Below are 144,179 nucleotides of genomic sequence, written 5' to 3'. Positions count from 1 at the left end.
AAGTAAGCGTAAAGCTGAGAGAAGGTGGAAAATCAACCAGAGCAATTGTACAAACATTGGCCATAGCCAGTACAACCATTTGGCCTGTCCTGAAGAAGAAAGAAACCACTAGTAACATACCTCGAATGGTTAGACTAAGGTAAACAACAGTAGTTGATGGCCAAGCTGAATTTAGCCAAAAAGTACAGAAATGAGCCTTAAGAATTCTGGGCCAAAGTTTTATGGACTGATGAGGCAAAGTTGAACTTTCACCAGTGTGATAGAAAGGCTAGAGTTTGGAGAAAGACAGGATCTGCTTATGATCCCAGTCATACAATATCAACTGTGAAACACAGTGGAAGTAATGTCATGGCTTGGGCTGCATGGCTTCTTCTGGGAAAGGCTTAATAATCTTCATTGATGATGTAACCAATATCAGATGTAGAGAAGTACAAAAACTAGTTGTTGACCAGTCTGTACGCATCTTAGCCATCATAAATTGGGGAAAAAAGACCCCAGGATAGGAGTGTTGTTTGGTTTCTGCATCTTTGTGCATAAAATGAATCTGTCATGCAAGATCTGCTGTGTGCACTATACTTAATGAGAATTAGGAGACACCATATATACAGAATGCGCAAGAGGTTGGAGATGGGGGGGTTGATTTGTGAGGTCACTAGCAGTAAGTGTGGAAAACAGACAATGCAGAACCTGAACACTACAATAAAACTCTTTACAATCACAGTGCTATTTAAATAAATGCTCCACATATACTTCGCTTAACATGCACCAGATTCATCAGTAAACTTCTCAGTTAGTAACGTAAGGTAAATTAAGGAGCAGATAATCATAGACTTTACACAGTTAATATAAAGATTATTAACAGAGCAAATTAAGTTTCTAATTGTACTAAAGTCCTAGAAGGTCCTAGAAGCAGAAATAACATGAGATGGAACCTCATTTCAAGCAATTGAAATGAGAAGCGTGTTTAAGAAACCCTGTCCCATGTGTTCACAGCTTGAAATGAACCTGAACTGAATTAGAAGAGACATAGCACAAAATAAAAAAACATTTCCCACATATCAGTGGGATTTGGTATTAAACAGAAATCAAATTAAAAGTGAGGCTGTTGGTGAGATATTCCTTAAGAACACATGTGCATTGTGACAACATTAGCAAGTAGCTTGTGTATAAACTAAGACATTTGCACTGCAGTGTAATATTGAAACGATATTGAGCAGGACTAAAAAAAACTAGAAAAAATAATAATAAATAATTACTGGCAGTTAAACAATCTGCCATTTGTCATCCTATTTCTCTTCTATTAATTTTTATTCACGATCCCTAAATCAGAGAAGTTAACTGAAAATGGAAATTGTTAGCAACTTCTGAACATGTTAAATATAAAAGTGGTGGGGGTTACATGAGTTGAGCTCAGCAAAAGCTGCCTAATATGTTGATTTTCCTCTTGGAACAAAAGCAGGTTTTAAGCTCTCCAAATATTTTAGTTTTTTGGAGTTAGCACTTATGTTGGAAACCTGCTGTGTGATTTTAATATATAATAAATCAGGTAATTTCACAAAAATAAAAATATAAATGTAAACTACAATTAAGGGGAGTTGCGTTTAAGCAACAGACAACTCTAATGGAGCTGACATATATTTGTAAGTAACAGCTATTTAACTTGTTTTTATAAGACAGACAGCCCCATATACCACATACAATCTTTGATCAAGGTAACATTTAGTTCTATTAAGTGCATTTTTGGTTTACTTTTTTTACAGTGTAATGATGGGAAAGATTTAGTTTGTTAAGTACACAAATGCTGTTGACAGGACTGGACTGGACCGTCTAATGATGGACTGGAGTGACAACAATAACTTACTAACATAGGTGCTACGCAGACCTTGTCCTGCAAAGTAATTTCAGTGTAATTCCATGTTCATAGCTGTTAGTGAAGATATCTTACAAAGTATGTAATGCAAAAGTGTACAAAAGGTAATGAGTAAAGACGCTGAGTTAATGCACACACACAAACGCACGCACACACACACGCACGCGCGCGCGCACACACACACAGTCAATAACAACCGGACTTTTCTCAGTAAGATATCTCATGGCTTGTAATCACAGCTTAGGGCCCATGTCACACATTATTCTACATTTCTACTTTCCCTTGCTGTTGCACAGAGTCTGTTAATAACTCTCTGCTGACTTCATTTACAAAGACAACTTTACCATGTGTGCTCTAAAGAGGCTCTGGGAGAACGCCTGGAGCCTCCTCAAGCTTTTCAGCAGAGAAATGTGATGCTGTGCATGATCTACGAGACCCAGGTATGAGCCGTTATGAAAATATATAGCTCGTATCAATCACACAGGTTAGCGTGCTCAGTAGCCATTATTGTTGGGTATCTACTGGCGTTTTTGCTTCAGAATAGAAGACCTGTATCAATCTTTACAGATCTTGTTAAATGTTGCTGCGCTGTAACAACTAGATGTTAATGCTTTTTAAATCTTACTGTAGAAATGTTTAGGTGAACCTACCAGATCATTTTAATTTAACATTTCATGTTAATATTTCAGCCAATGTGTCACACACCAATGCATTTAAATGAAATTGATCATGTTTTATTATACTGATAAAAAAATAGATTTATACTGAAATGTGTACATTGAAATATATTATGTTTATTTTTTATTAATTAAAAATAATTCATAATTATTTGTTTTAGTTTTGAATAGTCTATTTATGGCATCTAACATAATATTACACATGCATGATGATTATTATTATTGCATACACTGCTGTTTAAAAGCTTCGACATATTATATTTATTGTTTGTATGTTTACTACCTTTACTGCAACATATATGCACAGTATTTGACTACCTTAAGTTGTAGTTAACATATGCGTAGCCCAGTATGGTTATTTCGATTGTATTCCTCTAATATTAAATGCTCTTCATATCTATTTCCGCTACATTTGATATTATACTCAAAGCATCTTTAGAGAGTTGGAAACTGTCATCATGCAGTTACCGTTTTTCGACTGTGTGTGTTTTGGGGATTTTTGATGCCTAAATGACAGCATGTCCATTACCAGCTGGTGCTGGATTGTATATTTGATCTGTTTAAAATTGGGAACTTTTTTGCCTCCCGCGACACTAACAGACAATAAAAAATGGATCAAAACGTACATTTGAACTGATAATAGCGTGGCAGATGTCTTTGCAGCTCAACAATATTTCACTTTCAAAACAAAAAAAAAACCCTTGTGGACGTGTCTAAAGTGTAATTAGCAATATGGTCTAAATTTGCGCTTTCTAAATGCAGAGCTGTTGGTGGAAATGAAGGCTTTAGCTCCAGCAAAAAAGCAAATTACGGCCTGGAATTCACATGTCGGTCCTTTAAATCAGCAGAGATGATCGCGGCCTCAGCTCAGCCTCTCTGACTCGGTTCTTTAAAAGCTGAAGGAGAAGAGTTGAGATATAACATGATGGGTTTACTTACATCTCATAGATTACATCATCTTATTCAGGTTTATCAAACTCTTATTTCACAATAGCTGGTCCCAGATTAGTTCAGGGGAACACATTTGAATTGCTGTGCTAGAAAAAAAGATACAGTAACTGCCAGTTATTGTACTGTAAAGATTTTATTTGGGGCTTGTAAAATGCCTTCAGTCGACTGATTTGGTGGCATCTTCTCAGAATGGAGACGATTCACTTTAAATAACAAACAGGTATTTGATCAGGTTCATATCAAGTGAGCGTCTCATCTGATTTTCCTGCATGCTTTAAATTGTTATATTTAAATTAAACATATAAAACTAACTGAACTCAGTAATCTGAATAAACTCTCTAGTACATCTAACTTGCTGATTGCCTACTTTTAGAATGACTGATGGCAAAAAAGGAAAACTTTAAACATGGAAACAGTATTGGTATTTATCATTTCAACTCATACTGAACTCACACTCAGCTAATTGTCTGTGCGTGTGTGTGGGCGGTGGTGCTGAGAGGGGGGGTTATTTGTCCAAATCACTCGTGTTACAGCAGTGAGGCAACGTGTAGAAAATGAAGGTGGTTTTCAGATAATGTTTTCAAGCTTTCTTAGCTCCACTGTCTCCAATTAACGCGTTGTCTGGGTGGCAGCCCGGGCCTGCAGGGCGGAGGCCCTCCGAAAATTAACATTCCCTCAGCCTGCGGTCTGAGGAGAGGCCATTCTGACTGAAAAATATCCCAAGCAAATCGGTTTGTGCACTCTGAACATCTCGGAAATACTGCGTGAAGCGCAGGTTTAGGGAAAAACAGAAAGATGCAGGTTGAGGGACACATGGTGCAACATGTTATGCTCTAAACCGAGGCTGTATATTTCCTTGTTACTCATTTGTTCATTTGCTGGTGATGAAACCTCATCCAGGGCTCATCTCAAATTTCCAGACCCATGCGCACTTCATTATCACAGATTAAGCATTTAACACAACAACCTTTCTTCACATTTCTCGGCTACTCTTCAGTCTCCTCCTCAGTGGGCCGCTCACATCCAACGGAAACTGCCTACACGAGCTGGCAATATTTCCTTTAACCCTGAAGGACAGAGGAATGCGTTGAATTCAAGCTCAAATTGCAAATATGTGCCAGAGCCGCGAGTGGTCTTTAAAGAACTCTTGTTTTTTTTTTTTTTTTGCTGCTGCTCATGTAATGAAAGCAGAGCAGTCACTCAGTGCGTCTGTGGATCCATCTCATCATGTCCCTTCAGCAGATCTGAAAGCCGTTATAGTCCACCTTCATCCTCATAAATAACGGCGCTAGTCCCCCATAAGCAATGTGTAGTTCATATTTAATCGCCGTAAATAACGGTATTAGCTGTGTATGGGACGCAGGGATTGGATTTATAGCCCAGAATAGGAGCTAGCCTTCCCCAAAGAGTCCACGACTCCACGTCTGTGATAATTACAAAGAAATAGAAACACTTACAACCCCGGTGACTTTGATAAAGGTCAGCAGGAAGTCAAATGTATGGACTCACAGCCAGTCCGTGCTGCTGCTCTTCACTCTCCTCATTAAAAACCCCAAAAAAGCCGTTTCATCAGTCACTTGCTGCTGACTGAGCAGGGAGCCGTGTGGCCTACAGTGGTCCGTCACAGAAGAAAGCTGCACCAGCCCGCGGCAGCTGCCTCCGGTCCGAGTTGTGTTTACTCTCAGCAGCCTGGCCGCTGAGTGAGGAGCTCCCTTTATCCGGCCAGGAGGAAGGCTGCAGCAGCCTCAGCCGCGTTTACGGTCCGCACCACTACAGGCTATATATCAGCCCTATAAAAGCAAAGCAGCCGCCCTCGTGTAGGATTTTATTGTGGTATTAAACGGACCCCCAAAAAAAGTAGCTGAAATAGTTTGCGCTGTAAAGACAAGGGGCATAACCACGCAGGGCCCGGTTTAATGGCGCTCGTTAACAGAAATGACTGTTAATCTGCCAATAAAAAAAACTGTCAGGCGGCTCCGCTGCGCGCAGAAAATCTTCCAAGTGGATTTAGAAAGCGACTAAATAATTTACCACAGCTAGGTGTGAATTTGACTGTTTATCTGGCGTCGGCTAGAGGAGATTTCTGCTGCTGTCTCGCCCTGAAGTGTGAGAGTATTGGCGCTTCTACTAACGGCGCGTTAAACGCACACTCGCTGATGTGATTTGTGAGTTGATTTGATTGAAGTAATTGGTTAGTGCGCGACTCAACAGGAGCGCATGTGCGTGTGAGTCACACTGAAATACTGAAAATATATTTAAAACAAAGGAATAAATAAATATTATTAGGAGCCTAGTTATTTGTCAACCATTGTCTCAGCTCTGCATCTCATGTTTACTGTCCAGAAGGAATTTAACGGTTTTATATAATTCTAGTTTGACAGCAGCCATAGAGACACAGACTAGATATACGGACGAGCTGCTTATTTTGCATATTGCATATAAACAAGACCATTTATTTAGAAGAGGAGCAATCTATTAAAGAGTGAGAAAGGGAAGGAGAGAGAGAGAGAGAGAGAGCGGGACACAGACAGGGAGAGAGAGCAGGTTTGATTTACGCTCCACTGACGCTTTATCAGGCTCGAAGAAAAAGTCTGGCCAATCAGTTTGCGCCTGGCGCACAGACCCGACCCCGACAAACCCCGCGCACACCCCGAGACAGTAGGCTATAGCACTTTGTTTCGCTATAGTGAGCAAGTTGTTTGGAAGGAAGGGGCTAGAGAGAGGGAGAGAGAGCGAGAGAGAGAGAGAGAGAGAGAGAGAGAGGAAGGGAGGGGGAGAGCCAGCAAAGGACAGAAGAGAAGAGAAATAGAGAGAGGGGAAGAGAGGAAATCTCGTAATGTTTCTCATCTTGTTCTCCATTTAGTGAACTCGCGGCGTTTCGCAGATAATGTCCGAGAATGTCCATTTCTGGGACTTTGAGCAACTATTACGTGGACTCCATAATAAGTCACGAGAGCGATGAACTCTCAACCCCGGCTCGCTTTCCCAGCGTCCAGTACTCCGGCTCGAGCTCGACTGCAGCCACGGGGGGAAGGCAGCCTGGCGGCGCTGCGCACGCAGAGCATCCCCATCCCGAGTCGTACCCATCCTGCAGCTTCCAGCCCAAACCTCCGGTCTTCTCGTCGTCCTGGAGCCCGTTCAGTCCGCACCACGGTGCCAGCGGCCTCCCTACTGTATACCACCCTTACATCCCAGCCCAGCACGTGCCCGCCGCGGACACACGGTACCTACGCTCATGGCTGGAATGCGCCCCGCGCTGCTCCGACTCCGTGCCTGGGCAGGGCCAGACAGGGCAGGTTAAACTGGAGCCTCAGCTCGGACATCTCGGCGGGGAGCTCGTCCCCAAAATCGGCGGACAGCACCACCACGAGACCACCACGTACATCCTGGAGTCCACATCCACGGCTGCGCGCGAGCTGAGCCACCATCCGGCCGCCATCCCGGGAGCAGGGTTCGACGAGAATAAGGACATTTGTGAAGGGAGTGAGGACAAGGACGGCCTGGATCAAAGTAAGTTATTAAAGCAGGAAATAGCGCGCGGGAGTGGGAGAGAGAGCGGAGAGAGAGGGAGATTGTAAATGCTTTTAATGCCGCCATAAAACAAGAACAAAGAGCCGGAGAGCCAAAGTGCCCCCCCACCTCCTGCTCTCCAACTTTAGCACTTATCATCCTGATGTTTGCAGCCGGCGTCTGTAGAAACGGATTGTTTGAAGCAGTAAATCCAAAAATGTGGAGGATAAATGGATATGAGCAACTTTAAAAACAGTGACAGAAAAATGAAAAAGAGTGATTATCACCAAAAATAATATATTTATTAGTATTTTACTGCGCCTCCATCAGTTTGAAAGTAAAAAACTAGAATTAGTCAGAGCTGTTAGTTTGCATTACCTGCCAATAGCCCCGTTCAGCACAAACAGCAGCCTTGTACATGCAGGATCTCTAAAGATGAAAACTGTTAAAGTAGGAGGGGGGTTGACACAGCAGCAGGTGCTTTGAGTCAGGGAACAAATAAAGGACTGGAAAGAAACATCACAGTGAGATACTCTTTTATTTTTAATGTATTGATGTGTTTATTTGGTGGCTTACGCTTTGCACTAGTGGTAAACTAGTCTGTCCCTCCAGTCTTTTTGTCTGCGCTCCATTGCGTTTTAAATCTCCTCGGGTCAGGTCAGTGCACAACCAGTCCGACTGATAGGCCTGATGTCTCAAATGAAAGTGAAAATCTCGCAGAAGCCAAGTCACACTGCTACAAACTCGTGTGTGGACCCATACGCCTTCCGTTTTTTAACCTACTGCTCACTGCGGGGCTTTAACGCACTGATCAACAATCAATACCGACCTTCAGTGCAGAGGCATGAGTGCGCTTTACGCGGCGTGCCGGACACGCATTTATCTCTCAACACGTCAAAGCATCTCATAATCTATCATGTTGCGCTTCTGGGAGGCCAGTGAGACACAAAAGCCTAACTGTGTTTTTCTTGCTTTGCTTTGATATGAATTCTCCAGATTCTCTAGTCAACAATTTTACATCATCGCTCTTTTTAGACACATGGACGCGTGCGTGTGTCTCGCAGAGAGTCACATTTCTGTTCAATTATCCATTTTGAGCGTCAGTTTTCTGGAGCACCGACTTGTAAACATAATAATAAGGCTCTTATTGTACCCAATCCCCACTCCAAGCCTCCGTCTATCAGCTGGAATTTTCATCTGCTTCTTCTAAAAATCATAAAAATCATAAAAGGAGTCAGGCCGTCCATCACTGACCCGGCGGCTCGCAGGCTAGATTAGTTCTCAATAGAGCAGGGGCCCCATAATTCAGCCTGCAGCATGGACTAACTCTGCTGTGCGGGGCTCACATCTGAGGGGACAGTCAGGATGAGATATATGCTTGTACTGGCTAAGTCTATAAAGGATCATGTAAATCCCACAGCGGCTGCAGATGGCGCTTCAATCTGCAGACGAACGGGAGCATAGGTGGAGGACAACATAATTACACTTATTGTTATTTGCTCCATGCACGGAGAAGATGTGATTTGTGAAGAAATCACTTAGAATATTCATTTTTCTTACGCAAATCCGGTAAAAAACGTATTTTTCTATTTGTTGTAATCTAAAGAAACACCCATTTAAATGTCCACTGGATGATTTATTCAAGCAAACGGAAACGTTGAGCAAATGCGGCGCATTAAATATTTACTTTATTAAAATAATTCGTTGTTGCTCCATAACATTTCACACGAGACCCTGAGGTTTTGAAGTTATAGTCGCATGTGAATCGCAGTTTTCTATCTGCTCACTCTGTAATAATAATAATAATATTTTACCTGTCATGTCATTGCAATCATCTTGATGTAAAGCCGTCGAGGGTTTGGCCAGTACAACATTTGTTCTGTTTTTCTAGCGCACTAACAACATTTAACATCATGGGCTGGCGGGGTTGGCTCAGTGTGAAGCTCTTTTTCAAAGCCTCTTGACTTATTTTGGGTGGTACAGAAAAAAAAAACGCTCCCTGGAAAGATATTTATTTGATTTTTTTTTTTATAATTTGATTTCTTATGTATAAATATTTTTTCTCTAACTGAGGCTGGATGTGAACGGGCTCTGTTTCCCTCCTCTACTCCCGCCAGATAAATTAAAGAATCCTGCCAGAAGAGTCTGATCCATGCGTCTGAGCGTGTTTGATAGTGAATTGTGTGTTCACCAGAGACAGAAAGAGAGAGAGGGGAAAGGGGGGCCTCCACCCCCATATTGGCCTTTTCAGAAGAAGAAATACAAATTACAAACGCCACACACGCTCATATACACACTTTACTGCTGCACTGACACATTGGTTATTTCTCTCTGCTTCTCCCTCAGACACACACGCACGTAACCCCTTGTTACAGCATCTCAGTGTGCTATCCATCAGAGCAAAAAGCTGGTTAAGGGTTGGATGGAGCCCAGCAGCCTCCAGTATGAATTATTAGACTTTCCACCAGTATTACTGTGGATCCCAGTCTGGCTGGGTGGCACTGTGAGCCAGGCTGTTCAAATGGGCAAAACTCAGTCTTCTTTATAGAATAAACGTTTCTATCTGATCCGTTTTACAACATCAGCAGTTTTTCTTGGGGTTTGTTTTGTGGTGTGTGCACTGCAGTGGATCGGCGTTGCAGGTAGGGGGAGCTGTACTGGAGCCACTGAAGGCTAGTTCTATTGTTCACATGGCAGCCATTTTGGATACCACAAAGTATGAGTGCTGATTTGGCATGAATTTTTCTATGCAGACTTTAATACGAGTAGGTGAGAGTAACCTCAGGTTATGAGTCACTTTGTCTAAAAAAACAAAGTTTATATTGAACTAAAGGAAAAAGGTCACCTTCAGGAAAGTGCTTCTAGTTCAGTTGGCTGTGTAGGATGGATGAATTACTTTGTGTTGCAGTGACACAGTGGCACAACCCTTTTCTCAAAAGCCATCTCTTGTAATATTGCAAGTTATATTTCATTATATATCTACAAATGTGTATCTTTTTTTTTTTTTTTTAAATAGCATTCACCTTCTTTAACACTGTCTATTTCCATTTTTGGCAATAATACTACTTAAGTATTACTTTAATTTTAAGGTAATACTTTGACACCTCACACATTCAGATGATAGTCCTCCTGTGAAGTATTGACTGTATATATTGTAACAGCTGCAGTATATGACCAAAGAAGACTATTAACTTTGTGACATCCAGTGGCTGTAGTAAACATGACATATTCATATAGTATTCAAACACAACAGTCTTGGAGAAAGTGGGTGATGAGGTGGTGGTTGGGTCAACAAAATGGAGGACTTTGACCCAAGTGTAAAACCACAAAGATGTGAAGTATGTGACATCAGACCATGTAATGTTAAGGAAGCAACTATTTTAAGCTAAACCATGTCAATTTTACTAAACCTAACTAATGTTTATATTGTGCCGAAACCTAACCCATATGTATTTGCACCTAAACCCAAACTATGTATGCAAAGTTGTAATCTAACTTTTTTACTATTTGGGAATAACAGCCACCAGCCAAAGGGGTGCAATTACAACAGAGGCCTACTGTCATGGTGGCGCTCTTTCAACAAAAACCTCTATGGGTCCTATGTAAGGGTAGGGACAAATGACATCAATGGTCTATTATGTTGGAGGACTGGTTTATTCAAATTGTTACCATTTTTTACTCTTGTGTCTATATGTGAAATGTGAAGCTACAACCAGCAGATAGTTAGCCTAGATTAGCATAAAAAGAAATCAGTAGGACTCTTAATAGTTAAGGTTATTATAACCACCTTCAAGTATTTTAGCACAGTATCTTGTGTAATATATACAAAATCATACTAAACAAGTTAGAATATGCTGTAGTTAGTAACTCACAGTGTAGCTTTCAATAGTGGCCAAATCTAAAGTCCTTGACTTTAGTTAATTGTTAGTAGCTAGTATGACGGGAATTCTAGCAATAAAAATTGCTATGTTCTTGAAGGATGAATGAGGATGAATTTTGGATAGAAAGTTGGTGTTTCAGGAGTTCTGAAGACAAATAAGTTGGTAACTCAAAGATGGACACATTCCTATTATGAGGCAATGATAAAAATTGAAATTTTTCTACAAAATTTATAATTTGATGTAGAGAGAGAGAGCTTTAAAGAGGCCAGCAGAGAACTACTAATCTTCAGTTTTTAAACTGAGTTGTCGCTGATGCATATATAGTAGAAAATCTAGTAAATCATAAGTGTGTGCAATATGATTCTTGGCAAGCAAAAGCTGTACAGAACTAGGCTAAGTTTCCCTCTGCAGGTATTCAAAATGGCCACTTTCATTGGAATTGTACCTTTCAAAAAAATATAACATCACGTTAAATCCAGCATTCAGCTACAGATTCTCTTTGTGTTACTGGTGCTGGGCAGCCATCCAGAATAAACTACAAGATTACACTTAAGTCTTTGTGGCACTGCTGCTGCTGACGGGCAGGACGAGAAAGTTATTACCCCCGAAGTTTATGAAGTTATAACACAGGCTGAACAACCCCATTAATTGGTGTGTTGCTTTTGGTGGCTGGGTGAGATGGGGTGTAAGGGGTAGGGTGAATGGATGGGTGGGGGATAAAATACGACTTCTAGAAATGTAATAATGTGCCTTTGGGATATATGAGAGGTCAATTTCTGGAACTATTAGGGTGAAATTGCAATGGGAGGGAGAAGGAGAGAAAAGAGAGAAAGGCAGGGGATGTGATGTTAGTCTTGTAGCCGTTTTGGTCACTGTTACCAATCATCCATCACTGTGGACACACACACATAGGGAAAGACGCACATAGGCCAACAATTGAACACATCATGCTCAGGGCCAATAGCTACAGCAGGCAGCTTTACGAGGATTCTGGATTAATCTTTACATTCGTGTGCCTGTCCATGTGACATCCAGGTCAGACGTTGCCTTTGTAGGTACATGGATGTAGCATAGAAAGAGAATTCAAGTTAAAACTATACAAGCTTTGACCCCTATCTATATATTTTTTTATCTGTCTGCCATCATCTTTACTGTCTTTCCACCCCTGGAGTAAAAGAATCCATACCATCCAGCATCGCTGCCAACATCTCAACACCCCCCTGCCCCCAAACTCTTCAACGGTTTGTCATCCTGGATGACAGCCATGGACGCGGCACAGCTCCGAGGGTAATAGATGGTCCTGAAGATGATTATACACCCGGGGAATGCAAAGCACCCACTTTGCCATGTGACAAAAGCACTGCACATCCCCACTCAACCCTCCATCCTCTCTTCACCTCTTTACCGGGCATTATTTTGCTCTGAGATTAAATCGATTCTCTACATGCTGGCCATGTAGAGGGGAAATTGATTCCAGAAGGTATTAAGGACATATTTACTGGTGATGGCTGCTAACTAACTCAGCTGATGGGAATAACGGGGACATTTTCTGTCACATCCATGCAGGAACAGAGGCTAGATGATGCAATGCACATCACTGGCAGCCATCTTAGCCCCAAAATCTGGCTCCAAACCTAGTATGAGAAAGTGTCTGGCTGTAATTTGTCAATCAGACATTGCTTTTGAGTTGTGGTTCAACAGAAGTTTTTTTTTTTAAAACAAACTAATGAAACTAGCCTGGACAAAAATGATGGTACCCCTAGAAAAGATGTTTAACAATTTGACCACAGGGACATGTGGGACATGTTTTTTTTTAAGATCTACTGAACCACAACTCAAAAGCTATGTCAGTTTTTAGTAAATTTGCATTTAGAATTACTTTTGTGACTTTCCTGTTATTTTTAGACTTTTGTGGGTTTTGTCTTCCTATAACAGAAGGGTACCAATAATTTTGGCCACGAGTGTAGGTATGTGTTGTATTTCCACTACAGGGAAATTTTTTTTTCTTGGACCAGGAACAATTGTTTCTCAGTCTTCACCAGAGAAACCTGGGTCTAAATTTAGTTCCAGAGCTATCCCTCATCAGGGTGTATTATTTTCTGGATGTCTAGAAACTCTCAGAGTGGGGCCTGCAGCACCTAAATTGGATAAATACCATGCAGCATTACACACCTGGCATTATATTTAAACACACAGGGTTATTTTTTTGTTTGTTTGTAGGTTTTGCTGGTTTTCCCAAGAGATTTCAGAAGTGATGGAGTGATGATAGTAAATCGTAAGCAAGAGCAAAATCATGTAACTTCCTTTATAGCTTGGACAACAACACAGCATAACTAAAACCCTCACAGGTCTTTACTTTGCTTTTATTTGATAGCAGTAATAAGGGAGCAGACAGGAAACATGGGAGATGAGGCAGGACATGCAGAAAAGGTCCCCAACCTTCCTCAAAATGGTGCCACTGCAGTTGCATGCGTTGCATTTAGCCCCCAGAGTCCTCTGTTTTTGATACATTTTTTAGTCTTCCTAGGGCTTCGGTCCTGCTGTGGTAATGCAAATCACAATTCCTTTGAAGGGATTTTTACCCCAGGGAAGGTTTGTTCCTGGGAAAGAAAAGCACCAAGAAATCTCCAGTGGAAACACTGCAGCTTTAATGGAAATGTCTTTCCATCAAAAATACAACTTTCTCCCCAATATTTTAACAGAAATATGCTTCAAAGTCTATCTTAATGTGGCGAGGTGCTATAAAAAGACCCAGAATAATTGAACAGTCTGAGTAGCTGAGCAGAGATCCCTTGAGACTCACTCTTCTAACCAGTCAGAGAAGGCCAATATCTCATGGCTATTTTTCACTACTGCTCCTCTGACATCATGGTTTCATTGGATTATTAGCTGCTGGAAAACCTGGACATGGCTGAATTACAGGTTGGCAAGCTCTGAGCTGGGAAGATGTACATGGTGAGGATGTACTATAGATGGAGTGTAAAGGAGTAGACATGAGTAGGAGTGGGAGGAGTGGATTATAGTCTCAAGCTAGCATGGTTTCCAGAACTTTTGCATTTTGGCTTAAAAGACTTATAGAAGCAGCAAAACAAAAACATGTGAAATGCTAGGAATGACAGTTTAACTATGAGAAAACAATAAACAATTAGGACTTTTTCAGTTTAACTAAGAACAGATGAAAATATTTTATCATCATAAACTGAAATTTAAAAAATGTTTTAAAAAGAGAGAATACATTTGGCTCACTGTTGTAAATATTTTTCTCTTCCTAGTGGAAATGATCTTCCATAAGAAATCAAAGCTGCACATTAGCATGGTAAGCATTTACATTTAGAGGAAAATCTAGTCAAACCCTCCCCACAGTGCTACACAAAACTTTTCTTTGTTCACAACTCAGAGGAAAAAGAATGTTGTGAATGTCATATGCACTTGTGTGAATTGCCCTGGTGTACTGGCAAGCATGATTGCCACAGTAGTAAATATATTACCAGTGAAATTGAAGGCAGACGAAGCCTCCACCCAACATCAGTTAGGAAACAGACTGCCTCCTCAGGGAGGGACACACACATTGTAACATTTTAATGTTTGGCGTCAAAAGGTGCTAAAGCTCAGGCTTTCCCCATGACTTGTGACTGATAAGATCTTCCCTTCTGCTGTTTTAGGCCAGACAACTGTGGCTGCATTTTACGGAAACAGAAAATCCCCTTGCCCTGCAGATCTGACGTGTGACGTCCACTGCCTCATGAAGGCTTTAGTATAACTTTTCTAACCAATAAATCCTGATTGGGATCTAAATTTGGAGTCACATTTGAGTTTTGTACCAGACTTGGAGCTGTACTGCCGACAGAGGTGCTGTCACTGATAAAATTAACTGCTACTTTAAGGAAAGTAGTTCCAGTAAGGTCTTGGTTGATCCTCACAGCTCATCTGTGTTTTGGCTTGCTTGGCCCAACCACATGGAATGGCTGGTTAAAGGTTTTATTTAGAAGACATAAAAAAAGTGGCAATCCACCACAACACCTCTGTCCACTGACAGTGTTTCTCACTGTATTTCACAGTAGAAATGGAAACTGAACTGATAAAAACAGTAGTGCTTGTAAATAAAAGTTAGCTTGGAAAGGGAAAGAAATACAAAATGAGCAGAGCTTCTTTTTTTTTATGGTAGTCTTGTCCCCTAAATAGCTTTGGTGCCACAGCTGAGGAGAAGAGCACACAAACTCAGCTCAAACACGATGCGGTAATGGTGAGGGGTGGAGATGGTGTTGGGGGTTAGTGGGGATGTCAGGGTAGCCTGGTAAACAAGAAGAAAGAAGTACACAGCGATGAGAAGGAAACTCTGAAGAAAAGATTAGGAATTCAAAATGAACAGATCAAACGTTGCTGTTTTCTGTTTTAAACACATTTGTACAACACATTCCCATTTTTGTTGTCGTGCTCTTATGCGCGCTGAACCATGATGCAGTCTTGAAGTGCCAAAATGGAGCTGGGGTGTCACCAGAAATGTATTTCGTCATAACACTTCTAACTCCTCACTGTACGCTGACTGTAGCACATTCCAAAGCTTTGCGTAAATAAAACTAACCTTTACTGGTTATTTAGTGTATGTACTTTTGAAAAAAGGTCCTAACGATTCTGTGAAGTGTATTAAAATGAATCTATTTACGCGTAATAAAAGACGAATGATGAACACCAGAAATACTTTCCTCTAATCCCACAAGGCCCATAAATTTCTTGGCTGTTATTAATTTAAGAGCAATCAGAAGTGACGCAGTGACAATGTGCTGATCTGCAGTGATAATACCATCATTCTCACGCAGACTAAAAGAAGTATTAGGCCTGTAAAACATCTTCCATGATGTGGTTTTGTGTGCTTGCTGTCATCGCGCTGGGGGACATTTTTCCCCGCGTTTTTGGTCTCAAACTTTAATCTAGCTACAGCTACTCCTGAATCTGAATTCCAGCTTTTGTTTTTTGGTATTTTTTTCTTACATTATTACCAGTGTTACTCCAACAATTAGAGCAGGTTCTGAAGTTTTTTTGGTGTTGTTTTTTGTTTTGTTTCTAGTTTCTCGAGCGTTAAATCGTGCTGTTTAAGTATTAGTATCCGTTTTCTAGTTTATTCTTTCCATTAATTGAATATATTTATTTCAGTTTACATTTGTCCATTCGGCCTCTGAGGTTTGGATGGAGCAGGCAGGTTATCTACATAGTGTCAAACAAGCTTTACGCACCAAAATGCCAACAGCAAATTTAGGTGCCACCTTGGAAAGCTTTTGCGCACAAGGTGCTCCAACACTTACGCACGGAGAGGTGTTGTTCTGGCCTTATAGAGCTGTGTAGGTCGGTGATGTCGTGTGAATGTTTGGAAACACATTAAAATGAGAGTTGGGGAGAGTGCAAGTGCATTTGTTTTATAATCACTGCTTTTTTGCTTCTCTCTTCCTGCAGATGACCCGTCGGCCAACTGGCTGCACGCTCGCTCCTCCAGGAAGAAGCGATGCCCGTACACGAAGTACCAGACCCTGGAGCTGGAGAAGGAGTTCCTGTTCAACATGTACCTCACGCGAGATCGGCGGCATGAGGTGGCGCGCGCGCTCAACCTGACAGAAAGACAGGTGAAGATCTGGTTCCAGAACCGCAGGATGAAAATGAAGAAACAGAGCAAGGACCAACCCAAGGACTAGTGGAGCTGTTCCGTGGCGCGAGAGCAAACACAATAAGACGCACAGGCACTCACGCGCTCACATCACGCACCCAACATCAAGTACAGCTTCCAGAACGGCAAACTGTTCACACGCATCCTGTTTCTAATTTGTTTTTACCTTCAAGCACTACCACGTGAGCTTCAACCCAATAACACCAATCTATACAAGTGATCGATTGGTTTATTGATCGCTAACAGACGATGAGGACACCGCCATGTTAACAGGGAAGTCTTATGGACGTCTGATGTTCAGTGGGATGGATCGAGGTTGGAGCTTTGGAATCCTTCGAGTTTGTGTTAATGGGGGCTGATGACCACGAAACCACAGACCAGCATCAGTTCCCCCTGGACCTCCTCATCTTTCATTGGGGTGGAATCCACACAGAACTGTTGATTGGACTGTTTGTTTAATGAACTGGTAGCTTCTGATTGTATTCATAGTTTTATATTATGCTATTAATTAGGCTTTGAGATTAGGCTCCACTATGTAACAGAGGAAAGCAGCAAGCCGCCTAGCCACATCAGTGTGGGGTGAAAAGGTGGGAGATGGGGGCAAACAGACACAGAGAGGATTTTATTTTTTTTTCTTTTCTTCTCAGGCACCGCTCTTCCTTTTATTAGTTATTTATCGTTCTGTGACTGACACAGGAGGCGCGTAAAGGTGCTGAAACCGGAGTTTCACGTGGCCATTAATAAGCAGAAGAAGCGGAGGAGGATGCACACACACAAACACACACGCGCGCACACACACACACAGAGGAAGAGAGAGAGATAGAGATTGGTGTTTATCCTGCTGCTGCTTCTTCCCTTCTCTCTCATTGCTGACAGACTTTGATTAGAAAGCGCCCGATGGTCGCTTTTGATACAAACAACAAGCCGCCGTTTGTTTCCCGGTTGTCGGCCTAACTAATGAGCAGATACCTGACGGAGGAGGTGGTCTGATGAGGTGGTAGAGGTGTTAACCCGACTCAGCAACCTTGGATGCGATTAGGCCTCTGTCGATATGGTACATCCCCTCCCTTCTCCGGATGCTTTATGTGCTGCCTGTATCTGCTAGAGTCGCCCCCTCCCCGTCACACGAGCCAAGAGTTAGCAGGGTTTCTCTGGCACAAATCACCACGACCACCAGTCTTTGAAGCAAAGTAGACTTCAGTCGTCGACATTTGGTTTAAGGTGAATCCGCGTCACATCGATGCATGTGGACCAGCTTCTTCTTAAAACCATACCCTGCATGACCCCACACCTTCTCAACAACCTCACCTACAGAGGCGACACACACTCTACTCAGTCACACCGGCCAGTAAAGATCTTTCATAGCTGCTCATGCTGTAAGGATTCTAATGTAAGGATTTTTATTTCAGTCTCCGGTGCGCACGGCGCTTTGCTGTGCGCTCCGCACAGTCCGTCGCCATGTTTAGCTCAACTGGGTTCTTGCTTTGCATTTTAAGAAAGAGTCACCTCTATTTTTTATACACACACACACGTCTTGTTGTGAAGCCTTCTTCTCTCTCATCCTAGTAAACACAAAGATACGTAGCTTGAGCTTGGCGGCTCCCAAACGCCACACGAAGAAATGATGTCCTGACGCGCTCACACGTTAACAATAGTTTAAAAAATAACACTCCTACTCAGAGTTTATTCTATTTTTGGTTCTGGAAATATCATTCCTAGAAGGTTTATTATGAGAATATATCAACAAACAGAACTGAGATTTATTCGCTAACGAAAGAAAGAACGCAGCGTTTTAGCAATAGTTTCTACATTTAATAGCACCGAGTGTTAGACTTCAGTTTATGCAGAGTTTTATTGATGGGAGTGTTAAAGAGGCCGCGTTAGAAAGCCGGCCTGCTACTATGGCATGGCGTTATGTGAAGTGTTGGCGTAGTTAAATGGCGTTCGGTGGCAGTTTTATGGACGGATCATAAACAACACATTGGCTTTACAATGTTTACAACGTCCTGTGTGTGTGTGTGTGTGTGTGTGTGTGTGTGTGCGCGCGCACACAGCACACAGATTTTAGAACTTGCAGACCACATAGGCACCAAAAATGTCACAATTAGACTCATAATCTCTCAAATGTACGCGCGCAAACACACACGCCGGCGCATACACAGAGGCCCGAGCGAACGGGCTTGACAGCGAGCCTCTTCTGCGAAGTCTTAACCAGAGATGCGCCGCAGCTTCTGGACGCACCGCATCCAATCGTCCTGAGGGAGGACAAATGTTTACATGGGTTTCGCATGCCTCGAGTCTCTCGTCATTTTGAAGACGCTACTGCGTCATTTAGCTCTTTGTGTGTTCAGTCTATTGGAGGGGAATGCTTGTTGAAAAATAATAATAAAAAAGACTAAACAGAAGTTTGACGATAGGAAATATTTCTAATTTATTGTATATAATGTGAGTAACCTTGTTTTTTCTTATTGGAATGATTTAAATACGCTGAATATCGTTTGTCTTATTGTCTTATTGGGACATGGCATCTTACTGTGTGATAGATTCTTCTTTTTGTTCTGTCGGTCTGTCATGTTGTATAGATTGTGTTTTCCATGTTGTGGTGCCGACTGTCTGGATGATCTGTTCTCATGTTAGTGCGACGAGCTCTTTGTGTCTATGACCTGTTTGATGGTGAACAGTAAAATGCCGCTAAGTATTGGGACAGAGAAGTCGAAACGGTTTGATTACGACCAAGCAATTCTTCTATGTAAATTCTAATTCTGATTTGATATATGGACTGTTGTTTTTTTTCTGCCCTCTGCCTGTATTATCTCCTGCTTCCTGTCCCAGTATTTACTCTCCTGACGAGAGGAACGCAGTTTCTGGAGTTTCCCCTTTGCTGATGAACATGGACGCAGATGTAGAAGTCATTTTGTTTTCCCTTAGCTTTATTTTTTTTTTTCTCATGAGACAAATCGAAGCCATGTGACCACAGTAAAGACTTTATTGACAAGCAAGCGAGCTCCAGTCACTCTGATCCTCTCCTCGTTGTGAAATGTTCCAGTCCCTTCTTTGTGTGCTTATCCTCTCTTCTTTCTTCTGTGTTGTTGTCTCTTGTTTTCTTTGTGCGATGGCACTGCTGATGCTGGATTCCTATTAAAGAACAAACTTTACAGTAAGGTCATCCACTCTGTTCTTGGTTGTTTCTCATTGATACTTTAACAGGAGTTCATCCGAGAGATATTCAAGAAGTGTGACCAGAAATGAACTGGTCACCTTCACCAAAGGTTCACGGTGGGAAAGCTGCGAGACAGCAGCTCGGCTCCTCTTCCAGTCTCCTCTCCTCATACTTCTCCAGATTGAGTTTGGTCTCTGCGGGAAGAGAAAGGAGACAGAGAGAGAGGGCGTGGGGGTGAGAGAGAAAGAAGCGGACGAGCCAGCATGTGTTTAAAATATGTGTCTCTTCATTTGTACGCTGATGCTTAAAGGAGAGGGGCGTCTGTTTGGCTGCAACACCAAAAGACTGTCATAAACCCATAAACACCCCCCACACCCCACCCGCACACACATACACACACACACCCACACGAACACACACACACACGATGAGTGCATTCATTAGAAGAGTCGTCATCCGTCCATTAGGAGCTTGTGAAACCGCTGTGGTTCCTGTGTTTGTCTCTGCAACGAATGACTCCGATAGACTCGGAGTCTGATGAGGGCAGCAGGATCTCGATTTTCCTCTCCGGCGTCTCCCATCATGTAGAAACAATTGTAATAATGCAGCTATAATAAAGTTGTAGTGGGACAGGTAGTAAAAGTTGTCTTTCAGTCTCTACTCAGGCGAGTTTAAAGTAGTGCCTTTCAAACTAAAAGCTGATCTAGGAGCTCCTAACGTTTTATAATTTATACATGTTTACTATTTAAATTAACTATTGTTTATTGCCACAGTTGTGGTTGGAAGCAGGATTTAGGATTCAGGATTTGTGATCATAGTTCCCCCACCCCCTTTTACCACCAAAGTCTTGCAAAATTGTTTGATGTTCGTTTATTTATTTATTTTGTAATCACATCACACTTATTAAACTTTACTCACAGAGGTGTCATCACTGTCATTGTTTTATTTTCTTTCCCTGAAATCAATCATTTAAAAAAAAAAAAAAAAAAAAAAAAAAAAAAATTGCCTTCTACTACTACTGTGTGTTAATTCCAGAAATCCCACAGAGGACATGACCTGGACACCCCTGTGCCCAGTAGTAGCCCTGGCCTTGTTGCCAAGCTGGAACTGATGCATTTTGAAGTGACAGTGCAGGAACATGTCATTAGAATGAAGCAATTCATGTTAGTAGCATGCTACTATTACTATTATAATGGATAATAATACCTGTGACAACTCACAACAAGATCCCCGTAAAGATGAACAGCAACAATCTGCCTTTTACAAATAGCTTATAACACATTATAATGTTGTTGTACATCCCAATCATCTATTATAAAACGCGTATTAACAATTACATAGAGTCACTAGGTGGATTCCGCTTTCCCGACTTAACGCGCATTTTGTTTTACATGTAAAAATCCCGAAAACACAGAAAACACAAAACAGATTCTCAAATAATCACAAGAACCAAATTTAAATGCAAGTTCCGCCATGTTTCCTACATTTCTTTCACCTTTTGAGATCTGATTGGTGGGTTACTTTTTAATTTTCTAATTTTGTTGCACCCCTTTTCTCCCATAATGGAAAATTAGTACTTACAACTGTTTACCTCGACAACCAAACAATTAAATAAATAAACAGCAGATTATCAGTGGATGGAAACTTTCACTATCCCTTTCCACATGTGGTTAAATGCTGCGCGTCGTTTGGATGGAAACCCGCTTGGTGACTGCTTAATGAATATGGGGACGCACATAAAAGCTCCAGTGTGTTCTGACGAAACTATTAACACACACGTAGCCTTTACGCGTCATTTAGACGTCTGTTTAAAATAGTTCAGAAATTTGTTACTATCACAAAACTTTATATGTTATATGAAACAGTGTGGTGATATGGTTTTATATGGAATGTGATGTTATGCTGTCATTTATTAACTTTCTGAATGCATAATCAAAAGAGTTATAGTTATAGTATATACAATTATAGAATATATATATAGTCTCACAATTATTCTTTAGTGCAATTTAGTTTATTAACTGTTGAGACACTAAGTATTAGTTAAACATTAGTAAACATTTCATAGTAGCTTCAGCTCTCTTCTCATGACTAGGCTCCATAAAAGTTTGACAACACATTAGAAATCATTCATTCATTTATTTTGTAATGCTTCTAGATGCTAAATGGGAGGTGTGCAGTTTTGTATTATTTTATTCAGTGCACATGTTAGCAGTACCAGTAGTACCAAACAAGCAGCACCAACAAGCTGCAGCGGTGAAAAACCGCCTTTGTATAAAGCAGCAGAAATGTGATGGTAAACAAAGTCTTAGCACAGCCTCTCCCCTTCACCCTGCTGTGCTGGACCCAACCAATGAGGCCACAGGATTTAGGCAGATTTAGGCTCAGGCCCCAACAAAGCCATCCCATAAACCATCTGTGGACGCGGGGAGGATGATTGTGATACTTTTCTAAGGTCTAGCAGGGTCGGAGCTTCATTAAATCCAGAAGCCCTGTGTTCTACTGCAGACTTTCATCCAGCCTCTGCCTGCTGTATCAGGGACAGACAATAACTATAAGCCGTGTCCCCCCCACTGTGCGTGTTTATGTGTGTGTGTGTGTGTGTGTGTGTGTATGTGTGCGTGCATATCACAGTGAATCTTAAAAAAATGCTGCAAACTGAAGACCCACACAGGAGCACACATCAGGTTTTAGAGGTGCAGTTGTAGGAGACAGAGAAACACCAGAGAGACGTGGTGGTCAAATGTACAGTAGCAGCAGTTTGGTTGTTATGGCTGAAGACAGAGGCAGTAACAGTTCCACATTTTGCAAGACAGCTGTAGGTTCTAGCTGCACAAACCTTCTCTCTTTTATCCATCCACAAAAAGATGTCACAGTCAAGTCAAGTCGGCCTCGTCCTGCTTTAATGATCTATATGTTACTGGTCTCATAGTAAAATCAAAGTGGATTAATGTCTGTATGCAGTATAATCTGGATCCTGCAGCAGATGAGGATAAATTCAATTTCTGTGCAGTCTGTTTCTTGTCATGCGCCTCTCGCTGGTCTGGAGTAGGTCGTTGGAGGTGGTTTGTCACCCACAACGCCAGCACACATCCTATTGCACCCTGCTCCCACACCATCCTCCCTCTTCTCATTGGGCATCTCAGTGGAAGGCAGCGAGGCAATGGAAATATCCAGATTGGCTCATTGTGCAGTGATTTAGCATGTGCAGATAAAGTAGGCGCAGATCTCATAATTTCAGTGATATTTTCAGAAACTAAATAGGCTGCACAAGACAAACCACGTGCTGCTGCTGCTGCTGCTGCTGGCAAAATTCATATTTCAACCCAGGCGAACGTGCCCAATCCAATATGTCTTCACTTTATCCTCTCATATTAAAACAGAGGCTAGAGATAATAAGTGTCTTCACTGACACACTCTGGGTGGATGTTAGAGTGCAGCAGGCCCAGGACAGCTCTACCCTGTCCTCCACACTGTGCTGTTTTACACGCCGCAGCTTCTATAATTCATCAAGAAGCACAGAATATCACTCATATTCATGCATTTGCTCAAAGAGAGTTATGGTCCCGTTGATACAAACGGCTGCATGGATCAGATCACATCAGCCATTCTGGAGTCATTAACAGTTGGATGGGAAGTCAAATGCTGCTGCCTGCTTTGCACATGGTACAGCTGCTTCTGACTGACAGGAGAGAAAAAAAAACATCAGAATAATAATAACATCAAATGTAGGAATGATAACTGTATGTGCACATGTTACAGCTGCCTCTGACTGGGAGGGAGAAATTACACTGACATCAGGTAATAGTGCACATGATCGGGAATGTATGGTGGGTAGACAGAATATAGCTAATAGGATGAAACAGAAATAAACACACACACACACACTGGGTGCATGTGTGGCAGCGCCCTCTGAATCTAGACAGAAATAATAGGCTTTAACTGAAAATCTGTAAAGAAACAAAAACAGCATTTGTTTTTTTAAAGCTACATGTTATATAAAAATAAATAAATAAAAACTAAAAACAATGCATGAGTTAAAACCTGAAGTCACAGCTCTTTTTGTCAAACAGAACTGAAGGAAGCCAGTAAGATGCAGCTAAAAGCTTATTTCCAGAGTTTGTAAGTGGACCTTGATTGTGTTCTTTGGTCAATATTTTTTTTAAATAAAGAAAAATTAATTAAATTAAATTAAATTAAATTAAATTAGGTTATTTTGAACATAAAAAAAGTAAACGAATAATACAAATAATAATAATTGTTATATAACAATAATAACAACTGTGCGCTAGAAACAAACAAAAAGAACTTAAGAAATTTTTTTTTTTAGCTACTTGTCTGGAGCTTCAAGTTAAGATTTCAGCTTCTCCTACCTTTGGAACAGTAAATGATTAGTTTGGCCCCTGTTGGCCCTTCACTTTACAGTCAGCGGCACGTACACAGCCCGTCGCTGCGCCTTTTCCAAACGCTTCCCAACCATCTGCATTCACAGTAGCTGTGTTCCAAAGCCACAGATCTGTGAGTGAGCCAGAGGCCTGGTGGCTCCCTGCACTTATTTCTACTGTAACTGTAAAACCACAAACGGACACCGCCGGTCAGAACCGTCCGTCAGGGTTGGTTTCATGTGTTTTATTTTTTACTGCTCTCAAAAAGTCTGATCCTATTTCTCCCTTTGGGCCAGTAAAGCTCCAGCAGCCTTCTCTCCTCCTCTTCTTCTCTCTCACGTCAGATGTTTTGCACGCTTCCTATTTTCAAACACGGAAACAAACAGCACGAGAGGAGCAGGATGTGCTGCACGCACAGGGGGTCTCCAGCTCACGGGTTAAGAAAAAAAAATACAGTGGAGGCGGTGGGTGAGTGATAAGAGGGATGCAGGGCTGGAAGAAGCCGCCGCCGACTGTCGTAAAAGGAGCAGAGAAGAAGACGGAGCAAAGGAGAAGAGGAGGAGAGAGCGAGGGAGAGGATTCGACGCGGTGCGGCGCAATAAAAGAATATGACGGCAATAAAAGTTTATAGCGTATAAATTTCTGAAGGTTAAGAACTAAACGGCTGTAAAGCAAACACGGAGACAGAAAGAGGAGAGAGAGCGAGAAAAGACCCACAGAGAGGAAATATTAGAGGAGCAGCTTCTAGATGGTAGACTTGATGGAGGTGGGGGTGATGGAAAACTGGGATGTAGGGGAACGTAGAGGCGACACACGGACAGTGGTGGGATTGTGCTCGCTTTTATTTTCTGCTACTTTTGTGATGGAGCAGCGGAGAACAGAGGAAGAGTCTCCTTCCTCCTCCTCCTCCTCTTCTTTTCAGCTTCGGGAGTTTTATGGTTTTGTTGCCGTTTGGCTCTATGGGGGGATTTTTGCGGCAGTTGTGTGTGTGTGTGTGTGTCTGTTGTCTCCTGTCCGACCTCCCTTTGTCTCTCTCTCAGATGCATCCTTACAGACGGGGTGCCATAAACTCCCCCACCACCACCACCTCCCCAAAAAACACACCCAGACAGCAGTCTCCGTCAGACAGAGGTTACTGTGGCCGACTCCCAGGCTTCTTTTCCGGCCTACAGCACACACACACACACACACACACACACACACACACACACACACACACACACACACACACACACACACAATCCTTTAAACAAAAAAACCTAAAAAGAAACCACGCCGTAGCTGTCCAAGGTGTCTTTATTTCATTTAATATGCTCATATCATATGCCAAAACAAAACAACAAAAAAAAAACCTTATAATAAATATAATTAGTGAAATATTCTCACAAAACAATAGTTCCCATTATTGTTCTTGTGGAATTATTTAAAACCATTTCCAGTGTTTTTATTGTTTTGCATATTCATTTATGTCCTTTTATTTTATGACACATTTCAGACTAGCCTGTGTACTCAATATTGTTCATTTGCCTAAATAGATATTTGTATTATTATACGACATCCATGTTCAAAACATATAATATACACAATTATTACATGTAAAGTGTAACTAGGCCTGTCATGTGGTCGGGTCTGGGTATTAAATGGTATAAGCAGCCCAACGCTATTACAGCGGGATTATTAACAAACATGTTGTTAAAGAATAATAGAAAGGAGAGAAAGAAATAAGAGGGGCTACAACATATCTCACGAGAATTATTTATATGCATATATCTCATATTTACATTTTAAAAAGACAGTACACAGGTTTTGATAAGTTTATATTAAAAGCGACAGCGCAGACTTACAATAATACACATTTTTTAATAGTTCCACTTTTAAATGATATTTAATAGCAGGCCACACTCTGTGCTTAACATAAAATAGAAAGTATTAGTATTAGAACAACCACTTTGAATTAAATACACACGTGTTGGAGTCATTCAGTAAAAGCACACTATGGATCCTTCTCTCCGTTTCCGTTTCCACTCTTTCACACAGCCCTGTAGCCTAAACGTCTTTATTTCCCTATTTTTATTCTTCCACAAATCCCAAGCCAACCCTCAAATCCGGGCCCCAATTACGACACGTAGTTTTATTTTAAAGCAGCTTATTTAGCTTTATGTGCGGACTTAATAGAACCATAAAGTTGCATTACAGCCCCTCTTTCCCTCTGGCTCTGGTCGTATTGCCGCTGGCCGCTTGATGGCGCTCTTGCTCCACGGATAAACCTGGACTCGGCTGGAGGCTTTGCGTGTCTTACGGAAAAACACACGCGTGGACTCCTCTAAATGGGTGAAACTCTCCGTATCTCTCTTCCACGTATTTCAAATGGGGGTTTAGGGAGAATCGAGGTGATAGGGCCACTTTTGACTTTGCTTCACAACATGCTGACATTCGCAGCAGTCGCGGCTTGTTTTCACAGTGTACAGGGGAAGAAGAGGAAGGGTTGGGGCCTTGGAAAAAAAATAACCCCTGGGCCTGCAGGATACCTATAGGCTGCCAGGAAATTTTTATTTTTCCTGGTCCAAAATTGACACCAAGGACTCACGTTTCTCAACCCCTCTCTGGGTCTACTCATTACACAGGCATGTACAGATTCAAGGAATGTGTGAAGGGGGCCCTAAGTGCTTGTGTACTCTGTACAAGAACATTTTTTTTTCTCAGGTAGAATCTAAAAGGATCAAGTAGGACACACAGAAACTGTTCTCTGCACTGCTTTTACACGCAGAAGATGTGACGGACAAAGACGCGTGGAGAGAAATAGAGAGAAATCCTGTTTTTATTTTTTAACGCACTTGTTTACTCATCTTTAGCAGCCACTGAGGCCGGTGGTCGTTTGGTCCAAGTGCGTGTATTCTGCAGGAATTACTCTAGAACCTGCTCTCATGACCTGCTGATTTAGTAGTTTGGCTTTTTCTTTGCGCATCTTCTCATGTCACCATGCAAACACGGGGAATCTGTACGTGTAAAACAAGGCACTTTGAAGTTTCAATACGATCCCAATTCTGGGTAATAAATTATAAAAAAGCTGCTGCCATGACTCCCCAGAAAGTCAGGTACACAATCAGTTGATTTACCGCAACACTGCACGTAATTCACGCGGCTGCTGGAAAAATTTGGGCTTCTAGTCTCAGAGCTGGATCTAAATAAATTAAATTCGGGTAATCAAGTTTTTATTCAGCAGATATGGTCGCGCAACAGAGGAGAAAACAGTCCATATTGGAAATAAAATTCTAGCTGCGAAACCAAATGAGATTCCAAGAATCCCATGATGAACCTACACACACAGGCTGATGTACCTGCAGGCGCTCAGCTCGGACCGCTCGGCAGGTTTCAGGCCTGTGTTAGAGTCCAATTAAAATATCTGTCTATAAGAAGAAATGACTCCTCTGTCGAGTCCTTTTTTTTAGGGGGGGGGGGGGGGGGGCTAATCGCTGCACTTCAGGCCATCTTGTTGTGTTTACGAGACCTGGTTGTTCTACAGGGCCGAACTTAACCTTTCCACAACTTACCCCTCGTTAGAAAAGGCATTTCTCTACCTCAGCTCCCACACTGACCGAGACCGCAGCCGTATGGTAAACAGGGGCGAAAATGACAATCAAACATGCCCCCCCCCCCCAAAAAAAAAACAAAAAAAAAAAAAACAAACAAACCACGGAGCCATTTATGGCCTCCGGTCGCGTCGTAAAAGCAGCATTTTCTTTTGCTTCTGTGCTGCGGACGTAAACACGCAAACATCGCCCCTGCGCTTTATGGAGCTTTACAGTTTGTTAAAGCGTTTACAGCCACTTTCTCCCAGCCTATTAGCCTCCCCAGTCCTCCTTGCGTGTTTATGGAGATCATATTTATAAAACTACACTATGATCAGAGGGCATGCGTGGCGGGGGCCCCGATGCTCGTTGATGTTTGGAATGGAAGTCAGGAAGTGGTTTTAAAACCTCACTTACATTTATAGGCCAGCACTTGTTAAAACTGAGAGCAATTAGCGCGCACCGGCCACCGCTCTGCCTCCTGCTCTCGAGCAGGCTCTCTGACATTTTCGGGCCTCATTCCGTCGGCTCCTGCTTCAGCCACGCGCTCCCCCTTTAAGGATTCAGTGGGAGAAATGAGAAAGAGCAATTAACGAGAGAGAGATGCTCTCCACAAGGCGATGCAACACACGATGTCACCTCCACCACCACAACACCACCTTCACCCAACCTCAATCTCAGCTCAGCAGATGTGCGTGGATTTGATTTAATCAAATGCTGAGCGGCAACGCGCTGATTGCCCCTCACCCCCCATCACCACCACCACCACCAAACCCCACTTTCTGGCTTGCTGCTGCACCTCATCTCCTCCTGTTCCTCATTCTCACAGGCGAGCAAAGCTCCTCGAGCAGAGGCCGGGAGACCAGTATCCAGGCTCACAAGCGCGTGCGAGTGTGGGAGCAACAAAAACAACAACAACATATAAAAAAAGAAGAAGAAGAAGGAAAAGTGTGATGGGCTCGTGTGTGCGCTCGTGCACGCGTGTCTCTGTGCGCGAAAAAGCCAATGGGATGAAGAGCTGATAATAGATGCAAATTATCCCTGAAACCGAGTCTCTCTCTCACTCACACACACACACACACACACACACACACACACACACACACACACACACACACACACACACACACACCAGGGCCGGGGCGAGAGAGATAGAGAAAGAGAGAGAGAGAGAGAGCGCGCACAAGAGAGAGCCAGGGAGGAAGGGAGAGAGAGAGCCCGAGCGAGAGGGAGAAAAAATATGAAACAACTCATTTGCAGAGGAGTAAATCACGGAAAAGCCGTTTGAGAGCGCGACAGGGCTCCAGCTCACAGCGCTAACACCGGAATTGTGATGCGCACAAGCCCTTCCTCCTCTACTTCTCCCTCTTCTTCTCCTTCCTCTTCTTTTTCTTCTTCTTCGCTGGAGATTTTATGGAATCGGTGTGATTGTTGTGATTGTTGTTGTTGTTGTTGTGGTGGTGGTTGTGGCTGTTACCGCTGTGGCCGGCTGCCGTTCCCGTTACCCACATCGCAACCGGTTCGTCCGTTGTGGCCGTGAGGGGAAGCACCACAGCGACGGTCACCGACACCGGCGGCAGACCTGCCTCGCTCTCTCAGCCTCCCTCCCCTCCGTCTTTCTCTGTGAGTGTGTGTCGGTGCTCGTCTGCTTCAAAGCGCACGGACGAAGCAGGAAAAAAAAAAAAAAAAGCAAAGCCCACTGAAAGTCGCTGGTCGCTTCAATCAGCTGCACTCTGACTCAGCCGAGTCGAACATAAACTGAAACAACAACCAGCAAAAAAACAAACAAACAAAAACCATGAGCTCATACTTCGTCAACTCGCTCTTCTCTAAATACAAAAGCGGGGACTCGTTACGTCCGAACTACTACGAGTGCGGTTTCGCGCAGGACCTGGCCGGCAGCCGGCCCACCGTGGTGTACGGACCGGGCTCCGGCGCCACCTTCCAGCACGCTCCGCAGATCCAGGACTTCTACCACCACAGCGCCTCCACGCTGCCCAGTAATCCGTACCAGCAGAGCCCCTGCGCGGTCACATGCCACGGCGAGCCCGGCAACTTCTACGGATACGACGCCCTGCAGCGGCAGACGCTTTTCGGGGCCCAGGACGCAGATCTGGTCCAGTACAGCGACTGCAAGCTCGGGGGTGCGGCGGGGCTCGGCGGCGAGGATGCGGAGGGAACCGAGCAGAGCCCCTCACCGACGCAGCTGTTTCCCTGGATGAGGCCGCAAGGTGAGGAAACGGAGACTACAGTGCTTGTTTTTCCACTAGCCTCGTTCAAAGCATAGCGTTCTCCTCCCAAAGGTGAGTGTCCGTGTCAGGAGGGGAAGACAGAGCATGTAGGGACAACACAGAGGGCAGGAAACAGCAGCAGAAAGTAGGAAAAGTGCTTAAAAAGCAGCAACAGAAGAGAAGGCATTTAAAGCTTCCTGTGAGAGCGCTTTTATCTTCTCTGACAAACGGAGACAAAAGCGCCTTTATGGTTTTATTAGCACCGAAACTTGCGACTAACTTTAGTGTTTAATTACCCCGGTCATATACTGAGAGAAAGGGCGAGAGAGGGAGGAAGGCTGGGGGAAGTGAGGGCGAGAGGAGCGAGCGCTGAGCCTCACACTGCTCTTCATCTCCTGCTCACACGGACACGCTTAGAGCAGATTGTTGGAGGTTTCTGCAGCTCTGACAGGAGGGAAACTTTCCCTGCTTTATTTTTTTTTTTTGTCTTTTTTCCTTTTACGACTTGCCTGTGGTCTCCGGGATTATTTATTTTCTCCGGGGTTAAAGCAGGAGCTATTGCACAGGCTGTGCGTCCTTGTGTGTGTGTGTGTGTGCGTGTGTAGAACAGAAAACGATAGGAAGGTATTTTAGCACCTCTACAGTGTGTGTGTGTGTGTGTGTGTGTGTGTGTGTGTGTGTGTGTGTGTGTGTGTGTGTGTGTGTGTGTGTGTGTGTGTGTGAGTGATACTGGATCTGCACACGCAGGCCACGTTGAGTCAAATATCACAGGCAAAGAAATCCAATCGTGTCCGCGTGGGTCAGATTTGTGCTGGTTTGCTTTTGTGTCGTGTGTGAACGTTTAGTGGTCTCCTGTGTGTCTGTGTCACACACACAGGCCTGTCGGTTCAACTCGATCACATCATCAATCATACAGGAGAATGAATGTTTGCATTATAACCGGCTTAAAGACGATTGGTTATTTGTTTTTCAATTATAGATAGATAGATAGATAGATAGATAGATAGATAGATAGATAGATAGATAGATAGATAGATAGATAGATAGATAGATAGTGTGTACATGTGCGTGTGTGTGAGGAGAGAGAGAGAGAGATCGGTGAATGGATGGACATGTATAGTAGCCTATTTAGTTTGAGCCCATATTTCTTCTGCTGTGCGGTGTCTGTGTGTGTGTGTGTGAGAGAGAGAGAGTTTATTGCTTATGTTCTCGGTTGTATATTTTAAAGTGGGACTGCAGACGGGTCCTGGCCTGTCCAGGACTTTTGTGGCTTCATGATTATGGTCATAAAATAGAAAAACAATTAATGATAAGGAGGGGAAAAAAAGAAACCTCAGGTCTGTTTTTACGCACGGTTGCTTTCTGTTCATCCTTATGGATAAGAGGTAAACTCCTGATGGTTATTGTTGTTTTTAATGAAAACTATTATGACATTTTATTTCACAGGATTGTGAAAACTCTCCGTGCACTGAACCTTCGAGCGGTGCATGTGTGTCCTTATTGAAGGGTTCCTGTTTGTGCGCCAAATAAATTGTGATAATTCCCGTCTTGAAAGCCCGTGTTATGTTTCCCTAACATCCGTCTCCCCCCTGCTCCCCTCTGTGTATAACAGCCTCTTTAGTCCCCCCCAGCTTTAAATCCGAGCGGCCACACTCAGGCTGCGGCACTGAAAAACGACTTTGTAAAGGGTTTCGCTCTTCTACATAGACGATGACACTCATTAGTCGCTTGAGGAACAGTCTGACGGATTTGCCAAAACCCGCTTTCCTAAACTACTGTAACCCTGTCCCCTGCACCGGCCCCCGGTACAGGCAGCTCCGACCATCCGGGGACTGAAAAGTCGAGTCACAACAGGAAACCAGGCTGTGTTAAGCAGTGCGGCTCTGCACCGCTACGTTCAGAGGATGCCTTGTGCGCACGCACTTAGAGCCTGTGCGCGGTTTGATGGGATATTATGGCGTCTAGGTGATAGGATTTATTAGTCAGCGTGCTGTAGCAGGCTTTTTGTGGGTGAAGCGGGAGGACAGAGCGCAGCGGAGGTAATCTTCCGCGTTCACCTCGGAAATTTCCTTCTAATGAGAAGAGTACATTTAGTCATTTGAACTATAAAGGAAATATTCCTCTTCCACTCCTCCACAGACTTTATGTTAGAACCAAAGGAGGATCCTGCTCACTGAGTAGTCCCGAGCCCCCTTCCTGAGCCGGAGGTTTAATATCTGAGTTTGACTCTAAACTCGTGAACATGAGCTCATTTTACGACGCGCGCCCCTGCGGTTGGAAATCTTGACAGCCCCGTTGTCTCTGTGCGGCCTTAAAATGAAAAAGGAGAATAAAAATCTGATTAGACCGAAGAATGAATGCATGTCTGCAAGGGTATTAGTGGCTTTGCCTCGTCTCTCTGGCATCTGTTGTGGAGTGGAAACCTCGTTCCTCTTTGCTCCAAAATGTCAACTGCCAAGCGCCACGCATTTGTTTGGGTCTTATTTAATTGGCATTGTAAAGGTTTCATATGTAATAGGTCTTAAAATGTTTCATAGTCTCAGGGCTTGGATCCATTCTCAGAACAATAAAAGAGCAAGTGGTCCTTTCACAAAATGCCAAATAAATGATAAAACATTTATTTCTTCAAAGGCGGATTGATCCATGAGGTGAAGCTAGAATTAGAGGGGCAGTCTGGAAGGTGCGATGCTGTGACGCGGCCCGGGTTGGGGGTTAAATTCCTCGTCACATCAAAGCCTTCTTGCTCTTAGCCCATTTTATCCAGGAAAGTGTTTCCCATTTCCCTTAATTCATTGCTGGTGACAGCGGTGAACGTGGCGCCCACTTCCCTTTCTGGCCGTATAGCACGAAATTACGGCGCCAGCTCTGTGACAGATAACACATACAGGACATTTACATCACGCACAGCTTCATTCGGTCCTGTTTTTAGCACGAAGAGCAGCTCTGCGACCACACACGGGCTCTTAACGGGACCACCAGTACTTCTTAAAGTACTGCGGGACTTGGCTCGGAGGCTGGTAGCCTGTGTAATGGATATTGACGATGCTTTTCCTTGTTTACCTGCGGGGTTTATAACATCAACATAATATAATGTGATCAGGGCAGATAGACAATATCAGACTTCTATGTGATTAGTGCGACAAATGCGCTTCCATCAAAGTCATTGCCCTCTCGTTTAATTGAATCCTAAAACTTTACTGTTCTGCACAGAAGAGGAGCAGAGAGGGAGAGCGCACGTGTGTGTGTGTGTATGCGTGTGTTACAGCCAATAAGACGCTTCATCATCACATAAAGAAATAATTGGCATTGGAGATTTTCTTTAATTTACCAGAAATATTTAAATTATAATTAGGCTGCAGTGCATTCTCTCTCCACTCCTCCTTTATGGTTATGAACACTGATCAATACTAAAGTTGCCACTTGTGCAAAACGTGTATTTTAATGTGGATCAGTTATTTAGAAGCTTCATTTACTCCCACACCTTCTTTCCACGGCATTTTTATTGTACAAATTTCAAATAGAACAGACACTTTTATGGAAATATAATCACTCGCACAAACGCCCTGTGTGTATAAACTGTCATGTGTGCGCTGCCGGGCTGTCACGGTTCACCGTCTCGGTTTTATTCGCTCACGTTGAGCGGCGTTCATTTGAAACAGGCGTGCCTCACAATCCAGGTTAGAAGATAAACAGTATTTATAATCATAGTATTGATTGGATAACCCTGTAGAAATTCCCAAATGTTTAACAGCCACGTGTTTTCTTCCGTGCGTTCACAGTGTGTGTGCGGGGAACGCAATATCCAGCCCTGCGTGCGCTGATGAAGTATTTCTGTATATCACACATCCTAACTTCTGTTTTCCGGCTGTGAAAACATCATCAACTACAGCACAGTAAATGACTAGCTGTTGGTTTTATTAAACCTTACTAAAAAAATAGCCTCGTTTTTCTTCCCGTTTCATTGTTTGCAGCATTTTGTAATTAAACGTCTCTCTGTGTCAGTGGCAGCAACTCGCACTTCGGGAGCCTCTTTCTCGTTTCATTTCTATTTACAGCATCAAATATTTATGTGCGCTTCAGTAGATTTGTCTCTGTTGCACAAGAGTTTTTTAGAATGATTGCGCGCGAGTGATTGTGCAGAACAGTGTGTGTGTGTGAGTGTGTGTGTGAGAGAGAGAAATAAAGAGGGAGAGAACCTCCTTTTTATGGGACCCCTGGACATTCTAGTCACATGAGGGTCACATGATTTTAAAGCACATTCACTGAACTTAAAAAGTGGATATTTTCACACATTTAACCCAAACATTAAACACATCACATTACAACTACATGAATCAGTAAAGTCTCTCATTTATTTGCTGCTTTGATTCATTCATAGTCAAATGTTGACCACGTGAACTCAGAATCAAAGACTGAATTGACTTTCTATGTTTTTTAGCCTCCATCACACAATGAACCCAAAACCAAAGCAGAATTTGACTCTGACAAGATTTGTCTGGCATGGATTGGATTTGTTGTTTACTATTGATTATTTAACTGGAATTAAACTGTCATCAATCAAAATATGATCATAAAAATAATTATTATTATTACGTCATCATTATCTCGGGTGTTGGGGGTGTGTTAAATGCTACTTGGAGGTATTTTTTCTTTATCTAACAGTCATACTACGGCCATAACTATACCAATAATAAAAAAGGATTGCAGCTGGGTTTGTCAAAAATAGTTTTATTTATATGTCTACTTAAAAAAGAATAAATAAATAAATAGCTTATATTTGGTGTTTCATGTGTGGGGCTCAATGTGAAGATCTGCCTCTAATAATGTCCCCCCCCCCCCCCTCCTCACTAATTTCTCCCCAGTAGCTGCGGGCAGGAGGCGAGGCCGGCAGACCTACAGCCGCTACCAGACCTTAGAGCTGGAGAAAGAGTTCCTGTTCAACCCGTACCTGACCCGGAAACGCCGCATCGAGGTTTCGCACGCACTGGCGCTGACTGAGAGACAGGTGAAGATCTGGTTTCAGAACCGGCGGATGAAGTGGAAGAAGGAGAACAACAAGGACAAGTTCCCCAGCAGCAAAAGCGAGCAGGAGGCCGTGGAGAGGGAGAGGAGGGAGAAGGAGCTGCGGGAAAGCGGGGCAGGAGCAGGGGGAGGCGGTAGTGGAGAAGGTGGTGGAGGAGGAGGAGGCGGCGGCAGCTCGGTGGCGGGCACGGCGGGATCACAGGCCTCCGTGACTGAGGACTGCTGCGAGAAACCCCACAAGCAAATGTAAGGAGGAAAAGCAATGAAGTTAAAGGGAGTGGGGGGGGGGGGGGAGAGGAAGAGGGGTGAGAGTTGTAAATGTTGGACAGGATGGGGGTGTGTTGGGGGGGTGGGTGGGGTGTGTACGTGGGGGCTGTTTTTGTCTTCACTGAGGCCGCTGGACTGCCCCCCTGTTGCGTCTACGATCCAAAAAAACTGGAGTCTCCAAAACGGACTGGTAGAGCCGGACGGAGTGGAGAGGCCTCGGGACTCTCTGAGCTGCTGGCTGTGGGAAAAAAAAAAAAAAAGAAATCACACAATGAAGCAAGAAAATGAACTTGAAAAAATGAAATTGATCAGTTTGTGTGGGAGGGGAAGGGATGGGGGGGCGGGGGATCAATCTAAGTCAAACAAACAAACAAACAAACATAGTCTAGTGTATAAAAGAAAGAAATAACAAAAAAAAAAAAAAAAAGACAGAAAAATGATAGCTTCCTTTCTTTGTGGAACAATTATCGTGGAAACATTTCTATATTGTTAGAAGTTTATCATTAACAATTTTATCTTTGGCAGCTGTATAGTTTTTAAGTTAAAATGATGATGGTGCACTTTTTACTGTACTTCTCACTTATATGTTGTTGTTGTTATGGCAATGATTGATGATGATGATGATGACGTAGCAATTAATGAAATTTCCAACAACATGAAACTGCCTATTTATGCCGTTTTAGTAGGTCGGGTCTCTTTTTTACACACTCTAATTGTTGTTTTAGTTCGTTTTTTGATCAGTGGTGTTTGTTTTATGTTGTATTCCTCCTTTTTTTCTCTTTTTGGGTAAAAAAGCATGCGCACAGTGCAGATTTCAAAAAAAAAAAAAAAAGAGAACATTCATAAAAATAAAAAAGTGTCATAAAACTGCGGCTTCCTGCGTTTAATGTGAAGCAGAGTTGAGTCATGACTCAGAGGCGGTTAGGAAGGTACATGTTTACATATTGATATGTTTATTTTTTGTAGTTTTACTCCCAGTTATCACTTGTGAAAGGGAATTAGAAGTTTCAAGTGTTCACAAAGAGTGGGATGTTACTTCAATTTCTCCTTCTTCACACTTTCTCCCGCCCTCCGTCGTCTCTCTGCTCCCTCCATCCTGTCAGCACCCAGACTGATGGAACCGTTGAGTTCACAGGCCAAACATTTAACAAACATTTAAGCCTGGACTCGGAAATAGCCCCTCACCACCAGCACCAAACATCACCGCCACGGCTCACACCCCGCGCACCCACACACACAATACATATTCTCTCCAAACATCCCTTTATTTATGGCCTGGTCCTTCCACTTACATTATTACAGGCCTCTAGAAACGGACTTCCATCATCATCACGGTGACGAGTTGAGGTCGGATTGTTTCCATATGGGAAGATCAAACACACTAAGCGTGCATATTTACATGTACATTCATATACATCTTAGTGCAGTTTTAACTCGGACTTAGGGCTGTATGGATGAACAAATCACTAAATGTTTGATCGGGTCTCCAGCCGTTAGCTGGGAGACAGATTTAGGACGAACGTATTCGTCACCCATTGGAAAGTTGTGACAGTGACACTTTTAGGGCAGTGCACTGCGGTTTGAGAGACAGCGATGCTGCAGACCAGACTTCACATGCAATCCGAGCTGTCTCCATGAGGTGAAGGCGCAGAGAATAAGATGCACATTTATCTATGTTTTTTTCAAACTAATGTAATTTTGGAGTGACTGTGGAAAAGCTGCTGCAGTCTGCTTCTGCTTGACAATGTAAATATGAACAAACTGCTACAGCCACTAATGGACGTCTTTAACTCTCTCACTTTACTGCAGGCACGTTTTAAAATGACTCACCTGTGTCCTGATATTCTATCTGTAAGTGCTCAGTATGGGTCAAGTTAGAAAACACCAGATCTCACATTTATGGACTATCAAGGCTGCCTCCTAAATGTCCCAGTCTACAACTACCCTGCTGAATCCACCACGGATGGAAAACTGGAAGCGGCACTTTAACAATTTTAACCCTGATGCTCACTTTCCTTCTTACTGGTGATACTCAGCTTGTGAAAACAGTAGGTTTCCTGCATTTGTATAGGGCGACCTACAGACACAAAACATCATGCTTAAAAAGAGTGGAGTGCCACTTTAGGTTTTCTATCCAGGGACACATTTTGGTTTGGAAATTCAAGAAATATAAAGAGACACTAAACTGAGACTCGGGAGTTGAATCTATGCATGGCTGGATTAAACTCTTTGAGGTGTGCTGGGGCAGAAAATGTGTTGCTGGGGCCTCCTCACAATGTGCACTTAACAACATCACCTACTTTCTTAAGGCGTAAGGGTGTAATATAATAATACAGATGTTAACACTATACACAGTAACACAAGCTACAGTCTTTAAGTGTTGGTGCAAGCTGCCCATTACAACCCATAGTTGTTTTAATGTTAAGATACATGTCATTTCAGTACATGTCTCAGAATGTCACATTTATATTCCAGTGAGCACAGTATTTATGAAAGGAGTAAAGGAGGTTGTTGGGTCAAGCATTGACTGAGTCTTTGCAGAGTGGATGTTGGATGGCTGATGGTTGACAAAACACTGGAATGTAACATAGGAGACCACTGTGTGTTTCCTATTCATGCGGTTTTGTATAACCAAAACCATGATTGTACCATAATTCTAACCAGCTGTTTATTGTTGTAACTATGCCTATGATAATATTCACCCTCTAACCTTAAAGTAACCCTATTTTTAATCCAACCCATATTTGCCTTGCTTAAACCTAACTAGTTGGTTTCTGTGCCAAACCCTTTATTTTTTATCCCTAGTTTTAACAGTACAGTGCACACACACTGTGGCTCCTGCTGCTGTAGTTTAACTTGCCTTTCTTTTTAAATAGTTGTAGTTCAGCATTAAAAATTCACAATAACATTCCAGTAAAAACATGAAGGTTTGGGATGCTGGGTTGGAAATAAGTGCAAATCTGGAGATATGGACTTATTTCTTATAGTATTAATAATAATGATATAACATTCATGTTAGGTTATGCACTGAGCAGTTGTATCCCACTGTATGGATAGGGACATTATATTTGTTCTTTGAGTATGTAAATTATTTATGGCACTATAAGAAGTAGAGGTTTTAATGCCCAAGGCATCCAAGATTAGGTGTGCAAATTGTGTGGTGTAAATTGTAAGCAAAGCAAGAAAGTGAAGTTCATGCAAAACACTGGCATATGGAAAGTCTTCATCACTCAGTGTTTGTGGATTAAACAAACAAACCTGCTCTTTCTAATCATATAATTGTCCCACATCCTTCCCGAAAAAACAAAATCTCTGGAATTGTACACACACATAACTCCTCTGTGACCTGTTAAACATTACACTCAACACAGAGATTTTATCCAGCTGAAATCACTGCCGCGTGGCGGGGAAAGGTTAACATCACTGGAACGGATCCGAGCACAGAGCCGAGCACCTGCATGCCAGGTGAATCAGGGACCAAGGACCAGAACTAATCAGATCTGAGCTCACAGGGCCTCGTTACCTTTACAGCAGTTACGTTAAAACGTACTGCTCCCTGTTTTTTTCTTCTGAGAATCTGTAATGGACTCAGCGATGTGTGTCTTCTCTGAAACACCCGACCTCCATCATGACTTGCTTCAGCTCGCTCAGGGTCCTAATTTGTTTGCCAAGCTTAATATATACTAAGGCTCATGACGCACACATTTTAACAGCTAATTCTTCGTTTTTATTTAAGAATATTTATGTATTAAAGTAGAGCGTGACTTCATAAATACAGTTGCTGAGGTCTTAAGGGAACAGGGCTGTTAACACGGTCTCCATCTGTGTCTGCAGTGACCAGTAAGCACTGGCAAACAGTGCACCGAGAGCGAACAAGAGGCCGTTTTGTTCGGCTGTGTGGGACCTTTCTCTTCTGCATGTGTGGTCTGTACCAATGTATTAGTCGGGATAAGGCGTTGGAAACAGCGGAAATCCATCTCTTCCTTTAGTCATCTCGGCAACTTTACGCACACAACTAGCACCGTTCCTCCAACAAATATCACATCTTATGGCGTGTTCACCTTCACACGCACAACTTCACCAGCTCCCAGAAAGGCTAACAGGGCAATAATAAGGCTGAACTACACGTTTGTCAGCCTCAGCCGTTTTGTTGTACAGCTCTGCATATCTCCTGATGGTGGGCACGTTCTGCGCTGCTGTGTATTGATTGTATTTTACAGATTGTATTGTCCACCGTGTTGTATTGAGTTCCTTATTATTTTATACAACGTGTGTGTGTGTATTGAAGCGGTCACTCCCTGTGACTTGCAGCTAATATAATATTGCATCCGGGGGGAAACCCCATCGGCCATTGGACTTGTTGTCATCACGTGGACTGGTTGTCACGTGGTTGGCGAGGCAATGGGAGGGTGGGGAGAGGAGGAGTGTCATGGACTGATTTTTCTTTCTTTTTTTTTTTTTTTTGTAAATCTAGACAGTAATACTCATCCAATAATTCACAGTGCCTCGTAAAAAGCCGACATTAAACCGCCCTGGGCCTACAAATCACCGGCGCCAAATTATGAGTTCGCTGTACTTCGCCAATGCGCTGTTTTCCAAACACCAACAAGCCGCTGCGAGCTGCTCCGCTCTGCGCTTCACAGACTCTCCAACTTCTGCGTCCTCGGGTTCCTCTATCTCCGCTGCAGTGTCTTCTTCGTGCGCCCTTGTGTCCAGCGGAAATAATCACCAACATGTTTCCAATGGCAGATGCGGCGCAGGACTCCCTTTCCCCCTCTGTTCCTCCTCTTCTTCGCCTTCCTCATCTTTCTTTCCCTCCTCCTCACCCTCATTTCCCTGTTTGTCTCTTTCGGGACTAAACAACGGAGGAAATAATCAGCCCGACGCACAACATTCTAACCCCGCAGAAGTACGCACAGGAGGGGCTTGTAGCGCTCTGGGAGCCGTGCCACTGTGCCCACCGCTGCAGAAATGCACCTCGGGGCGGTTCCCCGATCCAACTCAACTCTGCTCGTTGGCCTCCAGACTCCCAGAGCCGGCCTGCAGGAGGCAGAGAAGCCTGGAGCAGCAGCAGCGCCAGCTAAATCACCAGAGGCTGTTGATTTACCCCTGGATGAGAAGCTCAGGTGAGGAGGGGGTGAGGAGGGCTGGGTAGTGGTGATAGGATAAAATGTACTTATGATAAGCGATGAGATAATTTGCAAGGCCTCACAGGTGAGGGGGAGATGAAGAAACAAGGGGGTGGGAGGAAGGACTATGTTATTCTAAGAAAGGTTGGGTGGTGGTGTGGGTGGGTGGGTGTGGGTAAGCTGGTTAGTTCGACCCAATAATTACGTTAAACGCTCTTTAAACTATTGGCCCTGTTGCGCAGCGGCCGCTACCGGCAGCTGAACTATGCCTGTCTGTCCCATTCTCTCTCAGACTTTTTTACAGCCTCTCTCTCTCTTTGCAGATCTTTTATGGCTCTGCGACCTCCATAAAACCATAATTTAAGACTTGGTGAATATTCATTAGGTGGTATTGTGAAGTGAACGAGAGAGCGCAAGGGTGGTTGGAATATTATACCAACGCGCCTGAAATAGAAGAAGCTCTCCAGAGAAAGTATTCTCCTTTTCCCGGAGTCCACGTTTATCGCCCATATTCAGGGTTGGACTCAGTTCAGCCTCTTCGTCCTGATAGCCTTGTGTTTCTCTGTCAGCACTAGCCACCTCACTGAAAGCCCATTGTACTATTGTACTGTCACCACAATCCGCTAATACTTTAAACACTATAAATTAGCAGACGAGTTTGATCTCTGAATGCCTGCCCTTTCTCCAGATTGTAAAAGCGGCTTTGTGCGACAGCAGCGTGCTTCATGCTGAATGGATGCGGGACCTCGGAACCTCAAACCACAACAAACACACACAGCACAAAGAGCATTTTTTATGTTTGCGTTAAAATTGAGAATGGTGGTGTGTCAATAGTGGGAAATACGGTGAGAGGATCTGTGCGTAAAACGTACGTAAAAGTGGAAGGCAAGTTCTCAGAAACAGAGTCACGGAGGAGGCGCAAAGGTTGTTCCTGGGAATTTGTGAAAGCTTGTTTATGTCACCATCAAAGATAACTAAGAACATGTTTCAATACTTTTCTTCATTTCTCCTCAGATAAAACTCATTCCCACCTCACACACACACACACACACACACACACACACACACACACACACACACACACACACACACACACAGATCAGTGAATTGCTATTGGAGAGATCTTTCCAACAAGGACAGATCCCCGTTGTCGCCGCCACAGACTTTCTCATTCATTTGTGTCATTGGATCTTCAAGTTCACCGCACTGTCTGTGAGTGTGTGTGTGTGTGTGTGTGTGTGTGTGTGTGTAGCAGTGTCTGAGAGGGTCTTTAACTGGTCATTTGTGCAATAAAAGATAAACAAAAAAGTAATAAATCTTAGTATTTTTCAGGCTGATAAAGGTCAAAGTAGCTTGGAGTTTAGATTTGGTTTGATTCTGATAAGTGGAAAAAAATATCTGATGATCTCTGTAAGACGAAAATCTGATTGAAAATTAGGACTAGAAATATAGTTTCATAGGAAAAAAACATTATCTTATTATTTAGGATAGTTCCTGAAATGAAATAAAATAACGGAGAAAACACACACACACACACACTCTCTCTCTCTCTCTCTAGAGGCGTTTCTAATCTGTCCTCCTTCTGTCTCCTCCGTGCTCGACAGACAGAGATGGGGATGGGCTCGGAGCAACCAGCTTGTGTAATGAATTTTCAGATTTTAATTTAGATCCGTTTTGCAGTCCGAGGCGTCGGCAGATGATTGGAGAGGGAAGTCACGTCTCGGATGCTCACGTTGATACCGGGAATAGGACAAACACAAGAAGCAGCAGCCGAGCTCTCCCATGTGCGCACACAACCCCATTTGTTCTGTAATTGTATTATTGCTCTGTTCTGTCACTGTGTGTGTGGGAGAGTGAGAGACACAGAGAGCACAATGCAGCACAATCCCTGGGTATTGTTGGTTGCCAGATGATTCCGACTGGAGCTCGAGTCACCTGAGAGAGCGAGAGCAGAAAATATTTCCAATGTAGATTAATTCCTTATGACACTCTCTCTCTCTCTCTCTCTCACACACTCACACACACACACACACACATTTGGTGGTGCACATTTCCACCATGCTGACACTCAGTCATTCACACATGCAGACCACTGCCTTCAATAAGCAGCTACACACAGGACAGCTTTGTATTTAAGAACAGATTTGGAAACATGATGACTCCAATCAATATTTCTTGTCAGAGCAATACAACAATAAAATGAGATAAATTAAGTTATTTGTTTGAAATAATAGAATTAGTTTTGGTGAAGAAGACAGAAGTAAACAAAAACCTATGAAATGGAAATTTAAAAATGCAGATGTCAAAAGCACAGACGTCAGAGGAAGTGTCAAATGAATAAGTAACACTATAAATACACACGACCTTCTCTTCATTTTAGTATTTAGCAGAAAAATAAAAGTAAATTCCAAAGGAAATAGTCAGGTACAGAAAATGCATCATGTGAGACTGTACTGTTCCCTTTATTCACCCATTGTGCCCTTTATTGTGTGTGTGTGTGTGTTTGTGTGTGTAGATCTATGATAAATTGAAAAGAGATTTTGCTTCTTTAAGGAATACGATTTGTACAGAATCCATTAGCTCTGTGTCAAACCTCAAAACATCCTGGAATATGTCTCACTACTGTGAAAGCTTCATGTCCAGATATAATTGTTCGTATCTTGTGTTTGACATTTAATCATTATCCACTAAAAAAGATACAGATGTTAGTGATAGATATGGTTGTAGAAAGCACAAGTGAGTATCTGTTACCCAAAGTCAGGGATCATACAGCTTCACTACCCAGCCCAAGTGTTTTTCTAGGCCTAATTCATTTTATGCTGGTGTAAAGTGAATGTAAAACTGATGGGAATCAGTCCATAAAATGTGCATTAACGGTAAAGTCAAATTTCTAGTCTTGAATGTACACCCCCTCGGGTTTTTGAAGGCCTGAATTCCAAGAATAAAATACAGAGGACGTGACCTCAGTGCCCTCAGCCCTGGTCGTGGTGAGTGTGATAAAGCTCCGGTCTGCTGTGTCAAATTACAGTCAGCACAGACCTTATATGCTTTACCAGAGGAGGCTTGAAAATCAATATCAAATCAATGTACATTTCTTTCTTCAGCTCATTTACACCCAGGAAACAGACAGTGGGAGGCTGAGGATTTATATCCAGGAGATTTATGTCAGACCTGAGGAAAGGTATCTGTGCTGCAGATATGTGCCAGACAAAAAAATCCCATAATCTCCCCCCACCCAGTAGCAGTGACCTCTGACGATTAATAAGTGAAAACATTTAGATTGTGAGCTGTCCGTCAGATGACAGACCTGCCAGCTCGCGTCTTTATGCTCCTCTCATCCGCTCCGCTCAGTGTGCACACGAGGATGCCAACAAATCTTCCATCACATGTTTATGAGCCTTCACTAAACAGCAGTTAATGCTGTTAAAGTCCCTGCAAACAGTAGCAAAGTCCAGGCTGATGTTTATTTATTCATTTATTTCTTACAGACTGGTCACTGCTGTTTGCTGCAATGTGAGATTCTACTAGAAGAAATGTAGTAGCTGAAACCTCAGGGTGCAGACAGAAAAAAGCAAATGAGATCAGCTCTTCAGTTCTTAATGAAATCCTTAAGCTCTATCGTGACTGTCCTTTCACAGGAATCTGCAGAGGAAGTGAGTTTAGGTGTTTCTGTGGCCCACAGTCGACCTCTGAGCAGTGAAACTGTGACCCAGTTTCTCTTTAACCTTCAGGCGCTGTGTGACCTCATGAAGACTGGAGGTCAACATGGTGTCTGTTGTCCCAGTCAGCTAAGAACAACTGTCTTTTTCTTGTTCTTGGAATGAAATTCTTCATGCATGCTCCTGCGTAGAGCAGCCCCGAACTTTATTTAGCCAAGAAAATTTCTACTGGAAGGCCTTCAGAGAACATCACTGGTCACCAGCAATCAGGTTCTTCCTCTTTAAATCTGCATACATCACATTTAAGGGTAAACTGTGTGAAGCAAATATTCAACAGTGGCCCAGGCAGACAGCAGCTGAACCCACAGTTTAACCACATCATTCAGTAACTGCTTTATGGTGTTTACTCAGCCACATGTCAAATGGATGTGGAAGGAAGTGGAAGTGGCAACAAGTAGCTACAAGGTTTGGATTGAGGCTATTGAACAAAACTAAAACACACAAGAGGTGTTAAGTGTTGGGCTGTTCATTCATTTTAGTAATCAGAATCAATGACAGTACAGTTAGTGAAAACTATAAAAGCATGTAAATACAGACATACATCACCTGTAGAGAAAGTTTTACAGTAGTGCTGTAAAACTTTATCTATGATGCACCAGAGTGTTTGCAGTAATACAGGAGATTGTTTCCAGGTTTTTGTTTGTCACTTCATATGTTTCCTGCTCAGTTTTTGTGAATAATGTGACAGTTCTGGATCAAAACATTACTGGCTTGAGGGTGACTTTTAAAAATGATGAAGTAGAAGAACGTGTAGTGGCCACTGTCACCAGAGAAACAAGCAAAATAAAAAAAAAGAAAGGTAGAAATGTTGGGAATGAAAACTGTGACACAACCAAACAGGATGACATTAATAATACACCTGAATCACTTGATGTGAAGATTATAAATGTTGTTTTCTATGTCAAAGCATTAAGCTAAAGTTAAATTTCTATTTACCAAAAATGTTATTTGTGTGACTCTGAACATTTGTTCTGTTCTATTTTGTTCTGTATCTTTACACAATCATAAATATTTATACTCATAGTTACAAAGTCGAACAGCACTGACCCCTTGGGATTATTTTGAGTTAAAGATACTGTAAATAACATTTTCACATGTCATTTGAACCTGTATAGTAAGGGTAACTTTCCCCTCTTTATATAACAATATAGCAAAAGTTATACACAAACGGAAATACAGACAGAGCAGAAGCTGAATAAATCCACTATATTCTGCTCCTTGCATAGAAAATTCTTTCAGAAATATATGCTCGGCATTTATGTACGCCATTTTATTTATAAAGACAAATTCAGTACAAGTTCCCTCTCAGTGTTTAGACAGAACAAACCTCTTGAACGCTGTTAATTAAATTCTGTGATGCAATGTTCACTTGGATGGAGATCTTAGATACAGGGTTACATTTTGACAGCTACATGTCAGTCTTTAGATCTCTAATATCTAATAATGTTTCTTTTTTATCTGATCAGACGTGTTACAGAAAATCAAGGTGAAATTCGTGATCAGCTCCCACAATCAGAATAGTGGGGTTTTATTTTGATAGGGTAGGTGTGTTCCTGTGTGCAGGTGCTGACAGGAGGCGCGGCCGGCAGACGTACACGCGCCACCAGACGCTCGAGCTGGAGAAGGAGTTCCACTTCAACCGGTACCTCACGAGGCGGCGGAGGATCGAGGTGGCGCACGCGCTGGGTCTCACGGAGCGGCAGATCAAGATCTGGTTCCAGAACCGGAGGATGAAGTGGAAGAAGGACCACAGGAAGACAGAGGGCGAGTCCACCACGGCTGCTGTACCGGCGCCTGCAGAAGAAGAAGAGGAGGAGGAGGAGGAGGAGGAGGAAGGTGATGCTGATGAAGAGGAAGAGTGATACGTTGTTAGGAGTCAGGTTCTCAGCATCCAGCAAACAAGAAGCAGTGGAGCCGGTGTTTGTGTGCAGAGCTCCAGAGAAGAGAAATGATGTTCACTACAGATTTAAATCAGTGTCTTCAGAGTTTAGTAGAGAGCCAATCAGATAGAAAGATCTCTGGAAAGCTTTGGTTTCTGTGTGGTGTCTTAACAGCTCATGAAATCCACACTCCTTCATGTTATGACAGCATGTTTCATCTGATCTGGTGAATGAATGAATGAATGAATGAATGAATGAATGAGTGAGTGATGCTCATGCAGTCAGTGTTTATTGTTTGTGGTAAAGAAAAGAAGCTGGAGGCAGGTTTAGAATCTTACACTTAAACTACGTGTGACCAGGCTGAAACAGTAGACTCAGGTCATGAGTCCACACACACACACACACACACACACACACACACACACACACACACACACACACACACACACACACACACACACACACACACACACACAGTATTATAATATTATAAGTCCAGCTCTGAAGGTCTGGTGATGTAGTTTCTCTTATGTTTGTATTTCAAATGGAAAACATCACATGGACAACATGTCATGGTTCTAATTACAATAAATGTCTTTCATAGTCTAATAACAATTATTTTTGAAAGATGTTTAGTCTATTTTATTAAGTCTTTGTATTGTTTTAGTTTTTACTACTAATGTTTTTGAAAATATCTTTCAAAATAATAGTTTTAGGATGTAGCCTAAAAACAATTTTTCTCAGAGATACTTACTCTATTGTGTTGTTTTAGTTTGTCATTATTTTTGAAATATCTTAAAATAAAAATGAGATAAAGCTTAAAAAGTTATTTTGAAATATATTTAATCTGTGCCATTTAGTGTTACATTATTTTAGTTTTTACTATTATTTTAAAATAGTTTTCAAAATAAGAGCTTTCAGAATATAATTAGAAAAACGATTATTTTCAAATATATTTAAAATAAGAGTTTTTAGTATATAGCTTTAAAACTATTATTTTGAAAGACCTTAATTAATCCTAATTTTTTCTTTATATAAATTAATTCTTTATTATTATTTATAAATACATTTTAAAAAATATTATTTTGAAAGGTATTTATTGTAATCAATCCTAGCTTGTTTGGTTTGGTTTTTACTTGATTTGATTATTGATTATAAGGCTGCTCAGGCAAAGGCACACCATACAAAATGTAGCAGTAAAGATCTACTATACATTTCTGTCTGTTCGTGGATCTGTGTCCTCCTCCTGTCTGATTGTTCATTTCGGAGTTGTCCTGGATTCATTGTATGTATGTTTTCTTTTTTATCTTTTGCCTGTGATTTGACCCTTTTCTGTATTTTGTAACCCGTGTTTTCATGTTATGTGTGAAATGTTCAAACTAAAATTCACCTTTCCTTTCTTGCATATAAATAATAAAGAAACATGATAATAACACGTCTCAGTATGTTTTAGTCTCTTTTTTTTATTTAGAAACATTAAGACCGATTGTGCTTCTGAAGGAAAATAAAACTTCAGTGTAGAAGAAATAATTTTACTGACCCCCAAATGATATTAATATAATATTATCATCAACAGTGGCTGCTGCATATGATCCATTCATATCCAGCACTTGGTGAGTTTCTATGTGATCTTTCATCTACTGCAAAAGCTAATTCTATCATCACAAGTGATTTAACGCTTCAGTTTCAACGCCTCACACTTTAGTAAGACTTGTAAACTAAACGTTTTGTGCTGAATAAAACACGCTGAAGTTCCTGTTCACAAGTGGACTCGTCCACACATTTCTTACAGACATACATCCAGTCTGTTAAATAAGGTTACTGTCGTATACCAAAGAGATTATTTGCAGATTTTCAAATTGTTACCCTTCTTTTATAGTTTGTTTTTGACTTGCGGGTGTAATCATTCCTTTCACACCTTATAAACTTCAGTAATGAGCCAGACTTCTCTTCAACATTCTCACCTTGTTTACAGACTTCAATGTATTAATGGGCTTTTATCCCCGACTGTTACAGCTCATAGTGTTCAAGGTTTAGCTTAGCCTACACATTTATGTCGCTGTTATTTTATTTAACAAACTAGCTGTTTTTATTTTGGCTTCATATGTTGCACAAAAATGGAGACACGACCAGTTTCGGACATGTTCCTGAATGAACATCATTCGCTTTTCCAATAAATGCATCATAAAAAAGAAATGTGTGTTTTAAAACTAGAGATGTCATTTTAAATTCTAAAACATCCAGACCGAGGCACTAATCTTATCTAAAATAGTTGAGTTCGCCCACCTTGTACCAGAGCCACATTCCAGCTTTACGCAAAATCACACCCAGCCCCGCTTCCGTCGAGCTGCACAAATACTCTCCAAACCCAAACGAAATGTCAGAAAGACAGGCTGGAAACCGAAAATGACCTCAACAAGCGATGCAGGGCTGAGGGGGGTGTTATAGCAGGTCCTAACGTCTTTATTGCGCCCATGAAAAGGCCGGAAACCCCAATAAAAGCAACAAACACACAAAGAAAGTAAGTGATCCGAGGAGCCTGTCTGTGGCTCCTGCTTCGTGCGGCTCCTTTTATTTTCTGTTAATTTTTAAACTTGTGGCATTTGCATATAGGAAGTGTCTCCTGCTAAACCAGACATTGTTCAATCTGGAAAGGTCACTTGTAGGTCATCGAAGGTTTAAAATCAAGTTTTGTGGGTTTAATATTGTACAGAGGAAGTCGTGTTGTAATTTCTCCGTCCACGCTTCACTTCAAACGTGGCATTTGCACTTATCTTTATTTAGTCTTGTTTACGTCAGGTTGGAAAGACGCAAAATCTGCTTACATTTGTAATGGTGAAGCTGGAAACTGGACATTTTGCCACACTCTGTGTGTAAAATCAACCCGTTGGGCTTTTTTACAAAAATGGTCAGATCGTTTTTTGACTTGTCCAAAACGCCGGGGTTGGAATTTGAACTATAAGTGAGGTGTCTTTATTCGTTGGGCTTCATGAAAAAGAAAAAAATGCATTGGATTTGAACCCATGTTCCTTTTTGTGAGAACAGGAGATTTATTAAGAAATATATTTTACGTATTGGGTCAAACAGAGAAAACACTCAGGTCATTTAGGTGTTTTCAAAATCAGAATCAGAATGTCACGTTTCCCCACCTTTTAATTGTTTAGAGCGGATTGCAACTTTTGGAAAGAATGATTTTATGTTAAAGAAAATAAATAAACCAAACACTGCATTGTGTCTTTGCAGTCACTCCGAGCACCCTGCGGCTCCGGACCTGCAGGCCGTTAAAACCGTGACGCGTTGCCGCATTGCGAAACAGCTCTTACGCACGGTGTTTCAGGTCCGCACCAACTCTCAGGTGATGCTGTTGTCGAGCCTGCAGATCGCCACTGAGTTCACTTTTATTCAGTTCACTTGAAATTGTGGATAATGCAGCATCTCACCCGTCTGCAGCTAGGTAGATACGAACATGTCTGCCAGAAGCCTAGCTGTTGAACACGGTTTACACAAACCAGACGGCTGCAAATGTTAGTTTCACATTTACACCCACAAAACCGTTATTCGGCTGCTGTTGTGCTCACTCTTGTTTCATTATGGCTGTACCCCAGATTATAACAAGGATGGCTGGAAATAACTCAGGTTCTTGTGGTATCAAGCATCAAATTAACATTTTCATATGGAACATTATTCTCACCTCAACTTCAAGTCCCATTAATACCAGATTTTAGAAGGTAGAATGGTCAAACATTTCACATTAGTCTTTCAAAATTCAAACTTAGCCTACAAAGTCCAATATGTTTATACCTTTATTTAATTTTATTCTTGTTTTTGTTTGTTTTGTTTTCTTACTCTCTGGTTTTGGGACTAATTAACTGTGTTAGAAAACAGAAATATCTCTGACGTGGTGGACATGAGCAGATGGAGACAGCAGCGTGCTGTCAGCAGCCTGTGTTTCACCCACAGCGGCAGAGAAAAGTGGACAACTGGGTTTTGGAAGCTGCTTGTTCTCATAAAAGAGCAGAAGAAGAAGAAGAAGAAGAAGAAAATGGCGGCGGAAAGAAGCAGGAACAAGAGAAGGAGCAGCTCCCCTCTAACAGCGCGCCGTGAAGAAATGCAATAAATTCCTTGTTTTATATGAAAATTTACAACTTTGTGATACAAGTTTATGAGTGGCCGCGCGCGGGGATTGGCCGACGGGCTGGTCATGTGGACGCGCTTAACGTGAACATGAACTTTTTATGATTTCCCAAGTGGCTATATTGCTGCTGCTCTCCGCTCCGGTCCGAACAGCCGCCTCTCCCCTGCTCGAGCCCGGGGCTCGAGAGGCGCCTCGCCGAAGGCGCAGCTCTAATTAAACGGACTAGTTAACGAGAATACAGTTGTGAGTGTGGAAACCGGCACGAAGAGACGCTGACAACAACCCTCAGACCCCCCCTCACCCCCCGTCCTCCCCTCTTCCTCCTCCTCCTCCTCCTCCTCCACCGCTATGGCTCCGCGCGCCGCCTGGTCTCGTGCTGCAATCGACGGACCGAGATGGGGACAGTTCCGCTGTGATGAGGGGCGAGAGGCGAGATCTAACCCGGGGGGAGCGTCCCGGAGCTGGTCTCTGTCGGGGTTTGTTTGTTTGTTTGTTTTTTAAATTGTCATTTGACCATTTAGTTAAAATTGTCAGTTGTCACCGCGAGGAGGAGGAGGAGGATGATGATGATGCAGTGATGAAGATGGCGGCGGTGTTTTGACGATTGGGTGACAGCGGGGGGAACGCACCCCTGCTCCAGTTCCTCCTCCCCCTCATCTTCACCTCCTCTCGCCGCCACCCCCTCCGTCCAATTATCATCCATCCATCCGGTCTACAAACGGCGGAGCATGTCTCGTGCCATTCCGGTGTGCCTGGCTGCTTGCGCGCGGGACGCCGAAGTGGGCTCTCAGGTGTGCGGGGCTCCTGACGGATTATCAACAAACGGTAAGAGCCACTCTTGCATGTTCTCTCCTCTGGCGGGGCCTGCGCGCAGCCGCCGCCGCCGCCGCCGCCGCCGCCGCCGCTGCTGCTGCTGCTGCATGCGCATTGTGGAAGAAGACAACAAGTCAGAGAGCAGAGCTGTGCGGGATTGTGCTGCTTCTGGTTGATGCATTAACGTTATAAATGAGGTGTTACTTTTCCAGCTCAGATTAAAGCGTTTCCTTGCTGGATTAGGCTCGGCGATGAATTATCCAGATGAATTGGTTCTCTAAGTGCTGGGATTAGCTGCGGAAGAGCCATCCATCGGTTAAAACTCGGCTCTTAGAGATCCGGTAGATTAGCTCACATCTTTCTTTTTTGTGCCCCAAGCCGTGCAGACTGTACGGAGGGAGGGAGGGGGGGGGGGGGGGGGGGGGGGGCAGTGTGAGACGAGTGGGAGTCTGGCTTTGATGTGAGGACAGGTGTGCTGGGGTGTTCGCTGGAACAATTTCCAATGACTTGATTAGTTTTTTAAAGACGTTTTCTCACCGGCTGCTGGGTTTTCATATCTTAAGGAGGCTGCAGGACATTTTTTAAAAATGTTCCCGTGTTGTTTTGTGCTCTCAGTGTGTGTGTTTCATTCTTTCACTTCCACATCTTAGTAGATGAGCTTTCAGGTTCTTTCAGCTGACTGACAGCTTGTGTGTTTGTGTGTGTGAACAGACACAAGAATGTTTTTTTTCTGTCTGCATCGGTCCAGCCCACTTTTATGACCTTCTTTCCCTTCTCATTTCCTCCCTACGGCGCCCAGGCTGTGCGCTCCCCCCCACACACACACTCTTCTACAGCTAACAGGCCAGGACACTTCTTAAGAATAACCCCTCACCCACCCACACACCACACACACACACACACACACACACACACACACACACTCACAAACACATCTGCAGGTCTGTCTGTCTGTCTCTATTCTCTTTGGTCTCCAATTTGTTGCTGTCTCAGATATCAATAGCAAGTCTTCCTCAGGATGAAGGGAATCCCTGCACCCTCTACTCCACACATACAATGAAACATTATAGGATTTTCCCCCCTGGCCTGTTAACACTGCCCATCAATGTTCCGTGTATTTCAGTTTTGTTGTGAATCAGTGAGTGCTGAGATGATACATTTCAAAATCATGAGGACTTGGGATTTGTTAAAAGGCTAAAAGGCCACTCGTTTCTACCCAACAATTTTATTATTATTATTATTAGTATTAGTAGTATAGACGACAAAAACAACAATAATAATAATAATAATAATAATACATGTGTCCAAAAAGCGCACAACTATAGGCTACATTAAAGGCTCCATACACTTTATTTTAAGCATAGTTCTTCTGATCTGATGACCTAAAACACAAACTCCCACAGTTGGATGGATATTATTTAATAACCGCTGTCCTCCTATAGAAGACTACGGACTCGGGCTGAATCTATATCCACGCTTCCAGGTAGAAAGACTAGTGGAACAAGGCCCACTGCAGAGAGCTAACCAGGATACATGTACCTTGCGCTATTAATATGAAAGCAATAAAGTGAATCATTTTCCTCTAAAATCTGTTATCAAATCATAATAATCGACAAATACTGGACTATTACTTGACATGGCACAGCAGCTAAGTCATTCCAGCCTTTGCGCTTTAGCGGCTTGTTGCTTTTCCCTTTAGAGTGAGTATTGGCTCTGTGATATTCTTGTGTTTTTTTTTTCTGTCTTTCTTTCTACAACCTGTCAAAACACGAGAAAACATCAGTGCTGGACAGTTATGTTCCTCTATGACTGATGGCAGCCTTTCTAGAATTCTCTGGTTGATATGTGCGCTTGGCACCTCTGGTTGGTTGATACTGCGCAATCATATTTATACTGATATTAAAATAGTGACAGGCCAGTGCTTGTGCAAAGTCTAGTTTAAGCACTTAATGTTTAAAAACCAATTCCTTACTTCATCACCGTAATACAAACATGTCTCCGTTGAATTGACTCGGGTTTAATTAAAACTAATTCTTTGTGAGTGTGTGTGTGTGTGTGTGTGTGTGTGTGTGTGTGTGTGGAAGAGAGAGAGACTGAGACACAGAGAGTGTAATAGGAGGAGGAACAAAGACAAAGAAACACACTTCTAACACCGGGAACAGATTTACGCCTTTAATATCCACCTTATTACAAAATAAAACATTTTATTTCATTTCATTTCATTTTACATCGGAATTAGTAAATCTAATTTAAGAAAACATGTATTTAATAGTCCTATTCTACCACAATAAACAGACAAATAAACAGGAAAACAAATCTCAATTTAAAGCAAACAGCCTTAATCTTTCCAATTCAGGCAACTGCTGTTGTTGCTTTTGGTCATAATAAATAGTGGTTATATTAAAACAGTAATTATTGCCATATCTTTACACCTCATATTTGTCTTTTATATTGTCAGCTGTAGGAAAAGCTGATTTAAAATATATTTTAAGAAATAATTTGCAGCAGTAGCCGTGGAAATGTTAGCGGGCGTTAACAGTCATAGGGCCCAAATCAAGTTTAGAATTGTATTGATGCAAATGTGCATTTACAATTATCAAACACGTACATTTACTCATCACATGGAGACAATTTTTGGATTAGATCACATTTGACATGTTTATTTTTTTTTGTTTGTTTTTGTTTGTTTGTTTATCTATTTATATTATTATTATTATTATTATTATTTTACAATTTACAAACACCATATGATGTTAAAGTAAAGTGATGCAAACTGCGGAGTGTCTGGGAGATTTAGCCCACCCTGTCAGCTCCATGTCAACGGCCTTAATAACTAGGTTCTTCCATGAAAGCACAGTAACCAGTGAAGCTCCGCTAGCGGTCGTCCCGCTGACACCCAGCCAGGACCTTGCAGCTGCTCTGCGGCGGTGTTCAGTGGTGAAAGTCCCCTCCAGCCCTTGTGAGCCCCTGTAAAACGCTCTGGCGCCATCTAGCGACGTCTTGACAACAGTACCAAACATACCCACAAGTAGCCACACGGACAAACACACTTCTTCTTTGGGATCACACCCACTGTTCAAAGACATGCACACGCACAGTGTGTGTCGTGATAAACGTGTCTTTGTGTAAGGTGTGAGGTGCTGCTGGCAGCATGGTCTATGTTGTATTACCTGTTGACTAACTGATGTTTACTTTGTTGTCCTCTTTGGAATGAAACCAGAGCAGACATGACCAGAGGCATAGAGCGCATGTGTACGCATGTGTGTGTGTGTGTGTGTGTGTGTTTCTGGTTCATTCTGGCTTTTGTCCTGCTGCTTGTTGGCTTCTTTCCTCCTTTCTTTGATGTAACAGAGAGAGACAGATTTGTGGCATGGAAGCAGAGACGCTGCTCTCCCTATGTTTCCCTCTCCAAGGTTAGGCCTGGCTGCTGTTACACTGTGTTGAATGAGGCGTGGACAAAGCGCACAAGAGCACACAAATGCACCTAAATGGCTTTTCTGTGTGTGTGCGCGCCCGCGCCCAAGGAAACCGAAGCTCAGGATGTAAAATGTGTGCTCATTGGACAGGGTTGCTGTTTTTGATAAACACAGGCAACCAGCGGCTCTATTGTGCGCGTGCATGTGCTTATATATGCATGTGTAAACATAATAACTCGTCCTTGCTCTGTGATTTCATTTTCTCCACCGGCGTTCATCTTCAGATCTGCTCTTCAACCCCCCACCAAATAGGTTATATGAACCCAGGTATGTGTGTGTGTGTGTGTGTGTGTGTGTGTGTGTGTGTGTGTGTGTGTGTGTGTGTGTGCGTGTGTTCATGCGTGTGCGTGATCACTTGAAAAGACCCTCATGGAGGAAAGGCGTGGAGAGGCAGTAAACCACAGTCTTATTTTTAATTTATGAGCCCGACATCATCTGTCTTTAATCCGATATTCAAAACTTCGCCGCAGTTACAATCAATATGCCCCCGTGCAGCCAAACACGTCGACTGAATTTTCTTTGAGATTACAATGATTAATTAAACGTATTTATTATTTATTAAACAATTATTTTTAGGATGTAAATAAAACACGTCGGATCCTTGCAATGTGGATGTTAAACGGTTGTAATATTAGTTAGAAAGGTTCATTAAAAATGTATGGCAGACATTTTCATCTTTTATGTTTACTACTAATACTACTAATACTATTACTAATAATATGTCATTGTAAATGCACATGCTGTATTTATTGTAAATATTATTAGTAGTTATTAATGTAGGCCTAGAAGTAGCATTAATTAGGTTAGTAGTGGTATTGTAGACACCAGAGCAAATTATTTCTTCTTATTCTTATTATTATTGGCTGTGACTACTCGCCTAATTAATCATATACTACTACTAATAATAATAACAATAAAATAATAAATACTACTACTACTACTACTACTACTACTACTACTACTAATAATAATAATAATAATAATAATAATAATAATATACATATATAATAATAATATATATGCGTATAATGCGCACCTGCATTCGAGCTTCTTGTTGGTGAGTAGACGGTTGGCGACAGAGAGCGGCCCTCTCTGTCCGTGTTGCTGCAAACATCTGTCTCCGCTAATTTTTAACTTGTCCCGGGGCCCCTTCTGTGGCCGAGGGCTCGCGCGCACAGTCCGGTGAACTGACCCAGAGCACGAGCTCACGGTGCCGTGAAGGACGCGGGCAGCCGGCTCGCGCTGCCTGGAAACCATGAATACGTTAAAACAGAAAAAGCACTGCAGAGGCACTTTCTGTCAGTTTGTCATTAACCCGCTTTATAAGACAAACTCACTCACAGTTTGACTTAAAAAGACGAAGCTCCACGTTGCTGCAGTTTGTTTGAACAATTTATTAGAATTTTACTAGTTTTTCCTTTTTTTTTTTTAACTTCATAACGGAATTATTATTAGTTAAAGTTAAAGCATATAGACATAGGCAATATTTGATTTATAACCTATATACGTGTATAGTTATTTAAATATAATAGACTACCTTTGAAAAGGCTTAGAATAATAATTCTTAAATAATGACTTTATTTTTTAGGTGTTTGGAAACAGTCTCCTATTAGAAACAGTTCCTGATCGACGCGCGGGTTTCTTTCTTTCTTTCCTCCGTTTTGAATTTTAATATTAAACCTGACTAAAAGGTTAAGAGCAGACTTTATAAACGCGTTAGTAAATATGTTAATAAAAGAAACAGCGTAGGTTTAGGTCCATCCAGAGCTCTGTCCCACTGCTCACTGGTATTAGAGAGTCTGAGCCTTTGCTGAAATGAACTGCAGATGAACTGTACAGTGCTCGTGGCGGCGTTCACGCGCGTTCCTCGTGTGCAGCACAGCACATTTGTTCATCTGCTGTTTGCTGCGGGCCTGTTTTTCACCTCGTCGCCATTTCCCCGGACTTTACAAGGAGTCATAAACGGCCATAAAGCCATAAAAGTCCCGAGGTCACACACAGACACACGAGGTGAAAAGGAGCCACAAAGCTCCAGAGCAGCGTTCAGCTTTAAATGTGGATAATCTCCCAAGTTTCTCAGATTCCTGGAGTTCCTTCAGCAGCTCTCAACTGTTTACACTGCAGCTCAATCCCAGCTACAGGAGCCTGATTTACTGCGAGGGAATATAGCGGGCTTAAAAACACATATCCGTTATAAGAAATAACTGCCACTAGTAATTATCACCCAGTAGCAGTTGAAGACCATATACAAGCTCTTACACATAATGCAGGTTATTATTGTTTTTATTTTCTTCTCCGGGGAGACTCTTAATATCATCCTTTATTCTATTAGGCTACAGCCTATTTCCACCGCCTGAGCAGACTGCTTCGATTTATTCCATATTATCATTTATTATTAATAGTAGTAGTAGTAGTAGTATTACCGAGTGCTACAGTCTACACAAATGGAGGCTATTTTTCCTTCATTTAACTCATTGTCTATAGTAGTTTGTGTTCTAAAGTTTAAAATACTTTTTACTACGTCTTCTATTTATTGTTGATTTGTAATGTTTTGGTTTCTTAACCTTGTAGACTAGTAGTAGGCTAACTAGTAGTAGTAGTATCCTAGACGAGGTTGTTGTTTCATCGCTGTTTTGTAACTGATTACTATCGTTTTCAATGTTCATATTTTGTCTAAACATGTTAATTGAATTAATGTAAATTTTTATAGAAAACATACATTACATATATTAATCAATCTTTGATTTGTAGATAATAAAAAGCACTGTGTTTTTGTAAGGTAAGGTGACGTGCGTTTCATTCATGAGACCCATGCAAAGCAGTGTTTACTCACACAAGCGGTGAGGTCTGCTTAAAGTACAGTTAATGTTAATCTACGGCAGGAAACTGAGAGAAAAAACCTCGCCATGGTAGTTTGGTCTCATTACCGCTGCTGGCTCTGCTTCCTCCACTCCCCGTTACTGGCTCCAGGCTCCGGTTGCGGTGTGAGTGTCGAGTCTCCTGCCGCTGGATGACGTTCACACCTGCGACGACAAACAACAACAAGAGGCCACAGGCAGGCGGCTAACATGTAGCCTAGCCGTAGGAATAATTCAAAGGTGTAGTCATTAAATGTAGGTGTCACTGTTGAATGACTTTAATGTATTGTTATAAACATGAACCCGTTTCTAGATGTTCCTATTATGTGTAGCTGAGCTAAGCTTGATCTTAGGCTATTTAAGCTATCAAACGCAACGCTAGCATGTAGCAGACTTAGCCTGTATTTTAAAACTGTCATAATGTAATTTGAAATGACTGGACTCACTTAAAGTGTGTATTCCTGCATGAACCAATATGTGGTGTCTCACAATGTTGGCCTGTTAGCTTTAGCTGTTGAGTTACAATTGTCTCTTATTTAAGAGTTGTTTTTATTGTTGTTATTATTATGTAGGCCTAAATGCACATTGGAGTCTATATTACTGAGGCTAGCTTGGCTAATGTTAGCCAAAAAAAAAAAAAACAAAAACGCTCCAGCCCTTGTAGTGGAAGTGCTCCTGACATGTTAGAAATCTCCCCAGGCCTGATGCAGCTCGGTTGGAAACACTCACACCTCACCTGCTGCAGCCTGCCATCAATTTGTGCTGCGCCGTACCATTACAGTGAACACACGGGGTAGTAAACGTGTTTTTAACTGCACAGCAGTTCAGTGGAGCTGTTTTACACAGACTTATCTCAGTCATTACTGTGTCGACACGCTCTTATTGGCTGCTACACTGGATAAATCAGAATATGTCAGCCCTGTGTCAGAAAGTCATATTTACCTTCCAGGCTACAGAGCAGGTAGCACTGATGACATGCCAAAGCCACAATCACGGTAAGACGGCGCTAATACATACGGCTTGTATATATATAATAATGGTATTACCGTCCTGTATGTGTGTCCCATGCTGTAGGCCATGCCTGTCCTGTCCCGACTGTTAGTGCTCATTAATGATTAAACCACAGGCAGCTCCAACACAATACTCCTGCTTCCCGTTCCCACAAAGCAGAGAGGAAGCGGAGTGTCCTGCCAAGGAGAGAGGGAAACAGAGAGGGTGGGGTGGGGTGGGGGGGGGGAGAGAGGCCGAAATGAAAGTTATGAAGAGAGATTCCCCATCTGTCTGTGTGATCCTGCACAGAAAGCGAGAGCTGATGATTAAACTTATTATCTGTCCCCCTGCTCTGAAGAGTGTTCCTTCACAAAAAAAAAGAAAGAAAGAAAGACAGGAGGAAGGAGAGAGGGCATGGAGGAATGGATGGGGGCTGTATGGGAGGCTAAAGTAAAAGTAAAAATAGAGTCTTTGTCTCTATTTGTCACCCGGACTGTCTGCAGTTTGGCCATGCAGACAAGTCCGAGCCTGTAGGGGAAACACCGAGAAAAGACACAAAGACGGAGACTTATTTATGGCCGCAATTATTTTACGACCTCAGCGACACATATTTGTTAGTGCGAGTGGGAAGACAGAGCGGGTTTTATCCTCCACTTCTGTCCTTCTTTATCTGGAAGAGGAGGTAGAAAAAGGAAGAGCAGGAATAGGATGATTTTTGGAAAAAGTACAGAATGAGTTTTAATGTGTGTGTGTGTGTGTGTGTGTGTGTGTGTGTGTGTGTGTGTGTGTGTGTGTGTGTGTGTGTGTGTGTATGTGAATCCTGCCTTACTGTTACTTTTTACTCTAAAACTATTGATCTAACAGTAGCAACAATTACGTCACAACAATATTTGAGTGCTAGCCAGTGATCATAATTTAGACAGTGTAGCCCTTTAAATAACTACATTATTTTATTATCTAAGAATATTTAAGTTATTTAGAACCTATTATATCAATGACCAATTTAATAATAAATATCAAACAATATTAATAATAATTAATGAATGATAAATATATGTTATAATAGCCTATACATATTTAAAAAATCTATTTAAATCTGGTGGTGTAAACAGTCGTGTAATTAAGTTAACTTGAATGATTTTATTACATTTTATTATTTTTATACATTTAGTTGCAAAAACTAAATGTATAAAATGTTTGGAGCGCTTACTGATTGCAATTAGGACAATACTACTATTTAAATAAAATTTTTAATTATCATGAATTTAAAAACTAACGGAGATGTTAGTGGTAGCTGTAGTGTATAAAAAAAAAGTCATATTTTTTGTTTCCTAAAAGTATATCATTCAGGCTAAAAGTAAATGATTTGTCTAAATATATTTCACCTGAATATATGGCCACAGTGGAAAGAGCTCCATGCGTGCGAGGCTGTAATCAGTGTCAACAAAACGGAAAAAAATGAGAAACCTCGAGACTGTTTCTTTTCTTCTTCTCCGTGTACATTTCAACCTAATCAGTGTCACAGAAAAAGAGACTATTCATTTACTCCACACACCGACCAAGCCGCACAATTCACCAGTTGGATTTTAGCCTGGATCCAACGCATTCATACAGGCAGCATCACCCGGGTTATCTTCCATCAATGAGAAATGAACAGATTCTGTTGAGAAAGCAGCCTCCACATTATCAGTTACTCTCGATGAAAAGGCCTGTGGTAAGAGGAGGACACACACATTGACCGGGGATGGGGCATAAATCTACCCACCAACCCAAATATACCAATTAGAAATGTACAAACACCTCAATAGACGTGCACAGCCCATTATACTGTAGGCTCTTTCACACACAGACAGACGCAGGGGACCACACATGACTCCAGCGCGCTCCCGCCTGTGATTTACGCTCGCCAAATTCATTTTAATGCGGTCGGTATTATCTGCAAAGCGCTGGGAATATGTTTTATTATTCGGTTGCCTCTGGTGGTACAGCAGCAACCACCCCTCTGGGAGGGCGCGCGTGCACGTGCGTGCGTGCGTGTGTGTGTGTGTGTGCTGGGTTTTATGGGTGTAACAACAGACGGAGGAAGACACACAGGGAGAGAAAGAATCAATTTAACGCGCCGAGGATTCCGGTGCGATTGCGCAATGTCACCGGCAACCGGAGGAAAATTAGAAAGGGAGATTGAGGGAGAATTAGAAAGAGGGAAAGGGAGTGAAGAAGGGAAATAGCAAAGTAGAGAGGAGTGGGAGGGGGTGGTGGGGGGGGGGCGCGGTGGTTCCCAGCCCCTCGCCTCCACCCCCCACCCCCCTCCCCTCCCTGCTTTTCCTCTCTCTAACGAAAGGAAAAGGGGCGAACGAATGCCAGGCACAGACGCTCCCTATTGGTCAGTGTGAGGTCAGCTGGTTTCTGCCTCCCCCCTCATACCCCTCGTCACCCTATCCCGTCTTCTCCGCATACAACACACACACACACACACACACACACACACACAAACTCTCTCTCTCTCTCTCTCTCACTCTTTTTGTCCCCCCCCCCCCGCCCCAGCCTTATATCTCTATGTCCCACACTGGCACTCAGCCACCCTGATACCCCCCACACACCCCACCCACCCACCCACTCACACACACACACCTCCTTCCCTCTCACCCTCACCCTCCTCACCCACTCCTCCCAATCTGCGATAAACTAAGTGATAGCAGCAGCCCGCCGGTCTGTCGGCTATAAAACACAACAAATCATAAAGTGCAGGCAGGGGAAGGCAGAGGAAGGAGGACGGGAGGGAGAGCCGTTAGCCGTTAGCCGTTAGCCTCCTTCTACTCCTCCTTCTTCTTCATCGCGTCAACCTTATTGTTGTGTTTGTTTCGTACCCTCCTGTCCTCCCCTCTCCTCTTCTTCTCCTCTCATTTTCTCTCCTCTCTTCTCCTCCTTTTTTCTCCTCTTCTACTTTCTTCCGATGAGTTCCTATTTTGTCAACTCCTCTTTCCCGGTGACGCTACCGGGGACGGGTGGAGGCGGGCAGGCGGCGGAGTCGTTCCTGGGTCAGATCCCGCTCTACTCGTCGGGGTACGCCGCCGACCACCCGCTCAGGCACTACCCGGGGGCAGCAGCCGTTACCGCTGCCGCGGCGGTGGCTTACGGTGCGAGCGGCGGCGGCGTGCACCAAGACAAACCGTACCCGGCGTCCACGTACTACCAGGCCAACGGAGCGTACGGAGGACACCGTGCTGCTGCAGCAGCGGCGGGGGTCGGCGTAGGGGGCGCGACCGGAGCCGGTGCCTGCGACTATGCCACAGCGGCGGCAGCGGCGGCTGCAGCGGCGGCCACAAGCTTCTACCGGGACAAGGAGCATCCGTGCAGCCTGGAAGAACACCAGCTCACGTTGAGCCAGGACGGCATGCACCGAAAAGCAGACTGCACTGGGCTGAGTGGGAAGGGGCTGTTCGAAACGATGGACGACAAGCAGGCGGCGTCGGTCCCCGTTTATCCGTGGATGCAGCGCATGAACGCGTGCAACGGTGAGTGTCTTCCTCTAATTCCTCTCCCACTTGTGTCTTGCATATTTTATGATCCCCGTCATAAAACTGACGTTTGTTTCCTCCGTCAGCCCTGAGCTGTCTTCCCTTCCTCTTTTCCTCCTCCTCCTCTCCCACTAGCTGCTTTTTAAGATCCCCCCGTTTGTTGGCCTGTCACTCAGTCATGTGCTCGGGATTTTATAGTCCGTCATAAACCGGCTTTTGTTTGGGTTCTAGCTCCTGTTACTGTATGTGACCTGCTGACCGGAGCCGCTACTGAGCAGGGGGAAGAAACTTAGAGAGGAAAAGCCTGTCAGAGAATGTTGTGGGTGAAAACAAGGACCAGATAAAAAGACTGATAGAGAGGAAACTAAAAGCAGGCACCGTCTTCTACTCATCTATTTAAATGAATCTTCTCCTCAAGCCTCTCTGTTCTAAATACAAATACACAAATAAAATAAAGAACAATCAGTCACTATCTGACACTGAAGGAAACGTGTTTCTTTCTTTTTATAAAACCTGTATCCTGCTACTGATAAAAGAAGAAGGATGTCAGTGGCCCAGCAGCTGTATTTATTATCACAACTTCTCTGCTATGTGGAGTCTCCTGATAACCCTGCACTGCTTTTTAATCATAACCCAACTCATTTGCATCAGGCCTGCTAACGCTGCAGCGCTCAGAGCCAGCAGCTTACGGTGAAAACTTTTTAATTTAGCTGACACTAAATACATCTGTCCTGTTGCCGAATCCAACCAAATTATAAAATGACTGTTGTGAGCTACTGCTGCAAATCAGTGTCTTTGTTTAACACAGAAAAAAAACGGCCTGTTGAGAGTGCGGTGACTAATGGTGGATGATGCAGGGCTACTGTTGTGCAAAAAAAACCCTGCAGGACACTCCGAGTTATGACAGATGAGGTGGGAACAGGCTCTGAGCCGCCGCAAAGAAATATATATAAAAGGAATAAAACGCAAAGCGACGTCTAAATGACAGCTGGGGATGTTAAAAGGCAGCTGGAGTGACACAGAAAGACAGAGTGCTCCACTGTAATGCACTTTTTTTTTTTTATTTATGGATATTTAGATTTAGATATGTGCCCTGAGCTCGCTTGTTTCCATCCAATGCTTAGAGATCGACAGAGAAACCGAAGCTGCTAAACTGATAACATGGCAATTTGTTTACCACTGGGGGCCACAATACTGTTAGAGAGGATCAGAGGACAGGAAGCGGATCCTCAGGGGACTGCCGACTGAAACGTTATCCTTACTTTTACTTATTATTATTATTATTATTATTGTTTCTAATCAGCCTTCCAGCGTCATTTTTCCAGTCAGGCTTTGTATCATAAGAACACGCCAGTGCCACCCTTTTACGCACACTTTCAAAAGGATAAATCTTTTCCTAACAGCGCGCTGGACGCTCTTACCTTCACTGATGTCCAGCTGGCAGGTGGGAACTGACCAGACTGCGTTAGTTAAATGACTTTACAGTGTTTTCTCCCTCTGTGACACCGCAGAACCTGTGCGTTAACCCCTGTCTCTCTCCTCCGTCAGGGACTTTCGGCAGCCCCGGGAGGCGCGGCCGGCAGACGTACACGCGCTACCAGACGCTCGAGCTGGAGAAGGAGTTCCACTTCAACCGGTACCTCACGAGGCGGCGGAGGATCGAGATAGCGCACGCGCTCTGCCTGACGGAGCGGCAGATCAAGATCTGGTTCCAGAACCGGAGGATGAAGTGGAAGAAGGAGAACAAGCTGATCAACTCCTCTTCTTCCTCATCCACCTCTTCTTCTTCTTCTTCCTGTTCGACGGTGAACGGTGCAGAGGAGGAGGAGAAACGGACGGAGTGAAATGAGAAACTGAGATAAGAAATGAAAGAGGAAGAGGAGGATGGATGAAAAAGGCATGCTGGTTAATCCCGTCCTCTCCCCGTCTCAAAGTTAGTCCAGGCGTTTGCTGGGATGAAAACTCTGGGGGAAAAAGTAGAGTACATATTTTTTTTTACCTGAGCAGAGAAGAGAATCTCGTTTTGATCCGTCTTAATATGGTCATCCACTTAAAATCGTAAGCTTTTTATGCTGTAGTCGTCTCTCTGCATGGTCCGAAAATTGGGAAATGATTTGCAAAAGCTCTGGAAAAGGAATCGCGAGACTGTGGAAAAGACAGATCAAAAGAAAGAACGGGAAAAAGAGAAGCAGCAGAATTAAGACAGAGAAAGGCGGTGGTGATGGTGATGATGGTGATGGTGGTGGTGTCGTTGGTGCAGGCCGTGGCATCCAAAGTGTATTTAAGAATACAATAAATAGGTAACCCACCACCTAAAGGTGACAAGCTGTTTAGAGACACAATTTCTTGTTGCATTCCAAGGAAACCCACCTAATGGTTTATTCTACTTAGTATAAGTTTTTGTCAAAAGTACTTCCTATCTGTTGGCACTTGTTTTAAAGCTTTAGGACTCCACTTCAGGCAGATCCCCCCCATTTATTATTATAATTATTATTTTTCATAGACTGTAAACGTGTTGTGTGTGTTAAACCTTCAGTTGCCCGTGCGCTCTTACACTAAAAGAAAAAAAACAAACAAAAGGTTGCACTTAACTGAATAAGGTAAGTTGAACATAATTCAGTTAGGTTCATCTAACTTAGTAGTTAGATCAACTTTAAAATAGGTCATCTCTTTAGTTTGGTTTGGCTTCCTTCTTTCAGTGTAGGCTACACACAACAACACGGGGAGTAATAGCTATTTGAGAAGTGTATGTATGTTATATGGTGTCCATATTTAAACTGTATAGAAATAAGCAAGGGGAAGAAATCACCTTGTGCAGTGAGAATATTGTAATTGCGGGTGGGAGTGGGGGTAATTTAACCTTTGCAACTGTTTTACTTTTCCCATATAGCAGGGCGAGTGGGAGGTGGTGTTGACCTACTGATGTTGTTCTCCAAACTACCTAAACGTTCAGGAAAGTGTCTATTTTATGGATTTTTACAATGTTCGTTTTTGTTAGTGTTTTTGTCACGTAATGACGTATACTACCTATCAGAATTGTTCAATAAAATGTATAGAACTGTACGGAGAGAGGGTCTTTTTTATGGGGTTTTGTTGGTTGGAAAAACAAATGGACTCATTGAAATGTTAAGGAACAGTGACATGTCACCCTCGGCGGTCAAACTTCAGCGCTGATCGCTTTATTTAGCATTGAATGGCTCGTTTTTAGCTCCTGAACGCTCATAAACGTCCAGCTCCAAGTGGGAATGTGCATGCAGATATTTACGACGCGCGAGGCGACGACGAGGCCGGGGCCAAGTAAGCGCACGCGACGGCCCGGAGGGGGGAAGTGACAAGGGGCGCGAGCTGCCGCTGCTGCTGCTGATGATGATGATGATGATGAGGAAGGTCAGCCTGAACTAACTGATGAGCACGAGGAGCAGTAGAGAAAGTTGATCTGTCCTCGAGCGGCCAGCCAGACACGTCACACACACACACACACACACACACTCTTCACCCAGACTAAGTGGACAATGTCCTCGTGACCCTTTGAACTCTGTGTGTCCCCCGAGTAAGTGAGCGCGCGCGCGCGCGCGTTATCTCGAGCCAGCAGCGGGTTTTGGCTTTCACTGCTGGGGCGCGTGAAGGTAAAATGTGTGTGTGTGTGTGTGTGTGTGTGTGTGTGTGTGTGTGTGTGTGTGTGTGTGTGTGTGTGTGTGTGAGAGCCTATTTTCGGTAAATAATGAGTAGTTGTACAAACAGCGGGCACAAGAAGTGAATTAGCATCAACACGTACAGTAGGCTAAATAAACAGGAAACGCGCCATTAGCTTTTATGACTAGCATACCATCATGTACATAGGATGTGACTATCATATTATCTTAGGTAAAACTGTATTTTCGACTGATAGAGAATAGAATAATGTGTGGTATGTTATTCCGCTGTTTTACTCAGAATGGCCTTATTGTGTAAATGTAATTATGCAGGCAACAAATGGGCGAACACTGCTCCATGATATCGTTGAAGTGCTGGTAATAATGGAGGCCTGTTTAGCTCGCGTCCGTTCTGCTAAAGACTCCCGCTGCATTCAGCTTCTTCATTATAGCGTAAAGACAACCCCACATCTGCTGCAAGCCTCCAGCTCACCCTGTGCCATTTCCACTGGCTGTCCTCACTACATCCAACTGCATTACAGCCATATTAAGTTTGCTAATAAAATCCTGCTCAGTTATAGGACAAGGTGCCAAGTTAAAGGATGGCAGGAGGTGCCAGTAAATAAGTAACACACACACACACACACACACACAGAAAAATAAAACATTCTCAGCAGTCTGTGTTTGGCAGAGTCAGTAAGTTTAGATTTAATATGGGTTTTCTTTAGCAAACTAAGGTCTGATAATCACTGCTGTTTTATTGGGAGACTCAGTTTCATAACACCAACAGGCTTAGGCTCACCATCAAACCATCAGACGGTCTCACTGACACACAGTGGGATCTGGTAGACGTTAAGCAGTGTTAACACTTGTTAAGTTATTGTACAGGCTTCTTCTTTTTGCTGTCGATTCCCACAGTGACAGTGTGTGCTGTACAGTGAACTGCACGCTGGCAGATGTTCTATGTTAAACACAGTGGTTTCACTGTGACCCACACGGCTCATTTCACACACACACACACACACACACACTGCCTGCACACGATGTCTGGGAGATCACAACAGTTTAGTGTGTTACTTTTTTTTTTTTTTTTTTTTTGACAAAGAATGTTGTTATGGTTTCTTTAGTTGTCTGTGTTTTGAATCATGCCCTTAAACTCTCTGCTCCTCCAAAAAGGTCTTCAGGAGGTCTGAAAAGCTCTGTTGCTTTGTGCTCTGACTTTTAAAGTTGAATTTTGAACCATTTCTAAAATCATCAAATATGAAAATCTGTAGCATTTTAGCTTGTGTGCAGTTTATTAGAAATTAGGATCAAAGTACTTTATAGATTGCAGTGAGTTCATGTGCACCCTGCGTGTAATAAATGCTGTTTAATGTAGGATTGTGCTCATGGACAGATCCTGATTGAGGCTCTCCAGCTGAGAGGCACCTTGCCCTAACAAGAATGGAAACCCTGAATCCTGAGAACCTGTGAGCTTAGACAACATTCTAATGAGAGCCGAGAAAATGAAGGCTGCAGGAGGAGTGGTACAGAAATAGAAAACAGAATGTAATACACAAACTACAAAATCAAACAAACAGCTGCGTTGCATTTTGTGTTGTGCACTAGAAGTCTTAATCCGTCCTAGGTACTGACCGTGCTGTTTGTTTAGACCAGCATGGTCAGCGAGCTGTTTCATGGTCAAAATATTCAGTGGGATAGTGGAAATCTATATTTAATGAAGGGAGTGTGTTCAGAAGTGTTTGCCAACTGGGTCAGTGCCTCCTGTGTGTCTCTGCAGCCTGCAGGCCATTCCTGGCACACGTTGGCTTGTGTGCGTTTAAGCCCCCTCAGCCTGCTTTCAGGCCTGCAGTCGGGTGATTTAGTGTTGACATCAAAACTCTTGTAGGTAAAATAATAAATCTGGTGTCTGGTTTGGAGGGGAGGGGGCATTTTCAACCCCCTCCGTTGCCGCTTTTTGCAGTAGTTTCTATCTGCCTGGGTGCGATGGAATATCCTGGATGATTTCCATTCCCGACTAATGCTGCTCAGTGTGTGAGCAGCTGAGTGTTTGAAATGTGGTCTGAAACTGCACACACATGCAAGAGCACATGTATACGCCCCCCCCCCCCTCCACTCTCCCAACACTTACCCCCAAAGGGTGCATTCATTTGCATCGTTTCACACGCATAAAAATCTGGAATTCTTCATCTGTCCCATGTTGCGTGCGGACTGCGTGCATGTAGTGTGTGTGTCAGGGTTAGAATGAAACACAAGTGCACGTGTGCACAGTGAGGCCTGCATCCATAGCACACACACACACACACACACACACACTGACACACAAAGGCACCCCCGCTGTAATGCATCCTGACCTGAGAATCAACAAATCATAAATCTGCAGGTTTCCATCCAGTTTGGACTTCGCAGATCAGGTTTAGCATTCCTCTGCAGCTGAAAGAGAGGCTGCAAGGAGAATGAGTGAGGGAGGAAAGAAAGAAAGAAAGAAAGAAAGAAAAAGCACAGAGGGAAGTCAGAGAAGTGGATATTGTTTTTTCTCATAGGTTAACTGAAGATTGCTGTAATAGCTATAATGACATCTGTCCATGGTTATGATGTCAGAAAATAGGAAATGTTGCAAAATATGCAAAGAATAGATTGAATCAAATATGGATTCATAGTTGAATATAGATCATTTTATAAAATATGTTTGAGCAGAAGTATAAAATTCACCATCTATTCTATCCCCGTTGTGTCTATAATAGTTTTCTGGAGGCTGCACGCGGCTTGATTGCGTCACTGCATCGTGTCATATGTCACGTCCGCTATTGTGGCACAGAATGACGCAGTAACGTGACGCATTTATGGCGCAGAATCCTGTTTGATCATAGACCTCTTCCACATCTATACTGTAACTTAAATGGTTTCTGTTATATATTGTACAAATATTTGATCATTATTTCTTCCTAGTTTATGATTCATATTCCCCGACTTCCCCTCTCCAGCCTGAGCAAAGGTCAGTGAGTGATGAGACACATGAGCACATGCGGTGAGAGACAGAACGTGGAGGAGAGAAAATATTTTATACCAGCTACCCAAGACTCTTTTTGGAGTGTCGACTTCTCCCTTTTTAATCAGTGCAATAAATTATGTCTGCAGTAGGTGGCGCTCAGAGCTCACCCCCGGCACCCCCAGCAGCAGAATAAAGGGTGAGAGAGGGAGAGGGAGAGAGGGAGTGAGGGAGAACTTCCCCCGCCCATCCCTTCATCATTAGAAACCTCAGCGCATGAATTACCTCTCCAAAGTCATCGGCGAGAATTTACGACTGGTCAACAAAAGCACGTGACCGCCCCCCTCCTTCTCTCTGTCTCTCTTTCTCCTCCCTCACCTCACCCCTCACCTCCCCCATCAGACACACACACACCCCTCCATCCAACACACACACACACACACATACACACACACACCACCCCACCCCCATATTTGGACGGCACATACATAGCTAAAAACGAAGTACAGTGCAACGCCATAATTCACTAATACATCATAAATCGTTGAAAGTACCCGCGTTATAACGACCAAGAGAAATCTAACAAATCAAGCGCCCCTTAGTACTCAACAGTAAGAGTGCAACTCTCTAAAACAACCTAAATGAGCTCTTACTTTGTAAACTCGTTCTCGGGGCGCTACCCAAATGGCCCCGACTATCAACTGCTAAATTATGGAACCAGCAGCGGCGCAATGAACGGCGGGACGTTCAGGGACTCTTCCTCCGCCACCATGCACCATGCTTCGGGCTCTTATGGCTACAGCTACAATGGCATGGACCTGACCGTCACCAACCGGGGAGGGGGGAGCAGCAGCGCCGCCAACACCGGAGGACACTTCGGGGGCGGCTCGGTCGTCGGGAACTCCCGGGGATTCGGCTCCCCGACCACGGAAAGAGGCTTCAGACAGCCGTCGAGCTGCTCTCTTGCTTCAGCAGCTGACTCCCTCCTGTCCCCTGGTAATGGAGACACCAAGCTGGGCGCTCAGAGCTCGTCTCCCCGCTCGGAGCAACCAGGAAGCGGCAATCTCAGCTCTCCAAACCTGTCCTCCAACTCCTCCGGCGGTGGCAGCGGCGGCACGGCGCAGCGCTTCACGGAGCTGGACGACTCCTCGCCAGAGACCGAGGAGCTACAGCACAATCGAGACGCCGGCCACGGCAACAACCCGCCGCACAGGACCGGACACCCGCAGCCCGTGCAGAAGCAGGAGGGCGGCCCGCCGGGATCAGCCGCTGGCAGCACGGCGGGCAGCGAGGCTCAGCCGCCACAGATATTCCCCTGGATGAGAAAGCTGCACATCAGCCATGGTAGACGCTGCTTATTAGCTCTGTATCCTAGAAATATTCACAACACTGTCTCAGTAGATTGACTACATGTTTCGACACAGGGGGTTGTGACAGTTTTGTTCTTATGGACGCTACATGGAGAGACATGGTGCTCTGTGCCTCTTTGAACACACACACTGAAGATTCAGTCTTATTTCTGCTTAAATTTCATGTGAGTAAACTGCTTGTTTGAGAGTAGACGAAAGACACACGATCAGTCCCTGGTTCTGTCCAGATCCCGACACTGCGTCAATTTGTTTTTATGTAATATCTTTTTATATGGCTGTCAAAAATCAGACAGGGGGCGTTTAAGCCTGTAATCAACGCTTAAAGTGTCTTATATAAATTAAAGGTTATAAGGATATTTCCCTATTTGGGTTTGATTTATCCGGAAATCAGAAAGTGACTAAACAGGACAGCTGACCTGCCTCTGGTTAACCAGCTGAAATAAGATATTAGCGTGTTTTCTCAAGGCATCAGGGTGCGATTCGTTTCACAATTCCCTCCTGTAGGAGACAGGGACTCCGGATGGTTGCCCCCTCTGTCTTCTCCCCCTCTTTTTTATTTTACCAAATTCCACAAAAGCGTCATAAATCTGTCAGGAGAGAGGCAAACCGGGTAGCAAAGCCCAACAGCCTGAAGAGTGCAGACAGAGCCGGGTAGAAGAAGAAAAAGACGGAGAAAGAAAGAAAGACAGAGAGGCCAGGAAGGCTTTGGAAGCTGTTGCCTCTTTGAAAAGTGAAGTTTTATTACGTGTGGGAACTTTATTAGAGAGGTGAGGCAGAGGACGGGGCAATAAAAGCTTGAAGGGAGCGAGCTGGAGTGAAAAGAGAAAAAGAAAGAAAATATAGAGGGTGATGGTGAGAAGGGGAGGATTTTCTGTAAGAAAACAGTAACGTGACAAATAAAAGCAAATCTTTTAGCACATGCTGTGGAGTGGAAATGGCAGAAATAAAACGTGTGAAGAAAGGCTGCTGTTGGGGTGAAGGACAGTTTTACGCACTATTGTTGTGCCTTTACGCACACAGATTCTAATAAAGCTGTGGGTGAAATATGTCTCCTGTAATCTGTGTATGTGTGTGGGGGCACAGAGGAGGCGGTCACAATAATGCAAAAACAATGTGGTTATAATAAGCTAAGAACGGTGTGAAGTCAGGTCAGGAATCATCAAGTGTGTTGATCTGGTGGGATTTTAGAGCGCATTGGTGCAGATGTTGCTTTAGTGTGTTGCAAGGTGCATTTCCAAAACACCAGCCGTCTGTGTCTCCTCTTGGTTCACCCTAACCCGCTCAGTAACCCCCTTCTGTCCGCTCCAAACCCTCAGATATGACGGGCCCCGACGGAAAACGGGCGCGGACGGCGTACACCCGGTACCAGACGCTCGAGCTGGAGAAGGAGTTCCACTTCAACCGGTACCTCACGCGGCGGCGTCGAATCGAGATCGCGCACGCGCTCTGTCTGACGGAGCGGCAGATCAAGATCTGGTTCCAGAACCGGAGGATGAAGTGGAAGAAGGACAACAAACTGAAAAGCATGAGCCTGGCCACCGGCGGCAGCGCCTTCCAACCCTAAAAGAATTAACGCGTTAAGAAAATACAAATATATATTAAAAAAGAAGAAGAAGAAGAAGAAGAATCCGTCCATGTCTTTTTGGACATGTCACTACAATGTACAGGCTTTTCAGAAGGAGAATAAGAGACAAAACAAGAGGGAGGGGGGGGGGAACAAAGCAACAGGAGAAGCCACGGTGCAAAAGAAGAACGGTGATGAAGAAACGAGTGTATCACAAACAGATTCCAGATCCTAAAGAACACTTCCTGTTATCAGCTGAGTACTGTACAGCAGCGCAGCACTTTTTGATTTGTTTGGCATGTTGGTCTTTTGTGTTTTAGGGCAACGTGAAAATGACTGTGGTACTTGCTCTTGTCGAAAAGCAACAAAAATGTTTAGTGTCCCTGTATGTTTTCGTCATAAACAAAAAAAAAAAAAAAAAACGAAATAGCTGCGTGGAGGAGAGGAGCCGGGGATGAATATGCTACCTACCGTTTCTACCTGCGTCCTAGCTGAGGACCTCGCTACCTACCTGTTGTTTAATGTCTAAATATAGTTTTATGTGCCAAGTGCGATGTTTAGTATTTGACAAAGTGCTTCCTAGAAACGTAGCATGTGAGCTCTTGTTGTAAGTTATTTACTGCCAATAACGCGTGTATAGGCTACCTGTTAGAGTCCACCACCCTGCTCCGTCCTCCTCACTCAAACCTGCTCCTATTTTTAACGAGGACACAGGAAAAGAAAAGGTGTGTGAGTGTGTGAGTGTGTGTGCATACATCCCCGCGCCCGTTCATCCATCTATGATGTTGTGTATAGCTCTTTTATTCCAAAGTATGTAACTGTATATTATTGTTATTATTGTAATTATTTGATCTCTGTTTCAGAAAGGCTGTATATAGATATTGACATTTTTAAATGTGGCCAGTTGGATATTTTTACGTTCTGTGTGCGTGTGTGTGTCTTTACGTAGCTGCGTGGACACCTTATAGCTGGATTCCATCACTGCGAGGACACTCTGCGCATTTCTGTCCTCACACCTTCACAGCTCTGTTTAGTGGATCAGACTCGGCTTGAGAATTAAAATTAAAATTTGGCGTACTCATTACGCATTTATTTGTAACGGGTTGTGTCACTGGGTGTCCTCACAGCTACAGAAAGACAAGCATGTGTGCGTGTGAGCGTGTATGTATGCCGTTCTCTAAGGCCTGTGAGCTTTCTGCCAATGAGCTTTTTGTATTTGTTTGTAACTTGGAGTAAAGAAAAAAAAATACAGCAACAATAAAAATCCTCATATTCAGACTGAACCAGCTTTTTGTGCGCCACAAATGGTAACCATGGCAAAGCCAATACTTCTGTTGGGGCGGGCGACAACTGGGCCAGATGATTCTGTTTGGAATATATGTGCCAGTGTCATAATGACATTACAGTCACCATAATTTATTTCATATGCAAATGTGCGCCTGTGAGTGATGGCATCAGCTGTGAACTGCCAAACTCTGAGGTCAGTGATTCATCTCATCAACTCTGAGGGTTTGGACTAACTTTTCGTCTCTTTCTTATTCACTTTTCTGCACCTTCGCCCTCCGCCGCTCTCCGCACGCTCACTGCGCATTCTGACCTGAGCCTAATGTAAAATAGCTTTAGCAAGTTGCTTCTTTTACAAAATGATTCAATCTGGAAAAACCCGACTGGAAAGACGCAAACACTCATCCAGAGGCCCGTCATCCATTTTCTAAGACCTCATTTGATCCCTGAACGCCACATTTCCAAGGAGACGGCCTCCTGGGCCTTTTTAGCAGCATCACAACGCCAAGCTCACTCCTCACTATATAAGCTGGATAGAAAAAATGCACACACATACACACACACACAGGCCAATCTTCATCTGTGCTGACCATGTGTGACAAGACAACAAACTACCCGCCACTGCACAAATTGGTCACTTTTCTCTAAACGACCTTCCTTTTCCGTCCTAACGGCCACTCCCGAGCAAATGAGATTACATTCTCCTGGTTTCCAACTGTAAACAAGCAAATGAACGTTTAAACTCACCGACCGGCTCTGCTGCAGCTTCCCTGCTCCTACACGGCTCGGATCCGGCTCCGAGCCTCATCTGGACACAACCTCTATCTGCAGTCTGCTTCTCTGTTTGTATGTGTGCCATATTTTTGTTGAAGCTCACCCCTTCTGCTTTGGGTCGAATTATAAAAGAGAAGGCAACTTTGACATTTACATGTCAAACGGATGAGGTTTTAATCTTCAACTTGGATCGTAAAGATCAGGCCTGGCCTCAGACTGATACCTCTCACTGGCTCTCCTTTGGTCACGTGGGGTCCATAAAGTTAGTTTTATGGTTTTGGGGAGTTGACAATGTACTATATATTTCACATTCTAGAAAGCAAGTGACGGTTTAACGGCTTTGCGGAGATCCTAAAGGGGTCAGTAAAGTAGAGATAGAGCTGCAGGGGGAGGGTGTGTGTGTGTGTGTGTGTGTGTGTGTGTGTGTGTGTGTGTGAGAAAAAGCGGGCCACTACTACCGGCCGCTGTTCCAGCTCCGGTTCACACGCGGAGCCTGGCGAGCTGAAGTGTGTGCCGCTCTGAACGCTGGGAAAGCTCGGTGGAAAGAAAGCACCAGGAGCCACAGTAAGTAGTGTTTGAACGCCGCCTGTACGTGGGGGCTTAGTAGAGAAGGAAGGGTGTGGGGGTGGTAACGGGAGAGAGACAGATAGACAGAAGTGTAATTATCATGTCACTCACTCTGTAGTGCTGCTGTATTAACGCACCGGCTGAGTGCTGTGAAGCTCCTGTGGATTTGAGATTAGCTGTTTTGGCAAGAGCCAGGCCGCGCGTGTGTGTGTTTGTGTGTGTGCAGTTCACTGTACGTGTCATGATGGCACACAGGAGGCTTGATGTAGCGGTTTTCTTTAGTGGTTGCATTTCAGTGTCTCCGTGCTTGTGCGTAACAAACTTCGATGAAAATGAACCGCTAGGACCTTATTTCTCGTTTGTTCCTTGACTTTTACGCACGGCCGTAACTGTGCGTAAAACGGCTTGAACACCGTGTTAAGAGCTGTGGAAGTACACACATACTGACATTAACCCAGGAGTAAACGGGCAAGGACACGCACGCACAAACACACACACATACACAAGTTGATGCAGAAACATAGCCTGCAGTGACAGGCGTCCTTGGGTACAAGAAAATCTTTGTCCGTCCCGCGCCCTTGTATTTTCCAGGCAGGATGGGTGTGAGAGAAAATGCGCCGTGGATACAAACATACCCAAGGTTCACCATCAGAGTGCACGCCGGGTATTTTGCGCCAGAGCTTTGGCCTGCTGTTTAACTCTCTGCAAAGACATACGCACACACTTGTGTGTGTACTCAGCTCAGGTTGTGTTTTTTTAAGCAGCTCCAACCTTCCACTAAACAAGAATCAACTTACAAACTCCCAGTGTAACTCCAACACAGAAGTCTAAAGTTTGGTTAAGCTGTTTTCTTGAACAAGTACTATAATAAGTGGCAGTGACACTTGAAAAAACGGAACCAAATATTGATAAAAAGACTGACAGAATCCATTGATGACATACAAACTTGAGAATTAGCGACACAGTAATGAAACTAACAACCAGTTTCTTATAACATCACACGCTGTTAATCAGGAATTAGAGCACTGACATTCTCCGTGACAGAGCTGATCACTGATGCTAATATAATTCAGTCAAACAGCTATGAAGCGACTCAAATGCACATTTTAGACACGTGGTGCCAAGTTCAAACTATTAGATATTAATGGAATGTATTAATGTAATTCTAAGGAGGCTTAGTGAGTGACACAAAACCTCATTTAAAATAATCCAACATTTAACTCCCGAACGCCAATGAAACAAAACACTAACCAATCTGCTAGAATCCCAAGTTTAAGAGTTTCAAATGACAACAGGAAGAGGAAAATCAGACGCAGCATATCTGAGACAGTGATACCTAATGTATCTGTTCAAATCTATACACACTCCACTGAAATCAACACTCATTTTATTTGCTCATAAACTGAAAACATTACTACTGGTCGATATAGCGCCAAGGAAATCAATAAGTGCATGCGGCGTTTTGAAGCAGTAATGAAGTAAGTGAAGGCTGGAGGTGCTGGTGTCTTTCCCTCTGATGTCTGCGGCTGGACTCAAGCTGTCAACCAGCCGGGCTGCCAGTCTTCGCGCACGCCCTTGTCTTATTGCTCAGATCCATCACGGTGTAATGTTTAATGTCACGCTGGACGCGTCACACCGCGCGCACTTTCCAAACTTTTTCTTTTCTTTTTCTTTTCTTTTCTTTTGTTTTTTTTGGTCTCTTTTATAAAGACGCCCAATCACTGTTGCGTCCCAACTCCCGGTAGATTGTTATCAGCTGATCCCCGCTGGTCGAACTGTCCATCAGAGGAGCTACGTCACTATAAATTAATAGAGCTTCTTTCTTAAGGCCCACCGCAACATGGCGCCCTGAAGAGGCCGACAAACACTAAGTATAGAGAGATGGATGACTGCAGGCGCTGCCTGCTAGAATTCACCACAGAACATCTTTAACTTGTTACTAAGTCAGCAACAGGTCAAATAAGAAAATAGACTGTAGTTCATTTACTGTCATTTTCTTATTTGTGTTACAAAATTCATCTTTTTTTTCCCACAATGCATTTTACAGTTTTTCCTTTTTTATTTTATCTATTCAACTCACTCACATTTTAAACAGTATGTCCTGTACTGTTAGTTTTGTCAAGTGTTTCAGAGTGTACACCAAAACCAAAACTCGGATATTCATATTTACAGGACCACATATACTTTTATTATCTTTTATTACATTTATATTTCTTATTTGTGTTCTCAACCCTGAGGGAATCTGCAGTGCGCTAATAAGAGAAGAGGCCTGAGTTTTCGGAAGTCCCTCTCTCTGCTCTCAAACTCTCATTTATTATGCTCTGCGTTCACATGTACATGTTAAACCAGCCTGGCCAGATGCGTTTTCAGTCCTGGGATTCCTGGCGCTGCCCTCCGCCATCACAATAATTTTTCACAAGCTTCGCAAGAATGTTATTTAACACCATAAATTACTGAGACACCAAAATAATAATAATAACAATAAAAGTAATAATGATAATAATACTAGTAATAATAAATACAGTTGTTAAATAAGGGCAGATGTTTATTTCGTTACAACACATACCTACACGTATTGTACTTTTTTGTTAAAATGCATTGTTGCATGTTTTTATCTGTCACCGTGATAAAATGTCATTTTCCATCAAGCTGTAAAATATAATGATAGGTTAGTTACATATCAAATAAAAATAATGTGCCTAGAATTTAAGTCAGAAGGGATTTGAAATCTACTACTTGTTTGAGACAAAACCACAAAACTAAAGATCCGTCTGAATTATTGTTTTTAACCGAGTCGTGGTTTAAGTCTTCTTTTTTTTTTTTTTTAACAATATTTGCTCTTTTCTGTTGGAGGGAATAGGTGAAAAACATTAAGACACTCAATAATAATAATAAAATGTACAAATCAACGTAATATAAATCTAATAATATAATATAATATAATATAATATAATATAATATAATATAATATAATATAATATAATATAATATAATATAATATATGTTAAGTTTCGACGTGTTTTGTTAATTTAAATAATTTTGTTTTTTATATGTTTGCAAATTATGCAGCCTCTTTTGCAGCAAGACAAAAAATTATTTTGAATATCCGGTTAAGATAGGAGCTCATACCCCTCCAGCCTTGACATATATACAATCGCCTGCGTGTGTGTATGTGTGTGTGTGTATTTGTGTGTGTGTGTAGGCTGCTCGGGATCCTTGAGGAAGTTTCAGTCTAGTAAACAGGAAAGCAAAAACCTCCCCATTTCATTTTCTATCAGCTTCCTCCTTTTAATAATGATACAGGAACAGCACCAGCACCTCATCCTAAAACAACGCACACACACACAGACACACACACAGACACACACACAGGCTGCACCCACAAGGACGTGGACATGACAGTCGTGACACAAATGCAGTTCCTTCTCTTGTCTTCTCGGGATAAGTGAGAGAGTCTGTGACATGGGAAGAGCACCAGCAGCAGCAGCAGTTTTGTATAAGCTCCTTTGTTTTTGTGCTGTGTGTGTGTGTGTGTATGTGTATGTGTGTGTCATCTGTTTCCCGTTTATGTACACAGGGCAGCTCCAGCCTGCAGAGCCGCTTCTCTTCAGCATTCTGTGTGTAATATATATTATGTGTACGGGCTTGCTGCTCCTTTGAACCTGTCGAGGCTGTCACTATGCGCTGAGTTTGGCTTTACAGTCTGTGTGCTGGTGATGATGAGTGGGGTGAGTAAATAATGCGACGGGCCCTTTTGTTTTTTTCTTGCTCTCATTGCAAAGGTGTGTATTTGCCTGAGTGTGAGAGAGTTTGCGTTGCTTTGTGTGGGAGCAAGTGGGGTGTGTTTTGTTGTGTTTGGTGGCTTTATTGGCAGAGCATGAGAGAGCTGGGAGAGGGAGCGAGGTGAATGACCCGGGCATGGGAAGATTCTGTGTGTTTTTGCAGAAACCACTCGACTGTAACACTTGCGCTGCTTTTTTTCCCTTTCTTGCTCTGCATCAATTAGATAATTTCAGGTGATTTAGTCCAATTTGAGCTATTTACCGGGCATTTATAGCATGCACGCAGGCGCCGTTTTTATGGACCGGAGCTGCAGACAGAGATATTATGATGGCCATGCAATCACACACACAAACACACACACACACACACACACACACACACACACACACACACACACACACACACACACACACACACACACAAACACACACACACACACACAGGCTATCAGCTATAAACTAGTCAACGATTTCCCCTTTTCGCGGCGCCTCCCGTGATCGCTTTCAATCGGCATTTGATGTCTTTTGCATACTGATAGGGGTGAACCGCGCGGCCACGCTTCATGAATAATGCACGAGATGGAGTCACCGCAAGGTCAGCAGACGGGCGAGAGTCACGCAGTGCACCGAGGAGGCTGCGGCGCAGGCGCAGGAGAGACAGGAAGACTTTACAGCACCGCAGCAGTAACGTTACCCCGCACGGCGAAGTGTAACCTTCGGGGGGGGGGGGGGGATTACCAACTGGCTGTTTGTGTTTATCTATCAGTGTTTTCCATTTCCAGCCAAGGCAGGCGGGGAAGTTTACCTCAGACCAACAACAAACTTCCACAATTGAAATGAGGATGTCTGGGTAAATAGATCAACCAAACCAATTACTGCAATAATCAATCAAGCACGTTTAACGGTTAACAAACATTATATCTGTAGAGAACAACATGGAGGTGTTGTAGCTTATGTATCACACATAGGTCTACTGTAAAAAACACAAACAAAACAGTAACACATATATAGGGTTTTTATATCCTACAGCAGGCTTAAATGAGTCCACAACGAGTCGCCGTCGTCTTAAATCAACCAAAAAGGAAAACAAGCCTCGACTATTATATTATTATTATATTGTTTGCAGTCGATAAAAGCCGTTATCAGCATCTCTTACTGGGACTGTGAATATAGCCTGGATAAGAGCAGAAAAGGTTTTGTTTGCCTTGGCGATGGGTTATGACAAGAGATAACCCTGCAAATATTTGAAGTTACTGAGGGCCCGGGTGGGTAGAGCCTATTGTGTTAGCTTGACTGTTTTTAAAGCCAAGCTTAGTGTACTCCTGGGCAACATACAGCAACACAGTAGTAGGCCTAACATGTTGCTTTCATAGCCTATGGATTTTTAAAAACACTTGTAGCACATGTAGGCTGCTTGTCCATTTTATTACAATGTGCTATTTTACCACTACTTACAATTAGCAATACGCGAAGAAGAGGAGGCCTATTTAGCTAGTCGGGTGATAAGAGAATAAGGAGTTAGCTTAGGTCTTTCCTACCAATCTTTTTCCTGCCAGACTTTTGCTCCTCAAACAAGAGTTAGCGGTGTTGTATTGTGCTGTGCAGCAGTGTGTCTCAGGGTGGGAGTTAGCAGGTAATGCAGCTCTCCTCCGCCGCCACCAGAGCCCGCTTCAGACCAGGAGGACGGCGAGAGCCCTCGCGAGCCCCGCTGCTGCTGCCTTCCTGCCTGCACGCGCCCCCCCGTCCGTTTGAATCGTAACCGCCGCCGAGCTGCAGCCAGCTCCGTCTGTGAGCTGCTCCACACGCTGCCTCTGCTGCATTTGATTCATGGGGAGAGGACGGAAACGCACAAGTAGGCTATGTGTGTAGGTGTAAACTGCACAGAGAGAGAGACACACAAATGTCACTGTAATGAGGGAGATTAGTTTTGGCCTCCTTCAGGCTATCTTTATGTCTTTTCCTCTGCGCTCTTGTTAGCCGGGGAGAGAACAAGCTAACACCTAAATCAGGTAAGCAGCAGCAGGCTGGGCCAGAAGTGCAAAACTGGACAAGCTTCAGCTTTAGAGTGAGTTAAGTCCTAGTACATGCTCATTTTTATTTCCCTCTGTCTTCCTGCCCGAGGCGGAGCAGAGGAGCAAGAATAATCCCTGGTTGTTATCGGGGGAACAGCCTGGCTGGACGTCCAAGCTACTAGTCAGCCGACAGCAGGAGGTTCACGGAGTTGAAGGGTCAAAAGTTCAGCGTCGTGCGTGAGTTCCGCCCTTGCCTCTCCTCACTCACTCCACTCCAGACCATAGCTGTATGTCAAAGGCAAAAAGAGGGAGGGAGTCAGAGGAGCAGAGGCAGGGAGGAGGCCCAGATGAGAGAAATGATAGCAGGAGGCAAAGGAGAGGTGAAGGCCTGACCTTCCCTTCCCGTCCCCTCCATCCATGGTAACAAAAGCAAAGCTAATGTACAGAGAGAGAGAGAGAGAGAGATAAAGAGGAGGAAAACGAAGGCAGCTAAATGGAGGGCTGAGTGGGGTTTTAGGAGGGTGGAAGGTGACATGGAGGCTAGTGGAGAAATGTCTGGTGGGTGTTTGGCTTCACTGGGGCTAAACTTTGGTTCAGACACATTAGTAGTTATTAGTTCTTTTACAGCTTACCCATGACCAAAGACTACTTTACTGCATGCTTATCTTTCAACTAAAACGAAAAGTAGGCTCTTTAAAAAAACTCTTATTATCAAATGAATCTGCTGAAAGTATTGGCCTGGTCCATTTCGTTTTGACTAAAATAACACTCAACAACACTAAATCCGTCCCAACAATAATTTACATGAACAACAGCCATTCATACATATGTTATGAGCTACCTTCTAACCTTTAATCAAACTCTTTAGGCTTCCATTGACATAAATAAGGTGATCTGATCTAGCTGGATTTAACACATCCTGTTCCACTGAAGATATAAAGTAGTTTCAAAATGTATGCATTTAAATTGACTTTTAAATTAGTACTTATCATGTTAAATATTCCCCAGAACTCATTATTAATACATCTTAAAGAAGCAAACGATAATATCATCTGTGCATAACCGGAGATTAGTGGTTGTAAAGTGGTGGTTTTATGCTTGAAGCTCCCAGCTATTTATAATACTCCGAGCTTTTTGGAGAGGGACTTTAGCAAAGCAAAGCAGAGCTCTTCCTCTTCTCAGCCTTATCTGCACAACCCTGTCAAAAATAAACTCTTATCTCTGTCACTATTCAAAAATTATTACTCTGCTTATCTGATTTTTCCACTGCAAGATTAATGTCAGGACACGTTTACTTTTCTAGCTAGGAGGAAAGAGCCTCAAACCACTTCTTTCTTTTTTCTTATCTGTTTTTCCTGTCTTTCTTTCTTTCCTTCTTGTTCTGAAGTCGAGCAACAATGTGTATTTTTATTATTATTATTATTATTATTATTATTATTATAACCGTGGCCTTAATTAATTACATATTAGTTACAGTTAAACTAACCATTATAATTTGAACTTGGGCCTATTTACACTTTAAAATTGTAGTGTTGTTATGCTCGCAACATATTCAACGCTGTTTATCAGGGGATGTTCACACAAAGTTTACTAGAGCTGAAAAAAAAAAAACATTACAGAAGTAGATTCAATCAGAATCCTGATTTGGTGGTAATTCAATTCTGGATGTATATTTAGTCTAATAATCGAATCCAATCTATGATCTCGTTAAGTCTGACCAAAGACAATCTGAACTCCCAGTCGTTTAATCTGATCTCCTGTTGAATAGCAGGCCTCTCACCGTTTGGACACATATTGTTGGAGCTATGTTTTATGGAGAAGATGGGAGCAGGGATCGAGGTGCTGTGCAGAGGAGGGGGGGTTAGTTGCCACAGAGGAGCAAAATGATCATTCAGTAAATAAATAATCCTTTTATTGACGCAAACACGCTGGAATGGGCTGGTACGTCTCCGCCTGGTCCGGTTTCACCCCCCACCCCACCCCATATACCCCCAAAAAAGGTAATGAGTGCATAACTACGTTACACATTCCGTCTTTGTCCCGGGTTCATCACGAGTTCACTGAAATAATTCAATTTAGACTGGGGCGCACGCGCTCCTGTCGACCTGTCACGAGCCAATTGGATGAGTTTTAATAATCTTTGCTATTTGCGCGTGCGTGACTCATTCTAAAACGTGCACCTTTTTTTTTTTTTTGAACACGTCTTTATACATGCATAAAACACACATCCCATCGGGTATGATTCATATAAACCCCGCATCAAATCAAACGAAGATTATAATTCACATCTGCTTTCTGGTTAGGGCGGAAAAAATGTGCAAATGTAAGGAAAGTAATAGTAGTGAAATGAGGAGATGGAAGTGTGGACATATGGCTGCAGTTAACTCGATAAGAAATCCGTCTGCGGGTTGCAGAGAGTCGAATAACATCAATATAAATCCACCTGATACCTCTGTGTCTGATCTCCACGCCGCTCAAAGCCTGTTAAGCACAGAGAAATGGTTGTTTATACCAGCTAAGCTCCCATACGACGCATTTGTTTCTGCGAAATATTCATGTGCGAGGCTCTGAAGTGATGGTGCGGTTAGACTGTGGGTTCACATATCAGCGTCCGCGGCCGTGTCATTTATATTTATACAACAAAAGGAAAAGGAGAAATGATCCTGGAAGAAAAGAAAAATCTGTGTGTGAGAGAAAGAGAGAGAGAGACAGAAAGAAAGAACCCCTCCCTGCTCTACATCTACTGACCATTTTTCTTCAAAGCAATGACTCCAACTCAATTTAGTATGACGGAGAGGGAGAGAGAGAGAGAGAGAGAGAAGAGTAAAGATCCAAATGACAGAAAGAGGGGAGTGTGTGTGAGAGAGGTGGAAATGGCAGAAAGAAAAAGGGTGTGGAAAGGGAGGAGGTGAGAGAGGGAGAAAAAGAGAAGGGGGGTGCTTGCTAGTGCTCGGGGTGAACGCGAGGTCAGCGCGTCTCACCAATATTAAAATGTGTACCGGGGACGCGGGGTGACACGCCTCGCCTGTTAAACAAAGAGTGTGCCAAACTGGCAGATTAATTTGAAAACTTGAGTCCATGCACACACACACAACACTTAATCCCTTAAAGAGCCCACAGTCTCCACGGCTGCCTTGCTCGGTCTTTCCTTAGCCCCAAACCGCTCGATGTAGCCTTTAAGACCGGGAAACACGGCCACCGGTGAGGGGAGCTTTCCGCTGTCATTTATCGCCGATTTTTTACGCACGACGCGCCGTCCTCACGGTGACGTGTTGCCTTTGCTTTCCTTGGATCATCACCGTCAAAAAGGTTTTAACTATGCGGCGTTATTCCGTTTGTTTAAACGCAGCATCTGCTCGCTTACAGTCATGTTTATGCTTTACTGGAGATCCGAGCATGTGCGTTGATGAGTGCGTGCGTGTGAGCGTGGGTGTCCGCGGAAATGAAAGCGTCTTTTTTTCTGTTTTTTTTTTTTTTTTTAAGATGCAGCGACGAATTCTGAAGAGGTCAAAAAAAAACCTGTGGCTTCGGAAACCAGAGACACAGAAAGAGAGAAGTGACGCGTGTATGCTCAAGTGGGAATGAGTCTATGGAGAATATAGAGGACGAAGAGTGGAGCACTGCTGCCGATTTGTTGGAGATATAAGAAGGAGCAAGAAAAAAAAGAAAATCGAATCATGATAACAAGAGGGAGAAATGGTTGGAATCAACGTGACGACGCTGCCAGAAAGGAGAGGCGGGTCCGCCAGCGACAGAGGAGTGAGTACACAAAAAATAAAAATCGCCTTGTAGAAGAAGAAGCTGCCTCATTTACATATTTCAGTGTGTGTGTGTGTGTGTGTGTATGCCCTTTCTTACTCGTGCCATATGTGTGTGCGTGTGGCAGGTGCTCTGTCCATGCTGGGAGGGGAGAAGAAAGATCACGTGTTGCAGATCCCCTTCCTCCTCTTTCTCCTGTTTTCAAGACAATTTGAATCAAATGTATGACTTTAATCAATACATATTTATGGCGGATTATAGGTTATGGAAATCAAAAAAGGCCAAAACACACGCACCTCGCACATTATGCTGTTTAAAATTAAGCCACTTGACACTGTGTGATCTTAGCAAGCATGAAACATGTAGAACCCTGTAGTATCAATAGATAGATAGATAGATAGATAGATAGATAGATAGATAGATAGATAGATAGATAGATAGACCACTATGTAGGCCCATGGCTAAACGTACAGGGATCCTAAGGGTGAAGGCGAGGTCGTGGTCAGTGGAATGTCAAAGGTCATGCTCGAACTTTCTCTGCCTGTTGAATTCCTTCTTGTCTCTTCTTGAACTCAGAAAAGCAAATATCATCCATGCAGCACTGATAAAACGAAGCCAGCCAATTGATTTTCTGCGTCTGTGCTTCTGGAAAAAAAAGCCCACAGACACAGGGAATCACATTAACAAAGAAATTCACTGTGTTGTTGAAAACAGCACAGAGGAAATTTGTATTTTTCCAATAGTTTTGACTCAGCACCAGCCCTGCTGTGCTTTAATCTATTTGTATCCAGATGCTGATGGATAAGCAGATGCTATATGAAGCCTGTGTGTGACGGGAGTGGATTCAGCTGTTTATTTTCCTCTGCTGATTGCTAATACACTGTTTCTCTGATTCCAAGCTGGCGGCAGAAGTAAAATGCAGCCAATCTGATATGTGCTGAATCTGCATGTAGCGGTCTGTCTTCAACTATGCCGCCATTTCATTTTCATTTTCAAGATATTTTGGAGCTGCTGCGAATTTCTTTGGTTGTCATTCAAATCCATAGCGTTTCTCAGTCGTAGAAAAATTAAAGGAAAGTGAATAGGTAGAAATATGAACGTGAATGTGGCCGGTTCCTTTGGTCATTTTACAGCCATCTTTTAGCTTGGCCTTTCTTTCCTCTCTGTTGCTGATCTCCTGCCGTTTCACCTGATACCCTGCCGACTGCTGCATTATGAAATAATGTGTTTCTCATTCCCTGGCCCACACAATAGATAGCCCAGAAAACACCTTCAGATTCATTCTTGCAGCACTGAGGGATAGGGCCAAGCACCACTTCATTTTTCCCCCTCTATCGGTTACTTTGCATGACAATAACCAGGGGAATGGAGCTCGAATTATTTTTCAAACTGCACAAAGGAGCAAAAGCACATTTCTCTTCTTTGTCGCTGTCCCTACTTTTTCTCCTCGGTAATATTTCAGAGCATTGACAAGTCCGGTCGCTGCAGATAATGGGACCGTTTAACCCCTCAATGTGTTCGTTTTCATTTTGTCATTGGCTTTACAGCAGAAAAGGCCTGCTGCTAGGCAAACCGTCTTTTTTAATGCAATATTCAGAGAATAGTTTAAGAAGGAAATATGAGCTAAATGTAGTATTTTATATGCAGCTGACAGATGGTTATTATTCTGGTATAAACCATTGCTTTTCCTCTACATCGTTAAATCTCCCTCGTTGTAAAACGACTCCACGCTGTATAAAAGTGAAATCTTCCCGTAATTCTTGTTAAAACGATCCCATTTTAGACCAAAGTTTAATCACAGTTTATAGTAAAGGTAGAAGCAGAGAGAGAGGTTTTTCAGCTGCTCTGCCAACAACAGTCGGGTTCGTGGGCCGCTGACGGAGCAAACGCGTTCAGAGCTCGTAAATTGGACTCTTTGAAGTTATTTATTCAGACCTGTTCTCTTCCTTCTCTGCATGTTTTATTGCCTTTTATTTCCCGGCCCCTCGCCTTTTGAGCGTGTTTGCGTTTGAGCTGGAAACGGAATTGACCCGCAATAAAAGCCACATGTTTAAAGCCAGATGCAGCTGACCTTTTCCCTTCACTGTATGTCATCTTCTCTGCATCTCTTAGCTCCTGAAATATGCTCTCACATTACATCGAAATGCTATTCGAGGAACCAAATGTACTCTTGTATTTGTTTGAAAAATGTAATGTATGAAATGAAAAATGCAAAAATGACTATGAAAGAATTTTTAGCAAATTACCAGTAGCCTATATTTAACAGAAAAGGATTAAAGATTTCTTTATTTGTCATCTATATGTACATATATAAAAACAATGCAGTTTCTCCCATTGCAATAACATAAAATAAAATATAGTTCACACTTTGCTACATTATACACATCATGTGTTCAACAAAGACGGTCTGTTTCTCTCCGTCTATCTTTTAAATCTCTCTGAGTGTGTCTGGATCTTTGGTTAGCACATTGACCTTTACCTGTGGCCGGATACACTGGCCTCCCATTAAACTGAATGGCTGCTGATGACAACCTTGACAGAGGGAGGGGAAGTGCGGCAGTCAAACTCAACACACCTTGATAGATACCTGAGCTGACCCGCGTTAAGGCGGGAGGTCAAGGTGACAGAAATAAGTCCAGACATGCATGAATAGAATAGAATAGAATAGAATAGAATAGAATAGAATAGAATAGAATAGAATAGAGTAGAATTGAATTGAATAGAATAGAATAGAAAAGAGCCAATAACCATGTTAGGTTATATTTTGGCTTGAGAATTTAACAAATATTGCAGAATAGGAGCAAAAATAATTAAATAAAACTCCACGTTTTCTGCTTTTGTTGTCCGGCCTGATGATGTATGAGCAAGTTTTAGAGGAAACGGAGAACAGCATTATTGCCTGCAGCAGGGAGGGAGTGTCAGTGTCACAAAATCAATTGGAGCAGCACAGCAGCAGGCTGAAATTGTATGGAAAACACAGCAGAAAGAAAAAGGAAACATTAACATTATGCGCCAGGAGCGGCACGTTTCTCATAAATGAACCAATTCAAATTTTTGAAATTATGTGTTATGTGTGTTGCTATTTTATAAAAAGTAAAATGTAAAATAGTGGAGACATGATCTCCAGGTTTTAATTGGAGCAAGTGCGTTTTCTGCTTTTGCGTTTTATATTAATAGTGAATCATTTTATTTAGATAGATAGATAGACAGATAAATAGACAGAGTGCCGGTAAGATCATCTTTTAATTCAGTTAAATCCGACTTTTAGAAATAGAGAGTACATTTCATTTGCCGTACTAAGGGACGTGCATTCATTTCTTCATTGCTCCATCCATCCTTCAGTCAGATCACTCACAACTATTTCTGATAGGCCAGTGTTTCTCCGTGCCAAGCGATTTGTCTTTTTCTTCTATTAAATTGGGTTCATTCTGTTAGAACGGTCCACGGTTGGAGCTGCCAAGCTTTTTCTTTCTTACTTACTTTCTTTCTTTCTTACTTTCTTCCTTTATAATTTTAGTAGGCACAGGCCATTACATCGATGGAAAGCTGTTTGAATATTGTGATGTTAGATAAAACTTTCGTTTTAGACGCAGCGGTGAAAAACTAAAGTGACCAGAAGAATAATCAAATTGATGCAGAAAAAAAAAAAAAGAAACTCGAGGCCTCATGTGAAAACAATCATATATTATAATTATTTCGAATTTTATGTTATATATATAATATTAGCAATTGTAAGAAATAGTATTTAATTGTATTATTTATATTATACGAGCGGTCTTTATTTTTATAGTCAAGATGTAGTGTTCTGCATTTCCACCTGGATATGGAAACACATTTCAAAAACAGTTTAGAGACCACCTGTCTTCCCTTCCTCTCCTCTAACACTTTTTAAAGTGCCAACATATTTTTTATTTCACTTTCTTGTTTTATTTGCGAATGAGCTATTCCACCCGTGCCCTTGACTTACAGGAAGCGTTACAGCGCTATAACTTCATTTCCCACACCACCCCCCCACCCCCAACCAGCGCTGGGGGAGGTCAGGGATCGGGAGACAGTACAGATGGATGAAATCATTGCAGTGTGGCTACGACAGGGAGTTTATGAAAGCAATAAAAGTCTATCAACCGTGTAAACCTGCACCTCCAGAGAGCCACTGTCTTCTATATCTACCCTGTAGATCCGGATTTGTGTAAAAATCATTAAAACAATCACAAATTCGCTTCTAGGGGAGTATATAGTGGATTTATACACGACGGCGGCGATGGATCTGTCTCAGGGAGGAGAGGCCTGCAGCTGCTGTTATTGGGTTGGCACGCCTTCATCCAGTCGCTGCTTTATGTTCGAATTCGTTTCTGGAGAAGGCGAAAAATTGTGATTTCATTTCCGTTACGATCATAAATATAGACTTAATCCAGGAGGTTTCTTCAAGACTGAAGAAGTTGGTTTCGAATTATTCTTTTCTGTTGTCTATATTGTTATATTCTCCCCCAAAGTGGAGAAAACTCTATTCCAGTTTTGTACATTTTTTTTCGATCTTCAACCCGCCTCGCACTTTGGAAAACCTACTCCAGCCCGAGCTGGACTCTTATTTATTATTTGTCTTGTTGAAAAATGATGCTTTACTGTTCTAGGGTGAAGTGTTGGGGGGTTGGGTTGTGTGAGTGCGTGTGTGCGAGGGGGGTGTTAGGTTAGGTTTCGATTTAGAGACGGTCAATTTTCTCGAATCACAGTACTTGGATATCTCCATCATCTCGCCTCTTGTGTTTTTGTTGGCTTGTAACACTGCAGAAAGTGCACACCTGACTCATTTTGATTACAACTCTTTTATTCCATTCTATATCTGTTTTGTGTCTTGATGCTACTGAAGTGATGCAGAAACTTGTGTTAAATTGAGCTTAACCAGAGGAAAAAAGTAGATTATTATAATACAACGTGCTGTTAGCATTTCTGGCAACACAAAGGGAAGCCCTTGTTTTCTGTAGTGTTTGCGTAAAGAAATAACAGGCAGGGAGTGAAGCCGTGCATTAGTGTTGCAAAACAAAGCTATGAAAGTGTGCGGCAGCTAGTGCGAGCGGGTCACGGTTGGAGAAATGAATTCACTGTAGGGTGGGGGGACAAAGTGAGGAGTATCTCTGCTAAATAGTGCAGAGCTCAAGGACAAAACCAGGCGCACAATAGGGATGGAGACATATGCACTTCCTATGTTAATGTTAATATCAGACACGTGCAGGGAAATAAATCCTGGTTTAGACTGAATTACAATGCAAGAGGAGATAGGCTGCATGTAGAAGGTGCCTGTTGTTAAAAAGGAGAGAGCAGAAACTGCGCAGGGCTCGTTGGTAATGCAAAGGTCTACTGGTGATTTAGGAGGCCGTGTAACCTGAATTAGTTGATGAATTTTCTATCGATCCTAAACAAGCCAGATTTATCTCTGACACGGTGCTGCTGCTGCTGCTGCTGCTGCTGCTGCTGGGTGGCGGCGCAGCAGCCGTCCAGGCCACTCTCCCACTCCTCCTTTATTATCCCTAAAAAGAAAAGGGGAAAGAAAAAAGAGAAAAGTTTGGCAAGCACGTTCCTACACACCCGAATATATACACAGAGGATGGTGCCGGCGCCACTTTAAATCCCCCCAAGCGCTTTCTTTCTGTTGCAGTTTTTTTTTTTTTTTCAGTTTTCTTTCGATGCTCTATTTGAAGTTCCAGCCAGACGACTAATGTGGAGGGGGGGTGAGGGAGAGCTGTCATCTTTACTGTACTCTGTCGCTTCGATTCGTCCGTGAGCGCCTTCCTCTGCGGCCTCAGCTGGAGCGGAATGGATTTTAAGCGTGTCGGGCGCGTCGTGTTATTGTTGTGATTCTCTGCCTGCTTAGGATGGCATGCGTCATGTAGTGGAGAGATACACAGAGAGAAAGGGGTATAAGGAGAGGAGGAGGAGAGGGTGTTAGGGGGCAGGGGAAAGTATTGTAAGACTGTGAATGCCCACAAACTGAGGCCATATGATTATGCGCGTGCGGGGGCTGTGTGTATACTCCTGTTTCCTTATCCGGGGTTTGTCCTGGAGGCGCGCCATTGGCTATCTACCGTCACGTGGCTTCTTAACTTTCTTCACTTGACAGAAAAGTAGGAGGGTTTAACTGAACAGGAATAACCGAAGAGTAAAGGGATGACATATAAATTTTAGTTATATATTTTTCGAGTAGGCTCAATTCAACAAAAAGACTGAAATTAATGGCCATGAGCTCCTATTTGATCAACTCCAACTATGTGGACCCGAAGTTCCCACCGTGCGAGGAGTACTCACAGAGCGACTATCTGCCCAGCCACTCTCCGGACTATTACAGCTCTCAGAGGCAGGAGGCTGCTGGCTTTCAGCCGGACTCTCTCTACCACCATCAACATCACCCTCACCACCAGCAACGAGGCGAACCGCCTTACACGCCGTGCCAGCGCTCAGGGCAGCCCGCCTCGGTGGTGATGTCCCCTCGGGGTCATGTCCTCCACCCACCCGGGCTGCAGACCACCCCAGTCCCGGAGCAAAGCCACCGCTGCGACTCGGTGACACCCAGCCCGCCTCCACCTCCGTCTTGCGGCCAAACGCCGCACAACCAAAGCACTTCTTCCCCCGCTAGCACTCGTAAGGATCCCGTTGTCTACCCGTGGATGAAGAAAGTCCATGTAAACATTGGTAAGTGCTGCATGCAAACTTCTTTCTCTCTCTCTCTCTCTCTCGCTGCGCCTTTGTGCCTGCAGTTAAAACCCATGCAGTCAGCTAGGTGTCCACCGTCTAAATCTATGGCTTCCTCTCCCTGTTTTCTGTTAGAAGTAGAAGAGTAGCCCTTGGGTCAAGATTTACGATCGACTGTTTGCAGGGCCAATATAATTACACCCTCCATAAATTTTTATTACACCTCTTCGCTGAGGTGCCTTTTGAAGTCCGATCTCCGGCTCGTCTGCTCTAATTCCTCGCCTTATGACAACTCAGACCGAGCCCATAAGTTAGCTTTTATGCTTTGGTAATTTGATTTTAAGTGGTCGGGTTGTATAAACGGTGTACTTTACTCTGTCGAGCCTTCCTTCCCCACTCGTTGTTCCAGGGGAGGGAAAGTTTTATGGCAGCTGAAATGTTCATGTTTATGGAGCCGACCGTAAAACACTAATGTAAAAGCGAATAGCTCCAGTCTATTATGGCTTCTCTGGGTTCTAATAGACTTGCTTCATCGTGTATATTGGGATAATCGGGGCGCACGTTTTCACGCCGACAAAATGCCACTTTTGTAAAGGCACCATAATGAAGCCACGCCAACAGGCTATTCGCTTGGTAAGATCCATCTCATCCATTTTTCTCTTTGTAACATTACTTCAACTGTCATATCTCTGGGCACATTTGGATTCTACTGCACAACCTTAGATTGCTATTGTCCTGTCCTACTGTAATGTTTGAGATTTGTTGATCATTATGCAGTCGGCCATTCAATGCCGTCGAGTAGCTGCTGCACCCCCACCACCAGCTTTACTCTCAGCCAGTCAGACCAAGACAGACAATGGTACCATCCGTGGCATATGTGCATTAGACAACTTACAGTAGAGGAAACGACTCTGCATTGTTCGGTTCCTAGCTGCCCTGGCTGTTTTCGTGTGTTTGTATTATTCACCAGTTCTGGTCGAGCGTGCGCAAAACGTGTCAGAGCGGCAGTTTTCTCAAGCTTTAGAAGCAGCCGTGGCCCCGACTTGTTCTCAAATCACAACATTTGGACACCAGCGTCAGGCTGTGTGTGTGTGTGTGTGTGTGTGTGCTGGGAGCATTCACACCGCCGCCGGCTCTGAAATGACACTTGGCAACATTTGTTAGAAAAAAAAGGAAAATAAATATAAAAGATAAAAGAGGACTATAATCACTGACGGATCTGCAAATGTTCCAGTCTTTTTGTGATGTGTCACCGCGCTGGCCATGTCTTTATTTCTCTGCGTTGCATGACTTTCACTCCCTGTGATGTGCTGTTTTTTAGTAATGCCATAAATATGTAATTTAAATTAATAATAATAATTATTATTGTTATTATTATTATTATTATTATTGTGTAGTTGTATTTTTGTCATGTGATGATCATTTGTTCTCATTGTTCTCCCGCAGTGAGCTCAAACTACACAGGGGGTGAACCGAAGCGGTCGCGGACGGCCTACACGCGCCAGCAGGTCTTGGAGCTGGAGAAGGAGTTCCACTACAACCGGTACCTGACGCGCAGGCGCAGGGTGGAGATAGCGCACACGTTGTGTCTGTCAGAGCGGCAGATCAAAATCTGGTTCCAGAACCGGAGGATGAAGTGGAAGAAGGACCACAAGCTGCCCAACACGAAGGTCCGCTCCGGGACGAACAACACAAACTGTCAGACCCTGACCGGTTCCCAGAACCGCTCGACCGGACCCCTATAGCCTAGTATGTTGGCTCTTTGTCTGCTGTGTGCCCTCCCTTTTCCTACCTAAATCCCTAACCCAGCGCCGAACCGGCAGCCACGCTTGTAACTACCGCAACCTGCACTTTGGACCAGAATAACGCTTCGCTCCGCAGGGAGAGAGGGATGTCTTTACCTTCTGTGCGGCCCTGATCTGTGTTACACACTAGAATATGACGTTATGACGTGCGGGAGGGTGGAGGGGGAGATTCCCCATTCATAAAAAACACGAAATAAATAAAAGTAGGCGAAGAAGGAGACTGAACGAACTAAAAAATACTGCGGTTACTTCTTTGCTTTCGCCCCCACCCCCCACCCCCCTTCTCTGTCTGCTTTTTATATTCCAGTCTTTTTATACCCCCTCTCTCTCTTCCTCTCTGTGACAGAGCATAAGACGGTAGCCTGAAGATAATGTGCCCGCGTGTGTGTGGTTTCTTTCCTCCCTCTGCTTTTTTTTTCTATCTCAGACATTTTTGGTGAAGATGGATCCTCGTTTTCATCTTTAATCATGCCAAACTTGGGCCCCCATTTGTCATGTTTACTCTGCGGCTACAAAGCAAAGGGGTGAACCGCGGCTCTGCCCATTACCCCTCGCCCCTACCAGCCCACCCCCTTTACCATCAGCACCCCTCCCCAAAACCACTACCCCTCACCCTCCACACTCCACTCAAACACACACATGCACGTGTAATAAATGGAAGTCAAGAAAAGTATTCTCTCTCTCACACACACACACACACACACATGCTCTTATCCCTCGGCCCAGCTTATAGTACTCACAATATAACAATATAACCTCCGGTATGATCCAAAACGACACCAGACAGCTCTCTGTCTTGCTGTTGGAATTATAACTGTTGCTATTTCTGTTTTGTCTAATGGCAAACACAGCTTCTTCAAATTTAATTATTTTGAAATTCAGTGTTGATTGTAAAATACTTTATGCTGTTATTGTTGAGAATGAAAAGGAACGTTTGTGTGGTCCGTTGATTGTTCATTTGTGATGTTGTATACAGGGAAACAGACTGACAGGGTGAAAGTCACACTAAGGTATTTTCCACTACGTAGCCTATGAAACAGGCTTTATGAAGCTGCCTAAAGAAAGGACTCGAATAATCAGACCAAAATCCCGGTACAAAAAGAACCCATTATAAACGCAGCACTATACAATGTACTACCTATTACCTCAGTTGTACTTATATATATTTTTTACTTTTTTGTCATCTTATTTTCTCTTGCTCTTTTGATGAACTGAGAGCTTTTCGAGTTTCTATATATTTTTGTTGGAATTATGTGACGCGTTATTATGATAATAATAATAAATATGAATTATTATTATTATTACCTGCAATGCAAAAAAAGCGCTATTCATTTCTCGTATGTGCAAAATGTAAAACATAAAGTGTAATTTAATTATACGCGATTCTTTTAGGCAGGGGCATTCAGAAACACAAGGAGCCTTTTTGACTGCATGTCTGAATGGTGTGGATTTATTTCTCCGTCGTTTCCTCTTTTTTCGGCACATTAAATGCGCGCACACTTCTTTTTGCTCCCTCTGCTTCTCCGCTCTGTTCTTTAGCTTTTGCTTTTCAGATATTTGATTCTGCAAATGATATTTTATTTACATTCCAAAGATCCGTTTCTATCCTCTCAAGTGATGATTATGCTTTTAATGATGGTATTGTTGAACATGTGTAACCTCCTCCCGATGTGTAAGTTGCTCCTTTTTCTGCTCATGTCTACCTTCCTAATATTTGTATATAGTTCATAGAAATTTAAATAAATGCCTGAAAAAGTACCATTTTCTATCCTCTTCTCTTCAACTAAACTATTCCTTTATCTAAAATGTATCACTCTGGATTAGAATAATTTTCATTTTGCTTTCCACAGCAGGTCTGACAGAGCAAAACCTCTCCCACCTCTCTCCTCTCGTCCAGGATTAACGGTGAAGGATGGATTTACATTACACTTACACACGTTTCCACATCCACACACAATAAATAATTTCATTTAATTCCAGTGTTGGTTCTTCCTCCAAACGCACACGGACCTGTCTTGAGAAATCAGGAGCCTCCGATGATTAATCTGTCCCGGCCGTGAGTGATCTTGGTACATTACGTCCTGTAATCTCGTTTTAAATCACAAACCGTCCCTCCGTTTCACTCCCTTTCTTCCGTTAATTTAACGGCTGCTCAAACTCGCATGCACCGGCCCGACATAGAGGATAGGAGCCCCCCCCCCCCCTTCCTCCTTCTGCTGGTGCTGAAGTAAAAAAAATAGTTTGTCGGTTCGTGGTTTTTTAATGCTTTAATGAATGTAATTTTTGCACAACTGTTTTTTTCCTATCAGTGTTTTCTGGACCGGTGCTATGTGCGCGCACGTGTGTTTTATTTTTTATATATTACAAAAAGGGAGCGGGCCGGCGCCATAGCTCAAACCCTGACAACCAAATAGATAATCAACAAGACGAATGGCTTCTTTTGTAAGGCGCGGCTCCCGTATTAATTTTAATTTTCTTTTCTTGGAGCAGGTATCGAAAAATATAGAGCAAGAGGGAGAGAACGAGAAAATAGCATTCCTCTCGATGAACTTTAAACAAAAAAAGTGTGCCCCCCAAATTGGTCCGCTCGTATTCTTCGGCCCAGAGAAGATTCCCTATTACTTGTTGGTTGATTTCTCCCTGGGCCTCTTGCCAGAGAGACTCCCTCTGCCCATTTATCTGTTTTCTTCCTATTTATGAAAGGCTCCTCCAGTGTAGAAAACTGCCCCCCTATCAAACCATACATACATATATAACAGACACAGGGATTGTGCGTAATGGGCGTAAAGGCTCATGGAAAGTTGCATGCAACCCCTGCATTTTCATATCTATATCTATATCTATATATATATATATATATATATATATATATATATATATATATATATATATATATATATATATATATATATAGCTGGAGGGTATATATATATACCTCTCATATGATTGTGTTTGTGTGTCCGTATGCTGTAATTGTCACTCCAGACCATACTGCTCTATATTGTCTATATTGGAGCATCTAAACAGATACCCCCTCCCCAATATTCACACACATGCTCTCCTCACATATGTGCCTCCACAATAACCCTTAAAGCCCCTGAGCGCTCGCAGTCCGAGTTGAAATAAATGAATTTGCGTGCTGGGTGACACCGTGCACAATAAAATCCACAGAGGAATCCGAATTCTTTTTTTTTTTTTTTTTTTGGCCTCCTTTATCAGCTGGGCCTTATGCTGTTTCAGAGAATGGGAGAAGATTTTTGTGAGGATGCCTCCTCCCTCTCCACACACACACACACACACACCACCTATCTGAAAAAAGTTCACAGCCATTATTTTCTGGACAGGACAGAAGGGACGGCACCTCAAGAAAAATGCGAGAATTATACAAGAGAAATCATTAATCACTTGTGCTTCTTTTAACACTTCTTCTCCTTCTTCTTCTCTATTGTCATCCGGCAGCCACACACAAGACCCCTTCTGCTAGGAGAGAGAGAGAGAATGGGCAAGGAACACATAGACAAACAGAGGGGAAGAAAAAGAAGACGTCTTGGAAGACACTTGGAAGACACTCCACCCCCACTCCCTTCCCTCACACGCACACGCACACGCACACAAACACACACACACACACACACTGATAGGCCTACATACACCTCCCCTTCCCACCCGTCAGCAAGCTATTTTTTACATCCCACAAGTATCCTACCATAAGAAAAAAAAACTTTTTTCTCACTCATGGGAAAGAAGAAAATCCCTCTAAAGAAACTTGAACAACTCAGTCAGAGAGTCCTCACCGCGCCGGACAAGATGGCCCAGAGCTCGCGGAAAGTGGTGACATCTAAGGTAAGAGGCCTGGGAACTGAATTTTGTTTCCCCTTTTCCAGTCTTTGGCTCTGTTGCTCTCCTGTGTCTGATGTCTTGTGGCGTTTTATGGTTTTATTGCCCCCTGCACATTTGGTGAGGTCAGGCTGAGGTGGCATTTATGACCCGTGGGGGCTTTGATTTTAGCGCAGGGACTTTTGGAGCTACGTGTTTGCGTTGGAAGATGCGTGAGTGTGTGTTTGCATGCAGTGTATACTCATACTACAGTCGACGGACTTATGTCGTGCTGTTTGCTGTTTTCTCCAGAGTTTGTGCAACTGTTCCCTGTGGTGATGTCACTTCTGTCCGAGGCCTGTCACTTCCTGAGCATCTGTTGTGCACAAAATGCGCTGCTGTGTGTATTTTCCGCAAGAGTTGTTAAGACGAGGCTGAGCTGGATTTTTGTGATTATTTGGGTTCAGTTCATTTTTGTTTTTTTCAATGGCCAATGCCAGTCGACTGTACAGAATCCTATTACTGCAAGAAAGCTCCAGCTAATGGGTGACAGTGTGGCACACGTGAATAATTCCTGGTTCACCCGGAGCTTATTATGCATTTTGTCTTGCTTGTGTTTCTGTTGTTATAAAGTGAGGCTGTTGATTAGGCCTATAGCTTTAATGAGATGCTCCTGCGTGTATGTGTGTGTGTGTGTGTGTGTGTGTGTGTTTCGGCCAGGTGCAAACAGGCTACAGAGACTGCAGTGGAAATATTAATACTACAGTTCTCATTTGGAGAAGGGGAGTGGGGGTGGAGGGGAGTGAAGAAGAAAAAAATAAAAGAAGTGGGGGAGCTCTGTTTAATGGTTACTCTCTCTGTTGCGCTCCAAAACAATTTGCCTCGAAAACAAACGATCTGCAAAGCTTTCCAAATGAACTGCGAACGATCACTGGTCTCCGTGCGCTCTCGGGCCTATCTGCTGAGCGGTGCAGTAGCGGCTTCAGGAAGCGCACTCACTTCTGTTTGACCCCTTCAGAAATCAATCTGCACAGGATCACAAATAAAAAGGCCACTGGTTCTGCTAGAGAGGCTCGGCTCTCTCATGGGGAACGCGGGCCACGGCCTGATGCCATGCGTGAAGTGAGAGAAACAAATGCTAGAAATGTACGAACTAGATATTGAAGGGAAGACAGAGAGGGAGAAGTGGAGGAGGTAAAAAAAAATCGATGGTCATGAAGGAGCAGCGAGTGGCCAAGCTGCGGCCGCGCAGGGTTCAACCAGGGGACACGTTTTTCTGACCGATGAGGTCCACTGGCTCTGAAGCCAGAGGCTGACCCGTGCCCCCCACCCCCCCTACTACACTCCACACCACTCCGACCCCCAACCAATCCTGGCCCCCCTTGACCCCACAAGGCTGCTAGACCCTCCACTCCCTCGGACATTCCCAGACCTCCGGAGCCCCTAGGCCACTTAGTCATAACAGGCCGAGTTCAGGGCACTGTATCCCGGGGGCACAGCAGCGATATCTCTGCTCCCACAACCAGACAGACAGACAAGCCAACCACCTGGGCAGAGGTCACCTACAGGCCACTGCTGACTGTCACCTAAATGGGGTTTTGCTGATGCGGTTTGCTGAAACCTTCTAAATGTTTCCCAAACATATTAGCCTTGCAGAAAAAAAATTCAGTGCCTAACATAATTATCCACCTTTTTGTCATGTTTGTGTAAATCTTTGAATATTTGTCAACACATCAGGAGCAGAACTTTTCAAATGCGTCACATAACACACATCATTTGGCAGAAAAGAGATGTAAATATACTGTAGCATGCCCTTTCTAATTCAGACCTGCGCATGCTCTGTTCAAGTGGAAAACTTTACACTCATTCATTTTTGGCAACATTCAGAACATGACACTGATTTTGACAAGCTGACTCATGGTAGCCTGTGACGAAAATAACATGTAATACAATCCTGATGGTTGAGCTGCAGTCATCAGTATTTACCAGTATTGGGCTGGTGGCTGCTGGTCATTTTCCAGACTGGTAATCTGAACTGCAGTCAGGAGGATGAGCTGGGGAATACTGATTAATCAATGGAACTGCTTCCATTGTTTCCCGCATACACTCAGCTTCTTCGTTTGCCATTTTACATTCACACATGGTCTCACTGATGAGCCCTGTGATTTTACATTTACTTGCTGAGTAGTGAAGCTCTGTTCAGATCCATACCAGTTAGCATCAAATGATACCAGACTGAGTAAGAGGACAATGAGCCTCATAGTAGATATAAACGATTCAACAATCAGACATGAGTCATTTAGATGTGCATCAATAGATAGTTTCACATCATATGCATTATGTGCTCTGCCAATGTATTCAACTTCATTCTACCTGTAAAATATAAATGCAATTTTGAGAGCATGAATTTTTGCCATCAACCAGTGCAAGCAGGATGTAGTTGTTGCCACAAGGTCTCAGTGTGAGTAAAGCAACATATATTGAATCCCACTTCAATAGGATGGACGTTTCTAGAGACAGTTTTACTGTCACATTAAATTACAACCTCTATATCTGACATATCACAGTAATTATCACATACTTAAGTTTCCCATGTTGAGAAAGCTGGAGTTAAGGCTTTTCCAGGGCTTCTGCAGTTTGTGCAATTTACCAAAGGATGCAGAAGAAAGAGCTGCCTGACTTGAACACCATCTGATAGGTGGTGTGTAGTAAATCATTTCGTATTTAAGCTACATAAACACTGTCTGGCCTAGTCTTGAGTCAGAGTACTCCCATACACAGCTCTGAACTGGAGGTTTTACCTTTAGTTAAGTCTTACAAAACTATACTTATGTTTGAGTGTTTCAGTACAAACAGGTCATACTAACAGTAGAATAGATGAAAGCTCAGCACTCACAACATGTGTGCCATTTTTTTCATTTAGTTTCCATTTATTTAATCTGCATTTCAGTTAATTATTTGCACCAGTGGTTTGTCTGCCATCACACACCAGATAACCAAAAGTGTGATTCAACTCAGTCAATATATATTTTATCCTTGAGGCTATTTTATATGTTTTTACATGTGACACAAAAAGCTTTCTGCAAAGTACTGAATTGATTGGAAGGGAAATAGATAGGAGAGTAGCTTGTGCAGACTAGAGAGCAAGAGTTGCAGTTATTTTTTCCCCAAAAGTCAATGAAAACACATTTGTGCAATGGCTTTGATGATGTTAGGCAAGACCTAAAACACATAAGCATGATGGGGACTTGATATACACATGGGATTGGCTGTTTGAGCAGACAGCTTTAAACAAACAGTGAAGTCAGAGGTAATGTGGCATTCCTAGTAGAGGGCATGGAAGGTTGCTGCTGCACTTTAGGTATGAAGACTTAAAAAGCATTTCTGTTATTTGCTGTAAAACCTCATCTGTGTGATGCTGTGGAATAGTTTGCAGTGTAGACAGTGGTGTGGCATTCAAAGACAAACTTTACACCTTGTTGTTGGATACAGAATGCAGTGCAGTACCCCATGAAGTTTCTCAGCCTGAAACCTTGATTGGAGTAAATCGGATTTCTGCCCGGAGGCATGCAGGTTCATTAACAACACACTTGTTAAATTAAAACTCCTGCTGCACTAAAGCTCATTTCTTGTGATTTCAACCACTGCTTCTGTCCCTGCGTGTTGATGTGCTGATTTTATTCTGCTGCTTTGTCACTTGCCCCTCTGCTTCTCCTCATGTAAAAAGGAAATTTGTTTTTGTAGTCTCAGTGGGATTAGCAGTTAAATAACTGTGAAGTAAAAAGCATGAAGCAGCAGGGGTCAGACAGGCAGATGTGAGCCAGCTCTCATCCTGACCTGTACTTTACAGAGGAGCTGCTTTTTGCTTTACAGTCTTTAGTCTGTTGACATGTCTGGAGGTTTGTACCAGCTGATGGAAGTGATGTTTCAGCAGCAGCTGTACATCAGGCACACACACACACACACACACACACACATGCAGGAATCAAATATGGCCCCACACTGAATAAAGACAGTTCCACAAACTTCTCTTTTCTGATTTTGAGGGTCTCGCGGTGGTTTGCTAATTGCCAGACAGATCGCCCGCGCGTTTTTTTTCTCTTTCCTCGCGCGCACTGCACCCGCGTTGCCTGAGAAATTTATTATTCTGGAGAGCGCGAGGAGCCGAGGAGGTCACGGTGCAGGCGCGCGGGCTGCAGGAGGAGGTCGTCACAAGAGATATATGGCTGCCAGGCTTTTACTGCTGCACCGTGTGTGTGTGTTTGAGAGAGGGAGAGAGCGTGCCAGCCATTTAAAAGCAGACATGAATTAAGTATTAAAGAGATAGAGCCAAATAATAGTTGCCAAGTTGCAACACGCGCATACACAATTAATTTCTAGTCCGGGCTGCTGCATAATGCTGGGTTATGGCTGTGCTTTCTGCCGTAATTGCCAACGAGTGCTTTAAATGATCAAGCAGGTATTTTAAAAAACTAAAAACGACATATGATCAAATTACTTTCCTCAGGCACAAAAGGGTTTGACATCACTCGTTTACAGTGATTTTATTTTTAACTACTACTTTGATTCCATAACACACACACACACACATATATATATATATATATATATATGACTCATGGTAGTCTGTGACGAATATATATATATATATATATATATATATATATATATATATATATATATATATATATATATATATATATAAAGGAATACCATTTTTATTTTCGATGATTAATGGGTGAATATACGTGTATGTGTGTGAGTTTCCTTTATTGAGGAGAGGTCCTGATGTGTGGATTGAGCAATTGGAGACAAGCAGGCCTACAGTGATGCTCCTACCGTTATGTGGAATAGCAGCGCTCATATCCGTTAGATGGAAGTGATAAATAGGCTTCAGTGGCCTGTCTGACTAATGGCGAGGCATTAGGCCTGTGCAAGGCTTCACCTTTTCCTTTATCAATATCCTAATGACAAAGACGCGCAGACTGCTGTTGTTTTACGCAGGGTAACATCCTGTGGATTAAAACTAGTTTAGTCAATGAACCCTCTTACGTTTTTTTCTCATGTGGAGACAATTTTAGATATAGAAAGTAGGCTTTGCTTTTTATTCCTTCAATCATTTAAAAATATAAATTAATAATTTTATGTATAAATAAATATAAACTCCTTAATAAATAAATCGAGTTTACACTACCGGAAGGAAATGCAAAAATCACCTCAGTTTTTATAGATTTGTGCTGCTAATTTGTTCTGCCTGTCGAGTTATATATTCACAAGTGTTCACTGAGCTGTTACATGTGGTTACAAATGTTTGTTTCTGAATATTTATTTTAGCATGCACCCACTATTGCTGCCTAGTCTGCCATGGCAATTAGCTGTGCGTTTTATTTCACCAGTAAACTCAGAAGTGGGTATCAATTAGGGCGAGGCATAAAAAGCATGTGGCCAAAATGTGTGAGGACACATATAACGGCTTGTTGACACTGTTCGATTGTAGGACGTAAATCAGGGATTTGAAGAACAATAAATCAGTCAATTCAAAGCCCGGCATGAGAAGTGTGCTAATGGGAAACACATAAAGTATAAGTGATGTGTACTGTAACTCAGCAGGCTCTCTGCTTTGTAAAGTTACCAGTGGTGAGACGCTCTCATGTCAGACATGACAGGATCCGTGTCCTGTCATGTCTGACAACAAACCACTCACAGCAGCCGATTCAAGTGTGAATACAGCCTTTACATGCAACAACATACAACAACAACAATATTAATAATAACAACAAAGAGCAGCGAGATTCTTCTTCCTAACATTCAAACTTTACTTTCCTGTACCGTTTATTCATTTGAATTGGTCCTAAATGTGTGATATAATATCTAAACATTTTCCAGAAAAGTCTCTGTTGGAATCCCACAACGAGGGGAAAGACCTCACGTCACTTCTCGCGCAAGAGAGGAATATATTTCATAAAAGGCTTGTGTGCGCGTGCTGCTGTCTCGAGACAGATTTACGAGCCGCAGTAAAAGGCAAGATGTCGGATCTTGGTACATCAATCTGTGTGTGTGTGTGTGTGTGTGTGTGTGTGTGAGAGAGAGAGAGAGAGAGAGAGAGAGTGTGTCTCACTGTGCCGGTCTCTATTTCTCACATCAGCCTGTAATAATAATAATAATAATAATAATAATAATAATAATAATAATAATAATAATAATAATAATATCTTGAATTCTAGTGATGTAGGCTCATATGTAACCACTTCATCACGCCGGGGACACTTTAATTTTACGGCCATTCTACGTCCTAACAAAGAGACATTTTCAGTTTCGGTTCTTCTGTCTTTCTTCGCTTTTTATTCAAAGCCTAGTTAATCATTAACGAGGAGGAAGAATTTACCTGTCTTCATCCATCACGGACCAAGAGACCCCCAAGATCTCAAAGAAATCAAAGCTCACTTCAATTAGCGTCTGCTGGCTTTCGCTGCTCTTCTGCATTTCCATTAGAGTTAAAACATAAAAAGAACTAACCCATTTAATAGCACATAACGCACACTTGTATAGGCTGCCGACATAAGCATCGGTCTGGACCAGGGACACTATTTGTTAAATGTTGCTCGCAGTTGGTGGTAAATATATAGGTGGTCCACATAAAGCGATTGAAGTTCTTTTTTATTTAAATGATGGCAAACTATTAATACAACAGTAGCAAGTGGAGCCTGTTGAAAAGCCATCTGAGTGTGTCTCGTGTTGTCAGGTGGTGGAAGTGGAGCACCACACACAGCTCGGCGAGGACCGTGGTGGAGCTGCACTTCTTCTGTGCTGGCTCCACGCTCCCTCTTCTATTCCGATGTTTAGGCTATTGAAACGGTTTCGCGCTCGGCTGTGCCAAGTTTACAGAGCTGATTGGTATTGCCATTGTCAGGCCGGCCCAGGTCTCCGCTGCTACTTATCTTAGCTGTTGTTTCACACTGTGAATGCTATAATTTATGGCCGTCATTACAGACGCCATCATCACCGCCGCAAATGTTTGATTTCAATCTTGTTGCGAGGTGAAATCTCGGGGAACCGCTGCGGCGCGCGGAAAGCAACTTTAAAGGAGTGTTCCTGTGCGTTTTTAGCGCATCAAAAACAAGCAGTAAATAAATCAGCACCCAGCTGTTTGACTGATAACAGGCTACCAGTGCTGCTACGTTTGTTTCCCTCCATGTTGTTGTGTTGGAGAATATATGATTTGGAAACAAACAGCACCGATTGCTGTTGTAGACACTCCAGTAAACACATTTCATTTGTGATTATCCCCTTTTATATTAGCTCCACCTCAGGTGCGCACATGTGTGTGGAGGCTGCTGCGGCCCATTGTTTGACCTTGAAGTGTTTCTTGCTAGCTCCTCACTCGCTAGCTTGTGTTTTTCCTCTTTTCGTCGAGCCTTCAGCTCCATTGTTCTTCCAGAGGCCACTGGAGCTGTGGAAGAGACAGAGAGCAGCAAAAAAAAAAAAAAAAAAAAAAAAAGATGTCGCCAGCTATTGTTGCTGCCCCGCTCGGCCTCTCCACGGGGGTTTCTGTCTCCGCCGTGTTTCTTCTTTCTTCTTTTGTGACTCCTTCACACGTGTTTCTTCTGGTTCTACCTGTGCGTCCGTAACTCTCCTTTCTTTCCTCTAAATTAATTCAAGCTGGCCTCGTTCATGGAATAAAAAAACACTCCCATTATTTAGTCCAAATAAAATATTGAAGGCGTCTTTGTCTCCTCTTCCTCTCACATTTCGATTCTCTAAATGAATTCTAATTATAAAACAAAACCATTCCACTTTGACACTGTTGGCTTTGTGACTGTTAAATATTAGTTGAAGGTGCTAACATGATAATAGGAAGAGGAGAAATGTAACACAGCTGGGACGCCTAATAATCCAATAAGATGTGTCCGTGCTCTGCTCTGCGCCGTCACCGTCGCAGGTTTCATGTTGCTGGGAGCAGATCTAGTGAAACAGCTAGAAGACGGGACAATATGAGGAATCCCCCCTTGTTGTGCAGACGAACGAGCGACTGAGGAAGACATGACAGTGAGCAATAACGAAGAAAGAGGCTGAGGCGTGCTATCATTTTTTAACAAACGAACAAAGTTCATCTTTTCCCGGTGTCTCTGTGTGTATGTGTTTGTGTGTGTTTGTGTCTGTCACAGGCCTGTCCGTGATCTACCTTTACAGTTTACAACACACACACATCATCTCACACTCTCCCCGGCTCCCCCTGAAAACTGAGAGGTGAACACCAGTGTTCTCAGACTGTTTTATGTTCACTTTATTTAAAACCGCATAGCGCACACGCATCCGGAGGCGTCCCAAGAAGGGAAAAGGCGCACGGATACCCCTACCCCCCCCAGCACCCCCACCCCGACCAACACGTCACGTGATTCATTAAATAATTAATGCAGAGGTTGCAGAACAGATATGTATTCCTCAGGAATATAACGGCACGGTGCTCCTCTGGTGTGTGTGTGTGTGTGTGACGTGGAAATTTTAACTGTCCTCTCCCTCCAAAAAAAAAAAAAAAAAAAAAATACAAGCCCCCCTATAGCAGCGGAGAGAGGGGGGAGAGAGAGAAACGCGAGACAGGGAGAGAGAGGGGGAGAAGAGGAGACACTGAGAAACGCCAACAGAGAGAGAGAGAGAGGAAGAGAAAAGAGAGAAGGAGGCTGCAATAAAACAAATTTGGACGGGTGTGCGTCTGGCGGGTCGTTGTGGACACCGTGAGTATTGCGGAAGGAAGGGGATTGCATGGGGGAAAGTACACTTCTTCTTCTTCTTCTTCTTCTTCTTCTTCCTCATCTCTGCCGCTGCGCCGCCTTCGACCGCATCCCTCCCAGTGAATCATAGGCGATTTTAACATCGTGGTAAATATGCCCCCCAAAAATATACCCATCTTTCGCCGTGTTTTCTCATCGTGCATGTTGCTGTCGTGTTGTTTACACATGACCCCCCACCCATCATCATCATCAGCCATTGTTTATAGGTTGGAGCGGTGCAGCCGCTGCAAACCAGGGGGAGAGAGAGAGAGTCAGCAATGTTAGCCGATGGCTGTTTATATTTTAAGAAGCACTTGGATATTCTTCTCCATGTTTCTCCCATCACCTCCTGTCTGCCTTTACATCTCTCTCTACCTGCCTGGCTCTGTCTATCCCTCTCCCCCTCTCCCTGTCTCTCTTCCTCTCCCTCTCTTCTTCGGTGATTTTTTCCTCCCTCAGCCAGCTACTTCTCTTGATTTATAGTGAGGCAGGGTGTCAGCGTGCGGCCGGGGCTGCCATTGTGTGTTTGTGAGGGAGTGCTGTTGTTTATGGTGGTGCCCGCGATAAATCATGTTTTCCTTTCGCTGTGGGAAGACTGTGCAGGAAAATGACGGTCGATGGACCGATGATACACCGGAACGAGGAAGAAGAAGAAGGAGAGGGACGCCGCAGCCACGGGCTCCTCTTTCTGTTCCGGCTCAGTTTTCCCTGCCCTGCTCTCTTCTTCCTCCTCCTTCTCCACATGTGCCTGCCTTTTCCTCCATGCCCACACTTCTGCGCCTTTTTACACTTGATTATTACTAGAGGTGTTTTCTTTCTTCCCCTCTCACTCTCCCTCTCTCACTCACTTTGACTGTAGCTGGCTGTAGCTCCGGGTCTTGAATTACTGCAGCGACCAATTAACGGGAGATTTGTTTAAATTTGGCACACCGGGCACGCTTCGACCGCCATGAAATCTCATAAAAAGGACCTGCGGGCCAGGAAAATCTCATCCATCTAGCTAGGAGGTGTGAGGGAATCCAAGTAGCTCAGCCAGGAGAGCCTGAGCTGAATGATGCTGGTTTGATTCCATGGCTTCTGCAAGCACAATTAGCCTAGGCCCCGGTTTTAAGTGAAATACAACCACTAACCTGCTTTCTGGCCTGCGTTTGGAATTTATACCTTCTTTATATATGTCACCACCTGATTATTGTTCTTACTTTAGTAAAATATGTCATGAGTCCATTGCTGCTGCTAATTTTAGTTAGGGAGCTTGTTTATTTGGTGTCAAGTTCATCTTTTGCATACAGACACACCGTGCAGCCCTGGCTTCATTTTTCCTCTCCTCTTTCCGTGCATTTCTTTTACTGTATTTTCTTTGGATGCTTGCTGGAATGGAGCTGGGCGCCATTATTCATGTCAGCACTTAGTGTCTCTGCCTTTGCTCAAATCCTTCCTTGTGAATCAGACCTTCCTCTTCTTCTTTTTTACATGTGGGCGAGGAAATGATCATGCGGAGAGGGGAGGATTCTTCCCTCTCCTCCTCTCTCCTTGTTAACATCAACACATCTTACATCAAAATCAGCCGTGCTCCTTATTTACATGCTACTAGAAGAACAAACAAACGCAACGATTCATTAAGACATTGGTGAATCGGTGATACCATTTTTAGCCTTTCCCACTGCTAGGGGCAGAGGGTGGGATGGAGTAAACGTAATTTCATCGTCTAACCTCATAACTCACTGTAGTAGATCGTGCTTGTGTGGTGTTGTTTTTCCGTGAAGCCGGTTGGCAATGAATGCTAAGTGCAATTAATGCAGAGGACATCAGATGACTTTATTCATAACATAACATCAGAACATAAGCATGCAAGGAAATTCTTTACACACACATGAATAGTAATAATAATAATAATAATAATAGTAATAATAATAATAATAATAATAATGCTGTTATCTGGATATAGATTCATCTCTCACAAATGGATGGGAGGATGACTTTACAATTACATTTCCAAGGGCTGGCCTCCTCCCTCCACTCTGTCTCCCTCCCTCCTCGCCCTTCACTACACCAGTGTAAACCTTTAGTGTAACCAAATTAGAGCGGCTCCGCGGCTTCCCATCACATCATAATGGCAGCAGCAGCGAGACGCGGAGCTTTTCAAAATGTATATTCCTGCTGTCCGCCGCCACGTCAAAAGCAATCTCCCGCCTCATTTCTGTGGACGGAGGAAGAGACGGAAAGAGAGAGAGAGAGAGAGAGAAGGAGGGGGGGGGGGGGGGTGACAGGATTTTTTCCTCCTTTTTTCATATATATTTATAGATTTGTCTGGATATCTCGACCCCATATCTGATTTGCGCGACAGAGAAGCGCTGGAAAACTAACGATATTTCCAAGCTGCGTTCAAACCGCCTGCTGCGCGCAAACACTGTGCAACAAAACTTCCAACAGTAGCACTGCTGATGTTAAAAATTAGCCTGATCACAAGTTTGTGACACCGCTGCATTAACACAGTCCGAGGCTTCCCAGTGAAGGGAAGACGACAGCACAGACTTGGTTTATCTTATCTGAACCCAGGCATGTGTCCACTGTGAAGTGTGTTTTGTCTGGCAAGATAGTTCCACATCAAACCGGGCAGAAATAGTTCAAATATTTGAAACGCTGTTGAAAAATGATAGAACTCCCCGTCTCCCATCCATTATAGCTGCTGCCATATCCAAGCTGCATGAGGGGGATTCACTGCTCTCTGTCCACGCTTCTCTTAATACTGTTCCTACCATGCTGCTGCTGCTGATGCACTATTATTTAGAATTTGGATGTAGCTGTTACTGCACTGTGGAAAACACAAGAGACAGAGTTAATGTGTTACTGTGGCGCGTCTTCAAAGAACCAGCAGCCTTTTTCAGGCCGAAATTAATGTTCACACCAAAAGCTGCTGCAAGACAAAGGCAGCTACATCAGCTCGTTGTGGCATCAGCAAAAAAAGCAGGCAACAGAAAAAGCAGTTCTGTAATAAGCTGGCCACTGGTGGCTTATGATCATATATTAGCCTTCAGGGTGCTGATCGCCGTCTTTATCACAAATGTATTGTCTGCTGCTTCGACGCCTTTAGAAAAAGCTGGAATCAGAACAAACATAGAGCATAGCATATTTGTTTTCTGTTTGTTTCCACCGGGATTGAAACGTCTCTTTTTTACTGCACATGGCCAAAGACAAGGTCGGAGCTGAACCCACGCGTCTGACAGCCCCGCAACGCGGACACACACGGCGCATTTTCACATTCACCCGTACAACTGGCAGACTTTTTAAAACAAATGCACAAAGCGACCCCCACGATAATTAAAGAGAATTTCCTAAGATTAAAAAAAAAGCCAAAAAAAAAAAGCTGCACCGTTTTAACTATTCATTTAATTCAGTACAAACGCAGATAATAAATCACAATAAATGCTACTTTAAACGTAGATAATTATTCAAACTAAATAAAATACCCTACATTGAATAGAAACTCGTTTTCTAAAAAAATATGCTCAAAATATTCCAACACATAAAGCCGTGCACAGGTTAACTTAGAAATGTCTGTGGGAAATTCATTTCAAATCTTTTTAGAAGACGGCTGCGTCTTTGAGAAACAGCGCTCGATCCGTTAGCGACGCTGAAAACATGTTTCTATTTCCATAGGATTTGTGTTTATCGCTTTAAAAAGCCCTCAGGTAGTAAAACGCTGCGGAAGCTCATTTCACACTAAAGCTTTACACTTCTAACCGTCGCTTGCGGTTGATTTTCTGGCTGGGTTAAAATGACAAAAAGGGACAAAAGAGAGCTGGAGCTACGAGAAAGCAGCTCGGAACAGAGATTCTTCAACAGCAAGTCCAACATAAATCAGAAGACCGCACGGCTTCATAAATCTGCAGCAGCTGGACGTTAAGCAGCGAAATATGGAAGTGGGGAGGAAATAAGAGCAACAAAGCACATTAGCACAGGTTTACTACAGCCAGAACGAATGCAGTGATTTATTATTAGAGAAATAAATACTGAGGCATCGAGCAACGCGATTTTATGTTCATTATTATTATCATCATTATTAATACAATAATAATTATTATTATTGTTATAATTATTATTATTATTAGTCTATATGTGTTCTTATCTCTACCGGCCTGCATTTATCCAGCTTCAGCTCTTCCCGGGTTCTTCCTCGCCCAGAGACGATTACGCGTTTGGAAATAAATGTGCTCATTTCAACTCGTCTGCGGGCGGGGCAGTGATTCAAAAGCTCGTGAAAAATGGGCATATCCACAACCCGCGATCTGCACTTTTTCCTCCTTTTTGCAAGCAGCCACAAAGCAGTATGTGCACAAGAGCGATAAGAGAGACCGAGCTGCTGAGCCGGAAATGCTTCCACGGGGAGGGGAACAGGAACTAGCCTTTCCCCCTCTGCCTGGTCGTTCCTTCACCAAACGGATACTACATCTTAAAAACTCACGGATTTGCTTTCGTGTAATTGAACTTGTGTCTTTTTGTTTCTTCGTCCTCCTACTCGGTGTCACACACTCATTGTGAGTGTGGGAGTGTGTGTGTGTGTGTGTGTGTGGCTCTGAATGCATGTCTATAGGCGTGGGCAGATAACACAAACACACACATGGGGAGAGAGCAAGTGCGGCTCGTAGAGATTTTCTAATCTCCACATTTACTTGTGAATATCCAGGGACGGTGCCAGGACAGGAGCGCTCCAAACATCCTCTCAAATAAAGATATAGAATCCAGTAAAGTGTCCACGGTGTGGTCTACACATGTTCCAGGGTTCTTTCCTGTGAGCTGAATTTGGGAATTAAACACAGTTTCCGTGGCATCTTTATCTGGTTCAGTTTTGGTCTGCGTCTGGAAATCGTTTTGGTTATAGTTCTAGTTCAGTTAACTTCATTCAAACCTTCATACATTTGGAGATGACACGTTTGCTTTTGCCTCTGCGTCCCTCAGATGTCACAGGTCTATTTTAGAAATTCAACGTGTGAACGCAGAGAAGCCGAACACAGCAGAAACTGATCCCTGTGTAAACGCGCATATTAGTTCACAGGAAAAACCCTGCCTCTTCCTCACCTCTTCCAACCTCCTTCCCCATCTTCCTCTCCTCTGATCGTTCTCAGCTTGACGCCATGTAATAACCAACATCTGGCCCTCGCTCAGGGAGGATGGACAGGCAGGTCAAGCTGAACCCCGCCAGCTCCCTGATGCACCTCACCCGGTCCCACCTATTGGACAGGAACACGAACCACTACCCTCTCGCCCCTCTTCGACCTGTCTAGCTGTCAATCCTCAGCCCGGTTCAGGAACAGTTCACATTGTCAATCCATCTATCCCGCAACAGCAAAGCCGAGACAAAGGAACGAGCCTGAGGTCCGAGCAGGGAGAGACCCTGGTAGAGAGGCCGAAAGAGAACGAGGACAGGAGGGAAAGACCCAGGTTGAACTAAACGTCAGTGTGTTTATAATCTGTAACCAATGAAGAAATTCAAATGCGCCTAAAAGGGACAAATTTAGAATATCTTCTTCTTAAAGGTTACAGGTCAGCACGGACAGTAGTGAACAGAGCACCAATAACTGTGCATAGCCGAGGTAAGGCTAGTTTGAAATACTGACCAAAAGATACAAGGCGACAGGGATAAAGCTAAGAACGGCTAGAAGAAGAGACTGGATGGCACAGGGGGACCGTTCTCTCTCTCTTAGAACTGAGAAGAAGAGGAAAGAAGGAGGTAGAGACGGAGGAGGGGAGTCCAGGGAATACGGCGTCACGCTTAATCCTGAAAACATCTGACAGAAGGCAACGCTTCATTTTGGAGCCTCTCTCCCTCTCTCTCTCTTTCTCACTGTCTTGATTTATCGGGCCTACACCGGAGCTCGAGCTGCACCCCAGCGTTTGTCTGCGAGATAAGGCTTCGGCCAGCCGCCCACCGGCTCACTATACGGGGGGATTTGCGGTGCAGGCGGAGGGGGTGAGCGCGCGCACGCGGTGTGTTTTTAGGGTAAAGTAGCACCACTAGCCGCAGAGCGAGCAGTTCCTGTCAGCTAGTGTGTGGTAGGTGGGCTTTGTTGGGTAGAGATTTATGGCGGAGTCGCACAAGAATTATGGCTTCACCCAGACTCTGCACGGAAATGCGTGGCTTGACTTCTTTACGTTATGTCACAGAGCTTCAATAGATGAATCAGTTTTATTCACGTAGGCAGCAGTGCGCCTTATTCACCGGGTTTAATGCTGTTTTGATGCCATTTTGTACTAGAATACACCATAAAATAAAGCCCAATTTGCCGGCCGACTGTGCGTAATTACGCACTAGCTATCGGTGAAAAAAACGACCAAGGTCCAAGGTTTTCTTCTTTCGTTGTCTGCTCCGACCGGTTTGTCCGTCCGTCTGTTCCGTCCCAAACAGATTGCAGAGAAAGCAACAGAACACCAGGAGGAGATCCAGGAGGAGAGCTACGCCGACAGGCAGAGAGCAGGTAAGGTCTGTCGGGATGCTTTTCGTTCCGTGTCCCGGCGTGTGTTCCTAAAGCGTCCACATCCCACGCGCTCCGCTGCTCCACATGTCATTAATTATCTGTTGTGTGACCGTGGTCTCACGAGCTCACAGAGGCATCCGCGGGGTGTGCCCGCGTGAAAGCTCTTTTGCTAGCACAAAACTTTTTTTTCTCTGTGTGTGTGTGAAGACAGATGTCTCCGAATAGGTAAGATAAGAGGACACGAAGGGCGCCTCGCCATGCTGTCTCTCGCTCTACTGTTATTTAAAAAGAAGTTTACTTGCAACGTGAGGTGCATTTGGAAGGAAAGGTGTGCGTCTGGTATCTGTGTCTGTCTGCGCATGACACAGAATCTGAGTCGTAGTGAGCAGCGACCTGACGACTAGGTGTATTGAAAGAGGATGCATGTGAGGCACGTCGTGATTTATGATCGTGTGAAGTGATTGCTTACTCAAGAAGCCTCATTCTTACTCTCTTTTCTCTCTCCTCCTGCCTCCAACAGGCAACAAATCCACAAATGATTCTACAAAAACTGATTTTTTACTCCAATCACATCTCAGCAAGGTCAGTCGTAAATAAACTTTGTTGGGCTCCTCATTGTAAAAGCAGACAGCTGAGGAGTCAATGATTGGATGATTGGGTGCAATACAAGTGCATCAATTATAACTAGACCCAAGCATATACTGCACATTTATATATATATGTATGTATATATATATATGTGTGTGCACACACACATATATATATATATATATATATATAATTGGGTCTAGTTATAATTGATTCTTATAACTAGTAACTATAACTAGTTATAGATATCTAGTTATATAATATCCATGAGCCAGCACACAGGCATGTGTAACTACTATGGCCCTGTGAATGCTAGCAGAGCATTAAGAAGTGGTAGTGGGCTCTTCTAGAAGCTTGTCTGACCTTGGTGGTTTTCGTTCACTTCCGGTTGTAGAGACTTCAAAGTTATGACAAAGCCACAGCAACTCCAGCACAGCCGTGATTTAATTGATTTTTTCATACATCACTGACAAACTATGGGCAAAATACCAATCAGAGAAAAATAGCAGGGGCTAGCACAGCTAACACTGTGACAGTGTATAAAGGCTGACAGGTCTGGCTGAAATCCATAGCCGCTTTCTCCTGCTGTAACAGGCTAAATAACAGGCCTGTCTGCTGCTTGGCCAAGTGGCCTGATTATATTACAATCACTGGTTTCTTTTTCTGATCTGTGTGTCCTAAGAGCAGCATGTTGTTAGGAAATGGATACAGGCCTGTTGTTGTGGTGCAGGTTGTTCAACACTCATTGTAATGAGGCCTCAAAGCAGTGAAACAACAACAACGCAACGTAGGAAAAGATGTTTTTAAGACAACGCCAAACCCACAAATTACTACAGACACATAACACTGAGTGCCACTGTTCCTATGGCTGACACTCTAATTGCAGACTTCCTGTAAGAGAAGCCATCATTCCTGACATATTGCTGGAACTGTAGAAATGCTCTTCAGAGAGCAGTATGGTGCTGTCATGAACCTTCAAATAACTACTAGTAATATGTAGAAATGCAAAATGCTTTCTACTTTGTGACTAGCACTTCTGACAAACACACACACGCACAAACACACACACAAAAGCAGTCACATCCATCCCCGTTCATCCCATGTCTGACAGACTTGGTGAGCTTGGCACTTTATATGGCCCAGGAGCAAAAAGGCCAATTTGACCCCCCACATGCAGCTCACTTCTCTCTAAACCCCCAAAACACCCCCTCCCTCTTTTTCTCTCCTCGGGGCTTTCTTTGAGTATAAGGTTAAAGATTTGCATCTCTGATAAAGATTAACTCTCTGTCAAAGGAAGGCGCTGATGGCATGAGTTTCTGGTTTAGGACTGCTGGTGACACAGGGTTGAGCATTTCAGGGTGATGGGCAACACTGCCTGCAGCAAGAGACGGGGGTCAGCACTGGGTTGAAATATTGGTTCACAGATAAGATAAGATGTGAAACAAAGCACGCTAACTTAATGTATGGCAACTTAGTAGGATACATTTCCGTAGGTTGTTTTGATTCAGTCGTAAAGGTTGGTTTTGGTCGGGTTTGGCTTTATGTTAAATGGCCAAGCTGCACAGAAACCTGATCTGTTTGTGCATAAAGAAATAAGATTCACTGAAGCAGGAATAAGTGGAGATAGCTTCAGAATACAGGTACAAAAACATGCTTTATACAGACATCCAACTCTGATGTCATGCACACGTTCATGCACACTTGCCATCTTGATAATAATTTTGGGAAGTGAGATTGTGTTGTTTCTCTACTCGTGCCACGAATTGTGCACAAAATGTGATTTCCTCAGGAGAAGCCAGAAGAACAGGTCTTCTGGACAGTGGTGTGCCTCCGTTTTGTATCTGCAGCCAGGAGCAACAAACTTTATAAGTAGAAGCTACTCAGATTTCATGAGCCTGAATGAAAACAGTGTGTTCACCAAAACAAAAGATTTCAGATTTCTAATTGCAGACAGTGTTTTTCATCTAAAGTTGTTCAGTTCACACCCTGCTGTACAACAGATGTAAAGCTGTTAGATGTGTCTGACAAATAGCAGTCAGACACACCCATTGAGGTTATGTAATTGTGACTGGTTGTAGAATGAATAGACTACTCATAGGGAGAACCAGCACCAAGTGCAAATGTGGAAAACATGAAGCTGAGAAATGTCATCTTTTATCCACTTAAAATGCTCCATGCTTGATACATTGTAAATTCAGATTTGAAGTGTCAGATTATTTGTACAGATATACCCTACTGACAAACTACAAACCTTTACCCCATTGAGACTCTTGCTTGAAGGAAACCAACTGGAAGCAAAGGAACACATGAGACGTCTCTTAGGTCTTCTCAGTAACACATATCTACCAACTGAAAAGTGGTGTTGAAACTTGCGTGTCATCTGCCCGGAGCAGGAGGGGAGGAGATGAAATGTGTTGCTGTGCTAGGTTTGTCGTTGCTTGCCCATTTTGTGTGGCTGTGTCTGTGGTGCTCAGAATGGCGCTGCATGAACGTTCAACCTCATTACACCTCAAGGAAGAGCTGCGAATGGATCTGATAAAAAAAAGAAGTCAGGATATTGGCTGAACTTTAAGGGAAGAGAATGCTGATGGCAGTCGGTGCTCAGGTGTCCCCAAAAGGTCAAAAAGGCACAATGAGAATACTGAGGGGTAACATTGTGCAGGGAAAACAGCTATAGCATGGTATTTGGACACCAGTTGGTTTTTGGAAAAACATATGTAAACATATGTAAAAATGTTAAAGTGCAATGTGATGGTAGAAAAGTAATGTGCAAACTGTTTGCATGTGTTTGTTTGTGTTAGCGTGTGTTGCCACAGTAGCTTTTTGAATCAGGATGTTGAGCTTTGGGGTAAAGAAGCATGATAAATCCTCCAAACTAAATGAAATTCTAACCATGGAGACAATTTGATCCCCGTGATGCTGTAGGACGTGACATCAGATCTGGAAATTGAATAGACACAAGGTTGTTTGAGGCCAAAGGATTTTGAAGTTCTTCTTAGTATTATTTTTTATTTTTTTTACTATCTTTAAAACATCTTTATCTTAGATTTGATTTGTGTTACTCAGCACATTGCCCAATAGGCCTGTGGCACCATTTGGAAGCAAGTCTACAAAGCTGGTATTAACTTGATTTGGACTGAAGTTGAACACCAGACTTTATTCATGTAGACTGCATGAACTGTGGTTAGAGTGTAGACTATCACATGACATGCAAAGACATTGCAATGTAGTAGGAAAACATAGCTGTTTTTGTTAATTAGCCCTGATATGGAGTACAGCACTTTTATGGTATGTGGCTCTACATGTGTCTGCCCTGTAGCACCACAAGTTTAACATTTTCCATTCATTTTTTGCTCTTACAAAACAGCTGGAAAAGCAGTGCAGTGCATGAAAATTGGATTCTAGAGCAATTTACCAGTGGACTGATCAGCAAAGAACTCAGCTAATGCTCTTCAGGTCAGAGGTCAACCTGGAGAGCTGTGCACCAATATGTCACCATGTGCGTGCTTCACTGGAGGTTTTCAGTTCCTCTGTTAATACCAAAAGCTAGTAAGGTCTGAACACATGCAGTCGTGTTGTAGTTTTTTTGTGTGGGTTTCTGTTGTGTTTCAAATAAATCTGACGTCAAAGAAGAATGTGTGTGTGTGTGTGTGTGTGTGTGTGTGTGTGTGTGTGTGTGTGTGTGTGTGTGTGTGTGTGTGTGTGTGTGTGTGTGTGTGTGTGGACAGGCCGGTCACGGCACCACCAGACCAGGCAGCGATAAGACAGTGGTGATAAAGTTTGTTCAGATCATGTGGGACTTTGAAATGATCAATCTAGGCACCACTCCCCTGATGGAAGATAGGTATGAAAGCAAAGTGCTTCTCTGAAGAAGCTTCTCTTTCAAGTGTTTATGTTACAGTTGCATTAACGTAGGAGCAAGTGTCGCGTTATCTGCACCAGTGTTTGGCTGCTTGGTCTAAAGGTACACTGCAGCATGTTTTGCATTTATCTCCTAGCAGACTCCCTGCGCCCAGCATGCGTTCTATAAAAATGATCCACCAATAGACCCTTTTGTTGCTTCCATTACCACCTAGAATATATTGCTGCTTTTGCGCCATCCTTCATTGCAAACTATCCCTTCACGCAGCTGGGTAAAAACACCCCTCTGCATTGTTTGATTTGGATTCGGGATCACGCTGCTCCATGAAGAGCCCTGATTTTCCCCTCTTCCACTCAGAATGTGGGTCATCAGCTGGTCTGTGGCTCTGGAGGCGGCCTCCTCTCTTTGTCTCGGCCTATAGGCTAGCTAGCTAAGCTACTCGGCCCCTGCTTCACTTTCTGGGCAACTTTAGACTAGTCCACTCCTGCTCCGTGGCTCCAAATTTCCGACTATGGGGAGACGCAGGGAAGAAAACGCCGGCTGGTGAAGCGATGGGGATGGACGGCAGCCAGAGCTGTGCGTGAGTGCATGGAGGGAAACAATAAATAACTTTATAGCAGAAGTAGTAGTTGTAGTAGTAGTGAGGTGATGGTGGTGTAGGCTGGTACGACGAGGTCGGGCGATCCTTGCTTTTGATTTATGTGTTTGGGGGAAGCTGTCAGGAGCAGAAACAGAAGCAGCCAGAGATTTTATTCCAGCACTTTAACAGCCACTACGCAGCAGCACGGACACTTTGCATCTTGCAGCAGTGGACCACATTATACAATTATACAACTCACCTTTAAGCAGTGTTTACCACCGCACGCAGCAATGAGTGGATATTTAATTAGCCCCGAGCGTCTGGCTGAGCGGCCGGGATGCGCTCTCCTGCTCGGGGTGCTCAGCCCCACACATGAGGATAACCGGGCCATAACACTGAACGTTATGCGGGATGTGTGTTTTCTCTCTGAATGCTGCTGAAGTTATTTATGGGCTGTGTGGATGTAGAGCCGCTGGGAACCAGCTGTTGGCATTATGGGGCCACTTCTATTTTTTCTTTCTTTCTTTCCCTCTCTTTTTATTTTTAGCACCGTTTTCAGTTTTTTAATTTATTACATTTTTTTGTTTTTATGAAAAATGATTGCAGTAGTCAAAAGATCATTTATAATGGAATATTAACGTAAATTGTTTCTATATGTTAACGTAAAGGTTTTTGTTCTTTTGTTTTATTATTATTTATTATTATCATTTTCATTCAAATGAATCGGAGTCAGGATTTAGACGCACGCTGTTCAGACTTTAGCTGTTTGTGACTGGTGTTTCTATAATATAACTATAGATTTATTTTTATTATTATTATTATTATTATTATTATGATCATTACACGCTTAAACGCAACTGTGTGTTGTACTATTTTTCCTATGTTATAGAAGGCCTATTCTATCAGCTACATTGGTTTAAATTAATTCTAAATAATATTCATTCATTTTCCGTAATTCCAATCGCTCCGTTCCCACTTTTATCCACACTATGAAGATGATGACGATGGCGAGATTGCGCCAATTCTCCTCGTTACGCCTTTCTTTCACAACAGCGCACAAGCCAGATTCTCGCTTTTTAAAAGGCAGAGGAAACATGGCAAAGATAATAGCACGTGTAATGTGATCACCTGCATTAAAAGCATCTCAGATCACCGCTGATTGAAACACTTCATCCTTCTCTCTGCTCACATTGCTTTTCCTTTTATTCCGGATTTCACCGGGAATAATTTAAGATCTAATACCTGTCAGCGGTTGCTCCTTTGCTGCCCCAGTCGTTCAATAAACTACAAGAGGTCTGTGCTCTGTATCGGATTTTACCAAGATCTTTTGATTGCATATCTCTTTCTTTTTCCCTGTCTCCTTTTCTTCTATCCCTCCATCTCCCCTGTTCTCTCCCACCTTTCCTCACTATTCCTCACAGTTCTTAGGAGCTTTCTGGGAGCCGCCTTCTTTCACCAAAACATCAGGAAATAGGAGGAAATCTCTCGGTGAGTTATGCTGTTTTATTTTATTACTTGCGATGCTGTGCAATGGTGGAAATAGTCCGTGTGCGCGCGCGTGTGTGTGTGTGTGTGTGTGTGTGTGGCGCCATTAGTGGACATGGTCGTTGCAGAGAATATGGTGACCTCGCTCAAAAACCAGCTGCTGAATTCTTTCAAGTTGTGTAAAACGCTACATATATATTTTTGTAATGTGGGTGATCATATTAAATTTTTAATGAGCTGCTATGCTGCATGATGCATTCAATCTGTGCAACTTTTACATTTCAGTGACGCTATAATGTAGGAATATCTACATCACAGTGCAGATCATTTACTGTGAACTAAACATGTACAGGAAGACTCTGGTGATTTTCGATTTTCTACATTTTTACCAGATGATTTATTATAGTTCTTGTTAATTTTTTAAATCGAATTAGAAGTGTGTACATAAAAATAAATTGGTGAATAGTTCTTTTGCATGTCAGCGAATGATGTAGTATAATGTAATGACATGTGCTAATGTAATCTAATCCGGAGGTGTGATGGCCGCGGGTTAGAGTCGCAGCAGGAAACACACCAGGGTCAGTTCATTTGATAAGAATAAGACACTTATTAAAGCAGCACTTTGTGAGTGCAGGAATGATGCTAATGCTAACACTGGTAGCTATAGGAGCACGGAGGGCAGTGGAGGTAGAAGCACCACACAGCTGGAAAAGAATGATCCTTTTCTAGACCACACAAAGAAATCTAATATTACTGGTAAGTATAATTGCTATATTTTAGATTTGAAATAAGTGCAGTGTTTCCATCCGAAGCGTAAATCTGTGCGTTCAAATGTTGCATTCAGAGGAAATTCTTTACTGTCATCCTCAGTGGCCTCCATGTCAGAAGCCCCAGAGGGAACAAAAAGAAAAAAACATATATAAATGACAGGAGGATTTCCATAGCTCTGCAAAGAGCAGAGCTTCAGTTGTGAAACCCAATATCCGTGACTCAATCCGAAACACGGAGCCGCCGATGCGCGTCTGCTATCCAAGGAAAATAAAGAAGAGCTGCCATCCTTTACAAGCACCGGCGTGCTTTTACAAGTCAATGCATACATGTAATCCGCACTGCTTCTTTCTCCACATGCACTTCTCTTCCCACAGTGGCAAAAAATAGAAAGACACAGACAAAAACCGCTGATTAGAGCTTTGGTTAATGAGTAATAGGGGTTTTCAGCAGCAGTTAGCAGAATCCTTCGCTCCGTTCACAGGGCTTTGAAAAGAAAAGTTGCAGACAGACACATTTCAGGCTCCCACCTTCCACCTACACGGAGCTCATCCTCTCATTTCAGCAGCCCACAGCGAATGCTATCTGTTTTAAAGTTGGGCTGTTTATACACACACGCACACGAGCACACACACGCTGCTGGGTGCGAGAGAACTCATAAATCTTACGTAGCCATAAACGACAGGGGTAGCGTCCTGAATAATAAAAATACAGGGGAAGTGAGAGAGAAAGAAAGAGAGACACATACAGATACAGGGCCAGCGAGTGAGCAGTGTGTGTGTGTGTGTGAGAGAGAGAGAGAGAGAGAGAGAGAGAGAGAGAGAGAGAGAACACTGGAAGACACCTTCATATGTTGATTTCCATTTTGGTCTCCCCTCTCCAAGTCTCCTTCCTTTTGGGCTTTCTTGTCACTTCTGCTTTTTTAGCCTCCTTGGCTTTTGTTGTCCTCCATAGATCTAGAAATATATTTTAAGCAGCGTTTAAGCAGCCACACATGGAGCTACTTACCTCCACTTATATTGTTGATTTATCTTCTCTGTACCTGTTATATAACTAACCCCCTCTTTTCCACTATGCTCTGATTTTCTTTTATTTCGCTTTTCTTCTTTTTCACTGGGTATAAGTGGCAGTGGGGGAGAGGAGGTGTTGAAATGTCAACAATGCAGACTTGCATGTCTACTTTGTGCATGGAGACATGGAATGAGCTGCAGGAGGAAAAAGAAAACATTTCCTGTAAATTCAGGAAGGAGAGGGGGCATAGAAAAGAAAGCCACAACCTTTCTTCTTGCCTGTTAAAATGCCTCCTGATATCATAATATTAGTTCATGAGATAGCCACAAACAGGTGAATAGTGACACTGTAATAGAGTGACTGGGTTGTAAAACATTCATCAGAGAAGAACTGAATGGTGCTAATTGTTTGACATAAACTATCTATAACACTGGTTATGGTTTACCATAATACAATACCAATACAGCTTCAACTCTGATTGTTACCATTAATTATACTAAACCATTTTATATTCAGAGTCACTGTGTGTTACATTTTAACAACTTCCTAAATACTGCGTATGCAAATTAGTTTGATTTAAACAAACACGAGGGCCTGATTGTAAAATTCAAATGTGGGACATGCTTTTGTATTTCAGTTCACCAGTAAGTGGAGTTACCTCTGTACAGCTAGGCCTGTTATAATCAGAGTGTAACGTGTAGTCTGCTGCTTGGACTGTCCCACACCCAAAACAAGTCAGTCAGTGCTGAGAGGAGGAGGAGAACAGCAAGAGCCAAACTCTCCTTTATTGTGAGAAAGTTCTCATGGTGAAAAGTAGGTAGTCCACATGTGGATATAACTATATAACACAGCTGTGTACAAAGTTCTGCTGGAAAGAGGTTTGTTGATTGGGAACTGATGCTGACTGACATGCTTCACTTCCAGCCAGTCAAATCAGCAGCCTCTCATTTGGAAGTGACGCTGATCTCTTTCATGGGGGGGATCATCGCGTCAGGCCCAGTTGCTTATCCCGATACTCCCCCATGAGCCCCTTCTGAAGTCTGGGGCTTGTTGTCAATTACTGCTGCTGCTCGCTGCGCGGACTCAGCCCACCACCTATAGGCTACCAGCCGAAGCGAGGCCACAACTCAGACCCGACGCGGAGAGAGAAGCGGGAGACCCGGGAAGACGGGAGAGAGAGATGATGGGAGGGGGATAAGAAGAAGAAGAAGAAGGAGGAGAAGAAGGGCGAACAAACAGCCCGGGATGCGGCGGGCTGACATTTTGTAGTGGAGCTGCTGCTCAGAGGCTGTCGGACTGACTGTCCGCCTGGTTTGTCCGGCTGCTGTGGGAACGACACGGGCTAGAAAAGACACACATTTGAGGCCATTGTTATCAGGCGGCAGCGGTGCAGGCAGCGCTGCTGCTGCTGCTGCTGGTGCTGCTGGGGCGGAGGGTGGAGGTGGAGGGCGGCTGGGGTGGGGGGTGGGGGGCGAGAGCAGGCAGGCTCCCGGTAAGCTCGTTCAGCTCGCGTGCTAGCTAGCCTGCCTGTAGCCTATAGCCTACCGAGCCCCTCTGTTAATTCTGCTCGTATACCGAGCCCCCCCACCGTCGTCTTGAGCCCGTCCATCTCTCTCATCCGTCGGCCGTTCATGCCACACGGTGTCCGCGTCCCCTCAGTGCAGCCCCGTCTGCCTCCACCGCCGCCGCCGCCGCCGCTGGCTCCAGGAGGTGTTGTTGTGGTTTTAGTGTCGAGCAGCCGCGCTAGTCTGTAGACAGCACCGGAGGAGGACAACGAGAGAGGGGAGCGGAAACCGCGAGAGAAAGCGAGCGGATTCGTTCTTTAATTGTTTATTTATTTACTTGCTGTTATTGATTACCCCGTGAACGTGCGTGAGGACTAATCTGTGATGCGGTGTTGCTGGGTCCGCGCCGGACTGGACCGGGATCACCGGTGCTAAGGAAGGTAAGGAGCATCACCGGCAGCCCGGCAGCCCAGCCGGTCATGTGCGAGCTCCAGCCACAGAGCAGAATTAGAGAGTGTGTTTGTTCGCTGTGCAGTTTGTGAACGGCGGAGCGGCTGGCTCAGTGATTTATGGCCCATATGACTTCAATCCCGGTTCAAGAAGAGTTCACAATGCTTTAAGCAGCCGTAGCTACCCGCAGCAGCAGCCCCCCTTCTTCTTTGGGCCTTCCATTTCTGTGCTTTCTTTTTTTTTCTTCTTCTCATTTCTTCTCCTCCTCTGTCCATGCCTCTTCCTCACTTAGGTTACAGCTATTTATTTACAAAGCCCACCATTTCTCTGCTGTGGATGATCCACTTCTCCCTGGCGGTTTCCCCACAGGCCTCCATTTTATTATTTTGCTGAAATCTGACATTTCCGTAAATTCCCACCTCACTGTTCAGATGGTGTCAGTCTGTTCACACATGGAGGCTGTAGTGTTTGCAGATTTCAGACTAAATTGAGGCCACGGACATAGCAACAATAGCTCTGATCAGGCCAATCCTTCATTGTTTCTGTGCTCGGCTCCATATAATTGCCTCTCTCTCTCTGAGTGTGTGTGTGCGTGTGTGTGTGTGTTAATGGGATAAGGAATACGTGGATTGTCCAAGTTAATGCATTCTCTCTCTGTCTCTCTGCCTGTATAGCTCTTCATTGCAGGCGCCATTTGTAATTTTATATCCCAGGATAAAGCACAGACACTGGACACCAAGGCCGACCTCTCTTTCTCCCTCCGTCTCCGCTTCCCTCTGTTTTTGTTTGGTTGGCTCTTTCTCTGTCACTGTAAGTGGATTATTCAGGGAGGCGTCTAGCAAACTTGGTGATTGTATTAAGCCGTAGCCCTACAAGCTAGTGGCAGAGACATTACGTGTCCCGTTTAATGGCGAAACAGCGATATGATTTAATAACATATTCCTCCTACACGCACTGCCACGGCCTCTCCCTCCCTCTCTCCCTCTCTCTCTCTCCCTCCTTGGGACTACTTGGGACTATTCCTCAGAGTAAATAATTAGGATTCCAGCTTGTCTACCAGAAAGATAAATGGCTGACATGTGTGACGTGCTGAGAGCTGGAGCAGGGCTGGACTGTCTAATCTTTCACTAAAGGAATAATAAGAATTGTAGGGCCTAATAAGAATATTAGAGTTTTGGTACATTTTTTTCCCAAATTTGACTTAGTAGCTATTTATTAGCTTCTATGTCGTTGTTTCTCATCTAACAATTTTTTTTACTATTTATTTATTATTTATTTTCATATGATTTTATTATTTGTATGTTTGTTTGTTTTGTTTAATTTAGGTCTTACAGCTCACATTAGTCCTACCGTGTCTGGTGCTAATTCATTTTCTAATTTTTCAACAAACTATCGAATTTGACCAACACACAGGAGGCCTCGATTTTATGACATTACGAACAGGAATCGATGGCTGTACAATATCTGTGTGGGCTGCAATTATCCAGAGAATTAATTATTTGCACCTGAAAGAGTTGGTGAGCCTCATTAGTTAGCAGCAGGCTGTAGCGTGCAGGGGCCGGGTTTGTGTGGAAAGGCAGAGGACAGCAGAGCGCCTTCACCTCTGCTTCTCCTCGTTCAGCATTTTATCTCCAGAGGAGAAATGAATGCCAGGTGCTCTGTCGCGCCTGACAAGTCGGCCTCTCGCTGTCACAGGCCCACCCCAGCGGTGAGCACCAGATAGGGAGCCTATGGGGGTTCACACAGCTTTCTTCTACCTCTCCTTTTCCCTTAAGGGGCCGTGATCGAGCCCTCTGCAAGCTCGACCTAATGGATCACTGACTCGTGAAGATTCTTTCGGACCATCTATCTATCTAAACGTTTTGTTTTTCCCATGTATTCTGGTGTGTAGGCCATCATAGTCATAACCAAACAGAAGCGAAGGGAAATTGAATTTTTTAAATTTAAATTATACCCCGATCTCATCTGATCAAAAATAAAATAAAAATAATATATATTTGGTAAAAAATATATTATATATATTTCATAATTTATTTTTAACGTCGAGATATGATTTATACATCTCAATTTTGCCGGTGTGTTGACCTTTCAAGTAGCGTTAATACCTTATTCTTTGTTACTCCGAAAATAGCATCAGCTGATCCCGGAGACAGACTCCGGTGAGTGAGGATGAGTGAGGTAACATCCGAGAAGACGGAATACACTAAATCATACATGGAAGGCAGAGGCTGACAGAAATAGGCTACCCACATCAGTCACGAAAGGAAATATGTACAGGCCGCGTTCACAGCCGCCATTACACAACAAAATGTCACGTTCAGCTTAAATAACAGCACATGTGATGGGGGAGTCCTTTATTAGAAATAATCATTATAATAATAATGAGAATTAAACGAAATTACCTAGCAAAAAGCCACATATGCTTTAAAGATTCCTGAACGGACATTATGTGTCGTTTTATTTCTCAATTTAAAAGCTAAGCTAGATTATGTTTTTAATGATAAGCCTAATAAATAACTCAATGTTATTAACTACTACTACTAATATTAATAGTGTGAACTAAAGAAAGACTTGTAGTCAGTTAAACATTAATAACTGGCTGTGTGTTTGCCCTCCTCATGCCCCCTCCACTGGAGCATCTGCAGGCTGTGTACTGGGCTCAGAGAGGAGGGGAGCTGGGGGAGAAGAAGGGGGGGGTAGTGAGGAAAGAAAAGCACTGGTTTCTATTCATGTCATGGCGCCTTTCATTGGAGGAAGATGGATTTATCGCTCTCATTTCTTTATTCTGCCTCTCCTAACCTTTTAGGTCAGATTGCAGGGGACCGTTGGAGAGACACCGTCACGTGACCCCCGGTACCAAATGGTCTTCCGGCAGTGGGTTTCAACAAGGACCGGAGCACAAGCAGACGCCGCCACTTCTCTCAGAAATGCAGAAGACGACATACTACGACAACTCCTCGACGCTCTTCGGTGGCTACTCGTCGTACCAGGTGCAGGGGGCGGCAGCAGCAGCCGCCAACGGCTTTGGGGGCTACGATGCCCCGGTCCCAGTGTCCCACCACCAGTCGGCCTTCCAGTCTGCCACCCATCTGGAGGTGGATTCGTACCAGCGCTCCGCCTGCTCTTTACAGTCGCTGGGCAGTAACAGCGGCCACCAGCAGCAGCTAGCCAAGACCAAGGAGCTGAATGGCAGCTGCATGCGGCCCAGTCTGCCGCCTGAGCACCACCCCGGATCCCAGGTGTCCCCTCCACTGCCCCCCAACCCCAGCACTGGTAATACCGGGGCTCAGCAGCCGGGGGGCAGTGCGGGTGCCTCTTCAGTCTCCAAGTCAGCCCCTAATAAGTCGTCTAATTCCTCCTCTTCCACGTCGTCCTCCACATCGCCCTCCTCTTCCTCACTGCCCCCCAACCCGACCTTGGCCAAGCAGATCTTTCCGTGGATGAAAGAATGTCGGCAGACAACCAAGCAGAAAAACTGTTCACCCAGCAACAACTCTGGCAACGGTGTGTTACATTACACCTGTCTCTGTCTTTCTGCCTGTCTTTGCTCTGATTCCCCCCAACCCCCACCCCCCCCACAGAACCACAGCAGCAACAGGGCTTAGCAGAATAATTACTCCTCCAACACCAGTCTGTTTCTCTACTATTCCTTCTCTCAGCTACTTCTGTTCTCCATCCACTTCTTTCCTCCTTTATTTTCACTTCCTCATTAGTGTCTTTGTTCTTATTATCCCACCTTCTCTTTCCCATCACCACATCCTTTCCATTCCTTATCAACATCCTTTTTCAAACCTAAATCCCAGAAGGAGCTTACAAGGTTTCTCAGAGCATCACAGCAAATAGGTTTTCACAAGCTGTGGTGTAGACAGCTAAATGATCATGAGCAACTATTTAGGCTGGTTATTATTTAGCTGTGGCTTTTCAGACAGTCTGCCCTGGTCCAAGCTAGTTTAACCATCCTAATATTGCTTTTTGTTTAGCTAATGTCCTGGTGATCTGGATTCACTAGGCCAGAGAAAGCATGTAAACATGAATACAAATGATTTTGTTTAACATTTTCACACAGGTTCTTTGGTAGTATTCACATTCACAACTGTCAAGCAGCCAATCCTGGCAAATATTCCTGCAAACATATAGTGGTGCTTAAACAAGGGCAACAGTTTATTGTTGATGACAATAAATATATACTTACTCATAGAAGGAAAAGGAAAGTTTTTATGAACTCATTTTTAGTCCCTGCTGATTCCAGTGCGGTTGATGAATCTAACGCTTTATTCATTCACGCATGCATTAATTCCTTTTCCAAAAAAACACAATGTTGCCAATATGGCTCTGAATATAGTGCTTCCAGTTATTAAGTTGCCACTATAATGTAATCTGGAAGACAGTGTGTGTTACATGCAGAGATGGAATCCAGAGGTGGTTAGCATAGCTTAGCATAAACACTGGAGACTGCACACTCTGAAGTGAAAAAATGCACATAACACACCTGAAACACACTGAAACAAATACTAATTCTTTAACATGTTGTATCGTATGTATCATTTTAAGCTGTACACATGCAGAAACATACTGGTGGTTGTACAGGGATGTCTGGAAATACTTCTTGGCATGTACAGCAGTGACTTCCCTAAACATTGAGCCTGTATAGGCTCGTACTAAAACCTGTGCTTACTTACCATATCTTACAACTGCTGCCTTAATAACACAGAAGCTTTGGATGGGGGGACGATGTGTTGTTTATTGTGAAAAACATGCCACACATTATACAATCCTCAAATCACCTGAAACTGAAAGAAAAATAGCATGGCAATAGTTCTAAAATGCATAAGATCTTCTTAAAACAATTAATCACCGGATCATTTCAGTACTAGCAGTAGAAACTAAGTAAAAAGAAATTTAGTGTTAGGACCTAAAAAAGAGCAGGACTGCTAAAGAACGTCCATGACATTTTGTCTTTAAGCTGAGTTTCTCATCAATGAGCTAAGTAGTTCATTACAGTAACAACAGTCAGTTATAGGACGGTCTGGCTATAACCAAGTCTGCAGCCAATAGCTTCATTCATTTGCTTTCTCCCCTTCGCCTTTCTTTACTCACTTTCCTCACTCTGGTTATTATTTGTCTTCCCATCAATCCCCTTACTTCCCTCCCTGGCCTCCTCCCCTCCTTTTCACACCTCCTTGGAAAGCCACTGCAAGAGGGAAGATCTTAACAGGACGGATTTAAATGTCATGTACGATAACAGATAAATTGATTTTTATAGTGAGGGAGAATGACATAAAAATAGAGCAGGGTGATGAATTTGAATATCACCTGCATGTGTGATAACAGGCGGACAGATGTGTATTTTGAATTGGTAGTGATCAGTGAGAAAAAATATGTTGTGGCATAATGAATATGAGTCTTTCAAAAGCCTTTCAGTTGACTGGAGAGAGGGCTGAAAGGAGATTAGACTGTTTATTGATGAGAATTTGAAACAATCATTTAGAGAATGCCACAGTGAGACAGATGACACCATGGTTACCTCTCTCATCTTTCTCTCTCTGTCCACAGAAATAAACATTAGAGTCAGCTGTTTACACTGCGAGAGGGGGATAGAATTAGAGACAGAGGACCTCAGCGCCCGTTTTGAACTGTACCGTATCAGCTATTCTTAGGAAGAACACATTGCAAGCAGGCACATAGGCACATACCGATGTATTCATAACAAAGTCTTTGAAGCATCTCTTCTATCTCTATCTGAGAGAGGCGGAGGCTCTGCACTTTAGCACGGCTGTTCAGCACAGACTAAACTCAGCCATAAGTCAGTCCATCATTTGTTTCTGTTCAGCTTTGCCTACATTAGATCCCATTTACTTTCAAGCATTAAACCTTCACAAAGGGAAGCGAAATTATGCCATTTAACTCATGTTGTTGAATAGATAAAAATAAGATCATCAAGAGGATTTTCACACTGGGAATAACTACTGTGAAACAACTTACTGACTTAGTAACTAAATGAACACTTATGGTTAGACAGGTTTCCAGTGTTTTAGGTGCGCCTAGCTAAAATTAATAAATCTAAACAAATGGGGGTTTTAACATTTCACTCATTGATCATTTTGAATGCTGGCTTCTGCATTATACAAAGAGGCGTTCCTGTTATTTAACCTATCCTCAATAAGATGGACAAAATATCAGCAAAATATCAAGAATGCTACTGTATAATTCAACAGCACAATTTCATCGAATCTTTAAAGTGAACATTAGCACCTTTATGAGGGAGGATTTATGGAAGCACTGTTTTGTTGCATTAGTTTTGGCTATGTGTAAGAAAAGTGAAAATAATGTGGTTTATCAGTGAGCTTGTTTACAACCTGTTTGATAATCATCTAAAGGGATAATATTAAATCCTACAGTAGCTGTTTTGTCTTAAAACACACACTGATAAAACATTAATTGGCAGCAGTAGTATCTCATGTATTTGAGGCTTGTGGACACTGTTGACGACAAACACTTCTTTTACACTATTTCTGTTTAATAATTTCTATTATCGTCTTCCTCTGTACTCAATGTAATGCAGTGACAGGAATGGGTGAACAGGCTCAGACAAAGTGGTTGGCTTCATGCTATGAGCCTTGCAGGATGCCACTTTCTCTCACTAGTAGTAACTTACAGTGAGACAGCAGTTAAGTGGTTCATACTGGGGTCCATAGGCCAAAGGTTTAGGAAAGTCGCGTTATTTCAAATTAGAAGTAGAAACAATAATCCTACAAGCAGTGGCCCAACCTTGTTCACATTTTCCTTATCAACAGAAGCAGTGCTGTCTGTGCTCCTAAGTTTCTGAATTCCTTCCAGCTCTAGTCACTGTCAGTGTTTTAAGATGAGAATTTTGACTTCAATTGGCAAGCAGACTGAAGTGAGTACAGGTCAACTTCAGTTCGTGCCTGTAGTCCTTGTGATGCAGCTGCTGTTGCTGTGGGGGGTTGTGTTTCTAACCAAGATGCAATTTATCTGCCCTCGGCCAACACCGGGGCCTCCGTCTCTTAATAACTGCCACTGTTATGAAGTGTTGACAACTAATATCAAGGGATAATTCAGCCAGCTTGTCTGGACCTCCCTCTGCTTTATTAACAATCTGAATGCTTTCAATTTCCTCCAGCACACAGATTGATTGTTTTATTCTCTTTACTTTTATGGCTCTCCTTTTATTTTATTATCTTTTTACCTGTTTTTTACTATCCCCTCCATTTTCTTGCTTTTTTTTTGCTACATTTTTCACCTTAACTCTCTTAATTTATTTATTTTTTTTGTCTCCTCATGTTTCTTTTGACATTTTTCTTTGCACCCTCTTAAACCTTTTTTACTTCTCTTTCCTTCTTTTTCTGTGTCTAATCCTTCTGCTTCTGTCCTCAGCCTCAGGAGGAGCTGAGAGTGGTAGCAGTGGGGAGAAGAGCCCTACAGGTGGGTCATCAGCATCATCTAAGCGGGCCCGTACGGCATACACAAGCGCCCAGCTGGTCGAGCTTGAGAAGGAATTCCACTTCAACCGTTACCTGTGCAGGCCGCGACGCGTGGAGATGGCCAACCTGCTCAACTTGTCCGAACGCCAGATTAAGATCTGGTTCCAAAACCGACGCATGAAGTACAAGAAGGACCAGAAGTCCAAGGGCCTGAGCTCCAGCTCTGGAGGGCCCTCACCTACTGGCTCCCCTCCTCTAACCATGCAGTCCTCTGCCAGCTTCCTCAACTCAATACACTCCATGGGAGGGGGTGGTGGAGGTGGCACAGGCTATGATGCCCCTTCTCCGCCGTCCTTTGGCAAACCCCACCAAGGAGTGTCTTACTCCATGTCCACTGCCTACTCTAATGTCCCAATGAAGAGTTGCCCCTCCCAGCAGAAGTACGGTGCCCCAGACCCGGACTACGGTGACCCCCATCCCCACCACACCCTTGTTCAGGCCAACAACGCCAGCTATGGGACTCCCACCAACTTGCAGGCCAGTCCAGTTTACGTGGGGGGTGGTAGCTATGTGGAACCCATGCCTGGCTCAGGGCCCTCCATGTATGGGCTAAATCACCTCGGCCCCACGCCACCTCACCACCAAACCATGGACTACAATGGCGCGGGGCCCATGTCGGCTGCCAACCAGCACCACGTGGGTGGAGGGGGCCCTCCAGGTCCCTGCGACCCACCTACACACCCAACGTACACGGAGCTGTCGGCGCACCACACCTCGACTCAGGGCAGAATCCAGGAAGCACCCAAGCTCACTCATCTGTAGCAGGTTTGGAACAAAATGACAACGTAGGAAATAGTGACGACAGAGAACAAGTAGCACGATGTGACTCACTAACAGACTAACTAACAAGTGGGAACTGTAGCGCTGCAATGAGATGACAGGAGAGACAAAACAAGACAGACAGGAGACATCCAGTGGTTTGTCATGTGCTCTAGAGTCACAAAAGGAACAATCAGTGTTTGCTGTTGGCCAGTCCCACCCTGTTTCCCCTGTTTCACATCTGATTAGGGCCAGAGCTTTCACTGTCACCTTGAAAGTGCAGCTTGTTTAATTTCAGGTTACATTTGTTAGATAACAGTAGTGATGCAGCCAAACTAGTCAGACTGCCAAAAAAACTGCAGTATAAAGTACTAAAATAAGTAGTAGCTGTCACCTTTCTGAACTTCCCTTAGAGAAATGTTACAGTACAGGTTCCAGGGTGGTGGTACATAGTGTACAGTCACATACAAAAACACACATACATTGGCTCTTGCATGTGGTTTCAAATTATTCTTTGATAATAAAATTTCCCCCTAAGATACACACACATATATAAACTGCTCTCCTGCCTGCTAAATGAAATAGTTGAGATTTTAATGGGCAGTTAACGAGGTGGTTAGATTTATGATGCCAAGCTCTCTCCCCCTCCAGGCAACACATGTTGTTGTCAGCCGAACTGAGCAATGTAGAGGGCTGCGCCTCTCCATCAGCCAGAGAGCGAGAGCAGAAATATACGGCTGGAGCTGGCAGCACTCAACCACTGGATGGTCGTACCCGTCACTGTCTCTTTTTGCCTGCTGTCGTACCTGTCTCTGTCCATCCAGACTGAATCACTACTAACCCACTGTCTCCTGTCTGTGGCAGCAGCACATGGCTTCTAAAGGAGGCAAAATTTCCCACAATCCCCCTACAGAGTGCCCCTTGAACACACATGCACACAGACACACACACACACACACACACACACATACATCCATCAGCACACATGCACTCAACACCATCACTCTTAACAGGGTTTAAGAAGCTAAGAGCTCAAAGGCTGAACTAGCTCCCACAGACACACATCTCTGTGTTAGCGGAACACACATACTGCACACACACTCACACAAATACACACAGCAATGCTAAGCTAGCTTCCTTTCATTAACACACATCCACAGCCAGAGTGCGCCAGCTGTTGACACCTTCAAACAAACATATGAGAGGACATGGAAGAGACATTTTAATGTTCTTATTTTAGCACATGATTGACACAGGGTAACTAATAAGAGTGGAGAACATTATTTATTTATGTTTGGGTAAGTCATTGCCCTCTTTCTCTCTCCCTCTCACTTTGAAAAGGTTCACTTACATTAACGGACACCAATGTGTCCACATTTTATATTGTTTTGTTTTGTTTTCACATATCTTGACTTTTATCGTGGATACAGGGTATATATTTGAACAAAAATGCATGTCCCAGAAATCCGAGCTGGTGTAAATCAGGCATTTTTAAAAAAAACATAACTGGGGTTTATTAGCGTGAAGCGTCAGTGAGGGTAGTTCAGGGCAACACGTACTAAAACCCCTTTCACGCAGTGTTAAAGACTGAAAAATAAGCTGTGCGTGTGGCTGACCCTCACTGCTCCCACTGACGTTCAGAAAGTAAACCTGTCCTACGGTTTCTAAAAGTGCAGATTTACACGAAGGCTCTTCACGTCTGGGCATCATTGTTGCACTTAGAGTTTACATTTTGATGGTTAAAGGTAAAAAAAATAATAATAAAATCTTATTTTGAAAACGGAAGGCCCTCCAATCAAAGCGTCTTTCGCCAATGTGTGTTCAAGTGAACATTCATATATAAATATTTATTTGTAATAGCCAGTTTAAAAAGACTTTCTGTTTTGTATTATTATTATTTATCCTTCATGTATTTATATTGAAGAAAAAATACTGTACTTTTTTAGTATTTACCTGTTATGAAAGAAAAAAAAAAAACATTGTGTTTCTTCTTGTCTATTGTACTGAAGTTACATTTTTTAGTTCTTGTATTTTAGAAGAAAATTAGTAGTTTTTATGTTCCTATAACGACCCTTGTACATAAATGTCTTGGCTCGTACAGGGAAAAAGGCAAGGATGGGTATTGGTGACTCATCTTTGCATAGTCTGAATATTTAGACAAACTATTAGCTGGAAAAAAGAGCGAGTCTTCTTTCTTTGTCCTTTGTAGTTCCCTTTTTCTTTCACTGTTGAGAGAGTTGTCTGTCGAACAATTCTTTAATAAAACTTTATGTTATTCAGAGCTATTGTCAATTTTTTAAAGATTATTAGAATGCTAATAGCAATCAGGCTGTTATCATGGCATACATGGCAACATACAAACAAACATGCAGATGTGGTTAAAAGTATAGAAATTAGTAAATTCACACTGGAATTATCAAGTCATATGATGACGCTTGATGGTTGACAGTTGAATATCTGCTGTAAAGGGTTATTTTTTTATAAAACTCTGCATCTACTCTTTAAAATCAGCTGCTCAGTAATAGAAACCAATCGAGTCCAAAATGCCATTGCTTCTTCTTAAAAGGTTATCTGAACTGAATCTTGTTGCTTATACTATAGATGCTGTAGAGTTGGTTGAGGTGCTCCTCCTGATGACATCATCTAAACAAAAAAAAAAAGTCCACTAAAGATGATGTCACATGGAGGATTTTTTTAGTTAGAAGCAGAGAAGTATTCTCAAACACTAATAAGACAAAAAGAGGTTTGTTGACATTCCTAAACAGTTACTTCCCAAACCAGAACCACAGGAAGCTAGAGGAAAAATGGTGAAGTCTCCCTTTAATAGTGAAAGTAACATTTTGGTCATGCAAGATATCTCTGCTCTTATACCTGAAGCCTTTAAAAGTACAGATGACTTTAAAATTGTGCATTAGTGAAAATATTTTTGAGGCCAACAATGTTGCTCCTGAAGTTCAGATCTGGGTTGAGAGCAGGTCTGTGGTCCAGGGGTGACCTGACAGCGATGCCAATAATAAGTCATCATCACTATCAGAAACATGAAGCCTAAAGTCACATGTAGCAACATCTGGAACATCAAAACAAAATATTTTGAACCTTGAGGGAAACTTCAGATCTGCTCTTTTCTCCTTTGCAAACCAAAGTGCTTGATAGTAGTGTTGTTTTACTAATACAGCATGCTGTATGCTACTGTTTAGCTGCTGGCTGGAGTTCAGTTTCCACATCAATCACCAGCACCAATGATGCACCGATGCTAATGTCAAATACTGGGCTGCATCCCAGCAAAAGTCCAGGGCTCGATCCAACGACTATTCCCGTACTGCAACCTGATACCTAAAGCCACGAGAGTGCCAGACTTGTTTTTGTCTGACAGCTCGTCATTGATTTGATCGTTGCTCAAAGTCTGTTTTCAGTAACACAAAAATCACCCAAGTGTGGATATCAGTCCTATCTGGCATGGCAGTATTGTATCTGACAGAGCAGTGATAACTGTGAGAACTGTCACTGGTGTATCGATTTCTCTGCAAAAACAGAAAAACAATTAGTGGGGATGAACGTAGGCTGGAAGTTCAGATGATACAGCTGATTTCTTTTCATGTTAGATGGTGAAATATATGTGTAGTGGTGAGGTGGTGTTAGGGTTCCTGGTGTGTTCCAGCCAGTTCTGTATGGACCATGTGTTTCTTATGTGATTGTTTATCATACATAAACCTACAGAGCATCTAGACTGTTTTTACTACTTCCTCTTCACAACTTGCACCATTTCACTGACTGTTGTCAGTATCTGACAGAAACTGAGCCCCAGACATACTGACCCTCCTGCTAACACTGTCCTGTGTTCATGTTTATACCCCCCCCCCCCCCCCCCAAGAAAGCCCCGAGGCTTCCGCCATGCCCGGTCACGTGTTCTCTAAACCACCCCTCTCTCTTTTTTACCTCACTCTCTCGCGCGCCTGCTCAGTGGCCTGAGAGCAGCATAAAAACTTAGGACATAAATCAGGCTCCCATAAATAATGGCCGCACTTCCCTTTACATCTCCATTGGACTAACAGACAATAAAAACACCAATAAGCAGAGATTGGATCTAATTTATTGCCTCATAAAAACAGACGGAGAGCTCGGCTCGACTTCAGCGACGCAGGCACAGCTGAAAACACTTCAGCTATTACTGTAGAACACACTCAGTGAACGCGAACGAGCTCTGCTGTGGAGCACCCTCTAATTCTAACTGCACTTTAATGGGATCTGGATTTTCTGGTGCACTTTTAGGTTGAAAGTAGAAAAGAACTGTGTTAAAGTAATGGTCAGATGTTACCTTGAGCATGTAGTAGTAACCAGACTGACTGCTGGCTACTACTACTAGTACTACTACTACTAATACTACTACTACTACTACTACTACTAATAATAATAATAATAATAATAATAATAATAATAATAATAATAATGATGATAAAAATAATAACAGTAATTGTAATAGTAATAATAAAATAATAATAGTAGTAATAGTAAACCTGCAAAGCTCAATAGTTTCTAATTCACGGTCTATATTTTATTTATTTATTAACATCAGACATGTTTTACGGGAAAATAGATCTAGTATCATAATCTAAATAAACTGTAATTACAATTGAAATTAAATGTTTCAATTAAGAAACGTTTAAATTTAGCTGCTAAGCTACTAGGTAAAGGGGAAAGACTTTATCTGACCCTATAATTAAAAACAAAACTGTAAAAACAAACAAAAAAAAGAATGAAAAAAGAAAATCATTGAGTGAAAAATAACCTAAAATAGTCTCCAACTTCTGTAGGAGGTCCATGGTCTCCAGTCATGACCAGCAGCTTCTTGATCTTCACCAAACTCCCTTTAAATTTGCCGGAATTTAACAAAAAAACGAATCCAGTTAATAAAAAAACGAACATTAAGATGAGGCAGCCACATGTGAAGCGGTGCGGTGTATTGTGATGCTGCAGCTCAGTCAGCAGCTTGTGTGTGAGCTTGTGTTTGCTATCTGTGTGTGTCTGTGTGTGTGTGTGTTTGCTTTCATGCCGCTTCAGCCTACTCGCTGCCTCGCGCTTTCTACTGCGCTCAATGGCCCTCACTCCCACACACATTTCTGTTTTTTTTTCTGGCTCTTTTTCAGAGTCAAGGGGTGAAGCCAAATGGCATGAGAAAGAGAAGGAGGAGAAGGGGGTGCGCGAGAATAGTTTACATCCAGTTAGTCCTGGTATTTGTCTTTAAATATTGTAGATTGCATATTTGTGTGTGCTGTCTATGTGCGCGCATTTGTGTGCGTAAAAGCGGTGTAAAAATACGCTGGGACTTGGAGAAGAGTGGAGCTGTAGGAGAGAGATTGAGGGGGTACGACCGGAGGTTTTCTTGTTATTTAGGGAGCCAGTGGAGCTGCTGTCAGCCTCTTTGCAGGAAGAGAAAGATTGATCACCGCACTTCTATTTTTTTTTCACTCGGGGCTCTTCGGGCTCTCCAAAAAATATCCTCTGCTAAACTCTCGAATTCCTCATCTTTATAAAAATGTACATGCGCCTCCTGTCAGGTTTGAAGGCCACAACAGCCGCTCACTCACCACGAACATCCATATTACTGCTTTGCTATTATCATTTTTTACTACAAGGAGGAACAGAGAGGCCTGCTGCGCTCTCCCTTCGTTTCTACTGCGACCTCGTAGTGAACTCTCTCTCTCTCTCAGCGTAAACATTTTTAACACACACACACACACACACTACATTGCACTGAGTGAGTAGCTCGTACAAAGAATGCTAGAGCCTGTTCAGAGACTATTTACGAGTGAAATTATTTTTAGATGTTTATCTGGAAAACACGCACTCATGGAAAGCTCCAACAACTGTTATAGCAGAATGAAATATGAAGGACTTACACACCGTCAGGCCCCCTCTCTGTGCCTCTCTTCTCATCTCCTCACAGTTTATATCTAAGTTTCTCTCTCTCTGCTCTGTTAGGAGCCAATCTGCTTCATCTTCTACCACTGAGTACTAAACTTCATCCTCCTCTCCTCCTCAGCTACACCATCTAACAGCCTATCTGTGCTTTTCTGTCTAACTTTGGGATTTCCAGTCTCTGTCACACGTTACAAGATTAATGAGCTGAGTGCTATAAACAGTATTTTTTTTTTAAGGAGCCATATTGTAAACGGCGCTGGCCAGCTCCGTTCACTTGATCTTAACCGTCATTACATCACCCAGAGGACCGAGAGATGCTCTATTGTTTGTGCGTAAAACCGGGCCGAGATGAGCCGATCCGCCGCCCACACTGCGCACATGGCGAACGGCCGCCCTCCAGTTTTTCTCCCCAAATTTCACCCCCCGTGAAGCCCAAACAATAGCAGCTATGCTGTGATGTAGCCCCTCTTTGCCACAGCATTTGGTGGAAAAATAATAATGCTGCTTCCCACAGCAATCGTCGCCGCCAGGCCTGGGCTCTCCATTGGCTGTTTTAGATCACATGACCAGGAATTGGCTGCAATTTCGTCCCATAGTTCTTCAGTTTAGCCTACCCAGGTCCCCATACGCTAGTAATATCACCAATATACACAATTATTATATAGCCACCGCATGTACGCCCTTGCAGCGAAGAGCCTACATGCTCGTGCGTTTTTTTTTCATTTGGTTTTATTTTTTAAAGAAGCCATATTGTGTTGTGTGTGCGCGCGCGTGCATGTGTGCATGTGGGGCTTTTTTTGTGTGTGTTTTTTTTTTATTTTGGGGAAGGGATTGTTCGGGGGGCTCGCCGTTTGAGAGAGAACCCGGTTTGAGGGAGCTATGAATTTTGAATTTGAGAGGGAGATCGGTTTTATAAACAGCCAGCCGTCCCTAGCAGAGTGCCTGACGTCCTTCCCTGCCGTCCTGGAGTCATTTCAAACTTCATCAATCAAGGAGCCGACAGTAATTCCGCCTCCCTTCGAGCACACCATCCCCAGCCTCAGCCCCTGCACAGCCAGCCAGCCGAGACCGGCTGCTAGGAGCCTGCAGAACCGGAGAACCTCAACCACTAATGGCCTCCAGACGCATCACCGAGGCGCCCAGCAGCCTTGCCCGCACGGCCAGGCCCCTGCCCTGTCCACGGCCACCGCGGCCGGTCCGCTGGCCCACGAGTTCCCCTGGATGAAGGAGAAGAAGTCATCCAAGAAGTGCCTCAAGCCTGGAGGCAGCTCGAGCAGTGGCGGATCCATCATTCCCCCCGCCTCATCATCCCCGTCGCCGACTGCCTCCGGGTACGCTTCGGCGGGCATCGAGTCACCCACAGGTCGGTATGGCTGGGATGAGGGAAGCAATATGTGCTTGTGTATTGTGGGAGTGTGAGAAGTGTGCAACCTGATCTTTGAATTTCTGTTTGCATCTTCATTTCACAACGGAGACTGATTGCACACTGCGTGGATTTGTTTAGATGCCATTGTCTTTTTCTTCCTCACTGTGTGTGTGTGTGTGTGTGTGTTGTACAGTGCTGTGATGCAATGTCAACAGGGAAGCCATACCCAGACCACTGCATTATACTGCAGTGCTGTGCACACTCTCTCTTCATGCGTCTCAACATGCAGCCATTAACGTCTCACACACATTTTAAGTGTAATTTAAAGGATCAATATTTTTGTATCAGCTGTGCAGAGTGCAGACCATCCACATGCACATCCTGTTATGTCTGCACTGTCTATAGCCCACATCTCCAGAGAGCATTTTCTTCATATAGAATTATAAATAGTGCATAAAGACGCGCAGAGGATGTTTTTTTTTTTGTTCTTTACCCATCCTGCAGATGATTGCTGCTGCATGTATCATTCAGCTCATTGGGTGGTGTGGTTTCAGATCATCATCATCATCATCAGCAGCAGCAGCAGCAGCAGCAGCATCACCCTGGTATTATATATTCATAACACTGAGATGGTAGCCATATTGGATGGAGGTAGGAAATATCTAGAGAGTGGGGGAGGGGTATGGAGGTTAGGAAACAGACTGCACCCAATCTGATGTTGTAGTTGCTCTGGGTCATTTTTATTTTTTACACTGGCCTCCACGATAATCAACACATTGTTTCCTTTTAGTTTCTCTCTCTCTTTACACACACACACACACGCCCTTGTATGTTTTCCCCTCACTTTCTTGCCCAATTTCCTGCCTTTTCTCTCTCATGAAGCCACTCAGGGTTTTAGTTATGCTTCTGACACATTCGTTTCACGTCCACATTCCCACATTTCCCTGCACATTTCCTCCTATCCTATCACATGATTTATTTCTTTTTATTTTTTATTTCCCTCTCTGTGTGCGTTTGTCTGATCACACACGCTGCAGCCGAGCTCAGCAGGCATCGATGCACTCGAGCCTGTACAGAGGAGGGAAACCCGCTCTGACATTCTGATCATCTGTCTTTATTTGCGCTTTGTTTGGCTTTTCTTTTTTCCTCTTCTTTCGTCTTTTCCAGCACCAAATTGGTTCGCGCTTCCAGTTATGACTTTGGCTGCTACTGTAATTGGAAGGAGATTTTTTTTATGAGACTTTTTGTTTTATTACTGTTTTATTACAGACAGAGGAGAGCCGCGGGATTTGTGCTCCAATGCTGAAGCAGCTTATTTCTTGGCTGGAAATCTTACAAGCAATAAAATTGTAGAGGTTTTATTGGGTTTTCATGAAGTGCATTACAATTTGAAGTTAAACGAAATACAACATTAAAATAAAAATGAGGATAGGATAGCTTTAAATGGCTTTCACGATAAATCCTCCACATAAATTCTCTCCCTTCCTCCTTTATTTGCCTTTGTCCCTGCAGACACGGCCCAGGCGGGTCTGGATGGTGGAGGAGCCGGGTCCCGCCGGCTGCGCACCGCCTACACCAACACGCAGCTGCTGGAGCTGGAGAAGGAGTTCCACTTCAACAAGTACCTATGCCGGCCAAGGAGGGTGGAGATCGCGGCCCTGTTGGATCTGACCGAGCGGCAGGTCAAAGTCTGGTTCCAGAACCGGCGCATGAAACACAAGCGTCAGACCACGCACCACCGGGACGGCAGCGGAGGAGGCCACGAATCCGGAGACCCGGGCGGGTTTGAGCCGCTCGAAGGCACCGATGCGTCATCCCCGTATTCAAACCAGCCGCTGGAGGCATCTGGCACCGGGGAAGCTACAACAGAGGGCGAGACGGGGAGCAGCAATCTGTCTTCGGCCGCAGCTCCCTCCGCCTACGCTAATGACAGCGAGGACAATGCACAGCCCACGCCGGAGGAGGGAGGCCATTTGAGCTGCCACGAATGCCCGCCGCTGCTTGGGGCATCTGGTTCCTCTGACTCCGCTGCGACGCACAACTCCCCGCCTGCGTTCACCGCTGACGCCCCGGTGCTGATGCAGCTGAGCGAGGCCGGGACCACGACAGCAGCGGGACTCTCCGAGCAGCGGGACAGTCCCGCGTCTCTGGGACACTCTGCTCCTGCCGCCGCCTCTTCCTCCTCCTCCTCCTCCGCGCTCCCGGACCTGGCCTTCTTCACCGGGGACGCCTGCCTGTCACCCAGCCTGCAGAGCTCCCTGGACAGCCCGGTGGATTTCTCCGAGGAGGATTTCGACCTGTTCACAAGCACGCTGTGCACCATAGACCTGCAGCACCTCAACTTCTGAGGCCAGCTGAACATGAAGGAAAAATCCAATCCAACACAAATGAGAATGAAGGAGCGGAGGGACAGGAGGCCTGTGTGGATGAACGACCGAGCGGCAACATTCCTGAAACCTTTCTCAATGGAAATCATGAAGCTTTTCAAATATGTGTTACGTCTTCTTCCTGGTTTTATATCGCAGCTATAAAGTAGTTTAAAAGAGATGCGGTTGATTTTATTTATTTTGTTTGTATTTCACACATCGAAGGACGATTAGTTTTTTTCTTTTCACGATCAAAACGTTTTGGGAATTTTCTCTTTCTTTGTCCAAAGTTTCAGGTATTTATTTCCTCCATTGTTTTGGATAATTTCGGTCTCAATTATTAAGCCTTTTCTCAGTGCGTGTGGATTTATTTCCTCTGGTCCATTCTGGTGCAGCTTCACGGATCTTTTCTAACTTCTCAGGAACTGTTCACGGAGTCTGGGTGCAGAGAGCTGGACTGCGATTAGACTGAATGGATTCTCTCTCTTGAGCCACACATGGGAAGAGGGAAGCCCTGCTGAGGACCCGGGTTTTAGATCCTAGTTTATTTATTGAGATTCTTTAATAGTGAAAATCCAAATTATTTATTGTACATATATTTTCATAGTGGAAGAATAATAATAATAAAACACACAAACATTTACGATATGGCCCATGTCGTTCTGTTTTATAGCCTGTTAATTAATGGAGTGCTGAATAGTAGAGAATTACGGCTGGTAGAAAATGTACATTTAACACCAATAGTGCACAATATTTTATAATAAATACCATATTTAATGAACTTTCAAAATATTACTACTACTTTATTTATTATATTAGGCGTGGATTATTTAGCAAATAGCAATGTTTAGTTTTTATAAAATATTTAGGTCCTATATATATATATATATATATATATATATATGTAATTTTTATGTAATTATTATATTATAATATACATTTTGTTTTGTTTTTTTTCTTCAAAATGTATTTTTTTTTTTATTTCTTTTAAATTTAAAACCAGGCTCATAATTTAGACTGCAGATTTTAAATTAATATTAATATTCTTGCTCCTGTCTTTTTCCACACCATGCAGCATATACATACATCCTGATAAAGCCCAGTAAGGCCCAGCATGGTACCACTCAAGTGTATATGCACAGAGATAACACACAGTTAAAAAAGAACTAGTGGAAAAAATAATAATAATAATAATAATAATAATAATAATAATAATAATAATAATAATAATAATAATAATAATCCACTATTTTTCTTGCTGGTTAGCCTGTGGCTCTGTGTAGCAGCTAGCTAATGGTTAGCTACAGAGAAACACTGGAGCCTTTGTGACAGTAGGAGACCCGGAACCAGCCACAGTGGAACTCAAGTCTCCGTGTGGTGTGTGAGCACGGACGTTTAGCTTCACAGGGCACATTCTCTCCCACTGGTAACAGGAACACAGGTTTAAAGCTTTACCAGCAGCTTACTCTGCTGCCACTAGTGTGTGCGGATGCTATGCTAACTAGCCGCTCCTCCGCCCACTGAGTCAAAATGGCGCTGAAGACAAAGCAGGATGTGAACAATGAGCAGTGGCAGCCATTACAAGATGACTGCTCACTGTGACAGGCACGGTGCGTGTGTGTGTGCGTGTGTGTGTGTGTGTGTGTGTGCAGGCAAGCCACAAAGACTGAGGACTCATTTGTTGTTTCTGAATCAAAATAGATGTAAGTCTGTTACATTTAATAGTAATAATAATAATCCTAGTAATAGTAATAATAATAATTAATAATGCCTGCTCATCTGCTGCTTCATCATTTCTGATTGCATGAAACTAAAGACAAACATATAAAATTGGGCATCAATCTGTTCTTTTTTTTTTTTTTTTACATGGCACAGGGTTTTGTGAGCTGCAAACAGCAGTGAGCAGGTTTAAAAAGGGGACATCCCTCACTCCTTCATTTAAACATCACATCCTCAGTGGGACTCCTGAACTGTGACACCTATTACTCCTGTATCTCTGACTGATGATTACATATTAATCAGCGTGATAAAGTCAACATGGCCACTCACTGTCTGTCAGCAAAAGTAATATTGCTCCCATTCTGTTAGAATGATTAAACACGTGAAAGGGCAAACTGAGGGGTTTGCACATGAGCACAAGTTTGAAAGGATGCAGACAGCTGCCATGCAAAGAATGCAGATGAAGAAGAAAAGGTCTTATACGTTTTAGGGAGATCCAGCACCTCTGTTCTGCAGCAGGACATCCCATTGACAACCAGGTGTGTTTTCAGTTTTCACATGAACTTTATGAGTGTTATTACAAAACAACAGTTGTGATGTCACATAATGCAAAAGAGAAGTAGCTTTTTATGGCCATAAAGAAACACCACCACCACCACTACTACTATGGCTACTACTACTAATAATAATAATAATAACAATAATAATAAAAGAAAAGAATACTGGAATAAAAAAATATTATCTAAGTTGAAATTTACTGCAAAAGCTTTTTGCTTTGTTGTTTTCAGTCTATCCCTGCAGACCACAGACAGGTTCTGCAGGATGAGGGTCCAACACTGTATTTGCATCTGAAACCTGCATTTTTTTTTTTTTTTTACAAACTAAAGTTCATACACAATTTGGATGGGTTCAGGTGGCCTTTCTGTGCAGTAAGAAGCCAGAAATGCATCTGCAACAGCTGTGTGCAGGTTCCGGAAAAGATCTTATCTTCGACACTCAGAGGAAAGAATGTTAAACCCACAGTGACATGCTCTTAAAGATCAAATCAAACAGGTATCAGACACAGTTAAAGAGTTTTAAGTACAAAACTTCCTGTGTTTTTACAGAGAGTGTTTTTTTTGGAAAGCTCGAGCCAGACGATGTTTCCTGGAAGCCCTGTTGTCAGGACCCAAAAAGCAGCAAACAACCATTAAACAGTGGAAGAAGCACTCTAAGCATTTAGTTAAGCAAAGGTACTAATACCACAACACAGAAATACATTTTAAGTGTTTCTTAAGTAAAAGTAAGTTAATAGCAAGTGCCTGTAAAAGCACTCTTCATGCAGGATGGCTCATTTCACAACAATAAATGGACTATGGAGCTGACTTCAATACCTCTTACACCGTTTTATAATCATATAAGTGGAATCTAGTAATTAGAACTGTAATTACTTCACTAGAGCTGAGTAACTTGTGAAATCTCACACAGAGGATAAATAAAGTCTTATGATTAGACTGTATTTGTTTATTACAATCAAACAAAAAGTTATCAAATAAACACAGTGAAGTAAAAGAATGAAAAAGCAAACAATTGAAAAACTCCAGTAAAGTAGAAATGACTTGAAATAAATGTACTTAGTTATTTCCCACCCCTGCCATTAAACATGCCCTCAGATGAAACTCGTCACTGGATTTTCTGCAGAACAAAGACAGTGGATATCTTATATTGCCAGTGTCACCTCATCAGGAAGTGATCACAATCATGCTATCATACAGTACGATGAGTACTGTACAGAGAAAGTGGAAGATCTGTGTGGTATACTGTCACTGCAGCACCCTCTCTCTCTCTCTCTCTCTCTCTCCTGTAACCATCCATCGAAGCGTATCATGTAGACAATGAGATTACAGCAGAGTACATCTCTATGCTGGGAGACATATCTCACCTTATGAGTGCCTGTGTGTGTGTGAGGTAGAGATTGTGTGTGTGTGTGTGTGTGTTCCAATAATCTCTCTCTCTCCTGGCTGTCACCGCTTGTCGGCCCGCTGCCACACTGTAATACACGTACTGCTCCTTTATCTCTGGCATCACTGTCGCCATCACTGTTATGATTTCTGCCCGTGTGTTTGTGCGTGTGATATTGCATAACTCGGGTGTGATAGATTATCCACTTAGCTGCAGTGGTGAAAAATGTGAGTGGTGGGTTTTTATCATCCCTGAGCGTCAAGAGGAAACTTTACCCTCACACATGCAGAGACAGTCAGTCCTGCTGCACTGCTGCAGAAAGACACTGCATCCTGGAAATCAAAGTGATGGGACTAAATGGAAGAGCAAAAACTGGTAGGTGGCTTTTATAGACCTTGTGTCTATTTGTTTAATAGACTACCAATATTAATGTAGTAACTTCATAAAACCCACCTACAGAGTTCTAACAAACATTTCTTTGTAACAGCATCTATTTGGTCTATGTTCAGCAGTCATCACATCCACCTGCTTTGCGGATGTGCCAGCAGGATTTGTGACATCACAGCTACTTTGGAAGCCAATTACAGCCCAGTGTGCATCTCATACAAGTGTGATGTGTAAACCTGAATCCTGCAGACCTGAAAACAAACTTAAGTAAAGAAGGAGGTACATTGCCTGTGTAATGCCCAATAGTTGAGTGATTGTAGAAAAACTATGCAAGTATTTTTATAGGAAATAACTATTAATAGATAAGAGATAACATATTTACTTGCAGAATAAATATACATGACTGTCACTAAACACACTGACATTGACTTGTTTGATTATTTCACACGAAAGCACATACACACATTAAAACAAGGTAAGTCTGCATTTCCTCTATTCCTACTGTAAAAAAGACCACAGATGGAGAGATATCAGGTGAGATTTAAAATCTCTCAGGGTGTATGTGCACCACTTTGAAAAAAAAAAAAAACAATATCCATGCTCATGCAGAGGGTTCCTACACACATATTTACATTTTGTACTGTGCATGCTTTTATATGGATATGGACAATGTGACCTGACTCCCAGATTACAGTTTGTGTAAATGCTACCATCAGTCCTACAGTCGACTCAAACACAGATCATTAGCGCTTCGGCCTTTGAAGGTTCCATCAATACCAAGCTGCATGTGTGTGTCTCTATGTGTGTGTGTGACAAAGTTGGATAGTTGTCCCTACACATGCAAAACACATACACACACACACTTACTGTATTGAGTTGTCAGCTAATAGCCTTGAATGATACAAACGCACTCTGTATATGTGTGTGTTGATGCACAAGTCCCCCCCTGGAGTCTGTATCTATTAGGTCAATAAAGAGCCATTCCACAGGATTTACTG

At 43.2% G+C, this 144,179-nt stretch overlaps 8 protein-coding genes across 15 annotated transcripts; all 8 read left to right on the top strand.

Annotated features, from left to right (window-relative positions):
• The first annotated feature begins 6,395 nt into the window (after positions 1-6,395).
• On the top strand, positions 6,396-16,573 carry hoxb9a (homeobox B9a). The gene is made up of 2 exons (XM_026356802.1): positions 6,396-7,008; positions 16,338-16,573. Exons 1-2 carry the CDS (start codon positions 6,396-6,398, stop codon positions 16,571-16,573), a joined length of 849 nt encoding a protein of 282 aa, XP_026212587.1.
• Positions 16,574-28,911: 12,338 nt separating this feature from the next.
• On the top strand, positions 28,912-35,171 carry hoxb8a (homeobox B8a). Of its 2 annotated transcripts, none has more exons than XM_026350473.1 (2): positions 28,912-29,887; positions 34,753-35,171. In XM_026350473.1, the coding sequence occupies exons 1-2, from the start codon at positions 29,455-29,457 to the stop codon at positions 35,157-35,159; spliced, it is 840 nt and encodes a 279-aa protein (XP_026206258.1). In that variant the 5' UTR covers positions 28,912-29,454; the 3' UTR covers positions 35,160-35,171. The 2 variants fall into 2 exon arrangements, with proteins under 2 accessions (XP_026206258.1, XP_026206251.1); XM_026350466.1 differs by having other exon boundaries at positions 34,750-35,171.
• Positions 35,172-39,676: 4,505 nt separating this feature from the next.
• Positions 39,677-46,045, top strand: hoxb7a (homeobox B7a). The gene is made up of 2 exons (XM_026350480.1): positions 39,677-40,302; positions 45,588-46,045. Exons 1-2 carry the CDS (start codon positions 39,738-39,740, stop codon positions 45,884-45,886), a joined length of 864 nt encoding a protein of 287 aa, XP_026206265.1. The 5' UTR covers positions 39,677-39,737; the 3' UTR covers positions 45,887-46,045.
• Positions 46,046-50,784: 4,739 nt separating this feature from the next.
• hoxb3a (homeobox B3a) lies at positions 50,785-131,764 on the top strand. 7 transcript variants are annotated; one of them, XM_026350407.1, is made up of 6 exons: positions 50,785-50,864; positions 83,152-83,427; positions 95,376-95,759; positions 117,425-117,491; positions 124,029-124,726; positions 128,618-131,764. In XM_026350407.1, exons 5-6 carry the CDS (start codon positions 124,150-124,152, stop codon positions 129,484-129,486), a joined length of 1,446 nt encoding a protein of 481 aa, XP_026206192.1. In that variant the 5' UTR covers positions 50,785-50,864; positions 83,152-83,427; positions 95,376-95,759; positions 117,425-117,491; positions 124,029-124,149; the 3' UTR covers positions 129,487-131,764. The 7 variants fall into 7 exon arrangements, with proteins under 7 accessions (XP_026206192.1, XP_026206185.1, XP_026206198.1 ...); XM_026350400.1 differs by lacking the exon at positions 50,785-50,864 and adding an exon at positions 73,765-73,871; XM_026350413.1 differs by lacking the exons at positions 50,785-50,864; positions 83,152-83,427; positions 95,376-95,759 and adding an exon at positions 104,358-104,464.
• hoxb6a (homeobox B6a) lies at positions 60,817-64,749 on the top strand. The gene is made up of 2 exons (XM_026350457.1): positions 60,817-61,691; positions 63,243-64,749. The coding sequence occupies exons 1-2, from the start codon at positions 61,130-61,132 to the stop codon at positions 63,536-63,538; spliced, it is 858 nt and encodes a 285-aa protein (XP_026206242.1). The 5' UTR covers positions 60,817-61,129; the 3' UTR covers positions 63,539-64,749.
• On the top strand, positions 68,814-72,511 carry hoxb5a (homeobox B5a). The gene is made up of 2 exons (XM_026350445.1): positions 68,814-69,659; positions 71,002-72,511. The coding sequence occupies exons 1-2, from the start codon at positions 68,957-68,959 to the stop codon at positions 71,247-71,249; spliced, it is 951 nt and encodes a 316-aa protein (XP_026206230.1). The 5' UTR covers positions 68,814-68,956; the 3' UTR covers positions 71,250-72,511.
• On the top strand, positions 89,514-93,753 carry hoxb4a (homeobox B4a). The gene is given in 3 exon segments (XM_026350455.2): positions 89,514-90,111; positions 91,558-91,852; positions 91,854-93,753. Coding segments are annotated over 3 exon segments (876 nt in total). The 5' UTR covers positions 89,514-89,654; the 3' UTR covers positions 91,978-93,753.
• A 2,246-nt stretch (positions 131,765-134,010) lies between the features above and the next one.
• On the top strand, positions 134,011-139,777 carry hoxb2a (homeobox B2a). Its single transcript, XM_026360938.1, has 2 exons — positions 134,011-136,765; positions 138,281-139,777. Exons 1-2 carry the CDS (start codon positions 136,282-136,284, stop codon positions 139,114-139,116), a joined length of 1,320 nt encoding a protein of 439 aa, XP_026216723.1. The 5' UTR covers positions 134,011-136,281; the 3' UTR covers positions 139,117-139,777.
• The last annotated feature ends 4,402 nt before the right edge of the window (positions 139,778-144,179 follow it).

This window comes from Anabas testudineus, chromosome 8 (assembly GCF_900324465.2).
Source record: "Anabas testudineus chromosome 8, fAnaTes1.2, whole genome shotgun sequence".
In the NCBI taxonomy this organism is placed as follows: Eukaryota; Metazoa; Chordata; class Actinopteri; order Anabantiformes; family Anabantidae; genus Anabas; species Anabas testudineus.
Note: the sequence above shows the minus strand (reverse complement) of the source record. Positions and strands in the feature narration are given on the sequence as shown.

Excerpts from the sequence above, each read along its gene's own strand:
- hoxb9a (XM_026356802.1), top strand. The coding sequence starts at position 6,396 with ATGTCCATTTCTGGGACTTTGAGCAACTATTACGTGGACTCCATAATA. Across the intron at positions 7,009-16,337 it reads CAAGGACGGCCTGGATCAAA|ATGACCCGTCGGCCAACTGG; the intron begins GTAAGTTATTAA and ends CTCTTCCTGCAG.
- hoxb8a (XM_026350466.1), top strand. The coding sequence starts at position 29,455 with ATGAGCTCATACTTCGTCAACTCGCTCTTCTCTAAATACAAAAGCGGG. Across the intron at positions 29,888-34,749 it reads TCCCTGGATGAGGCCGCAAG|TAGCTGCGGGCAGGAGGCGA; the intron begins GTGAGGAAACGG and ends ATTTCTCCCCAG.
- hoxb7a (XM_026350480.1), top strand. The coding sequence starts at position 39,738 with ATGAGTTCGCTGTACTTCGCCAATGCGCTGTTTTCCAAACACCAACAA. Across the intron at positions 40,303-45,587 it reads CCCCTGGATGAGAAGCTCAG|GTGCTGACAGGAGGCGCGGC; the intron begins GTGAGGAGGGGG and ends TCCTGTGTGCAG.
- hoxb6a (XM_026350457.1), top strand. The coding sequence starts at position 61,130 with ATGAGTTCCTATTTTGTCAACTCCTCTTTCCCGGTGACGCTACCGGGG. Across the intron at positions 61,692-63,242 it reads GCGCATGAACGCGTGCAACG|GGACTTTCGGCAGCCCCGGG; the intron begins GTGAGTGTCTTC and ends CTCCTCCGTCAG.
- hoxb5a (XM_026350445.1), top strand. The coding sequence starts at position 68,957 with ATGAGCTCTTACTTTGTAAACTCGTTCTCGGGGCGCTACCCAAATGGC. Across the intron at positions 69,660-71,001 it reads AAAGCTGCACATCAGCCATG|ATATGACGGGCCCCGACGGA; the intron begins GTAGACGCTGCT and ends CCAAACCCTCAG.
- hoxb3a (XM_026350407.1), top strand. The coding sequence starts at position 124,150 with ATGCAGAAGACGACATACTACGACAACTCCTCGACGCTCTTCGGTGGC. Across the intron at positions 124,727-128,617 it reads CAGCAACAACTCTGGCAACG|CCTCAGGAGGAGCTGAGAGT; the intron begins GTGTGTTACATT and ends TTCTGTCCTCAG.
- hoxb2a (XM_026360938.1), top strand. The coding sequence starts at position 136,282 with ATGAATTTTGAATTTGAGAGGGAGATCGGTTTTATAAACAGCCAGCCG. Across the intron at positions 136,766-138,280 it reads GGGCATCGAGTCACCCACAG|ACACGGCCCAGGCGGGTCTG; the intron begins GTCGGTATGGCT and ends TTGTCCCTGCAG.